At 38.2% G+C, this 126,817-nt stretch overlaps 2 protein-coding genes and 1 non-coding gene across 6 annotated transcripts in view; 2 read left to right on the top strand and 1 right to left on the bottom strand.

Annotated features, from left to right (window-relative positions):
* Positions 1–7,933: 7,933 nt before the first annotated feature.
* On the top strand, positions 7,934–89,651 carry LOC115210347 (catenin beta). Of its 4 annotated transcripts, none has more exons than XM_036508204.1 (16): positions 7,934–8,067; positions 52,457–52,520; positions 61,719–61,855; positions 64,176–64,299; positions 67,526–67,713; positions 69,109–69,413; positions 71,815–72,016; positions 72,581–72,725; positions 74,398–74,501; positions 77,403–77,609; positions 78,775–79,029; positions 79,444–79,605; positions 80,857–81,007; positions 83,564–83,688; positions 85,389–85,578; positions 88,095–89,651. In XM_036508204.1, exons 2-16 carry the CDS (start codon positions 52,478–52,480, stop codon positions 88,295–88,297), a joined length of 2,541 nt encoding a protein of 846 aa, XP_036364097.1. In that variant the 5' UTR covers positions 7,934–8,067; positions 52,457–52,477; the 3' UTR covers positions 88,298–89,651. The 4 variants fall into 4 exon arrangements, with proteins under 4 accessions (XP_036364097.1, XP_029634768.1, XP_029634749.1 ...); XM_029778908.2 differs by lacking the exon at positions 7,934–8,067 and adding an exon at positions 9,020–9,042; XM_029778889.2 differs by lacking the exon at positions 7,934–8,067 and adding an exon at positions 34,037–34,290.
* A 9,268-nt stretch (positions 89,652–98,919) lies between these two features.
* Positions 98,920–98,992, bottom strand: Trnak-uuu. Its single transcript has one exon. It is a non-coding gene; the product is annotated as a tRNA-Lys (tRNA).
* A 27,675-nt stretch (positions 98,993–126,667) lies between these two features.
* The window catches only part of LOC115231889 (phosphatidylinositol-glycan biosynthesis class F protein), a 13,596-nt gene continuing 13,446 nt past the window's right edge, over positions 126,668–126,817 (top strand). The window contains exon 1 of the mRNA XM_029801815.2: positions 126,668–126,817. This exon is cut by the window's right edge and continues 129 nt beyond it. Coding sequence (XP_029657675.1) covers positions 126,707–126,817 — 111 coding nt within the window. The 5' untranslated portion in view covers positions 126,668–126,706.

Here is a 126,817-nt window from a genome sequence, read left to right as displayed (position 1 = left end):
TGCGTTTAGTATGTGTATGTGTATCTTGTGTGTGTGTACCCGGGTTTCTATATTACACTGTTTGTACCCGTGTCTTTTATGTGTGGTGAAATGAGGGTGTTATAACTCTATTCACGTTTTCTGTTGAGGCACGGTCATTTTTCTATTCTGTGTGAAGCTTCTGTAATCTTTCTGAGTGTTGTGTCTGTTCCCATGTGTCGACAAGATCCTAACGACTGTGTTATCTACCGTGCCCCCGTGTTCTAATTTAGCATGTTGGTATAGCACTGACGAGCTTATTTCCTCCTTGTGTTCCCGCCAGTGCTCCCCTATCCTCTCACTTACGCTATGAACTGTTTCTTCAATGTACGTCGTTGTCTTTTTTCTGCACCCTCCCTCTCTAAACCTTATATTATAGACTACATTCTTAGTTTTACAGTTTACCCGTGGGCTTTCTCTACACACTATACAGTTCCTATTCATACAGAGGGTTCTTTCAAATGAATATGTTCTACAGATCAGGGATTTTAAGAGAGTTCCTGGCCTTTGTACAACTTTAATCCGTAGATTCATTTTACCTGAGGCTTTTCTAAAATGATACACTAGTTCGCCTCCAGGAATAGCATCGACAAACATAACACTCTGGTATTTTTTGGTTGTCATACCATGAGTTGGCTTTAACTATCTTCATCTTAGTTCTTTTTATGCTATTCCATGATTTGCTCCTGTATGGCAGACAGATCCCATTTGCATCATTCTCTATGATGATCTTTAATTTTGCCATGGCTCCTTTGTACGCCCTGATCCTGTCTGAAGAGCCCAAGATGGTAACAAATGGATTTGAAATCTCTAAAGAATTCGGGTACTATTTAAGAAGAGTGATCCCGGTGCGCGCACTCGCGTATTCGCGCATCTGCGCAAGCTAGTCGTGACTAGTCGGTCCTACAACGACTACCTAGCAAAGTAAATAAAACACAAAATAAATAATTTTTTTACACAAAGTAAATAATTTTTTTTAAACAAAGTAAATAAAACACAAAATAAGGATCGACTAGTCACGACTAGCTAGTACCCGCGGAAACCAGTTTTTAACCGGTTTTGAGAATTACTTATACTTGAACTCGGTTTTGGGAATTATCGGTTTTTTGCGAGCCCTAATTTCTTCAGACCTTAGGCCTATGACCTCTCTAGCAAGTGGCCTCTCTTTTCTAGGGAAGCCATAGGCCTAAGGTCTGAAGAGACACTGTAAAGCTAAGCGCTTTATGGACGTGAAATTCAGGGTAACCCCATAGACCGGCCATATCTATATACTCTACTGCTCTATAGCTTTGTACTTCTTTTTCGGATTTAGGATTTACAGACGATATATTATATAATACACACAATTTGTTCTCTATTTTTATCATGAAACGAATGTAATTAATTAATTAATTAGGATCTTTTCGGTTTGAACGGCAGTTTTTTTTAATAATTTCCACGTAACTAAACACTTTTAAACTTCGTATACTGGTAGAATGTGTTTATAAAACATCTTTTTCTCTTGGCTTTATTGAGAAAATTCTATAGATTGTAAGATATTTGTAGTTGTTTTTTCTTCAATTTTTGCAATTTCAAGCAATCAATGACGTCTATTGAGGTGAAAACATTCTGTGCCGTATGAATATGTCCCCCGTTTAAGAAACAGATTGGGTTTACTCTTTTACTTGTTTCGTCATTTGACTACGGCCATGCTGGAGCACCGCCTTTTAGTCGAGCAAATCGACCCCGGGACTTATTCTTTGTAAGCCCAGTACTTATTCTATTGGTCTCTTTTGCCGAACCGCTAAGTGACGGGGACGTAAACACACCAGCATCGGTTGTCAAGCAATGCTAGGGGGACAAACACAGACACACTAACACATACACACATACTTTTATATATATACATATATACGACAGGCTTCTTTCAGTTTCCATCTACCAAATCCACTCACAAGGCATTGGTCGGCCCGGGGCTATAGCAGAAGACACTTGCCCAAGATGCTACGCAGTGGGACTGAACCCGGAACCATGTGGTTGGTTAGCAAGCTACTTACCACACAGCCACTCCTGCGCCATTTACATTTCTGAAGAAAAAAAGAGATACCCTTCCTCCCACCACCCACCCTAACCCTAAAACAGATTGAAATGCAATGGATCGATACTAGGGTCATAATTATGGGTGACAATTTCATATGACACCGCTAGAAAAAAACTGCCGTTCAAACCGAAACGATTCATTAATTAAACTAAAACGTTAACTATAAACACTAAGCCAAGCAGCTTTTTCGTAGTCACCCGCATGAGTGACATAACATGACAAATAGGCTTACAGCGGATGCTTATAGCAGCAAATACACAGGAAAATGTTTCAAACCAACTATCTACTCCCCTGACGTTGACATATCTATTATTCACATTTTCAATTCTGTTTCCTTGCTGCCGGAAGTAATAATATTACTTAATCCTTCAAATGTAAAGCCCCACTCCCTCCAATTTTTTTTTCTCTCTCTCTCTGCAAGTCTTTCTAGAAATTAGAACAGCCTTCGTTTCCTGCTAGTTTTCAGGCTATACTTCCGTGGTCGGGCGTGACACCAGTAGAGATAATAATTGGGAAATAGAAATTAAAAAATAAAGGGTAAAAGTTGTAGGATTGTTCAATCTTGTGGCTGGCTTTAAATACAGTGAAAATCTTTTAGCCTTTTAGACCAAAGTTTTTAACGATTTTTCTGTAGATATCAGCCGCATATTTACACAAGTGCCCCTCAACTCCGCTATGCTGACTTTGTTTCCTCATACCTTTCTGAAGAATGGATATCTTTTCAATGAAATTTTCTACAAATACTCTCCAAGTGATATAGGTTCCGATTATATCGGAATTTGTTGTGAAATTTTTTTTCGAAGACAGTGGGGAATGGAGTTTCGGATAAGTCACGCAAGTTGACTTTGTTTCCTCATAACTTTCAATAAAATGCGAATATTTTAATTGAATATCTTTTATACGATGGTGATTACGATTATATCGGAATTTAATATTTAAAAAACGATGGGCGAGCACGCATCGACAATGACATACATCGTGCGTTAGAATGCATGTGTGCCCCCCCCCCCCACACACACACACACCATCACCACCATCAGCATTTTTATTATTATTACTATTTCAGATCAAATTCCGATATGATTGTAATCTACACCATCAGAAGCGTATTTGTAGAAATTTTCATTGAAAGATATCCATTTTTCTGGAAGTTGTGAGGAAACAAAGTCGAACGGGTGACACTTGTTTAAGAATACCAAATAATAAACATATCGTGTGGAATAATTATTAAAAGTAGAGAACTTTATGGAATTACTCGTTCAGATTTCCAGTCAAATGAATCCATTTGAGAAACCGGGTAGATTTGTAAGCATTTATCAATGTTAAAACAATCTTTAGCAACGAAAGTTGTAATCCAAAGCTTTTTCACGATACTGTTTTATTTAACAGGCGGCGAGCTGGCAGAAACGTTAGCGCGCCGGGCGAAATGCTTAGCGATATTTCGCCTGCCATTACGTTCTGAGTTCACATTCCGCTGAGGTCGACTTTGCCTTTCATCCTTTCGGGGTCGATAAATAAAGCACCAGTTACGCACTGGGGTCGATCTAATCGACTTAATCCGTTTGTCTGTCCTTGTTTGTCCCCTTATGGGCAATAAAGAAATAGATACTGTTTTATTTAACAGAGGTTAAGGGATATGTTGGGCAAATTGGTAGTTTGTCAGCTGAAAACCATTGGTCTGTATACCATCACTTTTCACTGATCTTGTCCGTTTAGCTCAGTGATCTTCAACCAGGGTTCATATCACCCTGGGGTTCCGGTCCATATAAGATTTTGTTGTTAAAATTTATTTGCAATAAATTGGTTATACTTCAAAAATGCACAAAATATTTTAACAATTTTTTAAATATAATTATAAAAATACTAGCAGTATCGCCCGGCGTTGCTCGGGTTAGTTTCGACCCTTTAGAATTGGAATTTTTGAAAAGTAAAAATTTTGTATGATGTAGCTTGTTATTCTCTTTAAGTGAACGTTTTTCTGGTTGAAATACACCGAAAAATGGCGACACAGCAGTCAAAAAAACCGTAAAAAATAGGGATTTTCATAGAAAAAAAAGCACCTTTTTGATGTAAATAATTTTTGGCATTAACATGGTCCGATTTGAATTTTTTCTTCTACGAAAGGAAGAGCAAGCCTTCGTCTATCATACTCTTAATTTTGGTCAACTTGCGCCGCAGGGTCTCGGAGGAGATAGTGTTAGTTGAAGGCTACCAAACCTGCCATACACAGACAACTTTTGCTTTATATATAGAGAGATGACTGATCATATTTTCATTTTTCTCTAAGGGGCACAACTTTAAATATATCATGGCGTTATTTGGGCATCATCAGAACATTATGAATTTACCGTACTTGAGGAAGTAAAACGATCGTAAAAAATAGGGATTTTCATAGAAAAAAAGCACCTTTTTGATGTAAATATATTTTGATGTTAACATGGTCCGATTTGAATTTTTTTTCTTCTACGGAAGGAAGAGCAAGCCTTCTTGTATCATACTCTCAATTTTGGTCAATTTGTGCCGCAGGGTCTCGGAGGAGATAGTGTTAGTTGAAGGCTACCAAGCCTGCCATACACAGACAACTTCAACTTTATATATAGAAAGATAATAGGATTTTTGTAATATGGGGACCCAGGAGAGCAAAATAGGAACCAAAGAGGTCCATAGGTGAAAATGGTTGAGTTATCTGCACAGAAATTCAATGAGACTGAAAGCAGCAGGGTTTATTATAAATGGCGGCAACTGAATCGTTCCTTTCATTGAACGAGAGATGAAACGAGAAATCAATTCAGTCGAGTGAGGCAACAAGGGTTATATTCTCTACCCTTCCTAGACAGATTAATTAAACACACACACAATCGCACATACACATATACTCAGAGACATTACTCAACTTCCGCATGCTTATCAAAGACACAAGATAACCACACACACACACACACCTTTATGCATCTATGGTCACCAGTAATACATACAAAATATATATAAATACACACACACACACACACACACAAACACACAATACACACATATATTTATTAACGCTTGTTTTTATATAAAGTTATATAGAAGAGCAGTTTAGCATTGAACTGAAAGATTTCTCAATACCATGTTGTAGAACCCATGTTTTAGAAGGAAAAAGTTGACTGTAACTTCGAAAGGTAAGCAAGCCGAAACTTCGAAATCACTGCCAAACTTCTCCTTGTAAAAATTAATAAACATGCACACGGACACACACACACCACACACACACACAACACACACACACACACCTTTATTTTAAGTACTGTAGCTCGAACTTTTGAACAAAAGTTAACACAATGATGGGGGTGAATATCTCAGAAATAATTTGGCGATTTGGATTTTCAAACTTTGCTGAGAATGTTATTGAATCAATATAAATTCCCATTTTGAAATTGCTTTCCGTTTTCCTACTTTACTGAAAATTTTAATTTCTTATCCTTTAATTCCTCCAACGCTTATTTCGAAATTTGCCACATGTAACGAATTTCAACTAGTTTAACTAACGACATTTTAGCTTCCCAAGTATTCATCCAAATTTAGCAGCGTCAGTGACATTATATGTTTAGGAAAGGATAACTATAAGAGTTGTTTCCGTTATCTTAGCTAGAAAAGCTTGAAGACAAATGGGAAGTTATAATGCTCATACTTTTCCGAGGGCAAGAGTAATATTTGTGAAATGTAGATCTTTCAACCAAAAATGGAAACTGAGTCGGAATCTCAGCTATCATGGAATTTATCTCATGTTCTCCAGAACATTCTTCTATTATAAACGAATCATTTCACTGGTTTAATTACTAGAAATAGCTCCATAGAAAGATGGTCATGTGAGGAAAAGAAAGATGGACGATGATCTCGTGTGAGCAACGAGAGAGATTCTTTATATTATTATTTAATTGAACGCCATGCATCCATTTCCAAGTAAGTTTATCTTCACCTTTTTGATGCGACGACTCTACTCTACACTGTTTTCTCCCACGTCCTTCTCTAATTCCCAGGCATATTGTATAGCGACCAGCCGGGTCACTAAACACGTCTCACTTCTTACCTCAGTTTGTGGCCACCTGCAGCTAAGCTAGCCACATTCTGATTTCGTTGCTTTTAAGAGTCGTTCTCGTGGCTTTTACTCAACCTAGATGGCAATTCAAGTTCGCCGACATGAACCCAGTGTGTATCGTTTCTTCTCTCTTAGCAGCATATTTTTTTTTATCTTTTACTTGTTTCAATCATTAGACTGCGGTCATGCTGGGGACCTAAATGTAGAGGAAGTGCAAACGTGCGCTATCTCGAGCGGGTCGATCCACGACAGTCTCCATCTTATACGCTACTCCTTGGAGAGGATGAGGAAACTTCCTGGCGCAGTTGGTGGGGGGGGGGGCACTGGTACATTTAGACCCGTCTAAAGCATTTGAAACGGTTGACCATCGGTACTTGGTGGCGGTCCTCGAGAAAGCTGGCCTGGGCCCGACCTTCCGCGGTTGGATTACTGCGTTGTACAGTGACATCGAGTCTGTCGTGGAAGTGAATGGTTTCTTTTCGAAGCCATTCAAGATCGAGCGCTCAGTACGTCAGGGGTGTCCCCTGTCTCCGCTTTTGTATGTATTGGCTCTTGGGTCATTGCTGCGGAAGCTGGAGACACTAGGGGGCGCGCCGCATGATCTATGGTGTGGAAGAGGAGCTACGGCGTACGCGGATGACAGCCCCATCATCGTGGCGGATGAGGGCCAGCTTTCAGTGGTGGAAGAGGCCATCAAAAGTTACGAGGCGGTGGCAGGAGTAAAGGTTAACAAGGACAAGTCAGTAGGTTTGCAACTTGGCACCTGGATGGGCAAGCCGATGGCGTCCAATAATGTCGTGGTGCGTTGGACGGAAGGTCCTGTTAAGCTGCTCTTAATCTGGGTTTGTCCAAACCTCTAGATAGAGAAAAATTGGAGTGAGGTGGCCAGCAAGGTGACTGCTCTAACCCAGACCTGGTCTGGGCGGGCGTTATACTTGCTAGGGAGGGCGGAGGTGGTGCAGATGTTTATAGCATCAGTAATCACCTACCATCTGAGCGTGGTGCCTTGCCCCGATTTGTGGCTGAACAAATTGGACAGAATCCTTTTCCGCTTTTTGTGGAAGGGAGGAAAGCCACTTAGAAGCGCACTGTATGCTGCCAGAAACCGCTAGAGGGTGAGCAAGGAAAACCCATCGTGTGTGAGTGTCAGTGTGTGTGTGTGTGTGTGTGTGTGTGTGTGTCTTTGTGTCTCAGTTGTCCCCCACCACCACTTGACAACCGATGTTGGTGTCTTTACGTCCTCGTTACACAGCGGTTCGAAAAAAGACACCGATAGAATAAGTGCTAGCCTTTGAAAAATAAGTACTGGGATCGATTCATTCGACTAAAATTTCTCCGAGGTGGTGCCGCAGCATGGCCGCCTCGAAATCTGAAGGAGTGCCCCAGCATGGCCACCTCGAAGTCTGAGGGAGTGCCCCAGCATGGCCGCCTCACAGTCTAATGACAAAAACAAATAAACGATAAACGGCTAGACAAAAAGAGCCAAGTAGTTTGGTTAACAATTATTAAAAAAATAACAGGAAAACCAACAACATTAATTAATTTCTTGTTTTGGCATAAGGTCTCAAATTCTGAGGGAAAGGTTTTTATTCAATCTTCCTGTTGTCCTAATCACTCTTAACTATTCTACACCTTATTAGTTAATGTTTTGACAATTCACTTGTCTGGAGACCTGCTTTCCTTCTAAATCATTCTTTCAATATATTTCCTGTCCAAGCACTTATACATATCAAATGGAGCGTTAACCGCAACGAGCCTCTCACTGTAACCTGTTTTCAGTCAGGTTAATTTATAAAAACGCACGCAAGCCTTGAGACAGCTCTGAGACAGTAAACTTGGGATCTAGGCATTTTAAGCTACGACCACATCGGGTTTTCCTTTTTTGAGCGAGGTGAGGCTGTTTTTTGTTTTTGTTTTTTTTCAGCAGTAGTATATTTTGGTCTACAACCTTTTGTTACCAACCCGGCTCTGGCTCTGTAGTACAAATGTCTTGTTTTCATAAGTTTTTAATTAAAATCTTCCACCAAACTTAAGTCACAATTTATGTTCCTAACACTAGCTTAATGATAACGAAGTTATTTTACAAAATTCTTTGTTATATTTAAAATAATTGAGAGAAACACAGAACATCTTAAAATAAATACAGTAACGAAAGGGTTAAGACATCAGAGTGTAATTTAATGGTGAGTTAACTGCTACTTTTAGCAGATCGAACGACCACCTACAGGAACCCGGAACCCTACTCATGTGTCGAAGTATTTAAGGTAAACGTTGTGAAGGAAATAGACATAATAGTTAGTCTGACGACTATTAAACACTTAAAAGTTGTATAGTGCTGGTATATTCTTAAACCTACAAGTGGATTTATGTTAGTAGTCCAGTATAAGAGACACACAGTGACTAAACACTAAATCTATATAAAGTAATATTATGTTGGAAATAGAGAGAAAGAAAAAAATTAAACACTAGAAAATTATCTTGTTAGAATTTACAACGAAATAATTAATTTTTATTTTCCTGCCTTATTAACAATTTGCGCTTTGGTTAACGCACCATAGACGTACATATATACCTATATATATATCGTTAAATGAGTAAAACAAACTAGTGACACACGTCCACTCTTACTTCGTATAGAGCACATCGTCCAAGTAAGTAAGTAGCTTTGGGTTGTTGTTTAGGACAACTGACAGCTGTCACCCCCCCAACATCACTTGTGTTAAAATTAAGTTCAGTCATGTTTTCTATATATCCACAAATAACATACCTTTGACAAGTCTTCTGAGAAAGGAAACCAGTTCAGTGTCAAAACAAAAATAAAAGAATAGTCTCCACCGGGAAGTACGTGTCGTTGTAACCCTTCTTGGTATGTGATCTTGCACTCAAAATTTATTTATTATTAATTATACCTACCTACACAATATTATTCTATTTTCTACCATTTAATCACCTCAAAAATTCACTTTGTATATTAACAATACTTTTTTCTGCCTTAACTATTACTTTTTTCTATCTTAACAACTTTCTCGAGTTAATATTTTTAACTATTGTTATTTTCAAAACTTTCATTATCAAATTTAATCTTGATTTCGTTCACTTTCTATTATATTATCTTATAATAATTATTTGGAAATATTTCATATATATAGCTCTAGTTAACCAATGCTTATATTTTCATCGATTCGTTAAAATTGCGACATACCTACACGAGTGTGCTCCTCCGACTTTGGTTTTATTTCCTCATAACTTGCAGAAAAATGGATATTTTTTATTGAAATTTTCTACAAATATGCTTCAGACAGTGCAGATTTCGATTATATCGGAATTTAATGTGATTTTTTTTTTTTCTGAGGAGTTTCGGAAAATCCTTATTATCTTTCAGAATAATGGGTATTTTTTAATGAAATTTTCTACAAATACCTTTCAGAGCGTGCACATTATGATCATATCGGAATTTAATATGGAAAAAAAAAAAAAATTTGGTGGCTCGCACACATTACACTATTTTTTTTTTTTACCGAAATTTCAAATTTCATTTTGTAGATATGTGTGATGTGTTTGAGCCCCCGAAACTTTTTTTGTTTTTCGTTTTCGCATTAAATCCCGATATAATTGTAATGTATACAGTCCGGAAGATAGTTGTAGAAACTTTTAATATAAAATTACCCATTTTTTTTTTTAAGTTATGAGGAAAGAAAACCTACTGCTGAATTTTTCCGAAGCTCCTCTGAAGCATATACTCTTTACTCTTTCACTTGTTTCAGTCATTTGACTGTGGCCATGCTGGTGCACCGCCTTTAGTCGAGCAAATCAACCCCTGGACTTATTCTTTGTAAGCCTAGTACTTATTCTATCGGTCTCTTTTTGCCAAACCGCTGAGTTACTGGGACGTAAACACACCACCATGAGTCCTCAAGCGATGTTGGGGGGACAAACACACACACACATATATATACATATATACGACGGGCTTCTTTCAGTTTCCGTCTACCAAATCCACTCACAAGGCTTTGGTCAGCCTTGAAGACACTTGCCCAAGGTGCCACGCAGTGGGACTGAACCCGGAACCATGTGGTTGGTAAGCAAACTACTTATCACACAGCCACTCCTACACCTAGATATCTCTAGAAAATTTCATTAAAAAATGTTCATTTTTCTGGAAGTTCTGAGGTAACAAAGTTGTGGATGCATAAGTATAACAAAATTATGATTAAACATTTGTGTTTAACTGTGGCACATCGTAACCACACCTTATTTTATTTATTTTTAATCTCTCAGTTAAAATAAGTGTACTAAAAAACCTCATTTCAAAATATTAAATATGATTATATCTGAAATGCTTCAGAAAACATAACCAGAATGTACAAGTTTTATTGTGTGTGCGTGTGTAGTTGAAAAATTTGCTTTCCATTCACATAGTTTCGGGTTAAGAAGTCCTACTGCGTGACACCGTGGACAAATATCGTCTACAGAGATCTTTTCGGTTTGAGCGGCAGTTTTTTCTAGCGGTGTCATATGAAATTGTCACCCATAATTATGACCCTAGTATCGATCTATTGCATTTCAATCTATTGTAGGGTTAGGGGTGGGCGAAGGGTATCTTTTTTTTCTTCACAAATGTAAATAAACCCAATCTGTTTCTTAAACGAGGGACATATTCATACGGTACAGAATGTTTTTTAACTCAAAAGACGTCAGTGATTGGTTGAAATTGCAGAAATTGAAGAAAAAACAACAAATATCTTTACAAACTATAGAATTTTCTCAATAAAGCCAAGAGAAAAAGATGTTTAATAAACACATTCTACAAGTATACGAAGCTTAAAATTTTTTAGTTACCTAGAAATTATGTTACAAACTGCCGTTCAAACCGAAAAGATCCCAAGGCCAAAAAGCTTTGTGAGTGGAATAGGTAAATGGATACTGAAAGAAGCCCATCGTGTCTGTGTGTGTGTGTGTGCAGTGAAATCTGTGTCCAGTCATAGAGTAACCAATGGTTTCGCATCCATAAAGGGCCTAGCCCTATGGATGTGAAACCATTACATCATCATCATTTCATTTAACGTCCATTTTTCATGCTAGCATGGGTTGGACGGTTCGACCGGGGTCTGGTAAGCCATGGAGGCTGCACCAGGCTCTAGTCTGATTTGGCAGTGTTTCTACGGCTGGATGCCCTTCCTAACGCCAACTACTCCGTGAGTGTAGTGGGTGTTTTTTACGTGCCACCAGCACAGGGGCCAGAGCAGGCTGGCAAACGGCCACAATCGGTTGGTGCTTTTACGTGTCACCGACACAGATGCCAGTCAGGCGGCACTAGCAACTGCCACATTCGGACAGTGCTTTTTACGTGTCACTGGCACAGGTGTCTTATATAAATACATTAATGCTCTTTGCTTGAGAGCAGGCCTGACCAACTTGAATTACATTACGGGCCACTTCAATCACAAAGATTTTTGAGGGCCGCTTATATACTTTGTACATTAATAGTCAAATAATCAAATTACAGAATCGAATTGAGAATGTTTCTTAATTTTCGTTTACTCTTTCACTTGTTTCAGCCATGTGACTGTGGCCATGCTGGAGCACCACCTTTAGTTGAGCAAATCAACCCCAGGACTTATTCTTTGTAAGCCTAGTACTTATTCTATCGGTCGCTTTTGCCAAACCGCTAAGCTATGAGGACTCAAACACACCAGCATCAGTTGTCAAGCGATGTTGGGAGGACAAACACACAAGCATATACACACACATACATATATATACCTATATATGACGGGCTTCTTTCAGTTTCCGTCTACCAAATCCACTCACAAGGCTTTGGTCGGCCAGAGGCTATAGTAGAAGACCCAAGGTGCCACGCAGTGGGACTGAACCCGGAACCATGTGGTTCATAAGCAAGCTACTTACCACACAGCCACTCCTATGTTTAAAATTATGAAATTGTATTGCCACTTGTAAATTTTAAATTTATTTTGAAACAAATGTTTTACACGAACTATTTTATTTTGAAATTAAACATATTTCCAGAAAGTATCAAGCGGGCCACAAGATAAAAGTCTGTGGGCCTCGGGTTGGTTAGCTCTACTTTAGAGTGTGCTTCTTTTTTGGATATATGATACATTGACGATATATATATCTCATCATCATCATATGTCTGTTTTCCATGCTGGCATGGGTTGGACGGTTTGACTGAGGTCTGGAGAGCCAGCAGCTGACCTGGGTCCTATCTAATCTGGCAATGTTTCTACAGCTAGATGCCCTTTCTAACGCTAACCACTCCGGCACAGGAGCCAGCCAGGTGGGCCTGGCATTGATCACATTTGGATAGTGCTTTTTACATGCCACCGACACAGGAGCCAGTCAGAGGCTACTGGTATCGGCCAAGTTCAGATGTTGCATTTTATGTGCCACTGGCATGGGAGCCAGTCAGGCGAACCTGGCATCCATATATGCATGTATGTATGTATATATATATAAAACAATTTTCAGAAACAATAGTGATTTATTGACACAGGTTGTTCAGAAAGTTGCTCTGCAGAGAATTTTTTACATCCAAGATGTATTTCAAAACATGTATAGAAAAGTCAACTTATTTATTGAAAATGAAGGATGACACTTTCAACACCTCTTATAAAGTTTTTTAAAGTCTTGTAAAGTCTAATATATTCTTTTGTAGTCTTATACCATCTTTTAAATATTTATTTTGCAATAAAATACTTACTGCTGAGAGACTTTTGAACACCCTGTATATATATAGGATTGCCATTTTATATATATATATATATATAGTGTAATAAATAAAATATATGCATACATACAAACATATATGTACGTACCTACATCTACATGTATATATACATGCATATATAAATATATATACGTGAGTACAGGACACCACAACTAGACGTAGAACTCAACGTGAAACGAAAACGGAAAAACCATTTTTTTACAACAGAAAAACAGAGACGTAGAACTCAACGAGAAACGAAAATGGAAAAACCATTTTTTTACAACAGAAAAACAGAGTACAGGACATACTACGCAAGGAAAAATCCCCTATCATCAGCTGTCACTAGTTCGACTCTAGCGTGTTTCGAAGGCAAGACAGGACACGACTCGCCAAACTAGTCCTTCCTGCGAGAGAATTAAAATAAAATTACCTCGCAGAGGGGTAAAAACAAGCAAGAAAAAAATGTAGCACAAACAGGACGTAAAAACGATACGAATAAAACTACAAAATAAAATACAAGATAAAAATACATGTACAAGAAAATACAATACGAGAAATAAAAATAAACAAGAAAAACAAACGAAAAGGCCTTTTTCTGGCTTAGACGAAGGAGATTCTGGCAGCGCATGGGAACACAAATGTGTGTCTTTACAGTTTGAAAGCCGCGTGTAAAAGGAAGTAGTTTAGGCTAGCAGTGACAAAGATGAGGAGGAGTGAGAGAGAGAGAGATAGAGGAAGACAAGCGGCTGAGAGAGAGATGAGGAAGAGTGAGAGATAGAGAGAGAAGGGAAGGTAAAGCAAAGAGATAAGATATACACTTTTACTTGTTTCAGTCATTTGACTGTGGCCACGCTGGAACACCACCTTTAGTCGAGCAAATCAACCCCAGGACTTATTCTTTGTAAGCCTAGTATTTATTCTATCGGTCTCTTTTGCCGAACCACTAAGTTACAGGGACGTAAACACACTAGCATCGGTTGTCAAGCGAAGTTGGGGAGACAAACACAGACACACTAAGATGGTTTATGAGGTCGTTGATATGATATGATAGTCGGAAGGGGTGAGATCTGGGCTGTAGGCAGGATGTTCCAGAACCTCAAAACCCAACTGGTTAGTGGTTTCAATGGTCTGGGTGGCCATGTGTGGGCATGTATTGTCATGCAACATCAAAACTTTCTTCAATAATAGGCTTTGATGTTTGGTGCAAATTGCTGGCCTAAATTTGTTGGCCAGCAAAGCACTGCATCTTGCACTGTTAATCGTACACTCACTTTCCAGGTAGAAATCCACACCACCATCTCTTCAGTTATCCGGCCATCGGAAAAACGCTATGTGAAAAATGACCGTTATACAAAGGGAAATTACTGTGTTATTGATTGCTATTTAGAGAATTTCACTACCTACTGGTCGTGAATATTTCAATTGTAGTCTGTTTGTGGGCTGATAGTGGAGTGCTTGAAACTTCTCAGCATTGAATTGCATGTAATTTTCATCTGCCCATTTCTATATTACATGCAGGTCATTTTGTAGTCATAATATGTTGACAGGGTCCTTGACTGCCTGTGATACTTTTGTATCATCAGCGTAGCCAATGAGAGTGGTTGAATGTACAGCTGAGGGCATGTTTGAGAGAGCCACCACAAACAGTAGTGGTCCCAGTACAGTTTCTTGAGGGACTCCACTGCAGATTGATATCTCCTCAGAGAGAGTGCCAGTGGTTGCCCACTTTCTGACTTCTGATTTTTATAAAGTCATGCAGCCACTCCCCCAGTTTTCGATATATATATATTTATCAGAAACGAAAGCTCTCAATATAAGTAATGGAGTACATTTTTACATTATTAAATAATATATTACAGGTTATGCTATATAACTAATCAGGATGTTGAAATTCTGAAGAGATGGCAATATCCAAAACGAAACTGTTGGTAACATTCCTACCAGATGTATGCCTTAACTTGTAATACAATATTTCCTCCTACTAATATGGAATGGAAACTTCTTATGATAGTATGAAATTGTAGCATTATCACTAACTTCTTAGTCATGATTAGCACAAGCAAAACCGGTTGATTATGTAAATATTTTATTTCATAACATATATATTTTGTCCAACATAAAATTTCTTTACAGTTTACTTCTTATATTTTTCACTACAATTCATCATGTGGAAAAAAATTTTTATCTAACCTTTTCACTATTTTTATATATATATATATATCTATATAAATTAGATATAAAACCACTATTATGCAACTCAATGTACTCTTCAGTACATTATATAATGTATATTATACAATAATATATTATTATATATTATATGATAATATATTATATGATATATATAGTATTATTATTATTATTATTATTATTATATACATATATATATATATATATATATATATATATATATATATAAAGATCCTTGAAGGGTAAAAATATGGGATATTTTCTGTGCAGCACTCAACCCAAGCTTGAGGTTTTCTACACTCTTAAATTATTGTCTTGAATAAGCTCAAAATTCTTCTTGTGTAGAAAATCTAGGTGTCCCATCACTAAAGCCAGTGTGTAGGCCTAGCAAAGAGTAAAATATAATCCAAAGGAGAGAGAGAGAGAGAGTAAGAGTTTAGCAAATCTTCAATGACCAGTTACAATTGTTTCTGTACCATTCTGTTTTTAACACCACTGCACCCAAAATGTGAGAAGTTACATAATATTTGTAGTTTTAAACACTCAAGTGGCACTTCTTCAGGCAGGCATTAAAAGGTGGACTCTTCTCACATTGAACTTTTGCATGCAATGGTATTAAAGACAGTGATGCAGAAACAATTGCAACCAGTCATTAAAGATGTGCTAGTCTCTTTGTCTTATTTGGATTTAATATATCATCATCATCATAGTTTAATGTCCATTTTCCATGCTAGCATGGGTCAGACGGTTCAACGAGGGTCTGGGAAGCCCAGAGGCTGCACCAGGCTCCAGTCTGATCTGGCAGTGTTTCTACAGCTGGATGCCCTTCCTAACGCCAACCACTCCGTGAGTGTAGTGGGTGCTTTTTATGCCAAGATCAACTTAGTCGTTTATCTTTTCAGTGTCAATAAAGTGCCCATCTGATCCACAAGAAACTTTTAATCAGTTAATATACTTAAGAATTTTCAGTAGCAAGTCAACAAGGGAGCCTTTACTAGCTCACAAGACTGCTAGAAATAATAGTTTTACTCAGATCAATTCCTTTAAGGAAAGGGTAAACACATTGGATGATATTAGGCCAATGTCTGACAATAAAGATAGTCTATTGTACCAGAATTTAACAACAATAAACTGTCATATTTTATTTATAACTTAGTCTTTAATATTTTTCAATCACCTTACCGAGAGAGTGGGTGAGAAGATATCTAAGTCGTGTTTGAAAGGCAGTAAAAGAAAAATCATAAACTGACATTTTAGCTGTCTGCTTTTGTTATGGAGGTAATTTTTACATATCTTCCAATGAATTTTTTATTTACTTAGCAATAGCATGGCTAGAGGGAGAGCCAAATTGAATGGTCTGTCCCTGGCAATGTTTTTATGTGGCTAACACTTTTGAGTCTGTTATATGAGCATCTATAGGATTTGGGGCTCAAGAGGATCATCAAAGTGAAGGGTTGTCCCAGGCAGTATAAACTCTGTGTTACCGGTAAGAAGCTAGTTTGAGACATTCTTTAACTCTTTAGCATTCGGATTACTCTGTTAAATGTAAGGCTTATTTAGTCACATTGTTTTCAATTAATCCTGCATTATCTTCTAGCTTCAAGATTCCAATGATTTGATTGTGTATTTTTAGACTGACATTATAGGGCAGGTGTGAGAGGCTGGATCTGAGCAGTTTAATCATATATATGTATTGGGTTGTCCGGAAAGTTTGTGCTGATTTTTAAAGGAAAGAAAAAGGTCAATAAATACTTGCCATTACATTTTTAATCAACCAAATATGAACTATTTTGTTGCACAATGTGTCTCCATCTTTCCTTTAACTTGAAAATACCCTCTTACCAGAATTGAGGTGGTTTCATGGCAAAGAATTCATCAAGGTATCTTTTTACGTCATCCAAGGAATTGAGATTTTTACCATTAAGACTATTCAGCAGAGACCTGAATAAGTGGAAATCTGAAGGAGCAATATCTGGTGAATATGAAGGGTGGAGTAGCACATCCCAGCCGAGCTGCAGCAATTTTTGTCTGGTTCCCAAAGCATCAAGTGCTGAAAATGAACTTTTTTATCTTCCATTTTAAAGGGTTACAGAATTAACACAGGTTATAGGAACATAAATCTTCTTTCACAAAAAGATAGCTTAAACTGTGCTTTAAATGGAGGTGTAGTCAAATCCTATTTTATGGACTCAACCATGTTCTAAAATAAGTCCAAAGGTAAGCTACTATAAATCAGCATGAACTTTCCGGATGACCCAATAGGATATTTGGGCTGCAAATGTTAAAGGATTAAATACTCAATATTTGTTTGGTAATCATTCCATGTCAATGTCCCAGCTCTGTTATTATTCTGCTCCAGGTTTTCTTCAAGTCTTAAAGGATTCTTAAAGGAAATTTAGCAGTTTTTATTTAATATATGTTCTGGTTTTGTTGGTAGGCTTCAAAGAGAAATAGTAGGTTTGTTGATCATGTTGGGCACAAACATAGCTGTGTTGTTTAGAAGCTTGCTCTGCAACCATGTGGTTTTCAGTTCAGTCCCACTGTGTGGTACCTAGTACAATAGCTCCAGGTCAACCAATACCTTGTGAATGAATTTGGCAGATGGAAACTGTGTGTAAGCACATCATGCGTATACATGAGTGTGCGTCTGTTTGTCACCACCACTTGACAACCAGTGGTGTTTATGTCCCCATAACTTAGCAGTTCATCAAAAGAGGTCAATGGAATAAGTTCCTGACTTTAAAAGGAAAATAAGTCCTGGGGTCAATTTACTCAACTAAAACTCTTCAAGGCAATGCCCCAGCATGGCCACAATCAAATGACTGAAACAAGTAAACAAAGATAACTCTTTTTCACTATTTTACTTGCTTCAGTCATTTAACTGCGGCCATGCTGGAGCACCGCCTTTAGTCGAGCAAATCGACCCCAGGACTTATTCTTTGTAAGCCTAGTACTTATTCTATTGGTCTATTTTGCCGAACCACTAAGTTACGGGGACGTAAACACACCAGCATCGGTTGTCAAGCGATGGTGGGGGGACAAATACAGACACACAAACATATACACACACACACACACACGCTTATATACATATATACGATGGGCTTCGTTCAGTTTCCATCTACCAAATCCACGTAGATTATTTTTTAAATTATATGTCACAAGAAATGTCTACTGTCTGGAAAATGTACTTCTGGATTTATATCAGGAATTATAAAGGGATTATTTTTATTTTACATGTCTTCAAAAATGCTGAGATAACAATTTGTTGACACAGAATGACAGCAGGCTTCACCTTTGTCACTAAGTGCTTTCTTTTTTTCCGTGTGAAGTATAGAATGTAAACAATAGCACGGATACACAAAAGCACATGCATGCACAAACACACAGATGGTGCAAGAGATATTTGAGGAGAGGACATATTCGATTCGTTTATTCTTTTATTTGTTTCAGTCATTTTTTACTGTGGCCATGCTGGAGCACTGCCTTAAGTCAAGCAAATCGACCCCAGGACTTATTCATATTTCTTTCTTGCCCACAAGGGGCTAAATATAAAGAGGACAAGCAAGGACAGACAAAGGGATAAAGTCGATTACATCAACCCCAGTGCATAACTGGTACTTAATTTATCGATCCCGAAAGGATGAAAGGCAGAGTCGACCTCGGCAGAATTTGAACCCTGGACGTAATGGCAGATGAAATACCACTAAGCATTTCGCCCGGTGTGCTAATGATTCTGCCAGCTCGACCCCAGGACTTTGTAAGCCTAGTACTTATTCTGTTGGTCTATTTTGCTGAACCGTTAAGTTACAGGGACGTAAACACACCAGCATCGGTTGTCAAATGATGTTGTGGGGTCAGACATACATATGTATGTATACGACAGGCTTCTTTCAGTTTCTGTCTACCAAATCTACCCACAAGGTTATGGTCAGCCTGAAGCTATAGTAAAAGACACTTGCCCAGGGTGCCACATAGTGGGACTGAACCGGGAATGATGTGGTTGGTAAGCAAGCTGCTTACCACACAGCCACTCTCTATTTAATAAAACAACTTTGATGTAGCAAACCAAATGTCTGGGCTAGTGGCAGTCATGGTGCATCCCCCCTCCCTTGTGATTTACTTTAATGGATATTTTCATGTAGCCCTGGGTCTAACAAGTCAGAAAATTGATGTTACCAGCAAAAAAAAACTAGGATGGAAGACACCTACCAAGGACTTTTTGACCACGCCCACTTTTACAGCTAGAGGCAGAAAATTAAGGGCATGGGAAATTCAAACAGCTCCAACTTTGCAACTCTTCACCAAAATATTTCAAATGACCACTTAAAATGATTGCCTGGTCAAGATCTACAAGTTCGTGGAAATGATTAGCAAATTTATTCTGTAAAAAGGTCACCTGAGGTCAAATTCATAGAAAATTTGTAAACATTTTCTCAATAAGCTTTTCTGAGAAGAATATTCTATGAATTCACCTTCAGCTTTGATGACTGCTTCAGTGTAGGACTGGAATCATTGACATGCCTGCACTAAATGGTCCTTATTCATTTCAGACTTCACCTGGACTGTGGCAATCTTTAATGAAGCTATGATATTTATTTCTTTATTGCCCACAAGGGGCTAAACATAGAGGGGACAAACAAGGACAGACAAACGGAATAAGTTGATTATATCGACCCCAGTACGTAACTGGTACTTAATTTATCAACCCTGAAAGGATGAAAGGCAAAGTCGACCCTGGTGGAATTTGAACTCAGAACGTAACGGCAGACAAAATACAGCTATGCATTTCACCCGGCATGCTAACGTTTCTGCCAGCTCACCACCTTTAATGAAGCTTTGGTACTATGAGGATGCCAATTAGTCTCTCTTTCAATGATGTTCTAAACACAGTAGTCCATGAGATTTAAACCAGGTGAGTTTGGAGGCCATAATTTTGGTGTTAAAGATTTTCCTAGCATCCATTCTTTGATTGTGGAGGCACATGGCCGAATGGTTATAGCAGCAGACTCACGGTCAAGGGATCGCGGGTTCGAATCTCAGACCGGGTGATGTGTGTGTTTATGAGCGAAACACCTAAGCCCCACGCGGCTCCGGCAGAAGGTAATGGCGAACTTCTACTGACTCTTTCGCCAGAACTTTCTCACGCTTTCCTCCTGCCTGCGTCTTGCAGCTCACCGGCGTCCCATCCAGGTGGGTAACATATACGCCAAGGAAACTGGGAAACCGGCCCTTATGAGCCAGGCAACTTCAGTTACATAAGCTTTGTGAGAAGGTATTGAGTTTTGTTGAAATATGTATGGCCTTCTACTGCAAACTTCATCCATTCAGGGATTAACAAACAGTTGCCGGCACTGCAATGTATCCAGCAGCATTAATTCTAAGATCCTGCAGAAAGATCCGGGGTGGCATCATATGACCATTACTCATCACTCCTAAAACCATCGCAGTCGCTGGAAACTTAGTTTGCACCATTATGGAGATACCTGATGAATATGCGTATATATTTCTTTACTACCCACAAGGGGCTAAACAAAGACAGACAAATGGATTAAGTCGATTACATCGACCCCAGTGCGTAACTGGTACTTAATTTATCAACCCCGAAAGGATGAAAGGCAAAGTCGACCTCGGCGGAATTTGAACCCAGAACGTAATGGCAGACGAAACACAGCTACACATTTCGCCCGGCATGCTAACGTCTCTGCCAGCTCGCCACCAACCTGATGAATATGCATATGAATATGCATATATATTTCTTTACTACCCACAAGGGGCTAAACAAAGACAGACAAATGGATTAAGTCGATTACATCGACCCCAGTGCGTAACTGGTACTTAATTTATCAACCCCGAAAGGATGAAAGGCAAAGTCGACCTCGGCGGAATTTGAACCCAGAACGTAATGGCAGACGAAACACAGCTACACATTTCGCCCGGCATGCTAACGTCTCTGCCAGCTCGCCACCAACCTGATGAATATGCATATAACCATCTGTCATTTCACCTATTAACCTTTTGGTCTTGGTTGCAGTTTTTTTTTTCATTATAGGAAAATCAAAGCATTCTATGTTTGTGAAGGTTTTTAACCTTATCTTCTTTGTACAGATCATCAGTTTTCCAGTGTCTTTGCAGGCATGAATTAGTCTCTTCTCCATACAAATGACTTGTATCGAATGCCCTCCTGCACTACAGATCTGACAGTCTACTCCGTCACCTAAAGTTCTTTGGTGATGGCTCTCATTGACTTTACAGGACTATTTATCATCAATAGTCCCGTCCACGTTTTCCTTGGTCTACCTCGCTTTCTCAGTCCATTTACCTCAAACTCAAGCACCCTCCTCAGAACATGTTTAGAACATACTAAAAGAGTAAAAATGTGTCTACAATTGCGTCTAGTTTTGAGGTGGTCTTGTCACACCCACCCACGCACACACACATGCACACAAGTCAAAAAGTTTACCAAAATCATGTGATACATAACCTAGAGATTTAAAGATATAGGGACAGTAGATCACTTCCACATTCAACTCCTGTCTCTGATATGTGTGGACAATCTTTGTAACTCCAAAGGCTGTGAGCTGGCAGAATCGTTAGCACGCCGGGCGAAATGCCTAGCGGTATTTCGTCTGCCGTTACGTTCTGAGTTCAAATTCCACCGAAGTCGACTTTGCCTTTCATCCTTTCAGGGTTGATAAATTAAGTATCAGTTACGCACTGGGGTCAATGTAATCGACTTAATCCGTTTGTTTGTCCCCTCTATGTTTAGCTCCTTCTGGGTAATAAAGAAACAGATAGATTAGTATACAGAGTCCACATGTCATACAAAACAAATGACTTGTATCGAATGTCCTCCTGCACTACAGATCTGACAGTCCACTCCGTCACCTAAAGTTCTTTGGTGATGGCTCTCATTGACTTTTCAGGACTTTTTATCATCAATAATGTTTTGAACTCATCAGATGAATTGCAGTGTCCTTATAGTGTCCAGATGTTTAGATTGTTTTATTTTTTTCTCGTTGATACAGTAGAAACATTCCCACGGAGCCTTCCAATTTCATTCAAACTCTGTCTACAAAAGATCTTATAACATTTAGAAAGTTGGTAATTTCTAAATCTCTATGTTCTGCACATATAGCAACAATAACTGCATGCAATCCTTTTCATTATATGTATTAGCATTGTATCTCTCATGGTGAATCTGAAAGAAATACAATGCTTTTAAACAGTTTGAAGAGAGTAATATACCAGTATATTTGTTTTGCAAGATTTTTGATGTGAAATCATGTGTTGAAACAGATATTGTTGTATTTAGGAATGGTCATTTTGCCAGTTTAGCCAATAAAAACACGAACTATATATTTGGTGTTACTTTGCTTCAGCGTTAATAAACTGAAGCTGTCGAGTCATCACGGTTTTCCGTAGGCAACTAAATATAACAATATCTGTTTCAACACACGATTTCACATCAAAAATCTTGCAAAACAAATATATAAACGTAACAACGTGAGCCATAGCCAGGCTAGCAAGAAGCTGAAGGACGCTGTATTTAGTTGCCTACGGAAAACTGTGACGACTCAACAGCTTCAGTTTATTAACGCTGAAGAAAAGTAACACCAAATATATAGTGTGTGTGTTTTTATTGGCTAAACTGGCAAAATGACCATTCCTAAATACAACAATATACCAGTAAGTATCCTCAAATACACCTCACATCTTGGTGCATCACTTTGAGGAGTTTTTAGCTGAATGAATCAAACTCAATACTTTTTTTTTTAAGCCTTGTTCTCTTGTACTTATTCTATCAGTCTCTTTTGCTGTCTTCTTCTTGTCTTGAGACAGCGTTCACCCAGGGTGGGTTGAGCTAGCTTCATTCATCCTCAATGCTGCATCTCTCACAAACGCTGACCAGACCTGGCGATTTGAGGCTAACAACTGCATGTCTCTAACCACTCCTTATTCCAGCAGCGAACGCCATTGATATGGGGGCCTAGGTTGGGTTCCAGATCAGTCTTGACTGTCATCAGCAAGGTTTTTCATTGTCCACCACATCGCTTTCACCAACCCTGAAGGGGAGCTGAGGCAATTGCATTGTAGATGAATTCTCCTGGTTGACAACAGAGGGCATGACCCAGCCAACGCAGACGTCTTTTGCTATAAACACGCTAACACCAGTTGTCAAGTGGTGGTTGGGGACAAACATGCACACACAGCTTTTCCATGCTGGTATGTGTTCAACAAGATGTTTCAGAATTGTATTTAACTGCTGTTAATCCTCTTCACTGCTTTTGACAATACACAACAATGCAGCATACCTAGTCTAAAACTTCAATGCACATAATCAAACACATACATAAATGTATGTGTGTCTAATATATGCATGTGATACCCATGCCGATGGCACGTAAAAAGCGCCGCCTTGACTGGCATCCATGCTGGTGGCACGTAAAAAGCACCAACCGATCGTGGCCATTGCCAACCTCCCCTTGCCCCTGTGCCGGTGGCATGTAAAAAGCACCCACTACACTCACGGAGTGGTTGGCATTAGGAAGGGCATCCAGCTGTAGAAACACTGCCAGATCAGACTGGAGCTTGGTGCAGCCTCCTGGCTTCCCAGACCCCGGTCGAGCCGTCCAACCCATGCTAGCATGGAAAACAGACGTTAAACGATGATGATGATGACAACAATACAGCATACCTAGTCTAAAACTTCAATGCACATGGCCAAACACATACATAAATATATGGGTGTGTAATATATGCATAGATATGTATATTACTGTCATGGCTATCCCTCAAGATTGAGGGTGGTGGTCTTTGTTTTTTGGAGTTTTTATTTTTTCCAAGGAGAAGCTGCTGACCTCCCCTGTTCAAATGTTATAATGGACACAGGTTTGTGTGTCACACAGCTAGCTAGAGGCGATGGCCTCTTGGAGCTAATCAATGGCAGCATTCGTCCTATTTATCTGGACTGCCATGTTAGCTTGGCGATAACTATTAATATTTTTTGCTTTCTTTTTTATATAGCTACTGATGAGTTCAGTTCTTTGTTTGGAGGTTTCTTCCTCAAGTGGGACAGTTGGTTCTCAACAGAAGCTCCCTTCTTCCTCTATCTTTTCTGTGCTTCCTCTTTTTCTTCTTCCTTGGTAGGCCTATTGGTCTGAAAAGTCGTTAGTCCCTCTTTAATGATGGATCTTCAGTGTTCTTGTTCCTAAGCATTTCTCTCCAAGTTCTCAATGCTAGCATGGGTTGGACGATTTGACTGAGTGTAGTGGGTGCTTTTACGTGCCACCGGCACAAGGGCCAGTTTGGTGATACTGGCAACAGCCATGCCCAAATGGTGCTTTTTATGTGCCACCTGCACAGGAGCCAGTCCAGAGGCACTGGCAATGACCTTGCTCAAATGTTTCACATCTCACCAGCACAAGTGCTAGTAAGGTGACGCAGTCGTTTTGGAATTTTTTTCTTTTGCTCTTTACCTCATTGATATTCTTATTTATGTTGGGAGGAGAGAAGCTGCTTTGGTAAATGGTTATTTTTTTCACCCAGACAGCTTGACCAGTCCATCTCAGCTCTTTCTGGATGATGATAGTTTCAATGGAGGTTACAATGTCTTCTTCCAACACACTGATGTTTGTTCTTTCTTTCCAGTTGATATTCAGAATACTTCAAAGGCAGCATTGGTGGTACCTTTCAGTAACTTTTATGTGCCTCCTGTACCTAGTCCAGGTCTCAAATGCATATGTAGTAATCCTTCCACTATTGTGGGTGTTATGTTCCAAAACCCACCGAGATAGGTGAAAATTCACAAAGTAAAGACAGTACTACACTCTTTTACTTGTTTCAGTCGTTTGACTGTGGCCATGCTGGAGCACCACCTTTAGTCAAGCAAATCAACCCCAGGACTTATTCTTTGTAAGCCTAGTACTTATTATATTTGTCTCTTTTGCCAAACCACTAAGTTACAGGGACATAAACACACACCAGCATCGGTTGTCAAGCGATGTTGGGGGGGGGACGAAGACATACACACAAACATATACTCACAAGTACATATATATATATATATATATATATATTATATAATTAGGGCTTAGTAAAATAAATTACTTTGCCACATACTGAACTTAGTAGAAATAGCAGCCAAAAAAAATTTTTTTAGCCGTTTCTACTACTTAAAGAAAATTTCTCTCAGATAATGTTTACTCCAGACAGCCTTAAATTCGGCCTTAAATGGTCCTTTTACATACTGAACACTTGGTGAAATTGATTAATTAATTTTACCCTCAATTGTTGATATATATATATATATATACAATGGGCTTCTTTCAGTTTCCATCTACCAAATCCACTCACAAGGCTTTGGTCGGCCCGAGGCTGTAGTAGAAGACACTTGCCCAAGGTGCCACGCAGTGGGACTGAACCCAAAACCATGTGGTTGGTAAACAAGCTACTTACCACACAGCAATTTTTTTTTTATTTTTATAATTTGTATATATTTATTTTATTATAAATACAAAGCAACACCATGAAGGAATCGATGTAAGCTTAAATAATAAACCGCAATAGGTGATCCACAATATGGTGAGAAATTACTGTACAGCAGTGTGGGATGACCACTACCTTGTATACCATCATTTTTGTAACAGTTTGAATGTCTTAATCCTGGGACATTCTTGTTCAGAGATGGCCAAAGGCAGCAACAGCGCTTTCGAGATGATGCTGGATACTGCATTGGAAGAGACAACTTCCCAAATATGGAAAATGATTCATGCTGTCTAAGACTGTACAACTTTCAGTGGCTGGGTGTGCGCTGTTTATCTTGACTGGTGATGGTTGGAAGATGACTTGTGTCTTTCGCAATTGATGGCTGAGTCCCAGTTTTCCATAGTCTTGATGGAAGGCATTGAGGGTCTGTTGCAGATTTTCTTCAAATAATGCTGCAATGCTGTTGTTGTCAGCATATTGAAGCCCAATGATGGAACCTGTTGAGATTCTGTCGTTAGTTCAATAAATACTTTCAATTCCTGGTTGAAGATCACCCTTGATGATTATATATATATGTAAACATATAGGTATGTAATTTGCTGGGACATTGCCTCGCAAGATTTAGTTGAACAGATCAAGCCCAGACTGCAGTGTGTGTGTACCCAGGTTCTCACCAGTCACTGCAATCCCCACCCCACTCGCACCTTCTTGGCAATATCTGGCCACATGTATTGTGACCTCCTTACCTTGAGGGCATGCCCTGGCAACTGACACCATTTATTTCTCTCTTCCTTTCTCTACCATCCCCCTCTCCCTCTCTCTCTGGGCAGGTAATCATGTACCTCCTCTATAGCAGGACACCTGTTTCTGCCTCTCTATCACACTCTGACCTTTCCTCATCTGACACAAGATCACCTCCTCCAATGTTCCCTCCCCTCTCAAAACTCTTAGTCTTGCAAGTCACTTGATGACTCTGCTGGTGCTGGTGCTACATTAAAAAAGCATCTAGTCCACACTGAAGTGGTTGTCATTTGGAAAGGCATCCAACTGTAAAAATCATGCCAAAGCCTGTGTTGGTGTCACAGTCGGGTTGGACGGTTTGACTGAGGACTGTCAAGTTAGGAGGCTGCACCAGGCTCCAATCTGATCTGATATATATATATATGTGTATGTGTGTGTATATGTTTGTGTGCCTATGTTTGTACCCCAACATCGCTTGACAACTGATGCTGGTGTGTTTACATCCCTATAACTTAATGGTTCGGCAAAAGGGTCCGATAGAATAAGTACTAGGCTTACAAAGAATAAGTCCTGGGGTGGATTTGCTCAACTAAAGGTGGTGCTCCAGCATGGCCACAGTCAAATGACTAAAACAAGTAAAAGAATAAAAGTATATAAAGGCAGCAAGCTGGTAGAAACATTAGCATGCCAGATGAAATGCTTAGGAGTATTTCGTCTGTCTTTACATTCTGAGTTCAAATGCCACCGAGGTCGACTTTGCCTTTCATCATTATGGGGTCAATAAATTAAGTACAAGTTGATCTAATCAACTGCCTCCACCCCACCAAAAATAATTTTGGACCTTATGCTTAGAGTAGAAAAGAATATATATATATAATCATCATTGTTTAACGACCACTTTCCATGCTAGCATGGGTTGGACGGTTTGATTGAGGACTGGCGAGCCAGAAGGCTGCACCAGGCTCCAATCTGATCTTGTAGAGTTTCTATAGCTGGATGCCCTTCCTAACGCCAACCACTCCGACAGTGTAGCGGGTGCTTTTTACGTGCCACTGACACAAGGGCCAGTCAGGCGGCAATGGCCATGCTCAAATGGTGTTTTTTACATGCCACCTGCAAGGGGGCAGTCCAATGGCACTGGCAACAACCTCGCTCAAATGTTTTTTGATGTGCCACCGGCACAGAAGCCAGTCAACTGCTCTGGCAACGACGGATGGTACTCTTAGAACTCCACTGGCACGAGTACCAGTCATCGAATTTAATTCGATTTCAATTTCACTTGCCTCAACAGGTTTTCATATATATAATATATATATGTATGTAATAAAACAGACATATTATCTAGTATTGATACAATTGTTTCATTAAAAGTTTTGATTTTGATGTAAGCATAATACATTACATATTTCTTTACTACCCACAAGGGGCTAAACACGGAGAGGACAAACAAGGACAGACAAATGGATTAAGTTGATTACATCGACCCCAGTGTGTAACTGGTACTTATTTAATTGACCCCGAAAGGATGAAAGACAAAGTCGACCTCGGCAGAATTTGAACTCAGAATGTAGTGGCAGACGGAATACCGCTTGGCATTTCACCCGGCGTGCTAACTTTTCTGCCAGCTTGCTGCCTTAGCATAATACAATACATTTAGTTAGATTGTGTAATATATTATTTGACTCTCAAGTCATCAAGCAAGACAGAAGAGCCATAACTTGTTAATTAATCAACAGATTATCAATACATGTGTATGTGACAAGGCTGGCTAGACATTTGAATTATAGACACAATCTATCCAATGGTCTTGCTTACATTTTTTGTCTACCCAATTTCATATGCATAACTCTGAATGATCTGATCCCCTGAGACCGTAAAAGATACCTACCCAAGATTGAATCCAGGGCCTCAAGACTGTGAATTGAATTACTTAACCATTCAACCATGCTTTCATTTGCTTGACTGGAACATGATAGCAGTAACTATCTGATTGGAAAAAGTCTGTTGATATTCCAAGATTGAATATCATCATCATTTGATGTTCACTTTCCATGCTGGCATGGGTTAGACAGTTTGACTAGAACTGGCAAGGCGGAGAGCTGCACCAAGTTCCAGTCTGGTTTTGGCATGGTTTCTATAGCTGGATGCCCTTCCTAACGCCAACCCCTCCATGAATATAATGGGTGCTTTTTATGTGCCACCGGCACAGGTGCTATTTACATGACAGTGGCAACGGCCACGACTATGAACATGAGAGACAAACAGTTTCTGACCCAAAGGACTGTGGCACTTTTATCTCATTTACTTGTTTCAGTCATTTGACTGCGGCCATGCTGGAGCACTGCCTTTAGTCGAGGAAATCGACCCCAGGACTTATTCTTTGTAAGCCTAGTACTTGTTCTATCGGTCACTTTTGCCAAACCGCTAAGTTACAGGGATGCAAGCACATCAGCATTGGTTGTCAAGTGATGTTGGGGGACAAACACAGACACACACACACACATATATATACTCTTTACTTGTTTCAGTCATTTGACTGCGGCCATGCTGGAACACCGCCTTTAGTCAAGCAAATCGACCCCAGGACTTATTCTTTGTAAGCCGAGTACTTATTCTATCGGTCTCTTTTGCCGAACCGCTAAGTGACGGGGACGTAAACACACCAGCATTGGTTGTCAAGCAATGCTAGGGGGACAAACACAGACACACAAACATATACACACACATACATATATATATATATACATATATACGACAGGCTTCTTTCAGTTTCTGTCTACCAAATCCACTCACAAGGCATTGGTCGGCCCAGGGCTATAGCAGAAGACACTTGCCCAAGATGCCACGCAGTGGGACTGAACCTGGAACCATGTGGTTGGTAAGCAAGCTACTTACCACACAGCCACTCCTGCGCCTGTGGTATATATATATATATTATATATATATATATATTTCGAGGCACTGGGCCACTTGGTGTTGAATAGATATGCTATTAAATTAGTATCTAATTCTCTCACCCTTATTAATTAATTATATATATATATATATATATATATATATATATATATATATATATATATATATATATATATACGACGAGCTTTTTTCAGTTTCCGTCTACCAAATCCACTCACAAGGATTTGCTTGGCTCAAGGCTATAGTAGAAGACACTTGCTCGAGGTGCCACGCAGTGGGACTGAACACGGAACCATGTGGTTGGTAAGCAAGCTACTTACCACACAGTCACTCCTGCACCCTAAAGGTAATGGTGGACTGCCGTGACCAGGATTTAAGTAAAGTTATCTTTATTTATTGTTTGCTTTTTATTTGTTTCAGTCATTGGACTGTGGCTGTGCTTGCTAGTGGACCCTTTTTTCCAAACTGCTCAGTTATGGGTATGTAAACAAACCAGCATTGGTTGTCAAGTGGTAGGAGGGGATACAAACTCAAAGATACACACACACATACATTTATATCAAGAAGACCTGTCACCACAGTAGAAAAGTGTTTACTGTCTTTGCATTCTGAGTTCAAATTCTGTTGGGGCCAACTTTGCTCTTCATCCTTCCAGGGTCGATAAAATAAGTACTAGTCGTGCACAGGAATCACACTGACTTTGTGTCAAAATTTGAAATCAATATATTAAAGGTAAATTAAGATAGCAAGGTGACAGAATCGTTAGAACACACGGCAAAATGCTTAGCAGCATTTCGTCCATCTTTACATACTGAGGTTGAGGGATCTTCTCACTTTGAATGGCAGTTTTTTAAAATAATTTCCACGTAACTAAACACTTTTAAACTTCGTATACTGGTAGAATGTGTTTATAAAACATCTTTTTCTCTTGGCTTTATTGAGAAAATTCTATTGTTTGTAAGATATTTGTTGTTTTTTTTCTGCAATTTCAACCAATCAATGACATCTATTGAGATGAAAACATTCTGTGCGGTATGAATATGTCTCTCGTTTAAGAAACATTGGGTTTATTACATTTCTGAAGAAAAAAAAGATACCCTTCCCCCCACCCCTAACTCTAAAACAGATTGAAATGCAATAGATCGATACTAGGGTCATAATTATGGGTGACAATTTCATATGACACCGCTAGAAAAAATTGCCGTTCAAACCGAAAAGATCCAGGTTGACTCATCCTTTCAGGATCGATAAAATAAGAAAGTACCAGTTGAGCACTGGGATAGATGTAATCGACTTCTCCCTCCTCCAAAATTGCTGGCCTTGGGCCAAAATTTCAAATCAATATGTTAAAGGTCGATACACTGTAGTATTTGCGTATATATGTGTATTATTATTCCATGTCGTTAGAGATCACCGAGGGTGTCAAGATAAACCGCCATTTTATGTGGCTAAAGCGAAAGATATCCATTGTATAATAAGATTCTAGGCACAAATGTTAAATTACGGGATAGTCACGGTTGGGAACGCCTTTGATTATAGGCCTGCTTAATCAGTATTTCTTTCTTTCTTTTTGTTGTTGTTGGCTAAACAATGTATGCTCCCTTTTACAACTGCGTGAGTCTTCCCACCCTGAACCACTCCTAACTATCTTCGTATCATCATTCCTTGCCGTCTCACTCACAACCCCCGCAATAAACATTTCCCCCTAAATATTCGTCCCCTAAGCAGTACCACCGGAATACCTTACCTCCACCACGTTTACCAAACAGACTTGACCTACAAAATTTCCAAACTAAAACACCTACTACATCGATCACGCCAGGCTAGGACGGTCTTACAAATTACCATGGGTGCTTGCTCTGGCTTCCTCTTACTCATTAATATAAACCTATATATATATATACTGAAGACGATTTAGCTACCTTAATCCCCACCCTCTTTTCTCTCTCTCTCTCTCCTTTGCAGATTTAAGGTTTGTATTCAAAGTTAAAACTCCTTTTACAAAAACAATAACAAGCAGCATAGCTAGCTGTAAATGGAAGAAGGAGTGAAGGAAGATATGAAAATGTACTTGTTTAACCGTTGCTAATTGATTTCTGCTGTGCTAAGGCTCTTGTTTACCCAGACTGCTCACAACTCCGACATGCTTGTCACTTCCGGATATTTCCACAAGATATCCAAAATGGTTGAAAAACCATTCACAATATTTTGTTTTTAACTTTCTTAACAATGAAAACTTATTGAGCCATAATATCTTTTCTTTTTCTCTCTCTCTTTTCGAGGAAATATACATACCTATCTATCTATATATATATATATATATATATATATAATATATATATATATATAAAATTAATTAAGGGTAGAAATTGATATTAGTCAATTAAAACCAGTGGTCCAGCATATTAAAAAGAATCCGAAGATTAAAATATTTTTACATACAAATTAAGGACTGAACACTTTTCGTGTTCAGTCCTTAATATGTATATATGTGTGTATGTATATATATATATATATATATATATATATATATATATATATATGTGTGTTGTGTGTGTGTGTGTATGTATATATATATATATATGTGTGTGGTGTGTGTGTGTATGTATATATATATATGTGTGTGTGGTGTGTATGTATATATATATATATGTGTGTGTGTGTGTGTATGTATATATATATATGTGTGTGTGTGTGTGTGTGTATATATATATATATGTGTGTGTATGTATATATATATGTGTGTGTGTATGTATATATATATGTGTGTGTGTATGTATATATATATATATATATATATATATATATATGTTCATACATTGTAATATCTCTGTGTTAGGTTTGACTAAATAATAAAAAAAAATAACAATCCTTTCTGCTATAGGTACAAGGCCTGGAATTTAGGGGAAGGGTCAAATCGATTACATCGACCCCAGTGCGTAACTGGTACTTAATTTATCGACCCTGAAAGAATGAAAGGCAAAGTCGACCTCAGCGGAATTTGAACTCAGAACCGTAAAGCCGGAAGAAATGCTATTAAGCATTTTGTTCGACGCGCTAATGATTTTACCAGCTTATATATAATAATAATAATAACAACAATAATAATTAGAAATAGCGGGACCTATGGAGATTTGGTTGTCTTCCTTTTTAAAGCAGCCGTAATAATAAATCTTATCGGAACTACAAGATTGAAGTGACCTCATTTTTTTTTATACCCCAATTTGGTGTGTTTATATTTTGGTGGAGTGGGGGAGGGTGACTTACTTTTTCGTGCGGAAGAAGATAATTTTGCTGATCGACTGTCTTGAAGAAAAGACATGCAATAGAAGAGAGGAAGGATTTTTGTGTTTAAAGATAGTAAAAATGAAAAGGAGGTAGGTAGAGTTGGAATAACAGCGGAAAAGAGAGTGCGCGTATGTGTATGTGAATGTGTGTGTTTGCTAACGGGAGAGAAAGAGAGAGAGATGGGAAGAGGATAGAATATAATCGGGGTGTGCGGGGAAGATTTACAAAAGATGCGATGGTGGGGGAAGAGAGAAACAAGAAAAGGATGAGAGAATAGGCGTCGGGAGGAGCAGAGTTAGAGAGGAAATAGTGAGGGGGAGGGAGAACGAGTAGAAGGCGTGTTTTACAGTTAGAAAGGAAGAGAGGAAATAGTGAGGAGGAGGGAAAACGAGTAGAAGATGTGTTTTACAGTTAGAAAGGAAGAGAGAAAATAGTGAGGGGGAGGGAGAACGAGTAGAAGACGCGTTTTAGAGTTAGAAAGGAAGAGTGGAAATAGTGAGGGGGAGAGAGAACGAGTAGAAGACGTGTTTTGGAGTTAGAAAGGAAGAGAGGAAATAGTGAGGGGGAGGGAGAACGAGTAGAAGACGCGTTTTGGAGTTAGAAAGGAAGAGAGGAAATAGCGAGGGGGAGGGAGAACGAGTAGAAGACGCGTTTTGGAGTTAGAAGGAAGAGTGGAAATAGTGAGGGGGAGGGAGAACGAGTAGAAGACACGTTTTGGAGTTAGAAAGGAAGAGTGGAAATAGCGAGGGGGAGGGAAAACGAGTAGAAGATGTGTTTTACAGTTAGAAAGGAAGGGAGGAAATAGCGAGGGGGAGGGAGAACGAGTAGAAGACGTGTTTTGGAGTTAGAAAGGAAGAGTGGAAATAGCGAGGGGGAGGGAGAACGAGTAGAAGACGTGTGTTAGAGTTAGAAAGGAAGAGAGAAAATAGTGAGGGGGAGGGAGAACGAGTAGAAGACGCGTTTTAGAGTTAGAAAGGAAGAGTGGAAATAGTGAGGGGGAGGGAGAACGAGTAGAAGACGTGTTTTGGAGTTAGAAAGGAAGAGAGGAAATAGTGAGGGGGAGGGAGAACGAGTAGAAGACGCGTTTTGGAGTTAGAAAGGAAGAGAGGAAATAGCGAGGGGGAGGGAGAACGAGTAGAAGACGCGTTTTGGAGTTAGAAAGGAAGAGTGGAAATAGTGAGGGGGAGGGAGAACGAGTAGAAGACACGTTTTGGAGTTAGAAAGGAAGAGTGGAAATAGCGAGGGGGAGGGAGAACGAGTAGAAGACGTGTTTTGGAGTTAGAAAGGAAGAGAGAAAATAGCGAGGGGGAGGGAGAACGAGTAGAAGACGTGTTTTGGAGTTAGAAAGGAAGAGAGAAAATAGTGAGGGGGAGGGAGAACGAGTAGAAGATGTGTGTTAGAGTTAGAAAGGAAGAGTGGAAATAGCGAGGGGGAGAGAGAACGAGTAGAAGACGTGTGTTTAAGAACAGGAGAAAGAGAAAGAGTAGAAGTGTTGAAAGGAAGGGGAGGAGGTAATGCACAACTCAGCAGCAGCAGCAGCCCTAACAACAACAATAAGAGTTTTTATCAACGCCATCTTGGTATTTTCTATTGGAATCTGCATTTGAAGCAGACAGAGAGTCTCCGGTTTCTTTTGGATTTCGTACAGGGTATCCAGGAATTTATTGCTTTTTTTTTTTTTAAAACATATATCTTAAATTCCGCTCTCTTCAACCTTTCTCCCGCCCGTTGAGGAGAACGTCTGCTTGAGTGTCTTTTTCGGTGAGTTTTGTCCTCCTCATCTCTTCCTCTCCTCTCCTCTCTCTCTGGTCAATCGTTTCACCGTTTTCAGTCCACATCTCTTCCCCCCCTCTTTTACTATAATGGCCAGTTCACCGAGATGTCTTATTTTTTTCCACCACCCCCTTCTATTCCCTATTATTATAATTACATTGTCGATCTTATTCCTCAAATACACCTTACTACAAATTGAGATTATAAATATCTATACATATACATGTATACATACATACAGACAGGGTGTATATTCTACTCCAGGGTCCTAATTACATATAATATTTATGTATATATACTGGGAAACTATCTCTATTTCTGTATTTATAATTACAATGTCGATCTTATTCCTCAATACACCTTACACTAATTGAGTTTATAAATATATATAATATATATATATATATATATATATATATATATATATACATGTGTACATACAGACAGGGTGTATATTCTATTCCAGGGTCCTAATTATATATGATATCTATATATATATATATATATATATATATATATATATATATCTATTTCTGTATTTATAATTACATTGTCGATCTTATTCATGAATACACGTTCCACTAATTGAGTTTATAAATATATATATATCTATACATATACATGTATACATACAGACAGGGTGTATATTCTACTCCAGGGTCCTAATTACATATAATATTTATGCATATATGCTGAGAAAACAAATAAACTATCTCTATTTCTGTATTTATAATTACATTGTCGATTTTATCCCTCAATACACCTTACACTAATTGAGTTTATAAATATATATTTATATATATATACATGTGTACATACAGACAGGGTGTATATTCTACTCCAGGGTCCTAATTATATATAATATTTATAATTACATTGTCGATCTTATCCCTCAATACACCTTCCACTAATTGAGTTTATATATATATATATATATATATATATATATATATATATATACACACATACATAAATGTATACATACAGACAGGGTGTATATTTTACTCCCAGGGTCCTAATTATACATAATATTTAAGCATATATATATACTAAGAAAACTAATATAAAACTATCTCTATTTCTGTACTACAAATATTGATAACACAGTTTATTTTGGTCGTAAATATGTGAATTGTCAGCAATTGTAAATAACTTTAAACTATAAATGTATATTAATGTATGTATGTGTGTGTCTTATCAACAATCTCGTGTTGTTGATCTCTGTTGCGATTTATGTTAAGATTACCTGTATAATATATTTAGAATATGATACAGTCGTGTAAGTGTATGTATATTGTATTGTATATAATCAGAACAATCCGACGAATATGATTTAAAGCGTGTGTTTTATTTATATTTTCAAATTTGGGTCTCACATATTTTCATGTGTATATATTATATATATATATATATATATATACACCATATTATTATAAATTGTGTTTTTTATGAAGCCAGATAATTGCACACTGTAAATCTATGTGTGTTTAAATCTTCTGAATGATGAACATAACTGATTTGGACCGTGAAAATGTTATCCTACTTTTTTATTTTCCTGACTACAACTTGTCTGTCTTACATTTTACGCATAGTCACACGTGTGTGTGTGTATAAATATATATATATATATATGAAAGAAAAATGGTGTTCAGAATGCTGGATGGTTGTAAAAATATTTATTTACATATCACATATTATTTCTTTATATTAACGCTTTCAACTACACCTGTAGTTTCATATGAAATATATATATATATATATATATATATATATATATATATATATATATATATATATGCATATAGGCGTACACGAGAGGTAAAAGAGACAAATGTTATTTTTATGGATATAAATTATTGCACAGTTCACATCACATGCATGTATGTTTAATTTACTGTGCAGCAATGAATAACCATTTAGACCATAAAACTGCCACCCTAACTACATTGGTTCTTATTTGTATTATATTTATTTTATATTTATCGTTTGTATGTAATGCAGAAAGACTAATTTCAGGTACTACACGCAGATTACCTTATGACATATTTAGGTAAACATTCAACTATTTTGGTGGTGTTCTATTTTCATGCCATACATTGAGATACAAAGAGTAAATAACTCAAATGAGAACTCGTACTAAATACTGTTAGACACAAAAAGAAGAAAAAATCTCATAAAAAATTTCTCTTCGGTTGAAGGGAGACATAATTTCAAGCAATTAAGGATTAATCACTCGAAGTTTAATTTACATGTTTGACAGGAGTGGGGATCTAATCTGTGTTTACAGGTAAAGGAGATAACTGTAAACATGTTTCTTGTCTGATTGTATTTCATGCCTGTTTAGGTCAGTTAACATGAGTTTTTTTTTACAAGAAGACTTAGCGAAAGTTTTCAACCAGTAATAAATAAATTTGCTTTTATATTTTTTACACTGACAGAATACTGTTGACAAGTGACGTCGAAATTTCGGCATGCTTATCCCTTTATCGAACTCTCCGATGTAAGTTAAAGCAGGCCAAGACTTCGAGGTCACTGTCGACATTCTTGTTAAAAAATAATAAATAAATATATATGTACTCTACAAAAGGTACTGAGTTATCAATCGTTCAGTTTAAACTCGATGTTAAATTAAACGAAGAGGGAAGGAGAGACATCGGGCAATTAACTCATGAAACCCCAGAGGTATGAACTTGGGTGAGTTCTGGGTTTAATATGCTTAATAAATTGACATGCAAGCATTCATAATTAAAATCTCCCATGAAAAAGTAGGAGACAGAATAACAGTTAATTGTTGGCGATTCTCAAAGTAAAGGGAGATAATTTCGAGACATTAGGAATTCATCTTTTCACTTGATGTTTAGGGAGAATGGCTGGGTTTTCCTTGCAAGCACCTTGCACTTGAGTGATCTATTAAACGTTGATGTCGTTTGGTGTCTATACTATGTGTGTGTGAGTGGTATGGGTTGACAACAGGAAGGGCACCTGGGCATCTGGCTGTTGAAAATCAGCCTCCACAAAAAAGAACATCCGGCAATATGCATGGTTTGGTAGATGTTAGACTCAAATTATAAATACACACACACACATGTATCGAAGCATGTTAGTAGGGGTCAATTGTCTACAAACGATGATTAACTAAAATATTAATTTTCAATTTCTTGAAATTCTTTAATCAGGGTTGCTAACTGTTTTGAGAACAGTTGATTGGTAACTATATATATATATATATATATATATTTAAATTAATGTGAGAAATTAGATATTAATTTAATTAACATCGATTTCACACCAGTGGTCTAGCATATAAAAAAACTGAAGGTTCAGTAAAATTGTAATATACACATATTAGAGGTAAACCACTATGTGGACACCCTTATGCTAGAAATAGATCCGCTGTGGTCTTCACTAAGAAATGTTCTGTTTTGCTAATTTTTTCTTGAGAACATTTCTTAGTTGTAAGACCATAGCGGATCTATTTCTAGCATAAGGGTGTCCACATAGTGATTTTCCTCTTATATATATATTGTCCCAGCATGACCACAGCGTTAAAGACACATGTATTTATAGTTCGAATGGGGTTTTTTTAAAGAGGTTTTGTTGTATCTGTTTTTAGCCTTTGGTTACCAGGTAGCCGTTACCTACATAATTCTATATTTGTGCATGTTTCGCTTCTTTATTAAATCCTCATTGTTATCTTTAAAATATTTCTTCCTCTTTTCCCTTCGCCCTCATAAAATTATGTAATCTTTTGTGTGTATATATGTATATATATGATGCATTGGTACACGTTGGATGTTGACAAAAGAACTAAAACTGCACTTGATTACCATTAAGTTTGTACATTAGAAGCTGAAGACACGTGAATCATTGCTAATTTTCACGTTAATGAGAAAATGGGAAAGAGGGAATATCATCAAAAGCATTTTTTTTCCTTTGTAAATATTATCGTTCATTCATGGAGAAAGGACTTCTATCGCTTAAATCGATCGTAAAAGGGCTCAATTTGGACCTAGAAAAACAGCAGTTCAGTCGTGTGTCACCTAAACATTATGGTAACATTCCGATATTTCAAATTGCCACCAAGTGATCGTGTGTATATATATATATATATATATATATATATATAATATATATATATATATATAACCCACTACTTAATATACAAGAACTGTGTGTGTGTATATATATATATATATATATATATAGTTCTTTTGATAAGGTAAGGAGTTTGTGGCGTTCATGCCCATTTGAAGGGCAGTTTTTTGTATTGGCACTACTGACGTATCCGATACCTCGAAGGGAACCTGTACGTGGTCAATCGATCTACTGGAAATAGTACCCAAAGTCTCCTCAGATCTTACCCTATCATCAAAAGAGGAGGAAGGTATGCAGGGTAGGTAGTCCTAGGCAATGTTTCATTCAGTAAGAAACGGAAAAAAAAGAGAGAGAATGGGATGGTCAATGCTGGAACGCTTTTAATCATTCTAGATCTGCTGAATTAAGGGTTAAATAATGCTCCTATCCTGTAGTGGTCAAGCTTTCATAATAATAATAATTAGTTAGCAAAACGTTTTTGATAAATGAAGAAAAGTTAAGGGTTTAAAATACCTTTACAACTCAATAAGAAAATTGGTCGATCTTAAGGTATAATTATTTGACCCTAGGTCAATTCATGGCTATCTGTTTTTGGTGCTTTTTGTTTTTTACATTGAATACATAGAACTACAATATCAGATATGCTCCATTTTATTCTTTTTTTAAGAAAAGAGTAGTTATGGGAGAATTGGCTGCTGTTTCTAGCAGGTCGAGCGACCACGGTGTGGGTTCACTCTTTCCCCGTTTTTATTGAAATTAAGTGAAATGAAATAGCTACGACTAGGAATTGAAACCCAGATTGCGATAGACATAGTTTATCTACGACTGGCTAGTTGTCGTTTTAACCAGGTCACTCCACTCTTGATATATAGCAAATGCGTTTCCAGCAACCATGAACAGGGTATGATATAAGGAAGAAGATTTTACTGTGTGTATGTATTATTATTATATATATAATAATCTCGAGCACCACGAAGAGGCTTCCACACTGACTATTATTATAGCATGGTGGTGAATGGTTGTTTTAATTTCGAAGAAATGACATTCAAGCTAATATCGAGTTAGTTGTGTGTGTGTGTGTCTGTTAGGACCAATCATGGCTACTTCCGATAGCCATGACTAAAAATCGTACTAGTTGGGGGGTGGGTTGACTTTTGACTGACCTACTGGTACTTATTCATACTGGATTTGTATTTTTTTTTACTCTTTATCATTGAATAAATAACATATACGGACATTATTGGCATTTTTTTCATCTGATTTCAACTATCTTCGGCCATATTTACCCATTTTTCTTTCCCTTCTCTCTCTCTTTCTCTCTCTCTCTCCTTCCCTTCCTAACAAATATGGTGCTTTCTACAACAAGCAAGACGTGTATGTATATTTATTTACTCTGTTTATTGAATGTTGGCTGGGTTGTGACTGTGTGTCAGAGCTGTTTAGCAATACTATAGTAGTATTACAAGTATTATTAGTATTATACTTTTGTAATAGGAAAACTGGGGTAGCTTTGGGTGGTGGTCATTTTCGTGCCTATCGCCAGAGATAGTCGTTTTATTGAGTAGAAGAAGAAAGATATATAATTGCACATCTCTCTCTCTCTCTCATTCCTTCATTTGTTGAATTTCGTGTTTTCTTTGTCAATAACGATAGTCATTCCTTAGTGAAGAATGTATTCTCAACAAAAAGAAAGAAAAGAAAAAATATATATAACATTACAAAATTAAAATAACAAAAAAAATGTGTGAATTACATTAATTTGGTTAACTTAAATGCTGATTTACAATATGTATAAACAAATAATTGGTGAGATTGTTTATGAACAAGTGTGGTTATTATTTTTTTTTTCAAAATAGATTTCCCCATATTTTGATGTTGTTACAATATTTAATAGTTTCCATTCAGTTAGTAACAGATCAGAATGGTGAGATTTTGTACTAATCCAATCTATTTCATAATTGTCTTTCTACATACATAATCATGACGGATGATTTGATTTATAGTTAAAAGCTCCAATATTAATTAAATCAACTTAGTTATTAACTTCATTAATCAGTTTTCGAAAAAAAAGTTTTTGTAAATAAATTTGTTATAAACCGATACAGAAATGGTTCGTTTTAGAAGTAGGACTAAAGTCGGATCTTTAATATAAAATATTAGGTTAGAAAATATTTAATCTCTCTCATATGTGTGTGTTTGTTTATTTTAATATTTTCCTGATGTGTGTGTGTGTGTTTGTTTATTTTAATATTTTCCTGATGTGTGTGTGTGTGTTTGTTTATTTTAATATTTTTCTGATATGAAATATAAGCAAAGTACTCGAACTTAATTAATCTTCTTATTGCTTTCTATCACTCCACAGCTAGAGAGAAAATGTATCAAACATGAATTTTGATTGAAATTAAAATCGGTTTAATTAGAGTGAACTGAACACTCCAAGCACTATATATATATATATATGAGAGAGAGATTAAATAGTTTCTAACCTAATACCTTGGACAAGTGCCTATTATAGCCCCTGGCCGACCAAAGCTTTGTGAGTGGATTTACCAGACAGAAACTGGAAAAAAACCCCGTGTTTTAGGTGGTTGTCTACCTATGTGATACTTGTTTTTAATTTCCCGTAACCTAGAGCTTCAGCAAAGGAGACCGATACAATAAGTTCGAGGCTTTTTAAAAAAAAAGTACTGGGTCGATTTGTTCAATTAAACCCTTCAAAGTGGTGCCCTAGCATGGCCGTAGACCCTGAAACAAACTTTGATTAGATGCCAACGGTGTAAATGATGGTACATGGGGTTTTTTTTGTTTTGTTTTCGTTTTAAGCTTCGATTTTCGTGTGTGTGTTTCTGTATTGTGAGGCAAAATAATACAAATATTTTCTGAAGTTTGTATGATTTCATCAATAATGGATCTTCATTGCTTTATACGATCGGAATTTCACTAAATCTGTAGTGACGAATCAAATTCAATTTGACCAAGCCTGGTTATTCAAATAGTCGTAAAATACTTTCTTGCACCTTCTTTTCCGTGAAATTTGTGGTATGTAGTATTCAACCAAACCTTTCACATAATACACACACACACATATATACTTGCCAAAGTATCATGTGAAATATATATATATATATGTTCGGTAAAATTTAGATTCAGTTGAATATGGTACCAGAATTTAGTATGGTATTATCCATATAATTCAAAATTGGGTGATTGCAATCAAAATAAGCAACAAGGATATCGTACTGCATTACCTCTGGATATCCTTGTTGCTTATTTTGATTTTATATATATATATATATAATATCATGTGAAAGGTTGTTGTATGGTTAAGAAATTTGCTTCCCAACCACATGGTTTCAGGTTCAACCCTGTTGTATGGTACCATGGGCAAAGTGCCTTCTATTGTGGCCCTGAGCCAACCAAAGCCTTGTGGATGGATTTGGTAAACAAACTGAAAGAAACTCATTGTGTGTTGTGTTGTGTTCACTGTCATATCAGCAGTGTCATTCACTTCCAGTACTCTGCAGAAACATGTCTGGCCATGGGGAAATATTTACCTTGCTTGGAAACAGGTAAGGGTGTCGCCAAGAAGAGCATTCAGCTGTAGAAAATCGGCCTCAATAAAATCCCTCCAGTCCATGCAAGCATGGAAAAAGTAGACATTAAACTGATGCTTAGATAGGTAGTCTCGTTTTTGTCAACAACTTCTCCATCACCTACTAGTTCCATATACAAATATAATGCAGTTCACCATTTCTCTTTCACCCTATTAAGTCCAATGTTCTGACCCCTTCCATCAGTGAGAGCATTCACCATGTTCCCTAATGTATTCTGTAAATTTCATAGTATATGACTCCAATTTTCTTTTTTTTTTTTACTGTAAAGTCAATGTACTTTCGCCTAAGATATGTCCTTTCTTCAGGCACATATACCCTAGTGAACCAGTGAGATAGCTTCTTCATAGTAGTTTCACCTCCTAGATATTGCTGCTAAATCTCCCTCAAACCATACTCTATCATCATCATCATTTAAGGTCCGCTTTCCATGCTAGCATGGGTTGGACAGTTCAACTGGGGTCTGAGAAGCCAGGGAGGCTGCACCAGGCTCCAATCTTGATCTGGCAGTGTTTCTACAGCTGGATGCCCTTCCTAACATCAACCACTCCATGAGTGTAGTGGGTGCTTTTTATGTGCTACCGGCACAGGTGCCAGGCGAGGCTGGCAACGGCCACGATCGGTTGGTGATTTTTACGTGCCACCGGCTTGGAGGCCAGTCGAGGCGGCGCTTGGATAAAGTGGTCCTCTTACTGTAAATCACTTCATCTGTTGCTTATAAAGACACTTATCCTAACAATTACATAATCTTTTCACTCCAGTTTTCCTGCAGGACACTAATCTGGATATGCTCATCTCCCTTATCCATACCTATTTCTTTACTACCCACAAGGGGCTAAACACAGAGAGGACAAACAAGGACAGACACACGGATTAAGTCAATTACATCGGCCTCAGTGCGTAACTGGTACTTAATTTGTCAACCCCGAAAGGATGAAAGGCAGAGTTGACCTCGGCGGAATTTGAACTCAGAACGTAACGGCAGACGAAATACCGCTACGCATTTCACCCAGTGTACTAACGATTCTGCCAGCTGGCCACCTTAATCTCATCTCCCCTATCCATACCTCCTCCATTTAGATCCGGTAGGGTCACAATGAGTTGAGGTCATGATTTTTTTACTAGAGAGATCTCATAAAATTTTGAATTTCCTTTATTATCATACTAAATAAAAAAAACTTGTACATAAAATAGTGTAATTCTTTTTGCACAGCTAGAAACCAGAGACCACTCCTACTGTGTGACTGTTTAATTTTATTCATACACATGGTCATTAATCTATAAAGACTGCTGTCTTATTGAACAACTACATTCTCACCTCACAAGTGCAAAATAAAATTTGACCTAATAGAAATTTATCAAGGGAAGGAACAAGCACTAATGTAGCCCATGCGTTGACTCAGCTGAACCACCTTGTTTGCTCTGACCTTTATAAAATAGAATATTTACACTGAGTCTTGAAGGTTAGTTGTGTGAGTGGACTAAACTAGATCTAATCAACAGTAATTTTATATAAAGTGGTTGGCCTTCTAAATAGTACTACTACTAGAAAGTAGTTCTTTACCACATCTGCTCTGCTACAGAAATTCTGTAGTTCTCATAAAATTAAAAGCCACCTACATGTAAGTCCATGCTTGAATTAGTCTAGAGTGTAGCTTCATGGACCTGATGTATGCATCTGCTGCTAGATATAGACTGATCTTAAAAAATAAGTGTCCGACATAAAATTTTAATTCTTTCGCAGCCATATCGGGCTCAAGTATTCTACCTTTTTGTATTGTTAAAGCTAGCCATATCTGGCCTCTCACACCTATACGACAATGTTATTCTAATAGTAAACAATCACATCATCAAAATCACAAAGCTGCGATATAATGCATGAGTAATTCAGAACAACATGAATAAATAAACATTACATCTGATAATCAGAATGCTAAAGAGTCAAACCTATTTTTTCAATAACAACAGAAAAACTAATCAGATGTTTGTGTATACATATTAATATATTTAATATATTTGTTAAACTGGCCTTAGTAACAACAGCACAGGTAATTAGTTAAATTTCTAAAGTTTGGGAGTATCTTACGTATATGTGTTTGTGTGTATATGTTTATTCTTTAAAAGGCAAGCTGGCAGAAACATTAGCATGCTGGGTGAAATGCGTAGCCGTATTTCGTCAGCCGTTACATTCCGAGTTCAAATTCCGCCGAGGTCGACTTTGCCTTTCATCCTTTCGGGGTCGATAAATTAAGTACCAGTTACGCACTGGGGTCGATGTAATCGACTTAATCCGTTTGTTTGTCCCCACTATGTTTAGCCCCTTGTGGGTAGCAAAGAAATATATATATATTTATTCTTTAACAAAGATAGTTTTGAAATGACTTTGAAGTTTTGCCCTGCGTAGCCTGCATGAGACTGTCTGACTGAATACAAAGCAGGTCAAAACTTCAAAGTTACTGTCAAAAAATATAATAAACATGTACTCTGCAAAGAGTATTGAATATTTAAACAGTTTAATGTGAAATTGTTTTTGCTATATAACTTGACAAAAGGCGGCGGAGCTGGCAGAATCGTTAGCGGTATTTCACCCATCGCTACATTTTGAGTTCAAATTCAACCAAGGTCGACTATGCCTTTCATCCTTTCAGGGTTGATAAATTAAGTACCAGCGAAACGCTGGGATCAGTGTAATCGGTTAGTCCACTCCCACCTAATTTCCGGCTTTATGCATTTAGTAGAAAGGCTTAAGTGCGCATGCACACACACACGTATGTATGTGTATATATGGAATCGCACAAATTTAGTAGCCTGATAACATAGAGGAATTTTTTTTTCTTTCTGCAGAAAGAATCGCTGCATTTCCATTAACGAGCTTCGTGTTAAATTTATAAGTAATTTTCCAGCTGTCATGTACTCTATTAAAATGTCGATTTCTGGTTGCTATGTACTTTCAAAGATGAAAGTAATTCTTATTTAAAGTCTTAATATGTTACATCTATCTTGGTGATTTAATAGGAAAATGTGTTATCCTTCAGTTGAAATTTGTTCTGTTTGTCTCTCTCGCTCTGTAAGATTTCAAGAATTTATACAGATTTTCATTAATGTCCACTTTTCCATGTCGGGACAGGTTAATTTCATTTCAACACAATCCCTTTCGCAGTTCTTTGAGAGTCGCAATTTCTTCCCATGTCGTCTTCAGTCTTCCTATTTTTGCAGGCTCCTTGCATAGTTTGAGACTTTTACGCCCAATTATCATTTCGTCATACTCGTCATCATATATGCCAAGTTATTCTCTCAGCACAGTTGTGCGCCTTTGTTCATGCGCACTGACATTACACATCCAGCAAAACGTTCCAGTTGAGGAATATATAAAAAAAAAAAAAAAAACTCAACTAAGAGCTGGGTGGAACTGCAGGAGAAACAAATACTCAAAATTGAAATCTTCTTCATGTTTGTATCAGTTTTCTGTTAATGATGCTACTATCTTATATTGTCTTTCACCATAAATCTATATTTAATTCAAATTCTTAGTTAAAGATACAGTAATACTTTGGTCTTAACTGTATTTGATGGCACATAAGACGCACTTTCTGTTTTTTTTTAAATGTCTCGAAAATTACTCCGGGTTCTGTGTGCGTAATTGGGCCTCCCATAAATTTCGATTTATGAAAACTTTTTTCCTGAATATACCCTGCTGAAATTAAGGTGCGTCTTTCAGGCCATCAAATATGGTACTTCAGTCTTAATGCGTGGTAAGTAGACTGCGTGTGTATTTTAGGTTTTTGGTGATTGTCACCAAGTAGTGCAAAAAAATTTTTTACCTCTTTATTGTATACAATACGTAAAAATGTCGGGATTCTAATAAAAAAAAGATTTGTTTTTATGGCTTGGTGAAAGAGGCCGCATCCATCGCTTTCGCATCCATCGCTTTCGCAGACCTTCGAAGATCAACGAAGTAGATATGGTCATGTTCACCTTGAACAGTAGCAGGAAGGAATTGCAGAGTTGACATATTGGGAATAGTTATTAGAGCAGGTTGGTAGTTGGATGGAGTAGATTTAGCATTGGTGATGAGACAAATGTGTTAGATGAACATTTGTAGAGGCTGCAGCAGGAGACCAACCAGCTCTGAGAAGTGGCGAAACCATTGTAGTTAGCAGTACAAGAAACAGAGTGAAGCAACCAGTCAGAGTGTTTGGTGGGAACAACTACCTGCCATTCATATTTATTTGGAAAATAACCTTACAATTCAGTTCTAATTTCAAATTGCTTGCATTTTATTTCGCTTAATTCTTCAATCGGATAACCTATTGTTGCCCTATCAAAGACATAATAATTGTCCTTATGATCCCTTTATGAATAACCAGAAAAATGAAACAACGGTTTACTTCGACATTGGAATTAATTCAGTTTGAAATATACACAAATCTTATTTTTATTTAATACAGAAGCCTATAAACTTGTTTCAAGATTAGGGTTTGAGATTTTAACAGAAATCTTACTTTGTTTCTTTGGCAAAGATTTATATCTATTTTGACAAGCTTTACCAGGAAGGGCTGGGTATTGCCAGGTTCTTAGAACACCCTGTTAGAAGTAACTTTACTAATTTAAAGAATAACTACAAGGGTTTCTTTTTCTTTTTTTTTTTTAATTAGTTATATTAGGTTAATGTTTTTATGACTTAGAGTTATTTTCATTTCAAGCTGGGTGTATGTGATAAAGAAAGCTGAAAGGATTTTTATATCTCCAATTTGCATGTTTTACAATTAAGATTAGTTTCTTTCTTTTTCCTTTTTTAAGCTAACATGTTATCAACACTTCAATCCATCCTCAATAAATATAAAGTAGAACTTATTTTAAAAAGCTTCATTTTCTGTTCTTTTGATGTTAGTGGCTTCCTCTGTAAGCCCCACCTCTTTACATTTGGTTTCTCTGGGTGGTAATTATCACTGCAGTAGTGCATGTAATTTTCTTTTAAGATGGCTTGCTTTAACTTTAGTTAGCTCTCTCTCTCTATTGCTGTAGTGGAATTGTTAGCAATCAAAACATACATTATCTTCTCTCTCTTCCCCCCTTATCTTTTTTTCACACTTTTATTAACATTTCAAGAGAAAGCAACCTTCACAAATGACTTTTGATGTGTTACTGTTCGCTTCTTTATTTTACTTCTTTTCGTTAATAATTCTAAGAGGTTTATTTTTGTTTTTATCTTTGCCTTCATTCTTAAGAATGAACACCTTTTTATTATCAACTTTCATGCTTGTTTTTTTTATTTGTTCACATTGATTAATTATGTTTTCAACATTTGACTGTAAACAGGCAGATTTGAAACAAACTTTATGGGGAGGGTTACTCTCTAAATAAATTGCTTGGGAATATAGAATATAACGCGTGCAGGCACAGATGTAATTAAGTTTGTAACTATATGGTCCCAGTTCAATACTACTGTGCCATCACCATGGCTAGGTGAAACTAGGTGCACATAAGTTGTGCAAAGGCCTCTTAGAGATGCGTGTGTGTGTGTGTGTATGCGCATGTATATAACTGTTTCTATTACTGGCATGGGATGTTGAAGCATCAACTGTGGTATTACAATCCATCTAGCTTGCCTCGGTTGACATCGCCTTTCATCCTATTCTGGGGTGGAAGTATTAGATGTGTGTGTGTGTGTATGTTGATGCTTCAAATGAAAATATCTTTGTGGCATTATGATCCATATAGCTTTACCTCCTTTTTACGCTGTTGGCTTGGCCTTTTATCCTCCAAGATGAAAGTACTTATCAGGTACTTATTTATATTTTAAAAATAAATACCAAAGTACAGGGGGTAGGTATAATCAACTGCAACAAAGGTGATACCCCAATGTGAATTAAAACGGTAAAAGAATAAAATAATTATTTCAATTTTTTGGTTCACAATAGTTTTACTTGACTCTGAGCACCGTTGTTTAGTGTTCAAGAAATGCTGCTACAGAAGTTTATAGTTCTAACATGAGGTTTTGCAGTTTATATCAGTGATACCTGGGCCGATGGCACATAAAATGCACCATCCGAACGTGGCCGATGCCAGCGCCACCTTGACTGGCTTCCGTGCCAGTTGCATGTAAAAAGCACCAACCAATCATGGCCATTGCCAGCCTCGCCTGGCACCTGTGCCAGTGGCATGTAAAAAGCACCCACTACACTCACAACTGAGCCTGGTGCAGCCTCCTGGCTTCCCAGACCCCGGTCGAACTGTCCAACTCATGCTAGCATGGAAAACGGACATTAAACGATGACAATCAATGGTGCATTTTCCAACTTTTTTTTAAAGTATTTTGTGAATTTTGCTTCAATAATCTTCAGTTAATGAAAGAGAATTAATTGCTTCATGGAAATTTGACTTCATTTAATGTGACTGTTGAAACTCCATTATATTGGGTCATCCCATAAATAATGTGGTTTTTTTAAACTTCTTTCATTTTTCAGAATTAAGATAAACAAAGTTCTTTTTTAATCTAAAATATACTCTCCTTCATTTTCTACAATACTCTTCCAGTTATCTAGTAGACTTGCAAGGCCCCTCTTCCAAAATTCACTTGTCCATGATGAAAAACACTCTTCCAGTACTGTTCTGACCTTGTCTACAGAATTCATATTTTGTCCGTCCAAATGATTTTGAAGACTGCAGAATAAATGATAATCAGGTGGGACAATGTCCAGGGAATATGGTGGGTGGGGCATTGTTTCCCATACAAACTGCTCCAGCCTTTGGAATGTCATTTTCATTGTATGTGGTTGAGCATTATCCTGATGGAAGAACACCTTTCATCTTGAAACCAAAGATGGTAATTTTTCTTCTGGCACTGATTTAAGCTACTCAGGCTGCTCACAGTAGATCTCCTTTATCATTTGGTTCGAGTTTAAAAGTTCAAAGTGGACTAAACCTTTCATATTCCACGAAACAGATACCAACACCTTACATGGGTGAAGACCTTTTTAGCCTGGGGTGCCAGTGGTTCTCCTTCCCCCACCCACTATCTTCGGCACTTGATATTTTTATAGAGAACCCATTTCTCATCACCAGCCACTAATCGATCCAAAAAAAGGTTCATTCATGAGACGTGACAGCAAAGTAAAGCATGCATTTATTCTACTTGTGATTAGACTCGGAAAGTTTATGAGGAACCCATTGACCCAATTTGCTGGCTTTTCCAATGGCACACAGGTGTCAATGAATGGTTGAATGACCAGATCCAAGCTTCTCTGCTAGTTTCTCAACAGTTATGATGGGATTTTGTTCCACCGAGGTTTGCAGGACGTCCACATCGAGTTCTACAGATCTTCCAGGACGAGGCTCGTCTTCTAGGCCGTAGTTTCTGGAACCACCATTGACACTGACACACTTATTGTCTGATCCCCATATACTGCATTAATATTCCCTGCACTTTCCACTGCATTGTTGCCTTTATTGATCTTGTAAAGCAAAATATGCCGAATATGTTCCTTTGTTACTTCCATTATAACTTTGAAAAAATAACTGTTAAAATCAAACTGCACTCTTCAAAACTTGCACTAAGAATAAAGTCAAGATAAAAGTTGATACAGGTAGTTTATCTCGTCTCCCTCCAACTTTTAATTCATGCAACTGAAAAAACTGCTCTATTTATGGGATGACCCAATATTATCCAAACATGTAGCACTGTTAATTCAGGCACCATTTTTTTTCTCTCTCCATCTGTTTCCTCTCCTCATATTTTTTTTCTCTGTAGAAGAGCATAGGATCAAAACATCCAAAGATTTCTGTTTTTCAACATCAAACTGATACACCCAGTTTGCTGTTCTTTCACCTGTCTCTGGTTTTTGTATATTTTTCAACCATATTAAGATTTCTTTATGCTTTAATTACCCATCCCATTCTAACCAGCCTAAAACCGTTCTTGGTCTCGTTTTACCAAACCACTCAAAACCAATTGTATTTTTAAGTGTCCTTATTTTCGGCTGAAATCTCATACAATAAAGCATAATGCACTATGTGAAGATGATTGACCTAGTGCTTAGGGTTGAACTCACAATTATTAAGATCACAGGTTCAATTCTCTGACTGGAGGATGCCATAGTACACTTATGCAGATAATGAGTACGAATAGCACTATAGACATCCTGTTTAGTCTTGTACTTTCAGCCCTAAATCTTTTGAAAAATCCTGATAAGCTCCCATTTGGTGAACCTGAAGGATTAAGGCAGATAGTGCAATGCATAGGTAGAAATTGTCTTTTATCGAAGAACCTTTATGTATTCAAACTGTCCAAAGCATCAAATTAATAGATCCAATAAATAAACAAGTTAACGAGTTATTATTAAACTCCTTCAAATTAGTCACTCTCTCAGCCTCTCTTAACATAAGTGTTATACAATTCCAGCCTTTTCCAGTCAGTTACATAGCAAATATATTCTTTATCAGTTGTAAGTTGTACAGTATCAAATTCTCCACCACTAAGTGCAAGCATAGCACTTAGGGCAAGTGTCTTTTGCTATAGCCCCAGACCGACCAAAGCCTTCAGGGCAAGTGTCTTTTGCTATAGCCCCAGACCGACCAAAGCCTTCCGAGTGGATTTGATAAACAGAAAGTGAAAGAAACCTGTTGTATAGTGTGTGTGTGTGTACATGCGCCTTTGTTTAGACATCGCATGATGGTTGCAAATGTGCATCAGCATCACACAAGCAATGTAAGTACACTTCCAATCTTCCACAGGAACGGCATCCAACCATAGAAAATCTGCCTCAACAAATTCTGTCCAGCCAATACAATCATGGAAAAGTGGACATTAAATGATGATAACTTATTAGCTATAAAAGTCTCATAGGAGGGAAGCCTGAACTGATCTCAGTGTTTGGTTATTTCTCACATGTTTCTATGTACCATAAGAATAATGGTAATCCCATTTCATTCTGTGACTAGTTAGTATTTCGAAGAACTAGAATATGACCTGCATGCTTATCATGCAACTGGCACTCTTGCTGGTGGCACATAAAAGCACCCATTACACTCTGAGTGTTAGGAAGGGCATCCAGCTGTAGAAAACCATGCCAAATAAGACTGGAGTCTCCGATGTGCCAGCATGGACAACAGACGTTAAATGATGATGATGTGTGTGTAAATCTGTGAAAGTCCAAGTGGTAAGGATGGGGGTCAATCATGAGCTTTTGTGACTGAACATTATGGCCTGGGATTTTTGTTTTAGACTTATTTGTGGTGTTTTGAAATTCTCATGATTGAATACTGGTGGGAAAAATAATGTAACGGTGATGTATTAGGAGAGACTGCTTAATTTTAGATAATGAAACAGAAAAATAGTTTACGGATCTTTTCAGTTTGAACGGCAGTTTTTTAAAATAATTTCGACGTAACTAAACACTTTTAAACTTCGTATACTGGTAGAATGTGTTTATAAAACATCTTTTTCTCTTGTCTTTATTGAGAAAATTCTATAGTTTGTAAGATATTTGTTGTTGTTTTTCTTCAATTTCAACCAATCAATGATGTCTATTGAGGTAAAAACATTCTGTGCCATATGAATATGTCCCTCGTTTAAGAAACAGATTGGGTTTATTTACATTTCTGAAGAAAAAAAAGATACCCTTCCCCCTAACCCTAAAACATTGAAATGCAATAGATCGATACCAGGGTCATAATTATAAGTGACGATTTCATATGACCCCGCTAGAAAAAAATGCCGGTTAAACCGAAAAGATCCTAGTTTACCTTACTAGGTAGAATGCTAGCAAGAAGTCTTCTGATTCAGTTTGATGCTTTATCATAATTAATTTAGCATTTCTTTCCTGCTCAGTAAAATAAATAGAAGTCCTAACTATTCCTCTGCTCAGTTTATACCTTCTTCAAATCCTAATCCACTGTAATTTGGTGTAGTCTGTATCTTGCTTTTAAACTTTAAAATAATTTTGTTCTTAATAATAAAGCAATTTTCTGGATTTTATGCAAACAATACTTGCCTTTCATCTAATGTAGACAGGTTGTAAATGGTGTCTATTTGTTTTCATTGTATAGTTGTTGTATTTTTTTTTTTATTCGAATGTCCAGTAAATAACTTTTTGTTGAGAATTTCTAAAGTCTCAACAACTACTATGAAATTTCATAGACTTCTACCTGAAACAGATAGTGGTTTAATTTTTTGAAGACCATTTGTAATATTAAAAAAAAAATTATCTTGCTTGCAGAACAGGTAAGAGTTGACAACAGGAGGGACATTTGGCTGTAAAATATACCTCAAATAAATATACATCTAACCTAATTCTAGCATGTGAAAAAAAAAAGAAAAACAATGGCAGACCCCGTTATGGTACACACCTTTTGTTAAAAAGCTTTTGTTGTACTTGCACTCTATAATATTATGTTAATTATAAACCTATTAAAAATGCTTATTTTTTTCTTCTCTATTTTCCTTTCAGAACCACTGGTGTATTTCAAAGATGAGTTCTTACCAGATGACAGGGACCACAACCACTAGGACAGGTAAAAGCTATTATTTTTTATTTAAATGTTGGTGTCAACAGCTGTTGTAATAGCTATTATAAAACTTGAATCAGAGAGTAATTTAAATGATTGATTTAGGGTAAATTTCACGGTTGGATATGTATTCCACCCTCTACTAAGGACATATTTCAAATAATAGCACCAGATGTGAAATAAAATATTGAGGTGAATAGGAGCCCGCCCAGTCATTGTCATTTTAAAACTTTGTGAGATAGTGTTAGGTAAGCAGTGAGAAAACTCTAGCATAGGAGTACTGTATGCGCAGACTTCAAATGTAAAATATACCAGCAAGAAGAGATGTAATATGAAAAATATTTAAGGTAAGAACATCAATAATAATTAAGTAATTAAAATAAATTTATAGTTTACTAGCAGTATCACCCAGCATTGCTTGGGTTTGTTTCGACCCTTTAGAATTGGAATTTTTGAAAAGTAAAAATTTTGCATTATGTAGCTTGGTTGAAATACACCGAAAAATGGCGACACAGCAGTCAAAAAATCGTTAAAAAATAGGGATTTTCATAGAAAAAAAGCACTGTTTTGATGTAAATAACTTTTGGTGTTAACATGGTCCGATTTGAATTTTTTCTGCTACGGAAGGAAGAGCAAGCCTTCTTCTATCATATTCTCAGTTTTGGTTAACTTGCGCCACAGGGTCTCAGAGGAGTTAGTGTTAGTTGAAGGCTACCAAACCTGCCATAAACAGACAACTTCAGCTTTATATATAGAGAGATTTGATTATTTAAATAATGGTCTTTATTTTTAACATCTTTTTAATATTTTTAAAATCTTGGGATTTGTGAGTAAACCATTTCTCACGTCCCTGCCTTTCAATCTTTTCTACATAAACTTTCTGCTACTCTAATTTATTAAAACTTAATTTTTTTGTGTTTTTTAATACATAATTCTAAGATACATCTCAAAGATGCTCTGGGACGTATCATTAGTGATGTTTCTGGGACCCTTGGGGTTTCATGTCTTTCAACATCAGACTCTTCATCCAACTGATCCCAGGGTAGATCAAATCCCAGCTTGCATCCAAATAGCTGCAGGACCACTGGTCAGCCCTCTTTATCCAAAACTACCTTATGGCCTTCTCTACAGCTTCAGTAATAGGAACTTATAGCCCTTCCCTTTGCTGCACCAGTAACCCCAAGCCCAGTAGAGCTTTGCAGAGTGAATGCCCCACAAAATAACGTTTTTAAAATTCCCAAAGCCTGTTTATAAATCAGTGCTCACTTCAGTTTTGGAGAATTTCTAAAAGCCTCTTTAAATCATGAAAAAAAAAATCATTAAAATTATTAATAACCGTTTTCAAAATCTCTCGTGGAAGCGCCATCCAACCAAAATGCAAATATATGGGAAACTGCCACCTGTGTTATCTCTTGTGAAAGGTAGGAGAGTCCAGTTTGCTGGACATTGTTGTAGAGCTGAAAAAGAAGTAATTTCTACTCTTCTCCTCTGGAAGCCATCTACTCGTAATACCAGAGGGCGCACACTCTCCTACCCTGATGTAATCTCCAGGGATACAGGCATCCAGCAACAGGACCTGCGTAATGCCATGATGGACCGTGAAGTCTGGCATAGCATGGTAAATTCCATTGTCTCGACCATGGTCGAACAATGATGATGATGATGATGTTCATTATATATTGTTCTTTAAAAAAATTTACTTTTGGTCTTAACCAAAAACAGAAAGAACTGACTTACTCTCAAGAAATGATATCAACATTTTTCCTTTTAGGAATTATAATTTTTTTTTCTCTCTTTTACTAAACTACAGTTGGTTCTATATGAAATGGAGGTTTTATTTTGATTTTTTTTTCTCAGATTTATTTTAAGTAACAAACTCTTACAGCTGAGGTACTGCTTATATTCTGTAAGTGGTACTTGTTAAATTTATTTCAAGAAGCAAGGAAGTTTAAAAGATACAAAGTTAAATCATGAACATCTTTAAAAAAAACCTGATGTGTGCCATCAACACTACTGTTGCTCCTCCTGCTTTCTCTGACTAATTTTATCTGTGATGCCTACATTTTCTAGTTCTTAAAAAATTTGAAGATTCATGAGATCACTTTCTTAAGTACTGTTAAGTATTGAAATCTCATACATCAGCGTGTGTATGTTAGACAAAGAGAGGCATGTGCGTGTCTATATACACTAAACATATTCTTAGCTATGCGCAAAATATGAACAAACTTCTTCCTATTTTTTTCTTATTTCCTAATTTTTGACTTTGAATTTTTAATATTTGGTAAGATGGACATATTGAAAGTGGTAATATTTTTATAAAAGTCAATGTAGCAAATATCAAAAAAAAAAAAAATCTTCAAACACACTTTCATGCTGTTTCCACTTTAACTTTTTAACTATCTACTTGGATTTGCATGGATTTTTTTTTCAACTTTATATATATATATATATATATATATAATATATATATATATATAATATATATATATATGGTCGCCATGATAGATTGGTAGCCACTACACACATTTCTCTCCTTGTTTCTCACTTTGTTTCTCTCCTTGTTTCTTTCTGTGGAAGAGCGTAGGCTCAAAACATAAAAGACTTTTTCAATTCCCAGGCATTATACTAATACATCTGTTTGTTTTCTACACCACCTGTCTTTGTTTTTTGTTTTTTTTCGTAAACTCTCCCTATATATATATATATATATATATATATATATATATATTGTAATTACATTTCTGCCATTGGCAATTTCTTTTCCATCTTTGGACTTTTCCTTTTCTCCTTTCCAATGAAGAGCTATGCTCAGAATGTCAGACTCTCCTTTCACTGAGTGTCAAACTAAAACATTTCTTGTGCTTGTCCCTGTTCTTTTTTTTTCCATTTATTTGAATTGACTATATATATATATATAATATATATATGCTGTGAAGCACAACACATAGCCAAAGATCAGGCTTAGTAACGGTTTCTACTCTCTCCAGTATCCAGTGTAGTGTGGTATGGGACCGCAATCTTATGTCATTATTTACATACACATACTTTTGCCATGGCACATGCAAAAAAAAAACTAGCATAAAAATTGTGCTAGTGGTGAACATTGAGATATACATGAGCACTTAGGTCTCTCCTGACTATTATGTTCATATTAAGTCCCCATCCACATACTACTCTCCTCTACCACTCACTTCTCTATCAATGTGTCTCTTTTTTTGTCACCATATCTCTATCATTTCCCTTCCTTTATTGCTAATTATCGCTCTCACTCTCTTTCCTCCCTCCTGTATCATTCATCCACATTCATCACTAAATTTCACTATATTACTTACATTCTTAACATTTCCCTCTCTTTAACACTATCTCCCTCACTGTCAGTACTTTGTCATCTGACACGCTATCTCCCTCCTATCACTCCCTTCATCCATCGTACCACCCTTGCGTTTCCTATCCAATCTCATTGCCAACAACCCTTATGTAGCTCTCTCTCTCTCTCTATGCTAGCTCCCTGTCACTCTGGTTCTCTTTCATTACCCTCTCACTTAGGTTATATTTCTTTTCTCTCTCTCTCTTTTTCTGTCCACCAGAGACAAGATGATCTTCTGGTGCTGGTAACAATGGAGATAGCATAAATTTGGGAAGTCTCTTTAGTCATGCTTGGGAACAAGGCAACCTCTCTCATACTGATACCATGATAAAACACATCCAGCACTCTCTGAAGTGGTTAACAATAGAATGAAGAAAATGTAGGATAGACAAGAGTCGTTAGCTTTGTCAAGGACATGACAACTTCTTTAGTGCTGGCACCATGATAAAATGTACCCAGTGCACTCTATAATGTGGTCTGGGCTAGATAAGGCATCCAGCCATAGAAAACATACCAAATATGTAACGTACGAATGAGATGTGGGTCCCAACTTGTCTAGGAAGTAATTTTTGTTAGTGCTGAATTGGTCCATGGCAAACTGTCCAACTAGTGCCAGCATGGAAAAGTAGACAAAATGATGATGAAGTGGATTGTGTGTGTTTATTGCAAAAACCATATGAATGATAGAACTTGTAATCTTGGGATCTTTTAACCCTTTCATTACCAACCCGGCTGAAACCAGCTCTGGCTCCGAGTACAAATGTCTTGTTTTCATAAGTTTTGAATTAAAATCTTCCATCAAACCTTAGTCACAATTCATGTTCTAACACTAGCTTAATGATAACTAAGTAATTTTACTAAATTCTTTGTTATATTTAAAGTAATTGGAAGAAACACAGAGCATCCCAAAATAAATACAGTAACGAAAGGGTTAATAACTGAAGCTTATGCTACAACTAGTAACAACTTGACTCTCTGAGCAGGATCTGTTTTTCAACTTGACGGTAAAGGCCAGCTCAATGTCTTACCAAGCAACAGACTTCTTTGGCTGGAGTCCTTTAAGTACTCTATCCTCAGAGCCATTGCATTTACTAAATGAACTGTTGTTTTTCTTAACTTCTTCAATGTAGATCTACTTAATGAAGGCTGACTTACTTACTTGTTCTTGTGGTAACATTCACCCTAGGCGGGTTGAGTCGGCTTCTTCTACCACCCTCGAGGCATCTCGAAGAAGTTGGAAGAAGTTTCGTAGGAATATGTGGATTTCACAAGCGGCCCCCAACAATCCCGCATGTGGAGACATCCTGTTTGCCACAGATTGTCCGCAGACGCAGGGACAGAACGAACAAGGAGCCGTCGGTTGCCGATGCAGACACTCCGAGGATTTTCACCAGAGCCCCATCTGCCGGGTTGTGGCCCTAATATCACTCGGTGTCAGACCAATCCACCATGGGTGGCCCTACCAGGAACCAAACTTCCCGACGGCATAGCTCTGACACTACCCTTTGCCAGCGTCCCCACCACGGTGAGCAGGAGATGGACTTTGGCTGACTTAGGGGCCAAACCACAACTTGTGTAAGCCAGAAAGAAGCAGCAAGCAGAATAAGTAGAGGGCATTGGCTCTCTATATGTCCTGCTTGGGCTTCTTTCTTCCTTGAGCAAATTCCTGTTTCAGACGGTTCCATTTGCACTGTTTAACCATTTTCTTGTTTCCAACAAGAATGCACTGCCTTGAGATATTTAAATTGCTTCAAATGATTAATTTCTATAAGAGTATAGACACAAGAGGTTTCATTCCCAATCACATGCTTTTGGGTTCAGTCCCACTGCATGGCACCTTGGACATGTATCTTCTACTATAACCTCAGGTTTACCAAAGCCTTGTAAGTGGACTTGGTAGATGGAAACTGAAAGAAGCCTGTCATGTGTTTGTGTGTAACTGCATATCTATCTATCTATCTATCTATATATATATATATATATATGTGTGTGTGTGTGTGTGTGTATATATCTATATATATGTGTGTGTGTGTGTGTATATATATCTATATATATGTGTGTGTGTGTGTGTGTATATATATCTATATATATGTGTGTGTGTGTGTGTGTGTATATATATATCTATATGTGTGTGTGTGGTGTGTGTGTGTGTATATATATATCTATATATATGTGTGTGTGTGTGTGTATATATATCTATATATATGTGTGTGTGTGTGTGTATATATATCTATATATATGTGTGTGTGTGTGTGTATATATATCTATATATATGTGTGTGTGTGTGTGTATATATATCTATATATATGTGTGTGTGTGTGTATATATATCTATATATATGTGTGTGTGTGTGTGTATATATATCTATATATCTATATGTGTGTGTGTGTGTGTGTATATATCTATATATCTGTATGTGTGTATATATGTCTGTGTGTATATATATGTCTGTGTGTGTGTCTGTATTTGTCCCCTACCACTGCTTGACCTCCAGTATTAGTGTGCTTACGTCCCCATAACTTAGTGGTTCAGCAAAAAAAGAGCTAGGTAGGATAAGTACTGGGATCCATCTGTTTGAAAATTCTTCAAAACAGTGCCCCAGCATGGTCACAGTAAAAGGCACCATTCGAGTGTGATTGTTATCAGTGACATGTGTAAAAATATTCGAGCAAGTTCGTTGCCAGTACCGTGTGACTGGCCCCCGTAAAAATCACCCACTACACTCTCAGAGTAGTTGGCGTTAGGAAGGGCATCCAGCTGTAGAAACTCTGCCAGATCAAGATTGGACCCTGGTGCAGCCATCTGGTTCGCCAGCCCACAGTCAAAATCGTCCAACCCGTGCTAGCATGGAAAGCGGACGTTAAACGATGATGAAGATGAATCAACCCCAGTCCTTTTTTCTTTTAAGCCTAGTACTTATTCTATCCTGTCTCTTTTGCCAAACCACTAAGTCAATTCTGACATAAACACACCAGCACCAGTTGTCGAGCGGTGGTAAGAGACACACGTATACAGCAGGCTTCTTCCATCTACCAAATCCTCTCAAGGCTTTGATCTGCCTGAGGCTAGAGTAGAAGGTACTTGCCGAAGGTGCCACACAGTGGGACTGAACTTTGAACCATGTGGTTGGGAAGCAAGCATCTTACCACAAAGCCACACCTGCACTTATGTACATACTTTGTAAGCTGATCTCATTACTAGTGCCAAATATAATTATTCAATTAAGTGTGGTCTAATCTACTTAATGCTTAATTAATACTTTTATTTTGTATCACAGACTTCAAAAAAGAGCTGAACCTAATGGAAGCTTAGTTTGGAATAAGAAATTTTTAATTAATTATTAATCATTTAGTATTCAGATTATTCTGGCAAATGTCATCCTTATTTATTGATATTGTTTTAAATTAATCGTGCATTATCTTGTAGCTTTGAGATTTTCAAAATGTGATTGCTTATTTTTAGAAGGACATTGTAGAGTGAGTGTGAGAGGCTGGATCTGATTTGTTTGAACATCAAACAGGTGGAATATTTAGGCCAGATATGGCCAGTTTGAATACTAAATGGTTAAACCACTGCCAGATCAATGTTGGCTGTGAAAGGTTATCAGTGATCAAATCCAAATACCTATTTCTTTACTGCCCTCAAGGGGCTAAACATAGAGGAGACAAACAAGAACAGACAAAGGGATTAAGCCGATTACATCAACACCTGTGCGAAACTGGTACTTTATTTATCGACACATATAAAGAGTTATAAGACATAGTTTGAGTCATTATTATTTGGAGTGGGGTTTCTGAATATACTTTACTTTGTTTTAACATCCACTTTTCCATGCTTACATGGGTTGGACACAGATCACCAAGACAGATTTTCTATGGCCTAAAAAAAAAAAAAAAGATAATTATTTTATTATCAGCTAAGTATTATTACCTCCACCCCCCTCATACCGGTCATTTGAGTCAACTGCCTTGCTTCTCTGTTCGTTATAAATTAAAATTTTAAGACTTTTAATTTAAACCACTTTCACAGTTATTTCCTTTTATTTAAAAAAAAAACATTAAAATTATAACCTTTCTGAAGTAAGTTTCTCAGTACACCTTTATATGTGAGAAACAGTACTTCAATTTATTGGGTAGAAGGGGTACCAAAATTCATACAGTCTCCCTTTCCATACATACAATAGGGAGGCGTGCTTTTTACCAAGGGTAATTTGTCTAAAAATAAATTAATTTCTGTTAAGTGTCATTTAATTATACCAAGTGATATTAGAAAGGGGAGTGCTATATGCTTTACTTTCTTTTTTCTCTGTATATTATTTTTCCATTTCGAATTATGTTTAGATTGCAAACTTGCTTCATAATAACAATGAACTTATTGCATACAGTGCTCAGGTGCTAATAAAAATCTTTCAGCTGAATTCTTACTTCACACACACACACCCATATACACATATGCAGGCATGGTTTGGGGTTAAGTAATTTTCTCCCCAACTACAAAGTTTGGTGATCTGTCCCCATTGTGTGGCACTTTGGGCGAGTGTCTTTTACTGTAGCCCCAGGTTGAGCAAAGCTTTCTGAGTCCATTTGGTAGATAAAAACTGCAAAAAGCCCTTCGTGTATGTGTCTGTGTGTCTCTTTGCCATCACATAATGGTTGTAAATGAGTCTCAACATCATACAACCAGTGTCATTCATTCCCAGTTTTCTGCGAAAATGTCTGGCAATGGGGAAACATTGGCAGTGAGGACTGGCAACAAGAAGGGCAACCAGCCATAGAAAATCTGCCTTGGTGATCTGTGTCCAACCCATGCAAGCATGGAAAAGTGGGTGTTAAAACAAAGATTACATATACAAACAGCAAAAGGGGTTGGTGGAACAAATATGAGAAATAGAATTCAGTACATGTCATCATCATCGTTTAACGTCCGCTTTCCATGCTAGCATGGGTTGGACGAATGACTGAGGGCTGGCAAACCAGATGGCTGCACCAGGCTTCAATCTTGATCTGGCAGAGTTTCTACAGCTGGATGCCCTTCCTAATGCCAACCACTCAGAGACTGTAGTGGGTGCTTTTACGTGCCAGTCAGGCAGTACTGGCAACAACCTCACTTAGATATTTTCTTTTGTGGCTCCATATACAAAACTCTGGGCCTTTGAGTCACTTCTCTATCATTCCGCTGAATAATTATATAATTAATAAATATAAATGTGCATTCTGAGTAACAGCAGAGTGAATAAAGCTTAACCTTATAAATATTATTGGTTACAATCATTTTTCTGTATAAAGCACAATAATATGGAAAGCAATTTGTAGCCAGTTGTGTCAGTTGATATTGTTATATAATTAGCCCTTTTGTTACTGTATTTATTTTGAGATGTTCTGCGTTTCTTTCAATTACTTTAAATATAACAAAATATTTAGTAAAATAACAGTTGTCATTAAGCTAGTGTTAGGAACATAAATTATGAAAACAAGACATTTGTACTCAGAGCTAGAGCCAGTTTCAGCCGTGTTGGTAACGAAAGGGTTAAGCTATCAACCCTATATTTGCTTGACAGACATATATATGTGGTTAAAATTATACAAAAACAAGACAGACAGGTAAGAGAACAACAAAGTGTATTAGTTTGACACTCAGGAAAAACGGAAGAAGTCTTTTGACATTTCAAGCCTACACTCATATACACACACACACTTTTCACTATTCAGTAGTTATTGAAAGTAATATATGCAAACATAGGTTTTTGCTTCTTTCTTTCTTCCTTCATTCAGTGTTGTTTTGCAGTTTCTCATGTTGACCCCATTGTTTATTTATTTTATTTCTATTTTATTTTCCAGTGAGCCACAGTGGTAGTGGCAATAGCTACATGGACTTGTCCAATATGCCGATGGAAAACAAACAACAGCAGACAATGATGTGGCAACAAAATCAGTACCTTACTGATTCTGGCATCCATTCAGGTGCCACAACACAGGTTGGTATTTCTCACTGCACTATACCTTTTATTATCAGTGTGTATGTATATGTCTGTATGTATATACACATACAGACATATGTGTATAATTGTGTGTAGAAGAATGTATTACTTGAAGAATTTCCAACTTTGTCTGATTTTCACATTTTATTTACAATCTTATAATAATATAAGATAATATCATATAATGAAATGATACTACTTACCTACTTGTGGTGACATTCACCCTGGGCGGGTTGAGTCGGCTTCTTCTACTCGTGGAATAAGTTTCATGGGAATATGTGGATTTCACAAGTGGTCCCCAGCAATCTCGCATGTGGAGACATCCTGTTTGCCACAGATTGTCTGCAGACGCAGGGACAGAATGACCGAGGAGCCGCCGGTTGCCGAAGCAGACACTCCAAGGATTTTCTGCCGGGTTGTGGCTCTAATACCACTCGGTGTCAGACCAATCCACCTTGGGTGGCCCTACCAGGAACCGAAGTTCCTGATGGCATAGCTCTGACACTACCCGTTGCCAGCGTCCCCACCACGGTGAGGAGGGGATGGACTTTGGGGACGCAGTGATATGATAGAATATTAAATCTCCATTTTGATTGAACTAGTACTTTTGTGCATCAAACTATTCAATTTTCAGGTTCATGTAGTAGTGGTAACAGTTATGTTTTACAATTTACAACTGTGTATATTTACTCTGTTGTAAATTGTAAAATATAACTGTCACCATTACTACACGAACCTGAAGATTGCATAGTTTAATGCATGAAAGTACTAGTTCAATCAGAATGGACATTTAATATTCTATCATTTCATTATATTATATTATTATAAGATTGTAAATAATATATTTCTTTAAGTAATATATATACAGTAATCTCTTGCCGTATTGCAGTTTATTATTTAACCTTATGGTGATTCTTCTGTGGTGTTGTTTTGTATTTATAATATAATTATATATACAAATTACAAAAATAGTTTTTAAAATATGCCAGTGCCACCTTGACTGGCTCCCGTGCTGGTGGCATGTGAAAGGCACCAACCGATCATGGCCATTGCCAGCCTCCCCTGGCACATAAAAAGCACCCACTACACTCACAGAGTGGTTGGCGTTAGGAAGGGCATCCAGCTGTAGAAACACTGCCAGATCAGACTGGAGCCTGGTGCAGCCCTCAGTCAAAATCGTCCAACCCATGCTAGCATGGAAAACGGACGTTAAATGATGATGATGATGATGATGATGATGATACAGTACTGTTTCTATTTTGTGGATTTTCACCCATCGCGGGGTGTTTTGGAACATAACACCTATGATGGTCGAGGGATTACTGTATATATATATATTACTGCTGAGGTCAACTTTGTTTCAACACTGGGTCATTTGCAATCATGGTTTCAATTCTGAGGCCCGCAGATTGTTGTGTTCTTGATTAAAACACTTTACTTTACATTGCTCCAGTTCACTCAGCCGTAAGTGGGTCACTCTGCAATGGACTAGCATTCTGTTCAGGAGGAATGTCAGCTTGACTGCCTATCCAGCAGGTGGGTGAGGGGCATCTTTGAAAAAGCTACAATGTGAGAAAGTGCATTGTGACCCACAGTGTTTAACTTCCAGTAATCTGGTTGATACAGGGATGCATGAGTGTGTGTTGTTTTTTGTTTGTTGAAACTGAAGCTGAGAGTTTTGTCTTGTGGCTCAAGTTACTAAGACTGCATTTGTTTGAAATTTGAGTTGTGAGACTATTTCTCAGTTTCAGTGAAAAAGAAAGATGTATCCTTCTGTACAACATCTGTTGAGCACTCCTTTCCTCATAAGTCCGACATAAAGCAACGTGTGTATGTGTGTGTGTAGACTATTTGAAGTGGTGTACAGATTTTATATACTTAAGAAAAACGAGGTAGTCAGAATTTTGATTTTTTTTATTCAGCACTTTCATCTTGTTCCGTAGAATCTTGAGAAATATCAGCTATTTCTGAGATGAAAATGCTAAATAAATAATTATCCTAAATTCAGACTACCCCTCTCTCTCTCTCTCTCTCTCTCTCTCTCTCTCTCTCCTCTCTCTCTCTCTCTCTCTCTCTGTGTCTGTCTGTCTGTCTGTCTGTCTGTGTGTGTGTGTGTGTGTGTGTGTGTGTGTGTGTGTGTGTGTGTTGTGTGTGTGTGTGTGTGGAGAGAGAGAGGGTTCAGTTTTGCAAATAATTTCAAGGATTAATTGTATTAATTATAGATTTTATTTCTCTTTCACTACTCATGGGGGGTTATTATTTAAATGCTCAAATGAAACAGTGATTTACTTTATATGTAATTCTGTTTTTTTTTTAGGCCCCCTCCATCAGCAGCAAAGGCCATGGAGAGGAAATGGAAGAAGAGAACATGGATAATAACCGAATGATGTTTGATTGGGATCAAGGATTTAACCAAGGTTTTACTCAGGAACAAGTTGATGGTAAGTCTGTCAAATTATGCATTTTTCGCTTCATAGTACCAAATTCTTTCTGCACTCCAACCATCATCTATGCTTCCCCTTCTTCTTAATCCTTTAATTCCATGTGGAACATCAACAAGAGATCTCCATCTGTCTCAATCTTTAGCTACTGGGAAAGGTTGAAACAGCTAAGACTCTACTCCCTGGAGAGAAGACGGGAGAGGTATGCAGTAATGTATATCTGGAAGGAATTATGCCAAATTTTGGCATTGAAAGCTACACCAATGCCAGAACGGGACGACACTGCATAGTGCCAAAGATCCCAACAATGCCATCATGCTTCAGGACCAGCTACTGCAACAACCTGGGTTTCAAGGGCCCACAGCTTTTTAATATTCTCCCAAAGAGTCTGAGGAACTTGCACAAAGTAGATGTAGTGGTTTTTAAATCAAAGCTGGACCTCTTCCTGTTGAGAGTCCCAGATGAACCTACCTCATGGCAAGAGGTGCAAATGAGCGTAGCTATATCAAACTCCATTCTTCACCAAGTGCCACATATTAGAGGAGGCTCTTAGTAATAACAACAGTATAGCACAAAACAGCGGTGCATCAGCATGGCCGCAGCTCTGAGCTGAAACTGAAAAAAGAAGAAGAAAAAAAATAGTTTGCAATTGTCCCCCGTTGTAGTTGCAACCAGTATTTCAGTTTCCATGGACTGTCTCCATGGTTTTTTGTCTGCCGTGTTTGTTTCTCTCTTGGGATGTCCAACAGAGGTCTTGCTTTGTAACGTTGGAGACCGACCCTTCAAGAGAGATGGTAAGGCACACTCATAAACAAAGCTTTGTGGGAACAGACAAACCAGCAAATTACTGAAACCCAGATCATTTATGTTACATCTCTCTAAATTACAATGCACTTGTTCATTTGCTGCAGTTGTCAAAATAATCGCAAATAACATCCATTAAATTGTTCAGCTAGTGTAATTAATTAGAATAACCTTTACCAATATTTTCAAGCTTTTTCAGAAAGTAGCAACACCCAAATTAGCTGGTTTCTTGTCTTTCAAGTAGAATTTATACATTCATGTACCCCAAACAATCACTTAGCATTTGTTGCTATAGTAACTGCTGCTTCCTTGTTGTTGATGTTCTGGTTTCTATTTTGATGTGTAAGTTACATTGGTGCTATGACTTTTCGTCAGATGTCACTTCATCAAATGTCCGTCCACGTCTTTTTCGTCTACGACAAATCCTATAAATAAAATTCTCAATGATTATTTCATTTTGATATTCACCTTGTTTTCTAAAAGAGTTTATTTAAAACTAGCAGTATAGCCCAGCGTTGCTCGGGCTTGTTTTCTTTCAACCCTTTAGAATTGGAATTTTTGAAAAGTAAAAATTTTGCATTATGTAACTTGTTATTCTCTTTAAGTGAACATTTTTCTGGTTGAAATACACCGAAAAGTGATGACAGAGCAGTCAAAAAATCATAAAAAATAGGGATTTTCATAGAAAAAAAGCACCTTTTTGGTGTAAATAAGTTTTGGTGTTAACATGGGCCGATTTGAATTTTTTCTTCTATGGAAGGAAGAGCAAGCCTTCTTGTATCATACTCTCAATTTTGGTCAACTTGTGCCATAGGGTCTCGGAGGAAATAGTGTTAGTTGAAGGCTACCAAACCTGCCATACACTGACAACTTCAGCTTTATATATAGAGAGAGATTGGACAAAAAGTCATTGGACAAAAAGATGTGGGCAGATTGACATTGGACAAAAAGTCAGGTCACGAATTACATTATTTTATTATGATTAACGATTTTAATCATGTCCTCAATATTGTCACATAGTTAAGGTTCTTACAACCATAACATACAATCATGATGAACATAACATTGTAGATTATTATTATTATTATTCCTTTGGTTCCGCTCCCTCTCCCAGCTGAGAGGTCTTTGTCTTGCAAGTTACTTGGCGACCCCGCTGGTGTTGGTGTCGCATAGAAAGCACGCAGTTCACTCTGTAAATTGGCTGGCATTAAGAATGGCATCCAGCCATAGAAACCATGCCAATAAAGACAATGGAACCTGGTACAGCTCTTCAGTTCTTCAACTCCTGTCAAACCATCCAGCCCATACCAGCATAAAAGACAGCTTTAAATGATTGTTGTTGTTGTTATTAAAATTGGCTATATGGCAGCAAGCTATATATCTGCACTGAGGTCAACCTTACCCATCATCCCTGTGAGGGTTGGGGCATTAAAATAAAGTACCAGTGAAATATTGGGGTTGGCAATATCAAACCCCACCCCTCAAAACTGCTGGCTTTGCATCCAAATTAGAAGCAATTAAGAATAGTGGGTTGGCAAGGTTGTTGGTGTCAGAGAAACATCCTCTACAGTATTTATTCTCTGCTCTGAATTGGAGTCCTACCAAGGTCAATTTTACCAGTCATCCTTTCGGGCTTGATAAAATAAAGTATTTTTGTTGCTGGTATTGACTAACCCACTACCTTCAAACCTATTGGTCTAGTTTCTAAATTATTATTAAGTTGGCTAGCTAGCAGACTCGTTAGAGCATCACACAATAGGCCTAGTATTATTTCTTCTGACTCATAACATTCTGAGTTCAAATTCTGCTGAGGTTGACTTGGCCTTTCATCCTTTTGGAGTCAATCAAATCAAGTACCAGTCAAGTACTGGGATCTGTGTAATCAACTAGTTCTCCCCAACCCAATTTCAGGACTTGCACCTATAATTGAATCCTTGTTAAAATTGCTGTCCTTGTGCCAAAATTTGAAATGAATATTATTATTGTTGAGTAAGAGAGCAGTGAATGCCATCAGAATGACACTAGGGTACAAATACATGAAGCCCAATATACCCATCATGACTATCCGTCTGATAAGGATACACTGGGCACACGCATCATAACCATATATGTGCAACATAATAATCTCATATCAAGATAAACAGCACGACCTCGCAGGTGGGGTCCAGTTAGAATTTTGTTCAGGTTGACTAACCTATCCTGCTCAAAAGACTCCTTAATAAGGGTTGTTTCAGGATGTTGAACAAAACACCCATGTTTTCAGAGGTGAATTATTCAAACATTTTATTTTAAAGAAAATATTAACATTTATCGAAAATTATTGTGGCGGAAACCATTATTATAATCATTCCTATTTTCATTAGACTTACTTTTGGTATGTTTTCACTACTAATTATTCTCAATATTTTTGTTACCATTAAAGAGATGAACCAACAACTGAATCAGACCAGATCACAAAGAGTGAGAGCTGCTATGTTTCCAGAAACTCTAGAGGAAGGCATACAAATCCCTTCAACTCAGATCCACCCTGATCAACCAACAGCTGTGCAAAGATTGGCTGAACCGTCACAGATGTTGAAGCATGCAGTTGCTAATCTCATTAACTATCAGGTAAATCTCTCCTTCAATACAAAAACAACATGCCATATTTGCTGCAGCTTATAAGATGCACCCCTACTTTACAAGCATATTTTGTGGAGAAAAAACAAACTCAGTGTTTCATCATACACTTGTACACTTGGTACTCCATTCTTACTATGGCAGTTTTTTTTTTTTTTTTTTGTTACATTTAAGAATAAAAATAGCTCATCTTATAAGCTGGCATATATGGTATCTGTTTACACTGTGGTGACTTGGTTGAATGAAATTTGTTTGGTGACCCGACAAATAATGTGAGTTCATGGCTGCTTCCTGCACCAGTTTCGCATAGCCCCAGCCCATCCAAAGTACCTTGGATTGCAGAACGACCTGCTGTGCTTACCTTGGATCGTAGGGTGACCTGCTGTGCTTAAGGAAACCTGTTGAGTCAAGTACATCAACATCAAAATAAATATCAAATGGAAATTGTAGTTGTGATACCTGTGCCGGTGGCACGTAAAAAGCACCATCCGAACATGGCCAATGCCAGCACCGCCTTGACTGGCTTCTGTGCCGGTGGCATGTAAAAAGCACCATCCGAATGTTGCCAATGCCAGCACCACCTTGACTGACTTCTGTGCCGGTGGCACGTAAAAAGCACCAGCCGATCGTGGCCGCTGCCAGCCTCCCCTGGCACCTGTGCCAGTGGCACGTAAAAAGCACCCACTACACTCACGGAGTGGTTGGCGTTAGGAAGGGCATCCAGCTGTAGAAACACTGCCAGATCAGACTGGAGCCTGGTGCAGCCTCCTGGCTTCCCAGAACCCGGTCAAACCGTCCAACCCGTGCTAGCATGGAAAACAGACGTTAAACGATGATGAAGTTGATGTTGCTGTCTTTTTAGGAATATGGATTTACTAGGAGAGGATTTACAGCCCCCTAGTTCCTGCCCCTTTTAGTCGCCTCTCATGCCACGCAGGGAATATGGCAACTGCATTCTACTGCTCTGTTCCCACCACCCCATTGCCAGGTGGGGGCGTGTTGTTAGTTAACCCATAGCTGGGATCTTTACATGTGCTACCACTCCAGGCCAGAGTAGACCTGGGAACAACAGTGGCTAAGAGGTGGTTTCATACTCCTCAAATCCTGAAACCAGGACTCCGGGGTCCCAGTGCTGGATGTAGTTTAGTCATACCCAGGACTGAGCTGGGAAATGAATGGAATGCCTGATGTGAGTCTGTGTGTGTGTATGTATATATATATGTGTGTGTATGTATATATATGTGTGTATGTATATATTTATATATGTGTGTGTGTATGTATATATGTGTGTGTATGTATGTAGGTATATAGATGTTGCCATCTTACTGACTGAAACATACCTCCAAAAATTCAAGTTCTTATATTTTTTTATATTCTTCTCCCTAGAATGATGCTGACCTGGCCACTTTTGCTGTTCCTGAGCTGATTAAGTTGTTGAACGATGAGGACCAAGTGGTCGTTGCTCGCGCCGCTGTCATTGTACACCACTTAACCAGAAATGATGCTAGCCGGCATGTTATCCTTAATTCTCCACAAATGGTTGCGGCTCTTGTACGAGCCATGAATAATACAAATGATTTTGAAACCACTCGTTATGGAGCTGCAGTTCTCCATAGCCTCTCACAACATAGACAGGGACTTCTGGCTATATTTAAATCTGGAGGTATTCCAGCTCTTGTAAAATTACTCAGGTAAGCTTTTCAATCTTCAATTCTCTGTTACTTGTTTCATTCCAGTCATTGAACTGTAGCCATGCTGGAGCACCACCTTTAAGGGTTTTATTTAAACCGGCCATATCTGGCCAAAAGTATTCTGCCTGTTTTATGTTCAAAATGGCCAGATCTGGTCTCTCACACCAACCCTACAATATCGTTTTTAAAATTAAGAGCTACCTCATCAAAATCTCAAAGCTACAAGATAATTCCTGATTAGTTCAAGGCAACGTAGATGAAAAAGCATTAATTTTGGCAGAATAATGTGAACACTAAAGGGTTAAACAAATCAACCCCTAGTACTTATTCTGTCAGTCTCTTGCTGAACTAAGTTACGGGGACATAAACACACCAACATCAGTTGTTAAGCGATGGTGGGCAAACACATACACGTAGATACACACACATATATACACCAAGGCGGTGAGCTGGCAGAAACGTTAGCACGCCAGGCGAAATGCGCAGCTGTATTTCGTCTGCCGTTACGTTCCGAGTTCAAATCCTACCGGGGTCGACTTTGCCTTTCATCCTTTCGGGGTCAATTAAATAAGTACCAGTTACGCACTGGAGTCGATGTAATCGACTTAATCCGTTTGTCTGTCCTTCTTTGTCCCCCTTGTGGGTAGTAAAGAAATATATATATATACACATGCGCACACACACACATATAATGGTATTTTTTCAGTTTCCGTCTACCAAATTCACTCACAAGGCTTTGATCATCTCAAAGCTATAGTAGAAGAGACTTGCCCAAGGTGCCACACAGTCATGTCTGCAAATTATATATCTATATATATAAATTTGACATGGGCAATTCTTGTCTTGGGATTCACGGTCAAAAGGCTGGGTGAAATTGCGCGAAAAATTACACAGCTGTATAGAATGATCTGGTGGTGATGCTGGGCTTTGTATTTTTCCATAGCTCCCATGCTTTCCGAGATAATCTACTATAATAATACTCTCGTGTTTATGAATGAGAAAGGAAGGCATGATAGATGAATAAGGAAGGAAGGGGTGATGTCTTACTTGGTAGTGGGATGATGAAAATTGTATGCTGAAAAAATAAATCAAGCAGCGTTTCAACTTTGTGTGGATGCATGTGTGTATATGTAAAAGGGGTGTATATGTGCACGTGCAATGGAAGTGGGATGGTTCATCTTTGTTCGCTTAGTATTTGGGTTTATTTTTTGATTTGGTTGAGTCTTGGTTGTTTTTTTTTGTCAGTTATTTTTAGCGTTTTGACAGAAAAAAGTCATTCTAAAATTGTTTTTTAATGTTAGCGTGCCAAAACAAGTTGAATGCTTACACAGAGCAGGTTTTACAGCTACATCATCCAAACCGACCAGGTGAAACCAGGCTTAGCTTCTAGGATATATATATATATATATATATATCAACATAAATAGGACCTACTCAGCTTATGCAAGGAAAAGATAATGTTGGCGATGTATATCTATATATACATCAGTCTTAAAATACTTGGACAAATTTTCAATTCAAGGTAGAAAGCTGACAAAATCATCATTTAATGTCCCTCTTTCCATGTTGGCATGGGTTGAACAGTTTGATAGGAACTGACAAGCCAGAGGGCTACCCCAGGCTCCAGTGTCGACTTTGGCATGGTTTCTATGGCTGGAGAGAGACATTTCTTAGTACCAGCCATTTTACAGGGGATATACTAGGTGGGTTTTTTTTGTTTTGTTTTGTTTTTCGGCACAGCACTACACCAGTGAGGTCACCAAATGCTTGCAAGACAAGACATCCCTCAACTGAGTGGGATATAATTTTGCTTTCCACTTTTGGCACAAGGCCAGCAAATTCAAGGAAGGGAGTAAGTCAATTACATCAACCTGGGTACTTAACTGGTGCTTATTTATCGGCCCCAAAAGGATGAAGGGCAAAGTCAACTTTTGCAGAATTTGAACTTTCAGTGATTCTGCCAGTTTGCTGCTTTGAGTGGAATATAATATTGAAGGATATGAAAGTATGGTAGAGGAAGGCAGCATGCTGGGTGAAATGCTTCACGGTATTTCATCTGCCACTACGCTCTGAGTTCAGATTCCGCCGAGGTCAACTTTGCCTTTCATCCTTTCGGGGTCGATTAAATAAGTACCAGTTACGCACTGGGGTCGATGTAATCGACTTAATTCGTCTGTCCTTGTTTGTCCCTTCTGTGTTTAGCCCCTTGTGGGTAGTAAAGAAATACACCAGGAGTATTTTACAAGACACTTTTTTGCAGGGGAAAAAATGTGTTTTATATTCCATCAAATACAGTATAATGAGAAAGATTGTATGTAAATATTGAATTTGTGAAAACTTGAAAATTGCTGCGAGTTTTTTTTTTGTTTTTTCTCATTTTCCTTTCTTATCTCCTGCACAGCTCCCCAGTGGAAACTGTATTGTTTTATGCAATCACCACACTACATAATCTGCTGCTTCATCAAGAAGGTTCCAAGATGGCTGTACGATTGGCTGGGGGGTTACAGAAAATGGTGGCACTGCTGCAAAGAAATAACGTGAAATTTCTTGCTATTACCACAGACTGTCTGCAAATTTTGGCTTATGGAAATCAAGAGAGTAAAGTGAGTTGAGTTTAGATTTGGAAATTCTGTAAAATAAATAACAAAATACTCAGATCTTTTCAGTTTGAACGGCAGTTTTTTCTAGCGGTGTCATATGAAATTGTCACCCATAATTATGACCCTAGTATCGATCTATTGCATTTCAATCTCTTTTAGAGTTAGGGTTAGGGGTGGTGGGAAGGGTATCTTTTTTTCTTCACAAATGTAAATAAACCCAATCTGTTTCTTAAACAAGGGACATATTCATACGGCACAGAATGTTTTTTTAACTCAATGGACGTCATCGATTGGTTGAAATTGCAGAAATTGAAAAAAAACAGCAAATATCTTACAAACTATAGAATTTTCTCAATAAAGCCAAGAGAAAAAGATGTTTTATAAACACATTCTACCAGCATACAAAGTTTAACATTTTTTAGTTACCTAGAAATTATGTTAAAAACTGCCGTTCAAACCGAAAGGATCCAAATACTCTAATTCCTATTCATGATTGGTGCATTTTTCTCTACAATTTTCTTCTTATATTTCACTTTCTTAACAAATCTCAATTCTGTTTAATTGCAGTTGATTATATTGGCCAGTGGCGGTCCTGTTGAATTAGTTCGTATTATGAGGTCATACACATATGAAAAACTGCTGTGGACTACTTCCAGAGTACTTAAAGTTTTATCCGTTTGTTCCAGCAATAAACCTGGAATAGTTGAAGCGGGTAAGTAAAGGATATTTTGTTTGAATTTTATTTCTGATTGGTCTTTTTTTTTTGTTTTACAAGTCTGGGACTTATTCTATTGGTCTCTTTTTGTTGAACTATTAAGTTAAGTTACAGGGACCTACCCAGCATGGCTGCAAGCCCTGTCACAAATTTGCTCCCAAGACCAGACTGCTGTCAGATCTTTTCCCATGAACATTAGTTAGATCTTGACATATCTGTATTGCCCTCAACTCCCATCTTTGGCATCCATTTGAGGAGTGTTACCACCAGTTGCTTTGTAAGCATGCATAGCATATGTAGCCAAGCGAGTTGTGCCATCTTACAGCAGCAGTATCCTTTAGTCAGCTCATCCCTTTCCAATAACTTCACTTGTGATGTTCCTGCAATAAGGAATTCTTAGAATAGTCCTAAGGTAATGCTTGTAGTAGACATCTGCAGTTCTACCGATTCTGATGGTGGAAAAACAATACAAGAATGTGGAGAGAGAGAGAGAGAGTTAGGACAAAGAATTAAGAACAGCTGTGTGTGTAGGTGAATGGTGAACATGGAAAGAGGCATGATAAATGCTGGATTGAAAACAATATGCATGCAAGATATTTTAAGCCCTAAAGTCTGTCTGTGCACTTTATAATTTGTTCATCATCATGATCGTTTAATGTCTGCTTTCCATGCTAGCATGGGTTGGACGATTTTGACTGAGGGCTGGCAAACCAGATGGCTGCACCAGGCTCCAATGTTGATCTGGCAGAGTTTCTACAGTTGGATGCCCTTCCTAATGCCAACCACTCCAAGAGTATAGTGGGTGCTTTTTACGTGCCACCGGCACAGGTGCCAGTGAAGTGACGTTGGTAACAATCATGCTCGAATAGTGCCCTTTTACATGCCAAGGGTACGGAAGCCAGTTGGCTGCTCTGGCTACGATCACGCTCGGATGGTGCTCTTGGCACCCTACTAGCACAAGCACAGTCATTGTTAAATCTTAATGCCTTCAGATTAAAGAAGCAGAAAAGACAATGTAGGTTTACATTTATTATACTACTACTACTGCTACTGCCACAACTTTTTCGTACAATATTTAGTTAACACATCGATATAATTCAAGTACTAAATCTGTCTCTGACCGCAGTCAATGTAAGTTTTTGTTTTCAATGATCAATTTCCAATCAATAACACTGTTAAAATTCATGTTGTTATTAAGGTGATGAGCTGGTAGAATTGTTACCGTATTGGACAAAATGCTTAACCCTTTAGTGTTCTGATTATTCTATCAAACATAATGCTTATTGATTCACATTGATTTGAATTAATCATGCATTATCTCATATCTTCAAGATCTTGATGGTGTAATTACTTAATGTAGAATAACATTGTAGGGGAGGTGTGAGGGCCTGGATCTGGTCAGTTTGAACAAAAACAGATTAAATATTTTGGCCGGATATGGCCGGTTTAAATACTAAAGGGTTAATAGCATTTTTTATGACTTGACATTCTGAACTCAAACTCTGCCGAGGTCAACATTGCCTTCCATCCTTTCGGGGTTAAAAAATATAAGTACCTGTTGAGCACAGGAGTCGATTTAATTGACTTAACTCCTCTCCTGAAATTACTGGACTTTTGTCAACATCTGAAACCAATATTTACATTGTTGCTGTTGTTTTAATCATTTCAGGAGGAATGTCCGCTTTAGCTGATAATTTAGCACACGAAAGTCCCCGTGTTGTCCATAACTGCCTCTGGACCCTGAGAAATTTATCAGATGCTGCTACGCGTGTGGTATGTACAATATTTTTATATCCGTTGTAATTATTCATTTGACAATATTTCAGACATTGACAGAATCGATAGAGCAATCAGACAAAATACTTTGCAGTGTTTGTTTTGGCTATTTATAGTCAAAGTTCAAACCCCTCAAGAATCAACTTTAATTTCTCTTCCTCTAGGGTTAATAAAGTCCCAGTCAAGTCCTGGGGCTGACATAATCAACTATTCCCTTCCTGTAAATTTTGGGATTTGTGTAACAGAAGCAGCTTATATAATGTCCTATGTAACTAATACATTCTTGACGGTTTTTTTTTCCCTTTGCTTTTTTTCTTGAGCTCTCTTTTCTTATTTGCCATGGAAACCAGGCCTGGTTTCCATGGCGTATAAGTGAGATTGCAGTTGTGACCAATGCTGGTGTTTCATAACTGGCACCCATGCTGGTGACACATAAAAAGCATCCACTACACTCTTGGAGTGGTTGACATTAGGAAGGGCATCCAGGTGTAGAATTCTTGCCAAATCACATTGGAAACCCGGTGCAGCTTACCAGTTTTCTGTCAAGCTGTCCAACCCATGCCAGCATGGGAAACGGGTGTTAAATGATGATGGTGATCACAACATTCCCCACTGAATGGGATGCCAATCCATTGCAAGGTTCAAGGCCAGCGATTTTTGAGAGGATGGGACAATCCGATTGCATCACCCCCACCCCACCCCCAGTACTTGAGCAATACTTTGTTTTATTGAGTCTGGTGGGACGACAAGCAAAATTGAACTCAAAGCATAAAGAGTGAAAGGAAACGCCACTAAGCGTTTTATCCAACATCATCATCGTTTAACGTCCACTAGCATGGGTTGGACAAGATGTAACTAAACTAAAATCAAGTGGAGGCACATGGCCTAGTGGTTAGAGCAGCGGTCGAGGGATCGCGGGTTCGAATCTCAGACCGGACGATGTGTGTGTTTATGATCGAAACACCTAAGCTCCACGCGGCTCCGGCAGAAGGTAATGGTGAAACTTCTGCTGACTCTTTCGCCACAACTTTCTCTCACTCTTTCCTCCTGCATCTTGCAGCTCACCTGCGATGGACCGGCGTCCCGTCCAGGTGGGGAACCTATACACCAAGAAACCGGGAAACCGGCCCTTATGAGCCAGGCATGTTCGAGAAGGAACAAACAAACTAAAATCAAGATATAGATATACATTAATGCAATAAATAATTTGATACACAAATTAAAATTTAGAAGTTTTTATTAAGAGAACCAGCTTGTTGTTATCTCAGTTGAATGGTTTCATAAACATTCAAATCATTATAGAGGATTTGAATGGCTGAGCTGATAATTCATTGAATGAAACATCTCTCCCCCCTCCCTCTCTGCATATTTCAAGGACCATTAAAGCTTTCATAAAGTATATCCAGTCCATACTGTGAAGTTGTTAGTTTGAAGAAAGACATTCAGCATAAAAGAAAAGACACACACACAAAAAAAAAAAAACTAGCACACTCAACAAAGATATCTGGGTTTCACAGTTGGTGTGTATTCAGGATGTTAAATGAACACAATGAGTGACAAAATGCTTTGACCTGTCCACCCTATGTAGCATGGGAAAGTTATTATAAAAATAATGTCCATATTGGTGTTGGTGTGTATTTTTATAGGAAATAACTTTGACTAAAAACCAGTGACATCCTGAAACATAAATGCAGTAAACCAGTGATTGGTTCATTGGAAACCAATCACAAATGATCCTATTTTTACTGTAATGTAAAAAATGTCCAAACTAGATGTTCAGATTAAAGATTGGTCATCATCATTTTATGTCCGCTTTCTATCAGGGCTGTGGAGTCAAAACAAAAGACTTTGACTCCTCTTTATGTAATAAATTATGTAGATTGTGGTCTACATATCTCATAAAGCATATGCATACACTTGAACTTTGGGTAGGCCTATGTGTTATAACTGGTTTATATTAAAGAATAAAGATGTCGGAGTCTGTATAGTTTTACCGACTCCAGCTACCCCTTAATAGTTTCCGACTCCAGCTGCCCCTTAATAGTTTCCGACTCCAGCTGCCCCATTATAGTTTCCGACTCCAGCTGCCCCTTAATAGTTTCCGACTCCAGCTGCCCCTTAAGAGTTTCCGACTCCAGCTGCCCCTTAAGAGTTTCCAACTCCAGCTGCCCCTTATGAGTTTCCGACTCCAGCTGCCCCTTAAGAGTTTCCGACTCCAGCTGCCCCTTAAGAGTTTCCGACTCCAGCTGCCCCTTAATAGTTTCCGACTCCAGCTGCCCCTTAAGAGTTTCCGACTCCAGCTGCCCCTTAATAGTTTCCGACTCCAGCTGCCCCTTAATAGTTTCCGACTCCAGCTGCCCCTTAATAGTTTCCGACTCCAGCTGCCCCTTAATAGTTTCAGACTCCAGCTGCCCCTTAATAGTTTCAGACTCCAGCTGCCCTTTAATAGTTTCAGACTCCAGCTGCCCCTTAAGAGTTTCCGACTCCAGCTGCCCCATAATAGTTCTGATTCCAGCTGCCCCTTAATAGTTTCAGACTCCAGTTACCCCTTAATAGTTTTCAACTCCATGACTCCGACTCCACAGCCCTGCTTTCTATGCTTACATTGATTGAACTTTTTGATAATACCCAACGGGTCAGGGAACCACATCTTGAATAAAGGGAAGAATAACAGACAGGTTGTTGCAAGACTGAAGGGCCTCTCTTGAATGAGGTGGGAGAATAAAAGACACGATGGACACTTTTCAGTAAGGGGAGAAGTTTAAGTACGAGTAAACTGAAGGAACCGGACCTGTAGATGTATTTGATACTCTTCCTTTGTAACCCAATGTTTTTTGCTCATTCTGTATTTTTATTTTCCTCCTCCACTGTAAGTTTATTGTCTTTTGTTGGTTGCAGGAAGGAATGGAAGGTTTATTACAAATGCTCGTCCAGCTGTTGTCATCGAATGATTTCAATGTGGTCTCCTGTGCAGCTGGTATTCTATCAAATCTTACTTGCAATAATCAACGCAACAAAGTTACTGTGTGTCAGGTTGGTGGGATTGAGGCACTTGTCCGTACCATAATGCAGGCTGGGGATAAAGAAGATATTACTGAACCTGCGGTGAGTTGAATATGTTTTCTTCTGTTCTTTCTATCCCTGTCACTATTTTATGCTTGATTTGATTTTAACCCTTTAGTGTTCAGATTACTCTGTTAAATGTAATAATTTTTCACTCAAATTGTTTTGAATTAATCATGCATTATGTTATAGCTTTGAGGTTTCAATGATGTGATTGTTTGTTTTTAGAATATCAATGTAGGTTAGGTGTGAGAGGCTAGATATCGCCCGTTTGAATGTAAAACATGTAGAATATCTGGGCCAGATATGGCCGGTTTAAACACTAAAGGGTTAAATTACTGTTTGACCCTTTTGCTATATTTCCTATTTCTTTATTGCCCACAAGAGGCTAAACATAGAGGGGACAAACGGATTAAGTCGATTATATCGACCCCAGTGCGTAACTGGGTACTTATTTAATCAACCCCGAAAGGATGAAAAGGCAAAGTCGACCTCGGCGGAATTTGAACTCAGAACGTAACGGCAGACGAAGTACCTATTTCTTTATTACCCACAGGGGGCTAAACATAGAGGGGACAAACAAGGTCAGACATAGGTATTAAGTCGAATACATCGACCCCAGTGCGTAACTGGTACTTAATTTGTCGACCTCAGTGGAGGCAGACGAAGTACCCCTAAGAATTTCGCCCCTCGTGCTAGTGTTTCTGCCAGCTCGCCACCTTTTACTATATTTCTTTTGAGTTATACTAATTCTGAAAATTACAAAAGGTTTATTAAATCAACCTTGTCATTATTAAGCTAGTGTTTGGAACCTAAATTAACATGAAAATTTGTTGGAGGGTTTTAATTTAGCCCAGTGGTCCTCAACCAATTTTTATCTCTGGACCCCTTCAATTCCTGTTTTACTCAGTTGGACCCTCTAAGCTATTCGGTGCTTTTAAAAAATCCCATATTTCTATAATTTAATATCATAAGGAATTGTATTTAAAAAATTAAAATTTGTGTTGTAGAAGCAGAGCCAGTTTATTGCACATAAAATTTTAACTATAAAATCTTGCTGGACCCCAGTTGAGGACCTCTGATTTAGACCTTAAAACAAGAAATTTGTATCATAAAACCAAGGACAGTTTCAGGCAGGTTAATAGCGAAGGGGTTAATTATGATTTATTCAGTTTGATGTAACTTTCTCTTGTTCTTTGATTTGTAGGTGTGTGCTCTACGTCACTTGACTAGTAGACACCCCGAGGCTGAGATGGCACAGAATGCTGTCCGCCTGCACTATGGCCTCCCTGTTCTAGTCAAATTACTTCACCCACCAAGCCGTTGGCCACTTATCAAAGCTGTGGTAGGACTGATTCGCAACCTTGCTTTATGCCCTGCTAACCACGCACCCCTTAGAGAACATGGAGCCCTTCCCAGAATTGCCCAACTTATGATCAGAGCACATCAGGATACCCAAAGGGTATGTAACAGTTCTCCAGTTATTTCATTTTGGTTTTTAAATTATTTACTTTTGCTTTAATGATAAATGACTTCATTTTCTAAAATTAAATTATGCTTCTAACATCTACAAACATTCAAAAAACTGTTTTACTAACCTGTTAAAAGAAAAAGAACATTTTTTTTCCACAAATTAAATTAACTTTACTGTTGACATTTGCTAGTTTCCAAATGCTTATGTAATTGCACTCCAAGTTATACTAGTTTCATAATTATTTTTATTTGATTATAATTATTTGCCTGTTGTTTGGAAATGTTTCCTAATATATTAGAAGGTTAAATGTATTCCTTTCAAATACTTGAAACAGTACCTTGCAAAAGGTATTTCATATCAAAACTTGCTTAATTTCTCATGGATGTTTTTTTTACTTTGCAGAGAGCTTCTATCAGCTCAAATGGCCAAAGTTCCAATTACGTTGATGGTGTTAGAATGGAGGAAATTGTTGAAGGCACCGTAGGGGCACTTCACATACTTGCCAGAGAAGCACATAACAGAGCCGTTATTCGCAGCTTGAATTGTATTCCACTGTTTGTACAGGTAATATTGACTTACCTTTTGTCTCTCCAGATATGTTTGCTAAATGATTTGTTATAGATTGAACTTATGTATTTACTATAATTAGATATCATCATCATCAAAGTTTTACATCCGCTTTCCATGCTGTCATGTATTGGAGTGGTCATTACTGCGCTTCTTGATAAGCCAGAGGATGTTATCTTACAAGTTTCGTTTTTGACTTGGTTCTTATGGCTGGATGCCCTTCCTAACACCATCTACTTTATAGAGTGTACTAAGGGTATTTTTTCATGGCCCCAGCACTAGGAAAGTTGTTCAATAACTTCAACAAAACTTTTAAAGAGGCCTTTTGACCTCACTTAACAGAGAGCATTGGGGCATTGTATCATATCACCTACTCTAGAGGATAAGAGAGACTTGCTTCATGCTTTACAATAAATTTTTTTTAATAAAAAAAGAAACCAGCTGAACTATTTAACCTGACTAGACTCAATACAGGGGATCCCGAAAAGGGACTGTACAGTGATGATTTTGTTCTATGGGACTCCTGAGGCAAAGTGGCTGAGTTCCTTTTGAGTGTTGGGCCTCATTGAGGCAAAGTGGCCGAGTTCCTTTCGAGCGGTGGGCCTCACAGAGGCAAAGTGGCCGAGCTCCTTTCAAGCGGTGGGCCTCACAGAGGCAAAGTGGCTGAGTTCCTTTTGAGTGTTGGGCCTCACGGAGGCAAAGTGGCTGAGCTCCTTTCAAGCGGTGGGCCTCACGGAGGCAAGTGGCTGAGTTCCTTTTGAGTGTTGGGCCTCACGGAGGCAAAGTGGCCGAGCTCCTTTCAAGCATTGGGTCTCACAGAGGCAAAATGGCTGAGTTCTTTTCAAGTGTTAGACCTCATAGAAGCAATGACTAAGACCTTTGGCATTATGTCGTGCTTGAGAAGACCCATCAAGCCGAGCAAAATCACAGTTGTAGCAGATACTGGTGTCATGCAAATTGGCACATAAACACACCCCAGTGTCAACAAATGGCACCCATTACACTCTTAAGTGGTTGGCATTAGGAAGGGCATCCAGCTGTAGAAAACCATGCTAAATCAGACTGGAGTCTGGGGCAGCCTTCCGGCATTCTAGCCCAATCAAACCATCCAACTCATGCCAGAATGGACAACGGATGTTAAACAATGATAATGATGATATTAAGAGGTAAAGATAATTTTGTTGTTTTTTGTTGTCACCGTTTCATTGCTAGGATTAAGAACTAAATTTGGGTGTCTTTTCTTTTCAGTTACTCTATTCCCAGATTGAAAATATACAACGGGTTGCTGCTGGTGTCCTTTGTGAATTGGCTGCTGACAAAGAGGGAGCCGAAATGATAGAACAAGAAGGTGCGACAGCGCCTCTCACCGAGCTTTTACACTCCAGGAATGAAGGAGTTGGTAAGAGATTTTTTTTTTAACAAAATAGTGGTGCAGCCACTAAATAGATTATCTCATTGGTGACAGGTTTGAACTATGATTAAATCATTGTGCTTTTGTTGCTTTCCATAACTTCAATCTGATCTGCATGAGAAGACTTAAATGTACTTGTGTGTTTGATGATATATATTTACATATGTATATGTGTATATACATGTGTATTTGTATATATGTGTGTATAACCACATAGTTGCAGGTCCAGTGGCACCTTAGGCAAGTGTCTTCTACTATAGCCTCAGGCCGACCAAAGCCTTGTGAGAGGATTTGGTAGACAAAAACTGAAAACCCATGATATATATGTGTGTGTGTGTGTGTGTGTGTGTGTCTGCCCACCACCATCACTTGACAACTGGTGTTGGTGCATTTACATCCCCAGCAAAAGAGACTGATAGAATAAATATTGGGCTTAAAAAATTGGAGGTTTGATTCATTCAACTAAAATTGATTGAGGCACTGCCCCACCATGGCCACAGTCTAATGGCTGAAACAAGTAAAAGATGATTGTGTGTGTAATATATATATATATATATATATATATATAATCATCATCGTTTAACGTCTGTTTTCCATGCTAGCATGGGTTGGACGGTTTGACCGGGGTCTGGGAAGCCAGGAGGATGCACCAGGCTCCAGTCTGATCTGGCAATGTTTCTACAGCTGGATGCCCTTCCTAACGCCAACCACTCCATGTGTGTAGTGATATATATATATATATATATATATATATATATATATATATATATATATATTACACACACACAACCCAAAAATGGTTAACTCCTACAGATGGCTAGAAATAAGTGGGCAGAAGTTGTATGAGATTGAGAGGGGAGTAAGAAGCATTGCCATAGTATTCATTCATTCATTTAGCATCCATTTCTATGAAATATAGTTATGAACGATGTCAGTGTTGCGTAACCGGCAGCCATGCTGGTGGCACATAAAAAGCATCCTTCAGACTTTGAGCCTCGTGGAGGCAGGGACAAATGATCAAAACCTTTGGCAATACACCATACTTGAGAAGACCTGTCAAGCCAAGTGAAATCGTAGTCGCGGCTGATGCCAGTGTTTCATAACTGGCACCCATGCCAGTGGCACGTAAAAAGCACCCACTACACTCTTAAATGGTTGGTGTTAGGAAGGGCATCCAGCTGTAGAACCCATGCCAAATCAGATTGGAACCTGGTGCAGCTTACCAGTTTTCAGTCAAACCGTCCAACCCATGCCAGCATAGCAAACGGATAGTAAATGATGATGACGAATACCTAGCAAGCTAACTTACTATGCTGCCTTGAAGAAACATCATCATCAATTAAGAGTGGTGTACTGGGTGCTTTTTACATGGCACCAACATGGTGCTCTCTACATGACGCAAGCACAGGTGCTTTTTATGTGGTGCCAGGCAACAGCATGGGTGCTTTTTATGTGGTGCTGGGCAACAGCATGGATGCTTTTTATGTAGTGCCAGGCAACAGCATGGGTGCTTTTTGCATGGTACCATCACACTTGTAAAATTGATTTACCCTCTTACAAGATATTATATGGTCGTGACTAGCAGTAAATAATCATTAAATTTTATTAATCCTTCCAAATATACAATGTGAAGCTTAAACTTCAGCCCTTATGTGTTTTGGAAACCTACTAACTTAAATCATAAAGTATACTATCAAACAACAAACTCTCGGCTCTTCAAAAGTACTGGCCTCAAACCAAAATTTGAGACTATTATTATTATAGTTAACCTTAACATGGTTTATTACGATATTATTATCAAGTTCTGTAAGGGTGGTACAGATGGTAATGTGCTGAGCAGTAATTATTTTTATAGATTGACAGTTAAAATCCTACCTGTTAGCTTCACCATAGTATTTTATCCCACCACTAGCACTATGACCCGGCAACGCCAGAGTCATAGTGCTAGTACATGCATATACAGCTGCATGCATGCGCACATACACGCGAGTACTGTCCAAATCTCCGACCAATCACATACAGCTAACTGGCATTCAATTGGCGTATCAAGTTTCGGGCATTTTGATTGGGTTTTGGATAGAAAATTCACAAAAAGTCACTGCTATTGATTTTTTAATGACTTTGTGGGGTGACTGGGGAAATGTAAAGATGTGCATGACCAACCTCGGACGGTTTTGAATGACCATAGAAAGTGCGAACCCTCTAACTGAAAAATTGTGGATTTGTATAAAGGACATGCACACAGACATTTTGCCGTTTATATATAGAGAGATTTGTCTGCTAGAAATATTTGCTATATTCAGTTCAATAGACTACAGCTGCTCGAACACAGCATCTGTGTGTATTTGTGAAGGTACAAATTATGCAATAGAAATTTATATGGGGTACACTAAAACCCAAATAGCACAGTGTGGAAAGACAACAGGACTTTGTTCTTAATTCTACAAGAGTTTGGTTATCAGGAAGTACCACAAGTCAGCATTAATCTATCCTAAATCTAAGAGCAGGATTTGATTTTTTTTTTTTTTCTTTTCCTTTTTTTAGCCACATATGCTGCTGCTGTTCTTTTCCGAATGTCTGAAGATAAACCACATGATTTCAGAAAACGTTTGTCTGTGGAACTAACCAGTTCCTTATTCAGAGGAGACCAAAATATTCCATGGACAGAAGTAAGTAGCCATTTTTATTTTAATTTCTTGATGTTAGATTGTTTGAAGACAGCTGTAAGAAAATTCTCTTCTACATTTACCTCCCAAGATTTTAAAATAATAATAATAATCCTTTTTACAAGGCCTGAAATTTGGAGGAGGGGATAGTCGATTACATCGACCCCCTTGCGTAACTGGTACTTAATTTATCAACCCCCAAGAGGATGAATGGCAAAGTCGGCCTCAGTGAAATTTGAACCCAGATCATGAAGGCAGACAAAATACCACTAAGCATTTCACCTGGCATGCTAACGATTCTACCAGCTCACCCTCTTAAGAACTAGACTAATAATAATAATTAATAATTAATAATTATAATAAATAATAATTAATTAATAATAATAAATAATAATAATAAATAACAATAATAATAATCCTTTCTACTGGAAGCATAAGGCCTCAAATTTGTGCGGAGGGGGTAAGTCGATCACATTGATAGCAGTACTTGACTAGTACTGAATTTATTGACCCTGAAAGGATGAAAGGCAAAGGCGAACTCAGCAGAATTTGAACTCTGAACGTAACGACGGGCAAAATACCACTAAGCATTTCATCCAGCTTGCAAACAATTCTGCTGGCTTGCCACCTTCAATGTTAATATTAATAAGAATGGTTTCAAATTTTGGCACAAGACCAGCAGTTTCAGGGGTGGAGTTAAGTCAATTGCGTCAATCCCCAGTGTGCAACTGGTACTTACTTTACTGACCTCAAAATGATGAGAAACCTTGAAGGAATTTTAACTGGAGGAAATGCTGCTAATGTTTCTGCTAGCTCACCACCTTGATGATGGTGGTGATCCTTTCTACTAAAGGGGCAAGGCTTGAAATTTTGGGGGTGAGGATAGATGATTACATCAACCCCAGTGCTCAACTGGTACTTGCTTTATCAACCCCAAAAGGATGAAAGACAAAGTTGACTTTGGCAGAATTTGAACTCAGAATGTAAAGATGGGTGAAATGCTTAGCAGCATTTTGCCTTAATAATAATAATAATAATTGTTTAATGTCCATTGTCCATGCTGGCATGGGTTGGATGGTTTGACTGAGCCAGTCACGCACTCCATGCCAAATCCGGTCTGATTTGGCACGGTTTTCTACGGTTGGATGCCCTTCCTAATGCCAGCCACTCAAAGGATAATGGGTGCTTTTACATGCCACTGGCACAGGTGCCGTTTACATGACACCAATATCTGCCACGCTGCGATTATGCTTGGCTTGATGGACCTTCTCAAGCACAATATAATACCAAAGGTCTTGGTCACTGCCTCCATGAGGCCCAACACTTGAAAGGAGCTCGACCACTTTGCCTCCATGAGGCCCAATACTCGAAAGGAACTTGGCTACCTCGCCTCCATGAGGTCCGCTCAAAAGGAACTCGGGCACCTGACCTCTGCGAGGCCCTACACTTGAAGGGAACTCAGCCACCTCGCCTCCATGAAGCCCAACACTTGAAAGGAGCTTGACCACTTTGCCTCCATGAGGCCCAACTCTGGAAAGGAACTAGGCCACTTTTGTCTCTAATGATAATGATCGTTCTTTTTAATTTCAGCCCAAGGCCAACAATATTAGGGGGGAGGGGCTGAGTTAATTACAGTAACCCCAGTGTTCAAATGCTTACATCAACCCCGAATGTTTAAATTTTTATTTTTTCTTATCTTTCAGCCACCTGGTTTTGCAGACGTGGGCAGCAATTTGCTACCCCCTCCTGCTGAGGACACTTTCAGAGATCAGATATATGTCCCTCCACAGCACCATGGAAGCCAAGGTAGCATGCAGAGTGGTTACCAAAGTGACATGACTAGAGGAGGTGGGACAGGCAGTGGCGGGGGAGGTAATGCTGGTGGGGGAGCAGGTGAGTGAATAAAGTCTTCTTGTCAGAGTTCTATTTTTTATTTTTTTTTAGAGAGGTATGTTTGTACATGTGGATATGTATATATATTTATGCGTGTAATTCTATGATGTCGTCATCATTGTTTAACGTCCGCTTTCCATGCTAGCATGGGTTGGATGAATGACTGAGGGCTGGCAAACCAGATGGCTGCACCAGGCTTCAAACTTGATCTGGCAGAATTTCTACAGCTGGATGCCCTTCCTAACGCTAACCACTCCAAGAGTGTAGTGGGTGCTTTTACATGCCACGGCACAGGGCCAGTCAGGCGGTACTGGCAACGACCTCGCTCGAATCTTTTACAGATGCCACCGGCACAGGTGCCAGCAAGGCAATGCTGGTATCGATCATGCTCAAATGGTATCTTTTACATGCCACCGGCACGGAGGCCAGATAGCCGCTCTGGCAACGATCACGCTCGAATGGTGCCTTTTAAATGCCACTGGCACGGAAGCCGGTTGGCTGCTCTGTCAATGGTCACACTCATATGGTGCTCTTTGCACCCCACTAGCACGGATGCCAGTCATCGAATTTGATTTTGATTTTTGATTTGATGTGTATATATATTTGTGTGTGTAATTCTATGATGTGTATATATTTATATATATTTGTGTATGTGTAATTATATGATTTGTGTCATCATCGTTTAACATCCGCTTTCCATGCTGGCATGAGTTGAACGATTTGGCTGAGGTCTGGAAAGCCAGGAGGCTGCACCAGGCTCCAATTCTGACCTGGCAATGTTTCTTCAGCTGGATGCCCTTCCTAATGCCAACCACTCCAAGAGTGTAGTGGGTGCTTTTTACATACCACCAGCACAGGAGCCAGTCAGCAGGCACTGGCATCGATCACAATCAGATAGTGCTTTTACGTGCCACCAGTACAGGAGCCAGTCAGACAGCACTGGCATCAGCCACGTTTGGATGGTTCTGAGCCAGTCACACGGACTTGGCATTGACCATGTTTGGATGGTGCTTTTTACATGCCACCATCTTGTGTATGTGTAATTATATGGTGTGTATGTATATATATATATATTTGTGTACGTATAATTACATGATTTGTGTATAGAATATAATAGAATATAAGGATAAAAATCATGTTAATGATTTTTGTGAGGTAGTCAAGGGCAAAAACGAGGTTGTTTTCACCCTTGCTCCCTTTATATAATTACATACATATGTATATTATTATTAATTTTATATTTATTTCAAGTAAGATTATATATATTGTGGAATTATATGATATATGTATGTATTTTTGTATATGTGTAATTAGGATGTGTATATATTTGTGTAATTATGATGTATATATTTTGTATATGTGTAATTATATGATGTAAATTTGTTTTGTACGCATACATAACATATATTGCTTGGGAGCAAGGTTCACGAGTTTAATATACTGGGAGGGGAGTAACACTGATGGCCGTACCTTTTTCAAGAGCATAAATGAAATTCATTAACCTCAGTCAGAAATCAAAATGCAGTCCCCAGACTTGGCTGAATGTATGAGTTATACTAACCACTTAATATCTAATCTCTCTCTCACTCTAAATGTATAAAGTAAATAACCTTTAGTTGTATAATTTAGCAACAAAGATAGGCTGGGATATAATAGTTTTCTTGAGTGATTATGTTTAATATAAATCTATTATGAGCCTAATTGCGGGTGATTAGGGTTAATTCAAAATAGCTTCCTTTGGCATAAATTTGGGAATGTTTTTGAATGCAAGTCAGATACTTAAATCATTTGAAAAACTCTTAGAAAAGCAGCACCATTACAGGTAGATATGAAAGAGGAAATGTTTACATAAATGTAAGAGTGTTATTGCTCTTTAATTCTTTTGTGACCATATTTCTCATGACATATGATACCTATGTAATACAATAAAATCTTGGAACTTTTCAAATGTGGCTGGATAAATAGTTTTCCATGTAAAATTAAGGTAAACACTTCAAAATTTGTAGCTTCTATGTATCATAAACAGATGTCTCAGGTGGGTTGGAACAAAAAGGGATATCATCATCATCGTTTAACGTCCGCTTTCCATGCTAGCATGGGTTGGACGAATGACTGAGGGCTAGCGAACCAGATGGCTGCACCAGGCTTCAATCTTGATCTGACAGAGTTTCTACAGCTGGATGCCCTTTCCTAATGCCAACCACTCCGAGAGTGTAGTGGGTGCTTTTACGTGCCAGTCAGGCGGTACTGGCAATGACCTCGCTTGAATCTTTTATACATACCACCTGCACAGGTGCCAGTAAGGCGATGCTGGTAACGATAAGAAATCGAAAATTATATTTTAGTGTCTGTTTACTGCATTGAATATGTTTAGAATACAAGCATCTAGAAGACATAGTCTTGTTTTCACTCAGTTTGAAACAGACTGACTCTACTAACATTTTAAAGTTAGAACTAAAACCCAACATTTTGTCCTGTTTAATTTACTACGTTTCCATTTATTGTGTTGTTTTCAGCATATGATCAGGTGCCTGTGGATTCTATGCAAGGCCTAGAAATCGGCAGCCACCAGGGCAGTGGCTATGGACCAATGGATAACCTACAAGATCTTGGACCGCCTCCTGCTGAGGACTTAAATTTTGAAAACCTAGATACTGGCCTACCTGCCCACACAGGAGATAACAACCAGGGCATGGCCTGGTATGACACTGACTTATAAACTAATAATAATAAGACGTTTGTACATCAAGATATTGGACGAAAAACTACTGACGAACCCACATTGATCCATTTATTTACAGTACCATGTCTTGAAAGAGAAAAAAAAAAAGACAAAATAACCAAAAAAAAAAAACAAGTGTCCACAATGCATATCACTCAGTTGATCTTTACCATTTCAATGGAAACTTCATTCTTTTTTCTCCATTTCACCACACCACCACCACCACCACCACCACTACCACTACTGATTTACTTTGGACCATAGTGCAGAAGCCATTCCAACCTCCAGCCTCTTCATAGAGTTATGGCTTATTAGCCATTAGGGACTGGGATCTGCAAATGCATCCTTGTTTTTGTTTAGTTTTTTTTTTTTTCTGTTTTTTTTCTTTCTTTCTTTCTTTCTTTCTTTCTCTCTTTTTCGTTCTTCTGCCATGTCACCCTCTCTGCATTATTTTGGCCTTCGTCCCCTCTTTCGGCTGACTATTTCTCCCTAAATATCAAACCAGCTGCTGCACACAACCGTGCGCCTATTTTGTCTGTGTGTATGTATGTATATATATATATATATATATATATATATACAAACTTTTTTTTTTTACTATTATTATTTTTATTTCTTTTATTATTTACAAGTTACTATATTACCAGACTCTCATTACTAACAACATAATTTTTTTCTCTCAAACAACCATCCACCCCACCCACCCCTAACCCCTACTCACTCTCCCATCCGCAACTTTACACTGGATTAGATCGTTCATTATCATTTCACTAATCTTCCAAATCCCTTCCCACCAACCCCCAGTTTCCCCCCCTTCTCTCTTTTTTTTCATTCATTGAAACCCTTTTTTTTTTTATTATTTTGCATATTTTTGGCTTTTAAATTTTTGTTGTTGTTGTTCTCCCTTACTATCCCTTCAACACATCTCTCTCTCTCTCTCTACCTATCTATCTATCTATCTCCTCTATATTGCTTCTCTCTTCCGTCTGTCGCTTTATTCTCCCTCTTGTCTAAACCTTCACTCTTTTTATCTATCTATCATCTATCCATCTCTATCTCTTATAATGCTTTATGTATTCCTTATTACTTGTCTTTTCCTTTACCATCCCATTTAATAGTTATAGCAGCTCATAGAGCAGATAATACAACCATATGGATGCCTCTGCTGCTTTGGATGTTACACCTTAGTTTAATAGTAGTCACTCTAGCTGTGCTTTAGTGAACTATTTCTCTCCTGTGCTTTAGTGTAGTTTCACGGCGGACGAATATGTCCACCACGCAATATTGCTGTATTCATGCTCACTAGGAATATCTGTATGCATGTCTTTATAAATAAACTGGGTTTTTTTTTCTTTTGTTTTGTTTTCTTTCATTGATTTTATTTTCTCTACCTCTCTCTACCACTCTCTCTCTGTCTCTGTCTCCTATCCAAACCAACTTGCCTGTTCCTGCACTTCATACAAGACCTATCACCATAATTTTATTTAAGAACTTTTTTTCTCTTTATTTTGTCATGTTCTGAATATACCAACTTAATATATTTAAACAGTTAGATATTTTACTAAAACCTCCAAAATTCCAGGTTATTTTTTCGTAATTAATTCCAACACAGGCATTGTACTTCGTTAGAGATATGGTCACGAAAATGTCAAATGTCAAGTTTACGGGGATAAACAACATACATTGGCCATAATCTTTGTGAGATGACTATAAAAATAATTCTATAATTCTTACAAAGATAATAAATCTGTTAAATTTTCTTTGTCGGAAAGATAATTCTCAGGTTCTGGTAATATGTACTTTCAAAGCTGGTCCAACCACAAAAATAAATATAGTTTCTTATGCCTGAAATTGGAGACTTTGAGACATGCTTTTCTATAAGTTTTGATACAAGCTCTCCATCATCATCATCATCAATCTATCTAAAGTTCTCATTAGAGTTATCATTGTTGAACTATCATCATCCTCCAGCAAGAACTACAATGTGTCCATCCTTTTTCGTTATTTAAACAGTAACATGTTTTTTATTTTTTGTTGCTATTTCTAGCAGGTTGAGCAACTGTGTAGAGAGCCGCTCGTTGACACGGCTCCAGTAGTTTGTTGTTGTTGTAGTTCCAGGGCAGTCCTTTGGCATGCAGATAGTGAGTCAAACCAAGAGGTATCACTCAGAACCATTTTTGTAGTCGTGAGTTGTGGGGGTGGAGCAAATAATTGTGTGTGATGAACCTGTCTCATGCAACCATCATTCAACCCAAACCCTAACCCTACTCCCATCTTTCGTATAACATATTCAAGAACTTACTTTAACCATTTTGCATTTATCCATTTTTGAAGATGGTATGGTATTATTTGAAGGAATCTTTTCGGTTTGAACGGCAGTTTTTTCTAGCCGTGTCATATGAAATTGTCACTCATAATTATGACGAGATAGTGAAGATGCCGACAACCGCTCAGTTCAAAGTCTCTCTTGACCAGAAATGGCCTGAACTCTTTGCATGAACACCCTCCCTGTACATAACTCCATGTCCCCCTACATGACCTTGCTTTTTGCTTTTTGAGCCAAAAAATTAACTTAACTAACTTAACTATGACTCTAGTATTGATCTATTGCATTTCGATCTGTTTTAGGGTTAGGGGTGGGGAGTAAGGGTATCTTTTTTTCTTCACAAATGTAAATAAACCCAATCTGTTTCTTAAACGAGGGACATATTCATACGGCACAGAATTTTTTTTTTTACCTCAATAGACATCAGTGATTGGTTGAAATTGCAGAAATTGAAGAAAAAAACAAGAAATATCTTACAAACTATAGAATTTTCTCAATAAAGCCAAGAGAAAAAAGATGTTTTATAAACACATTCTACAAGTATACGAAGTTTAAAATTTTTTAGTTACCTAGAAATTATTTTTAAAAACTGCCGTTCAAACCGAAAAGGTCCATTTGAAGAAAATTTAGCTGCTGGTTATTGTAAATCAAACGGCCATTTAGTGGTTTCTTCATCAGCTGAAATGCTTTTTTGTAAATGTCGAAGCTTGGCTTCTCGCTTAACTTTGAAAGATTGTACAATTAATAGAGGAACATTGGCTATGAGACATTTTGGCATCACTGGTTCGATGTTGACTTATTTGATACCTGACATTCCTTTTACTGTTTCTCTCATTGCTCTCCCTCTTTCTCTCTCTCTCTCTGTATGAGAGGTAAAGTGTTTATCAACCATGTTCAATTAATAAATTATCTTGCTCGCTCTCTTTCACTCTTTCTATCTTTATATGTTTCCCCACTCCCAGTGGAGGGGTTTTTTTGTCTTGCAAAGTACTTGGTGACCCTGTCGGTACTGGTGCCACATTAAAAGCACCCAGTACATTCTGTAAAGTTGTGGGTGTTAGGAACAGAATCCAGCTGTAGAAACCATGCCAAAGCAGACAATGGAACCTAGTGTGGATCTTGGCCTTACCAGCTCCTGTGAAACCATCCAACCCATGCCAGCATAGAAAACACAACTGATGTTTCTGTGTTTTACTCCAGCACCAAGACGGCTGAATGTCCAGTCAGCTGTGCCAAATCATCTCATTCCAATACTCTTTTACTTGTTTCAGTCATTTGACTGTGGCCATACTGGAGCACCGCCTTTAGTTGAGCAAATCAACCCCAGGACTTATTCTTTGTAATCCTAGTACTTATTCTAGCGGTTTCTTTTGCCAAACCGCTAAGTTACAGGGATGTAAACACACCAATATCAGTTGTCAAGCGATGTTGGGGGACAAACCCAAACACACGCACATAAATATATATATGACGGGCTTCTTTCAGTTTCCGTCTACCAACTCCACTCACAAGGCTTTAGTCTCCCCAAGGCTATAGTAGAAGACACTTGCCCAAAGTGCCATGTAGTGGGACTGATTGTCAAACATTGAGAAATATTACTTTGTATGAAAACAAGTCCGGTTTGGTTCCAAGAACATAATCCAGCTTTAGAAAAATCTCACTCGAATTCCATCTGACCCATACAAGCTCAAATAAGTGGACATTAAGATAATTAATGTAAAGTATTGATTGTATTGTGGAGGCACATGACCTAATGGTTAGAGCAGTGGACTCACAGTCAAGGGTTCGATAAGCTCCACGCGACTCTGGCAGAAGGTAATGGCAAGCTTCTGCTGACTCTTTCACAACTTTCTCGCACTCTTTTTATTTTCTCCTGCATCTAGCAGCTCACTTGTGATGGACTGGCATCCCATCCAGTTGAGGAACCTATACGCCAATAAAACTTGCCTTTACGAGTCAGGCATGGCTCAAGAAAGAACAAACAACAACGATTGTATTGTTATTAAAGCAGTGAGTTTAGTGTGAACTTCTATTAGAAATATTGTAAAGTCATGAAGGTAGCAAGCTGGCATAAACGTTAGCATGCTGGGCGAAATGCTTAGCGGTATTTTGTCTGCCGTTACGTTCTGAGTTCAAATTCTGCCGAGGTCGACTTTGCCTTTCATCTTTTCAGGGTCGATAAATTAAGTACCAGTTACGTACTGGGGTCGATGTAATTGATTAATCCGTTTGTCCTCTCTGTGTTTGGCCCCTTGTGGGTAGTAAAGAAATAGGTATTTTGTCTGCCAATTACATTCTGAGTTCAAATTCTGCCGAGGTCAAGTTTGCCTTTCATCCTTTCGAGGTCGATAAATTAAGTACGAGTTACACACTGGGATCGATTTAATCGATTTAATCCCTTTGTCTGTCCTTGTTTAGCCCTTTGTGGGCAATAAAGAAATAAACATTAGCATACTGGGTGAAATGCTTAGCAATATTTCATCTGTTTTTACGTTCTGAGGTCAACTTTCCCTTTCATCCTTTCAGGGGTCAATAAATTAAGTACCAGTTGCATACTGGGGTCGATCTAATCGACTAGCCCCCTCCCAAAAAATTTCAAGCCCTGTGCCTAGAGTAGGAAAGAATATTGTAAAGTCATGAAAGTAACAAGGCTCTAAAATGAAATGCTCCATATTTCAGTTTGAGTCCTCTCAGTGCTGGCTCCCTTTCAATCTTTTGTAATTGATAAATCTGTTGTTTAGCCCCAGGTCAGTTCAATGATGAAGAGCATTCCAATTGTGATCACCCCTTCAGGCACAGAAATCCCAAGACTGTATTATCTGATGTGTTTTTTTTTTTATTCTATGATGCTCGAATGTAAATTAGAAGGATATTCTGCTTCTGTTTACCCACATAGCAGCTTCCTTGTAAGCTCAAAGTGGATAAAAGAAAAAGAAGCAGTATAGAGGCTTAGTGGTTAGAGCAGGGGTCGTGGGTTCAAATCTCAGACTGGGCGACGCATGTTTATGAGCGAAAAACTTAACCTCCATGCGACTCAGGCAGAAAATAATGGCAAACTTCTGCTGACTCTTTTTCCCCTACATCTAGCAGCTCACCTATGACAGACCAGCATCCCGTCCAGGTGGGGAACCTATACACCAGTGAACCGGCCCTTACAAGCCAGGCGTGGCTTGAGAAGGAACAAACAACAACTGTTTGCAATAGGATGTTTTGTTTTTTGTATTTTTTTCAGACGAAAATCATTAATATCAGTCTTGTTTTGTTCTCCCTATATAAATTTTAACTTCGTTAAATCTCATATATTCGGTGAATTCTTAATCACTGTCTAACAGGCGTAGGAGTGGCTGTGTGGTAAGTAGCTTGCTTACGACCCACATGGTTCCGGGCTCAGTTCCACTGCGTGACACCTTGGGTAAGTGTCTTCTATTATAGATTCAGTAAGACCAAAGCCTTGTGAGTGGATTTGGTAGACAGAAACTGAAGGAAGCTTGTCATATGTATATATATGTATGTGTGTCTATTTTTGTCGTCCCCCCCCCCAATATTACTTGACAACCGATGCTGGTGTGTTTACATCCCCATAACTTAGCGGTTCGGCAAAAGGTACTAGGCTTACTAAGAATAAGTCCTGGGGTCGATTTGCTCAACTAAAGGCGAAGCTCCAGCATGGCCATAGTCAAATGACTGAAATAAGTAAAAGAGTAATATCAAAACCTTCAATTTCAAAACCATCTACTTACAGAATTGGAAGAACGTCTGATAAATTACCTTGTATTTGGTTAGGTCATTTGACATATCTAATTGAAACAGGATCGAAAAATATTTGCTTTTTATCCTTCCGCTATAGATAAAGCAAATACCTGAGTTTTAATTGTCACAATTCAGGTACCTATTTTATCTGACAGAAGAACAGAAGGCAAAATTAACACAGGCAGTATGATCCAACAAGTGGTTTTATAAAAATTTTGCTTTTCAGCCTTCTGAAATTGATCAAATAAGTACTTGGGTCATTGATTTTATATATATATATAATCCTAGCCTGCATGGAACAACAGTAGAGGTGGGTGGAATGTGTCCATAAATCTTTTTAAGCCTTCTACTCTTACCTTGAAAGATATTGTGATCTCTCTTGAGAAGCCCCATGTATATACCATCAAGATGATTTTGATACTCCTTCATAGTCCATAGAGAAGAATGCTCTCAACAGATGATGTGTAGATATATTCTGATTAAGTTAAATTACAAGGATTGCAGTATAATATCCTTTATCATCGTCATTTAACATCCGTTGTCCATGCTGGCATGGGTGGACAGTTTGACTGGGCTGGCACACTGGAAGGCTACACCAGACTCCAGTCTGTTTTGACATGGTTTTCTATGGCTGGATGCCCTTCTTAATGTCAACCAGTCTGAGAGTGTAATGTGTGTGTTTATGTGTCACTGGCACAGGTGTCATTTGCATGACACCGGGGTGCTGCCAGCACAGGTGCCAATTTGCATGACATCAGTATCTGTCACAAAGCAATTTTGCTTGGCTTGATGGGTCATCTCAAGCACATAATGCCAAAGGTCTCAGTCGTTGCCTCTGAGAGACCCAACACTTGAAAGGTCACTTTGCATTCATGAGGCTCAACACTCAAAAAGAAACTCAGTCACTTTGCCTCCATGAGACCCAATGCTCGAAAGGAACTCATTCACTTTGCCTCCATGAGACCCAATGCTCGAAAGGTGTTCTTTACGTACCACCAGTGCAGGTGCACTTGGCTTGACCAGTCCTCTCAAGCACAACACATTACCAAAGGTTTCAGTTATTGACTCTGTGAAGCTCAAAGTTCAAAGATCATGCTTCACCACCTCATCCCATGTCTTTTTGGGTCAACCTCTACCACAGGTTCCCTCCACAGTTAGAGATCAGCACTTCTTTACGCAGCTGCCCTCATACATTTATCTGAAGTTTATATCATCATCATCAAGATCGCAATCTCTTTTTTCAATATGACCACTCAAAAAATATTACGCTGTCCCCCACCACCACTACTTTGCACCAAAAAAATACAAGTGCTGCGCCCAATTTGTTTGATTAAACCCTTTAAGGGGATACCCCATCGCGCTGCAGTTCTATAATTGAAACAAATAAAGATGAAAAAAAGAATTATAATGTACAACACTTAAAACATATTCACCCAAAGAAATTAGACTTTGGAGCACACAACTGATTGAACGCTGAACCATGTGGTTAGGAAGCAAGCTTCTTACCACACAGCCATGCCTGCACCAATGTGGAAAAAAATTTATTCCTTTTCTTAAGCCAAGGTGCAGGCATTGGCTGTGTGGTAAGATGTTTGACTCCCAATGACACGGTTCTGGGTTCAGTCCCACTACATAGTACCTTGAGCAAGGTTCTTCTTTTACTATAGCCTTGAGTTGACCAAAGTCTTGTGAGTGAATTTGGTAGACAGAAATGGAAAGAAGCCTGTCATATATATATGTGTATGTGTCTGTTTGTCTCCCATCCCCATCACTGCTTGACATTGACCACGTTCGAATGGTGCTTTTTACGTGCCAGTCAGGTGGCACTGGGAACAAAAAAATGTAAGTTCATCGTGCTGAAGAAAGAGCAATAACTCCTGAAATATGCATGTACACCCAATAGACGTATTTGTGTACGAAACACCTTAACTTTCAATGCTGCCCTCTAAATTCTGTAGATATACAAGGTGCATGAGTAGCTGTGTGGTAAGTAGCGTGCTTACCAACCACATGGTTCTAAATTCAATCCCACTGCGTGGCACCTTGGGCAAGTGTCTTCAGCTATAGCCTCAGGCCGACCAAAGCCTTGTGAGTGGATTTGGTAAATGGAAACTTCAGGAAGTCCGTCGTATATATATTATATATATATATATATATGTGTGTGTGTTTGTCCCTCCTACCATCGCTTGGCAACTGATGTTGGTGTGTTTACGTCCCCGTAAAATAGCGGTTCGGCAAAAAGAAACCGATAGAATAAGTCCTGGGGTCGATTTGTTCGACTAAAGGTAGTGCTTCAGCATGGCCGCAGTCAAATGACTGAAACAAATAAAAGGAAAATAATACAATTATTTTTTTTTTAATCGATATTTTTAATGTTGATGATTAACACGAATATTCAGGTGGATTTTTTTCCCCTAGATTCGTTTCTACAAACATCTTTTTGTAAGGCAAACGTTTACATTTCAGCCTACTATTTTTTTTTTTTTTTTTATCCGAACTGAGCTGGGTCGACTTGGTGAAAGCTGCCAAACAGTACCTTTAGGTATAAAGGAAATTTTGTTTGAATGAGCGCCGATAATTTCACTTTAACCCATTCGTGAATAGATTTAAATCAATCTAGCCTACGCATCTGGTGGCGGCGAAGCCAGTGACAACATTTCCCTGTTGGCACTTACGTATCTCTAAGGACTAGACACGTAATAAATCACAAACTTCAGTTAAATTGACATGGACCGTTAAATTATGTCGTCTTATATACATTAATATATTCTGCGTCATTCCATTTGTTGACTAATAGCAAATAAACAAATATATTTATTGCTGTGTACGTGCGATTTCTGTTTCAGACGCAAGCATGTCTGTGTGGTTAAGGAGTTTGTTTCTCAACCACATGCTTTCTGGTTCTGTCCCAGTGTCTGACACTTTGAACAAGAGAGTAAAAACGTCAGACAAATTAGTCATTTGAAACTGTCTGCTTCGAAATAAATAGTTGTCTAAATGTTCAAACTACTAACTCACTTTTTATATATAGAATAGAATCTTTACCTTTTGACCTACAGAGTAACTAAACACTTTCAAACTTCGGACACTGGTAGACTGTGTCATATAAAACATCTTTTACTCTTAGCATTTTTGAGAAAAACTTATATTTACGAAGTAATTTCACGTTAAAGTAGGCCTATTTCGGTAATTTCAACCAATCAATGACGTGTATTCAGTTGAATAAAATTACTGCCTTTGTTTGTCAACAAGAACTTCCGGCGGTGTATTTTTCGTTTGTCACATTTATCTATGACAACCCTAACCCTAAAACCTTAAAACCAGTACAAACGCACGAAAGATGTCATAAATAACAGTGACAAACGAAAAATACACCGCCGGAAGTTCTTGTTGACAACCAATAGCAGTAATTTTATTCAGCTGAATACACGTCATTGATTGGTTGAAATTACCGAAATAGGCCTACTTTAACGTGAAATTACTTCGTAAATATAAGCTTTTCTCAAAAACGCTAAGAGTAAAAGATGTTTTATATGACACATTCTACCAGTGTCCGAAGTTTGGAAAAATTATTTTTTAAATCTGTAGGTCAAAACCCATTAATATATTCTGTGTCATTCCATTTGTTGACTAATTGCAAATAAACAAATATGTTATTACTGTGTACGTTCGATTTCTGTTTCAGATGAAAGCATGTCGATGTGGCTAAGGAGTTTGTTTCTCAACCATATGCTTTCCCCAGTGCCTGACACTTTGAACAAGAGAGCAAAAACGTCAGACAAATTATAGTCGTTTGAAACTGTCTGGCTCGAAATAAATAGTTGTCTAAACGTTAAAGATGAGCGGTTAAAATCTTATTTCAAACTCACTTTTTATATATAGAATATATATCTATACACACTTTAACACGGTAAGATTAAAGCTTGTAATTTGGGTAGTTGAACGTCGAAGAGTCGTCTTGGTGGAATGATATCCCGACCATTGGTATACGATAAATGCGCCGTTTAAATTCCGTGGCAGCCTAGCCATCTATCGGTGAGGGAGGGGTTCGTTCAAGCATTGTTTGTTTTTCACCTAGTGTATTGTAAGCTATTATTTATAGCAACACTCACGTTTGAACGGATCCATAGAAGATACTTACTTTACAGCAGTGTTTCTCCGAAAGAAGAGGTTGTTAGGATTGAAAAAGGAGTGGACACGTTCTTGTGTTAAATAAGATTAAAATAACTAAATTTTTAAAACCTGTCCAACGCCATGGCAGAGAAAGAAGACTAGGTACTTTTTGGTTATCTCACCCCCATTAAAAAAGAATGGGTTATTTCCCCACATTTTACGAGAAATATCGGTACTTTTGGTTATCTCCCTCAACTAAAAAATTGTTTAACTCTGAATAAAACAAAAGAAAAACGAAAAAATTAATAAACATGAAAACTGAAAAAAAAAATTAACATCTTATTGAATCTTTATATTTTTATATTTCATTTAGTTTCAGCTCACGAGCTGTGGCCATGCTGGGGCACCGCCATTTACAAAAATGATTGTACGCCCGCAGAGGGACTTGAACCCGCGACCCTCAGATTAAAAGTCTGATGCTCTACCGACTGAGCTATGCGGGCGGACTGATAATAGCTTTATAATAAATCATATCATTCCTATTGAGGAGGCCAAACGTTAACAATATATTGAAGTATTGAATCAAAAGGGTCAATTTCGTGTTACCACATAAACTCAATTTTTTAGTGGGGAGATAACCCAATTTTTTAATGGGGGTGAGATAACCAAAACGTTCCGAAGACTAAGGGATCATACCAAAAACTACTCTAATGTTTAGGGTGGGACTGACAATTCGTCGGTAATAAAATATGACTTTTTTTTTCTCTATCTAAAACTGCGAGTTTATTTCCGTTCGCCTTCAAAGGAGAGAGACAGGTGGTGGAAACACACAGACAGACAATTTTCAAGGGCGGGACGCCTTTGATGATCAGTCTACTCATAGAATATAGGCGCAGGAGTGGCTGTGTGGTAAGTAGCTTGCTAACCAACCACATGGTTCCGGGTTCAGTCCCACTTCGGGCAAGTGTCTTCTGCTATAGCCCCGGGCCGACCAATGCCTTGTGAGTGGATTTGGTAGACGGAAACTGAAAGAAGCCTGTCGTATATATATATATATATATATATATATATATATATATATATATATATATATATATATATACAATTGCAGCGTGGAAGGTGTTTATAAGCCATTTAAGAAACACACAAAAGCCGTTCGATTCACTTCAACATTTAAGTTTAATTTGTCAAAATATTTTCGACGCTAAAATCCGCGACCTGTTCACTGACAAAGTCCGTGCTGCATCTCAGTGAACAGGTCGCGGATTTTAGCGACGAAAATATTTTGACAAATTAAACTTAAATGTTGAAGTGAATCTAACGGTTTTTGTGTTTCTTAAATGGCTTATAAACACCTTCCACGCTGCAATTGTTTTCGTTTCAGCACACGATCTCAGATCAAATTACTTGCTATGCGAGTACATCTCCTATATATATATATATATATATATGTGTGTGTGTGTGTGTGTGTGTGTGTCTGTGTTTGTCCCCCTGGCATTGCTTGACAACCGATGCTGGTATGTTTACGTCCCCGTCACTTAGCGGTTCGGCAAAAGAGACCGATAGAATAAGTACTGGGCTTAACAAAGAATATGTCCCGGGGTCGATTTGCTCGACTAAAGGCGGTGCTCCAGCATGGCCGCAGTCAAATGACTGAAACAAGTAAAAGAGTAAATAGTATAGGAGTAAATACCACCAACCTTCTTATTCCCTAGACCAAGGCAAGGGGCCTTTTTCATATATGCCAGCGCATACATACATACATATCTGGGACTATATAAATCTGCAAGACCTTTTCAAGATTTAAAGGATGGTGAACAAAACAAGATACTTCCCTTCACAATTTTACTACCAAGTAGGCGGCCTGTCAAAATTTAGCAGTATCGCCCGGCGTTGCTCGGGTTTGTTTCGACCCCTTAGAATTAGAATTTTTGAAAAGTAAAAATTTTGCATTAAGTAGTTTGTTATTCTCTTTAAGTGAACATTTTTCTGGTTGAAATACAGCGAAAAATGGCGACACAGCAGTCAAAAAATCGTAAAAAATAGGGATTTTCATAGAAAAAAAGCACCTTTTTGGGGTAAATAATTTTTGGTGTTAACATGGTCCGATTTGAATTTTTTCTTCTATGGAAGGAAGAGCAAGCCTTCTATCATACTCTCAATTTTGGTCAACTTGCGCCGCAGGGTCTCGGAGGAGATAGTGTTAGTTCAAGGTTACCAAACCTGCAATACACAAACAACTTCAGCTTTATATATATGAATCGACCCCAGGACTTTTTTTTTTTTTCAAAAACCTGGGGTTTATTCTATCGGTCTTTTAGCCGGACCGCTAAGTTACGGGGAACATAAACGCGCCAACACCGGCTATCAAGTGTGGTGGAGGACAAACACCGACACATACATATATATATATATATATATATATGTTTTTGTCCTGTTATTACTATTATTGTTTTTTGTATTTATTGTGTGGCATCGTCCGTTTTTCTCTCCTTTTCCAAGAAATCTAATGCTCGTAGCTTAGTTTTTCCTTGGGGCTGGCCGGATCGGAGCGATCTCAAGATTACTCAGCCGAAATTGCGAGTATGATCCGGTTCTTGACTGAAGATTAGAGGCTTCGAATGATCCGTCCGTTTTTTGTGTCGTCTATTTGAGTGTTTTGCGTTCTTGTCCCATTTTGTACTTTTATATATATATTTTATATATTTTAATATATATATATATATATATATATATATATATATATATATATATATGCGACAGGCTTCTTTCAGTTTCCATCTACCAAATCCACTCACAAGTCTTAGAGGATACTCGCCGAAGGCGTCAAGTGGGACTGAACTTGGAACCATGTGGTTTGGAAGTAAGCTTGGGTAATTATATTACTCTGGTATTGAAAATGTGTTTTTATTTTATCATCAAAATCCCGACATCTTCTGGCCTAAAGTGTCTCTAAGGCCGCGAGTCTCCCTACTTTTGCACTAAACTACCGGTGGAAATGTGGAAAGGATATTTTAATAATTGTAAATATATACTCGAAAGATGAAGTTAATAGTCTGGAAAATTATAATCTAAAATAGCTTTTTATTTATTTATTTATTTATTCTTTCATTTCTAAGACTGTGTGGTTAGGTTCATGTGTACTTCAGAGAAAATACCTTCCTTTAAGTGTTGAAGGAGAGTCGAAACGAGATACAGTAAACAAGGTTGTCACTTCAATAGGGAGTGAGGTGGAGAAGGCGAAGATGAAAGGAGCCGCTCGGTTGAGGGGTCGATAGGTTTATTCCCGTTTGTTTCTTTGTGCCGAGTAGTAGTAATTCGCTCAGTCTAGAGGGATTCGTTCAACGTCGTCTCCGTCGTCATCGCCACCACCATCATCATCATCACCACTATAAATACCAATACCATCATCATTGCAATCATCGTTATCGCCATCATCACCACCACTACCGCTATCATCATTATCACCATCATCGTCGGGGTCATGGTCATCATCATCATCATCATCATCATTTCAATCGTCTTCATCATCAACACAGCTATCTTTGGCACATCTGTCTTCCTTGTTTCTTTATCCACAAGGGGCTTTAAACATAGAGAGGACAAACAAGGACAGCAAACGAATTAAGTCGATTACATCGACCCCAGTGCGTAACTGGTACTTAATTTATCGACCCCGAAAGGATGAAAGGCAAAGTCGACCTCGGCTGAATTTGAACTCAGAACGTAACGGCAGACGAAATACAGTTACGCATTTCGCCCGGCGTGCTAACGATTCTGCCAGCTCGCCATCTGTCTTCCTTAACCACATCCCGATGTGTTTTGTGAAGTGATATTTTCATATCCCGAAAATATCATAAAGTGACGTTGAGGACAACCTCTATGTGGTCATTCAATTTGCTAAAAATAACAACTTAATTACCTAAAATCAAACTCTGTTTTTGTTTTATGGGTTTCTTTTCTTCGGATTTACTTAGACGAAGAAGGACAGAGACCGTGTCATGACCCATTTTCAGGGCCTCCATCACAGGTGAGAGGAAGTTATTCGTCAAACTTGGAGTCCCGAACATTTCTAACACTTTGGTGCCAAGATGCCAAGCGATGGTGTTAAACTGGTTGAAGAATGCTGTCGACCAATCAAATAACGAAAACGATTCCTTCAACGAAATTCTGCAGTTTTCCTCGACCAAATTTCACTCTCAGTGCTTTTGGCAGCTCAGAATTATGATAAAAGACACTTGCCCAGGGTACCGAGCAGTGAGATTGAACCCGAAACCACATTGTTGAGAAGTGAACTTCTGAACCCCACAGCTATATCTGCACTCGTGAATCTTTAATCAAAGAATCGTACTGCGTGTTACAAGTTGATGAAAGACATCAGCTCCTGAACACTGTAATAAGAAAAAAACGGATCTTTTCACTTTGACCGGCAGATTTAAAAAATAATTTCTTTGTAAGTAAACACGTTTAAACTTTGTATACTGGTAGAATGTGTCACATAAACATCTTTTTCTCTTGGCGTTCTTGAGAAAATTCTGTAGTTTGTAAGCTATTTGTTGTTAAGTATCGATATGTTTTATGTGACACATTCTACCAGTATACGAAGTTTAACCGTGTTTACTTACAAAGAAATTATTTTTTAAATCTGCCGGTCAAAGTGAGAAGATCCAAAAAAAAAAAAAACAACGCTCGTCTATTGCGACCATATTCGAAGAAGCAGAGGTCTGGAAAACATTATCATAGAAGGAAATTTAAAGGGCGATTAGTTCAAGAGGCAAGCAAAGAATGGAATAGATGAATAGACAATATCATGGACAGGAGTGACAAAGCAGCTGGAGAACCCGTGTCACTTAATATTTTGCTGTACGTGAAAATGTCACGGATCTTTACCTTTTGACCTACAGATTAAAAAAATTATTTTTTGGTAACTAAACACTTTCAAACTTCGGACACTGGTAGAATGTGTCATATAAAAATATCTTTTACTCTTAGCATTTTTGAGAAAAACTTATATTTGGGAGGTTATTTCACGTCAAAGTTCTCGTATTTCGGTAATTTCAACCAATCAATGACGTGTATTCAGCTGAATAAAATTACTGCCGTTGTTTGTCAACAACAATCGGCGGTGTATTTTTCGTTTGCCACTGTTATTTATGACATCATTCGTGCGTTTGTACAGGTTTTAAGGTTTTAGGGTTAGGGTTGTCATAAATAACAGTGACAAACGAAATATACACCGCCGGAAGTTCTTGTTGACAACCAACAACAGTAATTTTATTCAGTTGAATACACGTCATTGATTGGTTGAAATTACCGAAATACGAGGACTTTGACGTAAAATAACTTCCTAAATATAAGTTTTTCTCAAAAATGTTAAGAGTAAAACATGTTTTATATGACACATTCTACCAGTGTCCGAAGTTTGAAAGTGTTTAGTTAGAAAAAATTATTTTTTAAATCTGTAGGTCAAAAGGTAAAGATCCCATTCTCATAGAAGGAAATGTAAAGAGTGATTAGTTCAAGAGGCAAGCAAAGCACGGAATAGATGGACAATATCATGGACAGGAGTGACAAAGCAGCTGGAGAACTCGCGTCACTTTATATTTGCAGTACATGAAAATATCATTTCACGAAACACATTGGAATTCAGTTAAGGAGACAGATGTGTTAAACATAGCAGTATGATGATGATGACGACGACGATGGTGATGATAATGATGATGCAGTGTCATCAATACGCTGCAGGAGTATGGTATATGACGACGACGACGACGAAATTAAATGATTTAGTCCTTGATATATTAATATGACTGGATTGCCCATTCCTGGAGCCAATTTGGGTGTAGCTTTGCTCCACCGGAATGGAAAAACAAATGGTATGGAGAGAATCCAACTTAAAGTGTCCTGAATCCCAGTTAAAGCGTGGTATATGCTAAGTCATACTCACTAGTAAACTATAGCGTTTGGTGACGGATCAATATCCGAAACGTTGAAAATATTACCTCTCTCTATGAAAGCGTCAAGCAAACGCGTTTATCAAAGTCTTGTACTTCGTACGTTGTCCTTTTTAACGGTCATTGTATTTACGATATATGTGTAACAGGCTTTATCGATCTCGAAAAGATGATAGCCAAAGTTGACCTCGGCGGTATTTGAATATAAAGACAGACTGAAATGTCGCTAAGCATTTTTGCCCGGTGTGCTAACGATTCTGCTAGCTCTCTGCCTTCTGTTAATACAATATTAAATTAAACTCAAGAACAGTGGAATGGCAGAATCGATAAAGCATCAGAGTAAAATACCTTGCTGTGATTTATTGCATATCTTTATACTCTGAATTCAAATCCTGCCAGAGTTGACTTTTCTTCCTCATCCTCGAAAAGTTGATGAAATAAATACGAGACATGGACTGGAGTCGATACACCCTCTTCCGAAAATGTATAGACCTATAAATGTTGGAAATCTATATATACATGAGGCTGAATTTGTCTGTGTATGGCAGGTTTGGTAGCCTTCAACTAACACTATCTCCTCCGAGACCCTGCTGCGCAAGTTGACCAAAATTGAGAATATGATAGAAGAAGGCTTGCTCTTCCTTCCATAGAAGAAAAAATTCAAATCGGACCATGTTAACACCAAAAATTATTTACATCAAAAAGGTGCTTTTTTTCTATGAAAATCCCTATTTTTTACGATTTTTTTGACTGCTGTGGCGCCATTTTTCGGTGTATTTCAACAAGAAAAATGTTCACTTAAGAGAATAACAAGCTATATAATGCGAAAATTTTACTTTTCAAAAATTCCAATTCTAAAGGGTTGAAACAAACCCGAGAAATAGAAATTTTAAGGACTAGCATTGATAAACGGAAATATAGAAAAAAACAGTCAATCTAACTTGGAAAAAATGTTAAGATTGTTTTATTTAAACATATTTTAAAGTTACTCATTAACTGTCAATATACGGCTTGTTTACAATGGCAACACAGTTTATGAAACAGAATAACATGTGTGCGAAAGAAAACATATTTAGGATCATTTCGGTTTGAACGGCAGTTTTTCTAGCGGTGTCATATGAAATTGTCACCCATAATTATGACCCTAATATCGGTCTATTGCATTTCAATCGGTTTTAGGGTTAGGATTAGGGTTAGAGTTAGGGGTGGGGGGAAGGGTATCTTTTTTTTCTTCACAAATGTAAATAAACCCAATCTGTTTCTTAAACGAGGGACATATTCATACAGCACGGAATGTTTTTTTTACCTCAATGGACGACAGTGATTGGTTGAAATTGCAGAAATTGAAGAAAAAACAATAACAAATATCTTACAAACTATAGAATTCTCTCAATAAAACCAAGAGAAAAAGATGTTTTATAAACACATTCTACCAGTATACGAAGTTTAAAATTTTTTAGTTACCTAGAAATTAGGTTAAAAACTGCCGTTCAAACCGAAAAGATCCCATATTTATTCACTATTCTCAATTAAACAAGCTAACAAAAATGATTTAATCAGTGTTTGAAATTTTCTGGTGAATTTTTGTTTCAAGGGTTTGTAAATATTCTACTGAGGCCGACAATTGTAAAACCTCGAGAACGTTAATGATTTCAATATAAATTGCTTTTTCTCCCTCATTCTCTCTCTCTCTCTCTCTCTCTCTCTCTCTCTTCTCTCTCTCTCTCTCTCTCTCTCTCTCTCTCTCTCTCTGCGTGTGTGTGACTGTGTGTAACATGACTTCAAATTTTAATTTCCATCTACCTTTCATGCACTTCTCAAATCACTACCGCCTGTCAAGTAAACATTTTCAAATCCATCATTTTCAATATCATTTCCACTTGGCCTCTTTCTGAAATACTATCAACTACCTGGATTTGGTCTTTCTTTGTACTTCGTTGCTACTCACACACACTTTCAAAACTTCAAAAGCACATCGCTAGCTTTGAAGCCTTTGTTTCTTAATCTTCTGTCATTGTACATTAACGTTCACAATGTCAACGTGTGGAATTCAGCTATTAATAGTTCGGCATTCCTTAGATTATAACTGGGCGTTTCGTTCTAATGTAGAGATAATAAAGAAAACACTGAAGACTTCAACAGGTTTTTATATAAACAAGATAATAAATTAGTGCAGAAAATATAATTTGTACGAGCTCAGTAAAGTAGAGGGAGGATATGCTGACAGCAGGTATAGTCCCGTCTCTTGTTTCGATTCCTGTTCCTTGCTCTCATCTCACATTTTCTATGGATTTGTGAAAACATGATCATCATCATAAGATTTCAATTGATCTGCCTTCCCCAGGAAAATATTCAATTATTAAATCCCGAATTATTATGATATACAGTAAATAAAAGGCGGCGAGCTGGCAGAACTGTTAGCACGCTGGGCGAAATGCGTAGCCCGTATTTCGTCTGCCGTTACGTTCTGAGTTCAAATTCCGCCGAAGTCGACTTTGCCTTTCATCCTTTCGGGGTCGATAAATTAAGTACCAGTTACGCACTGGGTCGATGTAATCGACTTAATCCGTCTCTCTGTCCCCTCTATGTTTAGCCCCTATGTCTGCCATCTCGCCGCCTTATATGTGTGTATTATATGAAAATGTTAAGGCAGCGAGCTGGCAGAATCGTTAGCACGCCGGGCGAAATGCTTAGCGGTATTTCGTCTGCCGTTACGTTCTGAGTTCAAATTCCGCCGCGGTCGACTTTGCTTTTCATCCTTTCGGGGTCGATAAATTAAGTACCAGTTACGCACTGGGGTCGATGTAATCGACTCAATCCGTCTGTCTGTCCTTGTTTGTCCCCTCTGTGTTTAGCCCCTTGTGGGTAGTAAAGAAACAGATATACAGTAAATAAACTGTGGAAACCGACTGGCTCTTTAAACAAAGATAAATGTATGTTATGTTTTTAATATAGGCACAAGGCCTGCGATTTTAAAAGGACTAGGCAAATTGATCACCAGTACTTGCTTGTCGTCGACCACAGAAAGATGGAAGGCAAAGTCAACCTCGCTGGAATTTGAACTCAGAACGTAAGGAGTCGGGAGAAATACTGTTAGACATTTTTTTTTCCGATGCTCTAACAATTCTGCCATCTCGCCGCCTTATATGTGTGTATTATATGAAAAGGTTAAGGCAGCGAGCTGGCAGAGTCGTTAGCACGCCGGACGAAATGCTTAGCGGCACGGCATTTCGTCTGCCGTTACGTTCTGAGTTCGAATTCCGTCGAGGTCGACTTTGCCTTTCATCCTTTCGGGGTCGATTAAATAAGTACCAGCTACGCATTGGAGTCGATGTAATCGACTCAATCCGTTTGTCCCCTCTCTGCTTAGCCCCTTGTGGATAGTAAAGAAATAGGTATTTCGTTGGCCGCTACGTTCTGAGTTCAAATTCCGCCGAGATCGATTTGCCTTTCATCCTTTCGGGGTCGATAAATTAAGTACCAGTTACGCACTGGGTCGATGTAATCGACTTAATCCGTCTCTCTGTCCCCTCTATGTTTAGCCCCTATGTCTGCCATCTCGCCGCCTTATATGTGTGTATTATATGAAAATGTTAAGGCAGCGAGCTGGCAGAATCGTTAGCACGCCGGGCGAAATGCTTAGCGGTATTTCGTCTGCCGTTACGTTCTGAGTTCAAATTCCGCCGCGGTCGACTTTGCCTTTCATCCTTTCGGGGTCGATAAATTAAGTACCAGTTACGCACTGGGGTCGATGTAATCGACTTAATCCGTCTGTCTGTCCTTGTTTGTCCCCTCTGTGTTTAGCCCCTTGTGGGTAGTAAAGAAATAGATATACAGTAAATAAACTGTGGAAACCGACTGGCTCTTTAAACAAAGATAAATGTATGTTATGTTTTTAATATAGGCACAAGGCCTGCGATTTTAAAAGGACTAGGCAAATTGATCACCAGTACTTGCTTGTCGTCGACCACAGAAAGATGGAAGGCAAAGTCAACCTCGCTGGAATTTGAACTCAGAACGTAAGGAGACGGAAGAAATACTGTTAGACATTTTTTTTCTGATGCTCTAACAATTCTGCCATCTCGCCGCCTTATATGTGTGTATTATATGAAAAGGTTAAGGCAGCGAGCTGGCAGAGTCGTTAGCACGCCGGACGAAATGCTTAGCGGCACGGCATTTCGTCTGCCGTTACGTTCTGAGTTCAAATTCCGTCGAGGTCGACTTTGCCTTTCATCCTTTCGGGGTCGATTAAATAAGTACCAGCTACGCATTGGAGTCGATGTAATCGACTCAATCCGTTTGTCCCCTCTGTGCTTAGCCCCTTGTGGATAGTAAAGAAATAGGTATTTCGTTGGCCGCTACGTTCTGAGTTCAAATTCCGCCGAGATCGATTTGCCTTTCATCCTTTCGGGGTCGATTAAATAAGTACCAGTTACGCACTGGGGTCGATATAATCGACCTGATCCGTTTGTCTGCCCTTGTTTGTCCTCTCTGTGTTTAGCCCCTTGTGGGTAGTAAAGAAATAGCTATTTCGTCTGTCGCTATGTTCTGGTACTTTATCGATCCTGCGGTCCTGAAAGTACTAGTGAAACACTGGGGTCGATGTAATCGACTAGTCTCCCCACTACACTAAATTTCAGGCCTTGTGCCTTTATTAGAAAGGATTACATGAAAAGGTAAGGTAATATATGTCAGCATATCGCTGGTTTTCTACCCCATCTATCCAGATTCTCGAATTCTTACGTTACTATAGATACATTCTGTCATAACTTAATGTGGGCCTTAAATGATATTTCGCCGATTTTAAAAACTATAGCCCGAGGGTTTTGAAAATCCATAGTAACGGGTTGCCGTATATACTCGTGTAAAAGTCGAATTTTTGAGACCACTTTCTAAAGTCAAATTTATGGGGGTTGACTATTACATGGATACTACTTTTGAGGGGCTGAAATTCAAGCTAGAATCCGAAGTACCGTATCAGCAGCAGAAGCCCAACTGATCGGATCTTTTCGGTTTGAACAGCAGTTTTTTCTAGCGGTGTCATATGAAATTGTCACCCATAATTATGACCCTAGTATCGATCTATTGCATTTCAATCTGTTTTAGGGTTGGTTAGGGGTGGAGGGAAGGGTATCTTTTTTCTTCAGAAATGTAAATAAACCCAATTTGTTTCTTAAACGAGAGACATATTCATACGGCACAGAATGTTTTTTACCTCAATGGACGTCAGTGATTGTTTGAAATTGCAGAAATTGAAGAAAAAAACTACAAATATCTTACAAACGATAGAATTTTCTCAATAAAGTCAAGAGAAAAAGATGTTTTATAAACACATTCTACCAGTATACGAAGTTTAAAATTTTTTAGTTACCTAGAAATTATGTCAAAAACTGCCGTTCAAACCGAAAAGATCCAACTGATCTTTAAAGGAATAAAAACAAAAAACAATGAATTACAGCAAAAACACGTCCTAGAAAATAACAAAACCCATAAACCAAACCGTGTAGCTCGTTTGTGTAGGTACCAGTAAACGTCCATAATATGGTGTAGTTTTGTTAATCTGGAGCAGGGATTCCCAAAGTGTGTTCAGCAAAACACCAGGGTTCCCTGAAAGTTATCAGGGGTTCCACGTTCTTAAAAATAATGTCGAAGGATTCCACGGCAAAAAAATGTTTGGGAACAACTGATCTAGCGATTAACTAAATGCTTTAGGTTTACCGAAGTCATGCCTCTGTACGAATTCATACAGTGGTGTTTACTGTTGTTCGCCGATAGTGTGCTGTCTGTGAAACACGTTTCTCTCCATATAAACAGACGAACGTATGACGCGTGTGTTTATTGTATTTGGAGATGAGGAAAATATAATGGTCGCACGGAAACCACTGATCTAGCGATTAATTGAATGTTTATAGGCTTACCAAAGTGATGCCTTTGTACGAATTCAGACAGTGGCGTCTATCAGTGTTTACCAATAGTGCTGTCTGTGAAACACATTTCTCACCATGTAAACAACGAGTGTATGAGGTATGTCTTTATTGAAGATATATGCAGGCTTGCAGCATATCCTGTGCATATATTTTAGTAATGGTGATGTAGCACACACCAACTGCTCTGTAGTGCTCGCTATTAAATGGTGTTTTACTATAAGCAACGAGCATTCCATTATAAGCACCAATCAGTCCACCTATAGAGCAGTCTACAGTAATGTAGGCACACAATTTTGTAACAGTGTTATTTCTACGTTCAGGATAGTACGGTACCTTGACCCACAAATGTTAGCCTGTTGTTCGTGAAATACTATGGTGGATCTTTTCGGTTTGAACGGCAGTTTTTTAAAATAATTTCCACGAAACTAAACACTTTTAAACTTCGTATACTGGTAGAAATGTGTTTATAAAACATCTTTTTTTCTTGGCTTTATTGAGAAAATTCTATAGTTTGTAAGATATTTGTTGTTTTTTCTTTCTTCAATTTCTGCAATTTCAACTAATCAATGGACATCTATTGAGGTGAAAACATTCTGTGCCGTATGAATATGTCCCTCGTTTAAGAAACAGATTGGGTTTATTTACATTTCTGAAGAAAAAGATACCCTTCCCCCTACCCCTAACCCTAATCCTAACCCTAACTCTAAAACAGATTGAAATGCAATAGATCGATACTAGGGTCATAATTATAGGTGACAATTTCATATGACACGCTAGAAAAACTGCCGTTCAAACCGAAAAGATCCACTATGGTCGACTTTTATACAGGGCCTATGGAAAATACCAAATTTCTTGGCCAAAATTAGGGGGTTGACTTTTACATGAGATCGACTATTACTCGAGTAAATACTGTAGTCATAGTGTTGTTCATAAAACAGTTATATGTTTGTATGTATGTATGTATGTATGTATGTATGTATGTATGTAAAAAAAAAGAGGTATAAGGACTTGCTGAAGGTTTCCTTAAGAGATGCTTGCATCTCTCCTGACACATGGGAAGGCATAGCTATTGATCGTAGCAGGTGAAGAAGGATTGTGCATTAGGGGACAGCCACGTTTGAGAAATCTCGAGTTGCACATGAGAAAGTAAGGAGGGATGTCAGGAAGGGCATCGCTGTTACACTTCCAGATGGGAAGTGTCTTCCTTTGATGCTGATATGCAATATCTGTGCAAGACCCTGCCTCAGTAAAGCTGGACTCAAAAGTCATCTTCGTGGGTCATAAAGCGAGACAGATGAGTGACAAGCTGGCCACTGGTGGTGGTGTAACACACCATACTAATCATATCTGCCGGGCATGTGGAAGAGAGTGTAATTCAGCAGGAGGACTTAAACGACATGCAAAGGTACATGAAGCCCAGTTACAACTACACCCGGCTATTACCGGTAAAGGTTTTAGTTGCCAATTCTGTACAAGACATTGTAGATCTTTAGCTGGGCTAAAAAGTCACATTCGATCACAGCACCAGTAACAGTTAAGCTTCGTGCAATGGCCATACTCGATAATGAACACAGGCAGCCATAATAATGTGTGCATGTATGTATGTATGTGTGTGCGTGCATGTATGTACATTAGTGTTTGTTTTTATGTCAACTTATATACATATAAACCATTTCACATTGATTTGAAGGATTGCTCAATACTTTTTAATAAACCGAAACTTCGAAGTCACTGATAGCATTTTTCCTGGTAAAACTTTTAGAGGATCTAAGTTCTACATCTATGTGGTAAAAGTCACAAAAGTTTCTCGGAAAAAAAACCAAGCATAAATACAAAGTTTCTAATATTAGTTGGGCGTTGAAAGGAATAAAACGAAGACTGTTCTACGTTTCGGACTTTAGCTCTTCTTCAAAGAAAAGAATAGAAAAACGTTTCGTGGAATAAGATTGCAAAGGCGGCGAGCTGGCAGAAACGTTAGCACACCGAGCGAAATGCGTAGCCATATTTCGTCTGCCGTTGCGTTCTGAGTTCAAATTCCGCCGAGGTCGACTTTGCCTTTCATCCTTTCGGGGTCGATTAAATAAGTACCAGTTACGCACTGGGGTCGATATAATCGACTTAATCCGTTTGTCTGTCCTTGTTTGTCCCCTCTGTGTTTAGCCCCTTGTGGGTAGTAAAGAAATAGGTATTTCGTCTGCCGCTACGTTCTGAGTTCAAATACCTCCGAAGTCGATTTTGCTTTCATCCTTTCGGGGTCGATAAATTAAGTACCATTTGCGTACTGAGGTTGATCTAATAGACTGGACCACTCCCCTAAAATTTCGGGCTTTGTTCTTAGAGTAGAAAAGAATATTTATCTCTTCAATGATGTTTACAATCACTGACGTAACCAGAGTAGTAGTATCATGGAATAAAGTTTCCGAAGTTTAAACGTATTGAAACTACACTGATTATGGTCCACATGGCTGACAAGAGGTGTTCCATGTTTAAATGTATTTTTTTCTTTCCGTTTAATTGTTTCCGTGCCAGTCTGTGGTTTTCACTCCATATATATATATTTATCCAGTGCAGTTTAAATTGCTTGGCAGATAAACAGTATTTAGAACTCCGTGTGTATTTCCATCCATGTATTTATTGTAACTGCATCCCTTATTATGAAACCCGTGTTTGAGTATTACACAATGTATATAGAAAATAAAACAAATTATGTGAAATAGTTTATAAGATATTTTATTACATCATCTTAAATACATTTCATAAATTATTTACGAGCCGGCAGGTCGATGTTTCCGGCTTCGGCCGCGCTGCGGCGCCGACGACCGTCAACGTTGCTCGGAACCCCGCAGTGGCCGTCGCCTTCACGCGGCAGTCGCCTTCACGCGGCAGTCGCCACGCCGCTTTCCGTTCCTTCGTCTACGCGTCGTTTATAGGCGTAGGAGTGGCTGTGTGGTAAGTAGCTTGCTTACGAACCACATGGTTCCGGGTTCAGTCCCACTGCGTGGCACCTCGGGCAAGTGTCTTCTGTTATAGCCTCGGGCCGACCATAGCCTTGTGAGTGGATTTGGTAGACAGAAACTGAAAGAAACCCGTCGTATATATGTATATATATATGTGTGTGTGTGTGTGTTTGTCCCCTCCCCAACATCGCTTGACAACCGATGCTGGTGTGTTTACGTCCCCGTAACTAGCGGTTCGGCAAAAGACACCGATAGAATAAGTACTAGGCTTACAAAGAATAAGTCCTGAGGTCGATTTGCTCGACTAAAGGCGGTGCTCCAGCATGGCCACAGTCAAATGACTGAAACAAGTAAAAGAGTATACAACGCAAATTACATAATTAAAAATTATAGTGAAATCTTAAGAGACGTGTAAGTTTTGTACGTGACATTGAAAAGACGCTGACAGAATTCACCATTGTGGAGATGGCAAAGGACTCCCTCCACAATGGGATTTCTATCAACATCTTTTGTGGTGCGTGTGTGTGAGAGAGAGAATTAATAGCTACTGCGATACCCCAATAAACTATCAGTCTACTGACCAAAAACGTCATTGCTTTATATCTGATATCATTAAAAAGATTTAACTTTAAATACGAATCATAGACACACTTCATCGCAGAAGGAAACTGTATTTGTACGGAAGTGAAATTAAATCAAGTTCTAAATAATTTTAGTTTGTGATGTTGTCATGATTGAAAGATTTTTCTGCTTCCACAATATTTATATTAGGACTTGTGTCTAGACTAGAAAATTATATTTATATTTATCTCAAGTACATTGAACAACGGCACACATTTTTTTTTAATATATTATTATGGGTGTAACATCAGATTAACTACGATATGTCTGCTTAGGAAAGCTACATTTTAACAAGGAAGACCAACTAACTATTTATATTTCATACTGCAACAAGTGGTAATAAATATATAATGTATATATATATATATATATAATATTTCAAGGACAAACAAAACCACAAACAAAATCACACAATGTAGATTTGGAAAAGGAAAGAAAAAGAAAGCTTGCGGCCATTTTAAAGTGGCTCATGGATGTAATAAAGTCATTCTATAGCACAAACTGCATATTACAAACTCAATTCTCCCTCTTAAGTTGACGAAAGCGTGCGACAAATTACTTGAAAATTTATATCGTGTTACAACCATAACTTCCACTTAGGAATACTTGCCATCAGCTAATTTACTATTTCCTCCATTGGCCGTATTACACATTAATTTGCCCCGATGGTTTCAACACCACTTAGAGTTGTACTTTATCTCTTCAAGAATATTATTACGGCAGTCAAGGTGTTGGTGTTGTTGTCAATGCACTTGGTGATGGTCGACAAAGAGGGCTCTAGTATATTAGTTTTTTTCCTCTTTTTCTTTCTTTATTTCCGTCCAGCAATTTTTTTGTTTTTTGTTTTTGTCCTCGATGATATTGTTTTACGTATATATAACGAGATAGGGTTTTGTTTCATTAAATTGATGTATGTGTGTGTCTTTGTGTTTGAGTTATGCTTGTTCAACACCAACATCAACACCACATGACAAGCGATGTTGGTTTGTTTACGTTCCGAAACGCGTAGGAGTGGCTGCGTGGTAAGTAGCTTGCTAACCAACCACATGGTCCCGGGTTCAGTCCCACTGCGTGGCATCTTGGGCAAGTGTCTTCTGCTATAGCCCCGGGCCGACCAATGCCTTGTGAGTGGATTTGGTAGACGGAAACTGAAAGAAGCCTGTCGTATATATGTATATATATATATATATATGTATGTGTGTGTTTGTGTGTCTGCTGTGTTTGTCCCCCTAGCATTGTTTGACAACCGATGCTGGTGTGTTTACGTCCCCGTCACTTAGCGGTTCGGCAAAAGAGACCGATAGAATAAGTACTGGGCTTACAAAGAATAAGACCCGGGGTTGAGTTGCTCGACTAAAGGTGGTGCTCCAGCATGGCCGCAGTCAAATGACTGAAACAAGTAAAAGAGTAAAAGAGTGGCGGTTCGGCAAAAAAAGAAAAGAAATAAAGAGTAACAGAATAAATATCATAAAGTCATGGGGGGTCGGTCTGTTCGATTAAACTCTCCAAGGCGGTGTCCCAGGATAACAACAGTCCAATAACTGAAATAAGTATTATACTCTCTTTACTTGTTTCAGTCATTTGACTGCGGCCATGCTGGAGCACCGCCTTTAGTCGATCACATCGACCCCAGGACTTATTCTTTGTAAGCCCAGTACTTATTCTATCGGTCTCTTTTGCCGAACCGCTAAGTTACGGGAACGTAAACACACCACCATCAGTTGTCAAGCGATGTTGGGGTGGGGACAAACACATACACACAAACATATACACGTACATACATATATATATACATATATACGACGGGCTTCTTTCAGTTTCCATATACCAAATCCACTCACAAGGCTTTGGTCGGCCTGAGGCTATAGTAGAAGACACTTGCCCAAGGTGCCACGCAGTGGGACTGATCCCGGAACCATGTAGTTCGTAAGCAAGCTACTTACCACACAGCAACTCCTACGCCTATATGGTAAATTTCATAAGCAATCAGCATTAATGTCTTGTCAAGAAAAAAATTAATTAAATTTCAAAGAAAACAGTTTTAATTTTTAGAATTGTAATAACCGAATCTTCCTTGCCACCCATCCTCCCTACATGCATTAAACAAATAAATAAATAAAAATCCAAGAAAAGAACTTAAAAACAAAAATTTGGGAGGGGTTGCAAATTAAAATTTTGAAAAGCTGATTTATTTTATTTTATTTCTTTGTTGGCAAAAATCGTAATCTCTGTTGTTGAAAACAGGAAGCGGAAAAGAGTTCGGAAAGCAAAATAAAAAAAAAAAAGGCTGTGGTGCCTATTGAATGCATCTGTCTCGACATTGCTTATGTCAGGCTAAAAGAATACCACACACATGCAAGCACACTGTGTGGTAAAAAGCTTGCTTCCCAACCACATGATTCCAGGTTCAGTCCCACTGTGTGGCACTTTGGACAAGACTCTTCTACTATAACCTTGAGCCGACCAAAGCCTTGTGAGTGATTTTTGGTAGAGGGGAAACTGAAAAGAAGCCCGTCGTATATATACAGGGTGGACCAAAAGTAGGTATATACTTTAAATTTTTTCCATTTTATTTATAACTAGCAGTATCGCCCGGCGTTGCTCGGGTTTGTAAGGGAAATAACTATAAAGCATTTTTAGAGAGTTATAGCCAAAAAATAGCAAAAAAATGCATTCAAAATGGAAAAAAAATGATGGTAAAATTTTTTTAAAATCGTTGACTCATCGTAGACATTTTTAGAGAGTTACTTCCCTTATATAATAGCGAAAAATGTATTAAAATGGAAAAAAAATTATGGTAAATTATTTAAAAAATCGTAGGCTCATTGTAGATGCGCGCTAATACCCAGAAGGGCTCGATATGAATCATGACTATAAGATACCCGGTTTTGGTTAAACTGCACCGCAAAATGTGGGAGTAGTTAGGAATCTAAATGGTAGGAGACAGACACACAACCTTACTTTTATATATAAAGATTACATTTATTAAACACAGTTTAATCTCGTAAATGCTCAAAATGTTCTCCTTCAAAATTGCAACATTCCTCAAATCTTTCCAAAACACTGCAACACACAGCATGATACCATTATTCACGGTACCTTTAAAAAAATAAATAAGTTAATTTAAAAAGTGTGTACCTACTTATATATATAAAAGAAATTTCAGGTGTGGAAGCTAGATTTAAAATCAAAAGGCCTTAAAGTCAATGTAGCAAAGACCAAAGTTGTAGGAAGGCGAACTCATCACATACCCACTCCGGTAGGTGGTGCTGCTCTAACTGTAGAAAAGGTGTAGGTAGAAACTCCATAAGATGTTCCCAGTGTAAGCTATGGATGCATAACAGGTGCACCAACATCAAAGGAAAATTAACCAAGAAGATAGCTTTCGTGTGCAGCAGATGCACAGATACTCAGAAAACAGATTCCATCATACTTCAGAGTGAGAAACTAGAAGTAGTTGATAGTTTCCGCTACCTAGGTGACCAAGTTAGTAGTGGAGGTGGATGCTCAGAGAGTGTCACCACTAGAATATGAATTTAGAAAGAAGTTTAGAAAGCTTCTACCCCTACTGGTGACAAAGGGTTTCTTGGATGTTTTATATGTGTTTATGGATTCAAATGTGAGCAGAGATAGTGAGAGAGAAGCATATAGACTGAGACAAACTGACAGACTAAGAAAAAAAAAAAAGATAGAGGAAATAGTACAAAACGAGAACCAATTTGGGAGAACTCTACATGATAGCCTGATCTGCTGGAAATCGTTGCAAATTCCTCTCAATATTAATAACTGTTCCTTTTCAGTGCTTTAATATTTCTCTTGTATCTATGATAAATACATTATCATTTTCAGATGATCCAGCTAGACAGCAACACCAATATGGTACAGATGATGGATACATACAATGATTGTAGAAGGACATGTTTCATTTTATCTTTGGTAAATACAGTATAAATTCCAGTCTCATTGTTTATATATTTAACTTATTTAATAAAAATAAAGAACATTGAATATAACACTCCTAACACACTATCTTGAAGATAGCATGTTAGCACTATCATCTGTTTATATATGTGTGTGTGTGTGTGTGTATTATGAGAAGGTGCATGGCTTAGTGGCTAGGGTTTTCAGCTCACATTTGTAATGCCATGAGTTCAATTCCCAGTGGTGCATTGTATCCTTGAGCAAGAGACTTTATTTCACATTGCTCCAGTCCACTCAGCTGGCAAAAATGAGTTTATACCTGTAGTACAAAGGGTTAGCCTTGTCACACCCTGTGTTGTGCTGAATCTCCTTGAGAACTATGTTAATGGTAAGCACGTCTGTGGATTGCTCAGCCATTTGCACTTTAATTTCATGAGCAAGCCATTCCATTGTTTGTACCAATTGGAACACTTGTCATTGTATCCAACGGAGTGCCAGTTATAGTTATAAATTAAATTAGAGATAAAACCACTATTAGGCAACTCAAACAGTGATAGACATAACCCAAAACATAAAATATGAATTAAATTATATTTATACTGTGAAATTTAATTTAATCCTAAATCTAATTTTTCCTTGTAAGTTTGGATATACTCCCTATTATTATTATTATTATTATTATTATATATATATATATATATATATATATATATATATATATATATATGTATATGTATATATATATATATATATATGTATATGTATGTATGTATTTATGTACATGTGTATGTATCTATGTATGTGTATTTGTAAAACACCAATGTTTGCATGCTATCTTCAAGATAGCATGTTAGCATTAGCATGCATGTGTATGTGTGCGTATATATAGATATATATAATCATCATCATCATCATCATTTAATGTCCATATTCCATGCTGGCATATATTTATATAACACATACATACATATGTGTATATATGTGTGCACATGCATATGTGTGTGTATGTATGTATGTACATGTGTGCACATGTATATATGCATATGTATATGTGTACATGAATACTCAGCATCAAATTGTGATGACAAAAGGCATCAACAGGATCAGTGACGAAATAAGATGAAAATGCTGGAAATGGAATTGGACACATCCTCAGACAAGATTAAGAATGCAATTGTATGTTAGTACTAAAGTGGAAGCCTGAGGAGAAAAGAGCACCCGGAGATCCTAAACCCACACAGTGAAGGGCCATTGACAAGGAAAGGGGACAAGAAGAGCAGAGAAGCTGGAATGAGACCAGAACAGTGGTAGAATACACAGCTGGTTGGAAAGGTTGTGTTGCAGCTTTCTGTGCCTCATGGCATGGAAGGAACTAACTAATTTATGTAGGTATGCAGGTATGCATATACAGGGTGGCCCAAAAGTAGGTTTACAGTTATTCAGCTATCTCTTTCGCATTCATTATTAACAGTTTAGATCTTAATTATAAAAAATATGAGACACCGTTCGAGCATGATCGTTATCAGCATTGCCTTACTGGCATCTGTGCCGGTGTCATGCGTAAAAGATTCGAGCGAGGTTGTTGCCAGTACTGCCTGACTGGCCCCGTGCCGGTGGCACGTAAAAGCACCAACTACACTCTCGGAGCGGTTGGCGTTAGGAAGGGCATCCAGCTGTAGAAACTCTGCCAGATCAAGATTGAAACCTGGTGCAGCCATCTGGTTCGCCAGACCTCAGTCATTCGTCCAACCCATGCTAGCATGGAAAGCAGACGTTAAACAGGACCAATTCAACTCACTAAACCAGTTATTCTCAACTGGGATCCATATGATTCCTGGGTGGGGTTAATATAAGACTTTGGGGAATCCACAGTGGTATTTGAAGGGTCACTGTAAAGTTTTGATTCAAAGGTATGTATTGCAAAAAAACAGCTATGTTTTACGTGTCACTGGCACGGAAACCAGTCAAGACAGCACTGGCACCGGCCACGTTCGAATGGTGCTTTTTACGTGCCACCGGCACAGGGATCACAACTACAATTTCCATTTGATTTTTTTATGTTGATGTACTTGACTCAATAGGTCTCCTAAAAGCTTCTGGAACAGGCTTCACTTAATTGTTAACATTTCTTGTATGTGTTGCATCCTATGGGTGGTCATAGCTGGAAAAGACAAAACACTTAATGAAAAATTCCATGAAAGAACAAAGGCATGTGTCAGTGTGGGTGGTAAGCTCTCGGAACACCTGTTGCAAGAGATGCCCATCATTGTCACATCAGTGCAAAAGAAAGTACTTCCTTAGTAGAAGTGAAGAGTCATATCCATGCTGCTTTAAGAGAACAATCAAATGATGACATTGCTTGAGAGTGAATTGCAGCTACCATGCATGTATGCATGTATGTATTTATGTATATATTTATGTATGTATTTATGTATGTATGTACATATGTATGTATGCATGTATGTATTTATGTATGTATGTACATATGTACATATGTATGTATGTGTCTGTGTTGCTTCTTGAGTTCAAACCAGTTGTTAATAAAGTGGCAAAACTTTTAAAAGTTAAGAGGGTTGCCAGGGTTTGTAAATATGTGCTTTCGTTAGTGCGTGCATGTATGTAGGGTAGGCAGCTGCTCTTATGCTCCATGTGAACGCATCTCTTTAGTACTTAGGTGTTTTGTGTGCTTGTGTGTATGTATGTGTGCGTGTGCATGTATGTGTGTGTGTTTGTGTGCACGTGAGTGTATGTATGTGTGTGTGTATGCATGTGTGTATGCACGTGCGTGTGTATATGTGTGTGTGTGTGCATGAGCATGTATGTGTGTGTGTGTGCATGTATGTGTATGCATGTGTGTATGTATGTGTGTGTGTACGTGTGTGTGTATGCATGTGTGTGTATGTGCATTTATGTGTGCGTGTGCATGTGTGTATGCACGTGCGTGTGTATATGTGTGTGTGTGTGCATGAGCAGGTATGTGTGTGTGTGTGTGCATGTATGTGTATGCATGTGTGTATGTATGTATGTGTGCATGTTTGTGTATATGTGTGCATGTATATGTGTGTATGCATGCATGTGTATGTATATATGTGTGTGCATGTGCATGTATGTGTGTGTGTGTACATCCTTGTCTTTTACATATATGTCTTTGTAGATGCACACAACCAAGTGTTTGCGTATATAAAACAATCTCAGATGGAGATTCTTTGGAATGTCTAACAATTTTTCCCAATGTCTCTCATAGATTAGATTCAGAGGACATGTGTCACTTTCTTTAGATCAACATTTTTATGCATAAATGTATATATGTATGCAAATGTACATATGTATGCATGTATGTATATCATACATACAGTTGCATGTGTGTGTATAGACATACATATGTATTTATAGGCAAACACAAACACTAGCATGTGTTGTATATAAATATATATATATATATATATATATATATATGTGAGGCACAGGAGTAGCTGTGTGGTAAGCAGCTTGCTTACCAACCACATGGTTCCTGGTTCAGTCCCACTGCATGGCACCTTGGGCAAGTGTCTTCTACTATAACCTCGGGCCGACCAAAGCCTTGTGAGTGGATTTGGTAGACGGAAACTGAAAGAAATCCACCATATCTATCTATCTATCTATCTATCTATCTATCTATCTATCTATCTATCTATCTATATCTATCTATCTATCTATCTATCTGTCTGTCTGTCTTTCTGTCTGTGTGTATGTATGTGTGTGTGTGTGTATTTGTGTGTCTGTGTTCGTCTCCCCACCATCTCTTGACAATCGATGGTGGCATGTCTACGTCCCCGTAACTTCGCAGGTCAGCAAAAGAGAGCAATAGAATAAGTACTAGGATTACAAAGAATAAGTCCTGGGGTCGATTTGTTCGACTAAAGGTGGTGCTCCAGCATGGCCGCAATCAAATGACTGAAACAAACAAAAGAATATATATGTATGTATGTATTTATGTGCATACACATACAAACACACATGTATATATATATGCACACACACACACACACACATGTATATGTGAATATATATATGCACAGACACATACACACACATGTATATATAAATATATGCACAGACACATACACACACGTATATATATATATATATATATATATATATATATATATATATACACACACATATATACATACACACACACACACACATATATATATATATATATATATATATATACAATGTGCTCCTTTAACATTTGATATAAATTTATCAAGTTTCGTTTATAAAGTGTTTCCTACCGGTCACCTACTTGTGAGTTAATGGTCAAGTAAAGACACTTCTAGAAATAGTAGGAGAAAATAATTGAACTATGAGTAATAAATGAGCTGGACGCTGAGGAGAGTTGGTCAGCCGAGGTGGTCGCCAAGTAATTAGTCGTTTCACATTGGAATAAATATTTCCAAACAAGGAATAAATATTCTTCTTGTTTATTGACTCATCCTCTTACACACTTTTTCTTAATATCGTTTTTTCTACCTCTTTTTTTTATTTAAATTTCTGAATGAGAGAAGATAGCTCTAGCATTGTTTTAGTTCTCTTCTTCCTCATCATCATCATAATCATAGTCATTGCTGTCGTCATCATGATTATCATTGTCATCATCATCATCATCATCATTATTTTAAAGTCTACTTCCCCATGATTGCATAAGTTAGATGAGGGTATGTTAAGATAAAGTTCTCTACAGCCAGACGGCCTTCCTCTTGCCAAAAATATGGTCAAGTACTTCGGTTGATTTAATCAACTGATACTGGGGTCACCTAGGTTTCTTCAAGCAAGAGATGTGTTACATCATCATCATCATCGTTTAACGTCCGTTTTCGATGCTAGCATGGGTTGGACGGTTCGACCGGGGTCTGGGAAGCCAGGAGGCTGCACCAGGCTCAAGTCTGATCTGGCAGTGTTTCTACAGCTGGATGCCCTTCCAAACGCCAACCACTCCGTGAGTGTAGTGGGTGCTTTTTACGCGGCACTGGCACAGGTGCCAGGTGAGGCTGGCAACGTCCACGATCGGTTGGTGCTTTTTACGTGCCACCATATGCAATAGACTGGTGGTTGCATGGGCGCAAAAGCTATGTTGTTATCCTCATTCCGTAAACGGTGGCTTTTTGTGTAGACTAGAGTCTGAAAGTTTACCACACCATAGTGGGTTACACCACAGTTCCTCTGCTTTGTGGCAGAAGTAGGAAGAAAGAGTGAGAGAAAGTTGAGGTGAAAGAGTACAGTGGGGTTCACCACCATTCCCGCCAGAGCCTCGTGGAGCTTAGGTGTTTTTGCTCAATAAACACTCACAATGCCCGGACTGGGAATCGAAACCGCATTCTTACAACTGTGAGTCCGCTTCCCTAACCACTGGGCCATTGTGCCTCCACTGCTGTTGTTGCTTTTGCGACTGTAATATGCTAGCTAATAGGTCTTCCTTAAAGAACTTTTTATGACATGGTTTCCGTATATGTCACCTTAGTGTTGTGCACAAGACAGTGTGATATAGAGTACCATAGAATGGGGTAGACACCAACTGTGTCCACTTGATGTATTCCCAATAGTCTGCCAACAACTGTAACCAATCCAAAACAACTCTGAATGAACTATAACAACTTCTCAATAATTCCCTGCAACTCCATGAACTCACGAACGGCACCTTTTGACTTCCTGCGATCTCTCCTCTCTTATTTCTTTACTGCCCACAAGGGGCTACACACAGAGAGGACAAACAAGGACAGACAACGGATTAAGTCGATTATATCGACCCCAGTGTGTAACTCATACTTATTTAATCAACCCTGAAAGGATGAAAGGCAAAGTCGACCTTGGCGGAATTTGAACTCAGAACATAAAGACAGACGAAATACCGTTAAGCATTTCGCCCGGCGTGCTAACGTTTCTGCCAGCTCGCCGCCTTCAATTTCTCCTCTCTTACTCTGTCAAACACACTGATACTTATACAAGTTTGACTTGTCCATTCTCACAGGGGATGTCATGATTCTCACTATAACAATATGTATTATGTATCATCATCTTCATCGCTTAACGTCCATTTTCCATGCTAGCATGAGTTGGACGGTTCGACTGGGGTCTGGGAAGCCAGGAGGCTGCACCAGGCTCCAATCAGATCTGGCAGTATTTCTACAGCTGGATGCCCTTCCTGATGCCAACCATTCCATGAGTGTAGTGGGTGTTTTTTACGTGCCACCAGCACAGGTGCCAGGGGAGGCTGACAATGGCCACGATCAGTTGGTACTTTTTACGGGCCACTGGCACAGACACCAGTCAAGGCGGCGCTGGCATCGGCCACGTTCGGATGGTACTTTTTACGTTCTACCATCACGGGTATCACAACTACAATTTCCATTTGACATTTATTTTGATGTTAATGTACTTGACTCAATAGGTCTCCTCAAGCACAGCCGGTTGCCCTACGATCCAAGGTAAGCACAGCAGGCCATCCTGCGAGTCATGAACTCACTTCATGTATGTAATGTATGTATGTAATGATTAAATTGGATTTAGTGGTACAAACAGGAAAATAGAATTCAAAATATGTCAACGGATACATTTTTTTATTAATAATCATCAGAAGTTATAGAGTGACTCAACAGCCGAGAATTTTGTGTTGGCACTTCGACCTGTGAGTCACTGTAACCTACCGACTATCAATAAAAAAGAAAAGTAATAAATTAAATTAGTGCCACCCCCATCGACTTTGTTGCCTCATAAATTCCAGAAAATCGATATTTTTTAATGAGATTTTCTACAAATACTCTTCAAATGGTCTACATTCTATGACATCGGAATTTGTCATGAAAAATGTTTTTCTGTAGGTGAGAATGGTACTCTTTTACTTGTTTCAGTCATTTGACTGTGGCCATGCTGGAGCATCACCCTTAGTCGAGCACATCGACCCCAGGACTTATTCTTTGTAATCCTAGTACTTATTCTATTGGTCTCTTTTGCCGAACTGCTAAGTTACGGGGATGTTAGCACACCAGCAATGGTTGTCAAGTGATGTTGGAGGGGACAAACACAGACACACAAACATATATACATATATATATATATATATATATATATATATATATATATACATATATATGACAGGCTTCTTTCAGTTTCCGTCTACCAAATCCACTCACAAGGCTTTGGTCGGCCTGAGGCTATAGTAGAGGACACTTGCCCAAAGTGCCACAAAGTGGGATTGAACCCGGAACCAAGTAGTTAGTAAACCAGCTACTTACCATACAGCCACTGCTACGCCTATAGGGTAGTTCGGAAATTCACATGAATTTCTTTACACATAACTTTCAGAAAAATGGGTAACATTTAATGAAAATTTCTATGACTACCGTTCAGAGGGTATAGATTATGAATATATCAGAATTTAATATGAAAGGAAATTTGGTGAGCTCGTACACATACATAGTAACACACGTCATATATATCTACAAAATGAAACTTGAAATTTCAGAAAAAGTTGTAATGTGTGTCAGTATGTACGTGTGCCATGCCCACTGTTTTTCTTTCACATCAGATTCTGATATAATCGTAATTCACACACTCTGAAAAAGTATTTGCAGAATGGCTGTGTGGTAAGTAGATTGCTTACCAGCCACATGGTTCTGGGTTCAGTCCCACTGTGTGGCTCCTTGAGCAAGTGTCTTCTACTATAGTCTTGGGCCGACCTAAGCCTTGTGAGTGGATTTTGTAGACAGAAAGTGTAAAAATCCCGTCGTATATATATGTGTGTGTGTGTGTGTTTGCGCCCCAACATCGCTTGACAACCGATGCTGGTGTGTTTACGTCACCGTAACTTAGAGGTTCGGCAAAAGAGACCGATAGAATAAGTACTAGGCTTACAAAGAATAAGTCCTGGGGTCGATTTGCTCGACTAAAGGCGGTGCTCTAGCATGGCCACAGTCACATGACTGAAACAAGTAAAAGAGTATTCGTCTGAAAGTTATGAGGAAACAGAGCCACATCGTGCGACTTTTACGAACCTCCTTTTCCCATCCACAGAAAAAAAAATTTTTTTTCACAATAAATTCCAATATAATCAGAATCTACACCACCTGAAGCATATTTGTAGAAAATTTCATGAAAAAATACCCATTTTTTTGGAAGTTATGAAGAAACAAATCGAGGAGGGGGGGTGCGCATATGTATGTATGCCAAATATATATATTGGACGTTGTTATATTTTGTTCTGCGCATGATTTCCCCAATCTGCAGGAAAAGGTTTGGAGCCCACTGCTGCAAGGGAATTGTTGTCCGACCCGCAACCTACTCTTTCAATGCTGTCTTCTTAAATACATTAGAAATAATAATAACATTTATTTCTTTATTGCCCACAGGGGGTTAAACATAGAGGGGACAAACAAGGACAAACAAACGGATTAAGTCGATTACATCGATCCCAGTGCGTAACTGGTACTTATTTAATCGACCCCGAAAGGATGAAAGGCAAAGTCGACCTCGGCAGAATTTGAACTCAGAACGTAAAAACAGACGATATACCTATTCCTTTACTACCCACAAGGGGCTAAACACAGAGGGGACAAACAAGGACAGACAAACGGATTAAGTCGATTACATCGACCCCAGTGTGTAACTGGTACTTAATTTATCGACCCCGAAAGGATGAAAGGCAAAGTCGACCTCGGTGGAATTTGAACTCAGAATGTAACGGCAGACGAAATACGGCTACGCATTTCGCCCGGTGTGCTAACGATTCTGCCAGCTCGCCGCCTTATTAATAGAAATAATAATATTGTCAGGGGAGAGTTATTTCCCCTACTTTCAAAATGGCTTTCCAGTATTCGGCTCGGTTAAATCACTCCAATATTCGACCCCTTCAATCACTTTTATGGATAAATTTGGTTGGCGGAATTTTAATTGTTGGACTTTTCGTTATT

This window comes from Octopus sinensis, linkage group LG1 (genome assembly GCF_006345805.1).
Source record: "Octopus sinensis linkage group LG1, ASM634580v1, whole genome shotgun sequence".
Classification (NCBI taxonomy): domain Eukaryota; kingdom Metazoa; phylum Mollusca; class Cephalopoda; order Octopoda; family Octopodidae; genus Octopus; species Octopus sinensis.
The sequence above is the reverse complement of the archived record's forward strand: the minus strand, read 5'-3'. Positions and strand labels throughout refer to the sequence as shown.

What these genes read in the sequence shown, in the direction of transcription:
- LOC115210347 (XM_036508204.1), top strand. Translation starts at nt 52,478, where the DNA reads ATGAGTTCTTACCAGATGACAGGGACCACAACCACTAGGACAG. An exon ending in ACCTGGAATAGTTGAAGCGG is followed by an intron (nt 72,726 to 74,397) that starts GTAAGTAAAGGA and finishes TAATCATTTCAG; the next exon opens with GAGGAATGTCCGCTTTAGCT. An exon ending in CACATCAGGATACCCAAAGG is followed by an intron (nt 79,030 to 79,443) that starts GTATGTAACAGT and finishes TTTACTTTGCAG; the next exon opens with AGAGCTTCTATCAGCTCAAA.